Source organism: Chanodichthys erythropterus, chromosome 8 (assembly GCF_024489055.1).
Source record: "Chanodichthys erythropterus isolate Z2021 chromosome 8, ASM2448905v1, whole genome shotgun sequence".
Taxonomy (NCBI): domain Eukaryota; kingdom Metazoa; phylum Chordata; class Actinopteri; order Cypriniformes; family Xenocyprididae; genus Chanodichthys; species Chanodichthys erythropterus.
Genome location: NC_090228.1, coordinates 7,720,229 through 7,860,825, shown reverse-complemented (window position 1 = coordinate 7,860,825; position 140,597 = coordinate 7,720,229). Strand labels below are relative to the sequence as shown.

Genomic DNA, 140,597 nt, shown 5'->3' with positions numbered 1-140,597 from the left:
ATGGTGAAGAAGTCAGAGAAGTGGGGGTAAAAGTCCATCTGGAGGTCCCGAGCCAGCTGAATTACAAGACTGAAAGCAAGAGTGAGGTTAACATGGCTTCGTTGGCCTGTTTATTTTAAAGGAAAGACTGAGAGGAACTTACTCCAGAAGAGGCTGGTAAGCCATGTTGTTCTTTACTGAAAGGTAGGTCTTCAGACTCTCCACAATGGCGCTTTGGTGAAACACCAGCAAGTTGAAAGACTGACTCTTGCTTGACACCTCTCGAAAAAACTTCGCTGTAGAATAGACGATTGGATTAATACTCAAACCATGCCACTGTGCAATATACATTACAGTAACAGACAGCAGTGTTGCAATATTTTGAATTATGTTGTTGCTTTTTTATGGTTTCGGTTAATTATAATAATCCTTACAGAGTGACCATAGAGAAGATGTAAAGAAAGTAAATTAAAAGTATGTACAACTTACACATAATATACTGTGTATTTTGTCATATTAAATGGTCACAGGACGTGGTTACTTACAGAAGTGGTCTGTCAAATTCAAGTCTTTCCATTTTATCAGGGCTTCATAAAAATAGGTTTCTACCTCCTGAGAAAATATGCAGCAAAATTAATCAAAAACACAATAAATAATACTATAATGTTGCTAATAATGACTTATATTACCTGATGTAAACAAAACTAAGTAACCTACGTACCTCAGCATAACTTCCAGTCCTGTCAATGCGATGAATGACATCAATGTTTACTTTTGCGAGCCTTTCAGAAAACGTGACAAACTGGAAAATAAAAGATATTAAGACATCTTAAGTGAGTGGAAACTTCCTCGCGTTACAATAGGGTTATATTGCACTTTACATATTAAAATTTAATTATTAAAATGGCAGACTTATATAAACCCAATTCAATATGTAACTCTGTTCGTTTCGATATGTATATGAAGTAAAACATTGTAATGTTTATCAGATGTATAAGCATGAGCTGCAATCCCCAGCATGCGTTGTTCTCTAAACTTACGCGGTAAGTGTTTTCTGATTTATGAGATTGGGGCTTGACTTTAAGCTTCATTTTGCTGTATTATCCGACGACCAAATACAAAAATGTGTACGTTACTCCGTGAAAAACAAGATGCGTTATCAATTGCTGTGAAATTGATACACATGCCGTATCAGGGAGTCGCCATCTTGAATGATGTATTATGGGTAAAGCGTTGACTTGTACTGTTTTTCAAAAGAAAAGTCTTACTATGTTTTGAAGAGCATTAGGAAAAGATCATGACTTGATTTAGGTTTTTTTTTTTATTTTTGTATTATTAATAAAAAAAACATTTAGTTTTCTTGATCTATACCAGGGTTATTATAACAACTTTTAACAAACCCAAAATAAAACCATTTTCAAAAAGAACAAAACCAAAACATTTTCGGTGTTTGAAATAAAATAAATGTTAACTAAATATATTTTAGTGCATCAAGGTAAACTAAATTTAAACACTAAATGCTAGCTGAAATAATTTTTTGCTAAACTAACCATAGTTTAACCATGGAATTTATAGTAAAACTGTGGCTATACAAATGATAATCAATCCACCAAAAACAAAACATGGTTACTACACTTTTACTATAATAAAACTGATGCAGTGATCCAGGCAATCCAGCAATGACAGATATCAAATATGAATAAGGAATAATACATTTATCAAGTAAAAATGTAAAATTATAGAGACAACAAATTGATCAAGTAAAAAATAATTTATAACACCCTTAAAATTGTATTTTGGTCTAATAAAAAAGGTCAAACAGCCATTCATTATGTCATATTTGGTATAATGGCTAGGTCAGGATGACAAGGAAAGATGAAAATATGAGGTGTTGTTTTGACTCCTTTTAAGACTTTTAAGAGAATATTGCAGATCTTGCATTATCTCATGTCTGCAGAGATGGAAACAGACATATTTTGATACAAATTCACTTCTGATGGAAAATACACCCAACTGAATCTTACAAGAACATGTCAAAGAATAATAATATATAAAGAATAAAAAAAAATATGAATAAAGACATTATCATAAACATTTACAATTTTGGATACACCAATCCAACACTTGAGTCTTTTTAGACTCATCCATCAAATCAATGAAGACAAAATCGAATCACAAATCAAATACGTTGAAGAATATTTGGATCAAAACTATCAGATGTATCACACAAATGGACAAAATAAATCTTTTGGTAAATCTAAACCATGTCTCAATCCTTTCATTCTGTGCTTCAGCACTCTCTGTTGCATTCCCCTTTGCTGCTAAGGTGCTTGTCGATCCTTCCTTGGTTCTGGGATGCTTTTCATCAGTTGGAGCAAATAGCCGGCTTTTAAGCCACCAGTTGAGTCTGCTTATTCTCCTCATTGTCACAATCAGGTGTCACACTGAAGGACAATCTGGTCCTATTAAGATATCTCAGGTATCTTCTGATAGCCTCTACTCATACAGTACCTATATATGATAGACAGAGGTAGACATGGAGAATATGGAGCAGAAACAGACAAAACAACAAGAACAAAACAAGACAACAACACTGTTGTTTTTTATACAGTTAACAATACATCAGCACTCGGATTAATAGGATGAATATCCTTGAACGACTTTTACCTGTGAATGGAAACCGTAAAAAGCTTTTGTTAGAGACAACATACAGACCACAAATAATTTTTCACCCTGGATAACACTAATTCCACTTTTAACAAGTTAACAATCACAAGACAAGATTTTATACATTTAGAACAGAATCATTTCCATTCGATGGAATTCATCATGACATGCTGCAAAAGAAAAGAAACATTAAGTGTGGGGTGGACATGGCAAGCTTGCTCTGCCTTCCCAAGATATTCGCTGCGCAAGTGTGGCAGTTTCTTTCTGCCACAATAATAACCCAGATCAGGACAGTTAGCCTAATTTATCCATGACCATTATTTTATTGGGCATAATCGACATAGTGTCAACATACAGCTGTTCATGGCATTCCGTCTACCATGATGCACCATCACTCACACACACACTTTCACACACCTCTCTCTCTAACCAGAGTTTCATCTTTTTTTTTTTTGTCACTGCCTCTGCAGACAGTCAACTGAATGGGGAAAGTATACTGTTAAGGGTGGAATACCACCAAGTCTAATCGAATAAAACCGTTTCGATGACGGCAGAAATTACGAAACGTAGGCACTGTGGCATTCCCCATGCATTAACAACCTTGTAGCTGTCACAGAATCAGTGCCATCATTAACACCAGACCCTTCATCTTCACCCACTCGATCAGCTTCACCAGAATTCCATTTCAACATACCTGTCATACTCACAGTATTTAATCAGTCTCCCCCCATACCATCACTGTGTGGTCTTGTTGATCAATACCGTTCAACTTACCTGGCTACCTACCTACCTGATTAAATTTCCTGTAGAGATTCCTGTCCATCTTCAGCCTTCATCATCTGCCGTCTTCTGTCCAGCCTAAACTCTTCCCGCACCTGCAAAGACAAAGAGACAGTTACCACTGAAGCTATATCTGCTAAACTAGCAATTTTAAAGAACACTCACCTGTTTCTTTTTATTTTTGCAAATAAAATAAGATTACTTATGTTGTCTCCTTCTGTATACTGACAGTAGCTCAGAGTAGGTCTCATCATTAAAAATCAAATGTTTTGTACTTCTGGAACCCGATTATTGCAGGCTGTAATTTTACTTAGAACTAACTTCTGAGCCAATATTGCATATTGATTTAAAAAAAAAAAAATGGTCTTAAGATGCTTGTGGATGTATAAAGTCAGTTAATGTAAAGTTCACACTCACACTTAAAAATAAAGGTTCTGTCAGGACCACTATCATTAAATATAATTGATAATTGCATAGAGTTTGCATTGGTGGTATGATTCTGTTCTGGGCAAGAACTCCCTGCATATCCATGCAGCCTTACATGGATAAAAGCAAGGAAAACAGCAATAACACCCCCTTAAGATAAACAGAGCAGAACCAACATATGCAAATATAATTAATGTCAATAATTTAACATGTATACATTTTGCAAGAATTAGTTTGACTCAGGGGAATCATAAGGCCTAATCCTGACTGACAACAGGAGGAGCTGGGGATGGAAGAGGGTGATTAGCCCCTGAGAAACGCGATAGCTACTGATAATACTGAGGAGCTTATACTGTATATGGATGCTTTGATAGGCGTCGTATTCTAGACGCGAGTCACCTGGGAGTCAGCTGATGTGAGTGTGACTGACGTGACCTGCCAGATCTGACATTAATGCTGGATCTTTTTTTTGGCATTGATGGTCACATAAACTTTATAATCCATGGAATCTTTCCATTGCACAAAAGGTTCTGTGAAGTGGAAAAGTTTTTTTTTAGATTATTAAAATATTCGTCACACTAAGAAAATTGGTTCTTTTAAGAACTTTTTACTGAAAGGCTGTTTGGGGAACCAAAAATGGTTCTTCTATGGCATCACTGTGAAAGAGTGCATGATACCTAGCAGAATAACCACAGTTATAGTTTATCACATGTGCTATGAACATGTTTCATTACTGTTTCACTAAAGCACTGTTTTATCATATAAATCTAAAAAAAAGTCTTTTTATTAAGTGTTTTTTTTTTATTGTGATGTCAGTCATACTTGAATCAATTTGGTTAAAAGCATTTGCTAAATGATTACATGTAAATTAAAAATCATATTTAAAAATTACAATGAATCCCATTTGGATTGATAGTCACAACAGAAAGCACAGCCTCGCGCCAGCAGATAGAGGAGGCTTAGCTGGAGATAGGAGATAGGAGGCTTAGCTGGAGGATGAAGAACCAGGAGAATCTAGGGTGGAGCAGATGGTTAAGTGATCCAACAGGAGGCCTTGAACAATGAAGGGCAGATGGTACCCCAGTGCACAGACAGAACTACACTCCACAGCAGCATCACTGGAGGGAGGAGCCATGAAGGAAGACAGCCAGATGATACAATGGCTACATGGGAGTTGGAGCCCACCATTTATTCGGAGAGGTGATGAAGCGAAGCGACCCTGATGACCTTTGTGACTGCGACGGAGCTGCAATGATGACCACCTGAGGTGGAAGCAGGGATCCAGAGGGCAAAGGTTGAGCTAGAGAGACAGAGGGTGGAGGTGGAGCTAGCCGCAGATGAAGGGGTGGAGGGCAGCGAATGGCCTGCAAGTCCACAGCAAAGGTGGTGCGACGTCTGACCCAGTCAGAGCCGAAGTACCAAGGCAGCCTGGTGAGGCCAAATGCCCAATGGTCACTGCTGGAGTTGAGGGAGGAAGGAGTGCAGGCACAGGAGCTAGAGCCAGGAGGAGGAGCCACGGGCTGATAGACGACAGCAATAACTGTGTGGCAGGCATAGCTGAGGACTGAGGGGGACAATTAAGGAAAATGCAAAAAACAAAAACACAAAGCATTCCACATGGAAGATTCGAGAGGCGGTGGAGAGGGAGGCTGGGCGGGATAAGCACGACTGATGATGAAGAGTCACATTTAGGCATAATGAAGGGACATAGGGAATTCATCTGCCCACACTAGGCAGGGCTTGCCTCTATCCCCTCATACTCCACAAGGACACACATGGTTATGGATGGTACAGCCGGCTTACACACCTGGTCAAACAAGGTGATGTCAGGTTCAATCACCCCTCCAGGTTCATGCTCAAACTTTGTGGCTGAGGTACTCTCTCCATTTGTGGTAGCCTCATACTGTTGCCCCTCACAGCAGGGTGGTACAGGGCTGGAGTTAGGAGTGGGACTGGCATCATTGTCGATGGATCCAATGGTGAGTGACAATCCACAAGACACCAGTTCCCACTCTACAAAGTCAGCGAAGTTCCTCTGAGGACCCTCCCCATACAACTGCACCTTAGTGGTGGTGTTCCGGCCAGCATACAGAAAAAAGCATAGGCATTCATCCAGCAAGCTTGATAGAGGATTCCCTCTTTCTCACCAATCTAAGTGTTCCTCGAGGGAGCGATTAATATTAATATTAATAAAAAGGCATATTAGTAAAAAGCAGGATTTTCCAGGGTGAAAAAAAAAAAAAAAATTTAAAAAGCCACACCAAAAAAATGCAGCACGTAGCTAATCACTTCTGGGTCAGGGAATTTGTCACAACAGCTGTGTTGTAGAAAGTACACGAACATGATGATGAGGATGAAACACAGTCTTTAAGACTGAAGAGTGAAAGAGCGAAGCATGCAACACATCTAAACACAGACGAGACCCAACAACAATGAAAAGAAACAAAGGAACTTAAATACAGGTGCAAATGAGGTAATTAACAACACAGCTGACAGTGATAACTCAAATCAAACTCCATCACAACAATAGTAGTGCAATAATAGCAAATAGTTCAAACAGGGAAACAAAGTCCAAACTGAGTAAGATTATGACAGATATTATCAAATGCAATTATATTTCGTGTGTTTTAGGTGCCCAAATACTTCTTTTGAGTGAAAGAAAATTTCGCATAATTTACACCCTTTCACTATGCCTGTGAAAGGGTGATCCTTTACATCTGCTTCAATCTCAGTGCGGTTTACATTTAAACTCCTGTCATCTCCCACAGGAAAGGTACTTCAATTTTAAGGTAGCAATTCTAATAATGGCAAGGGACGTGTGGACTTAGACATTAAAAATATAAGGAGGGAGGTTCCTTCATAACAGGTGGGGAGCACACATACACGCCCCTATACAAATAAATCATACAGGGATATACATTATCACACTATAAAAAAGCATGAAACCTAAAAAGTTTCCTTAGTATAGTGAATAGCTAATAAATCTAACAGGGCATGTAATGTAACTTTATATCTTTTAATTTACAGTTATTGGCTTGAATTGAATTGGACCGGTCATGGCACGGCATGCATGGCACAGCTCTGCATGGCATGGCATAGCATGGCACGGCGTGGCTCAGCCTCTCAGCTTTCGGCTCAGCTTGGCTCTCGGCACTCAGCTCTCGGCTCAGCTCAGCCTTGGCCTCTGCTCTAGGCTCGGCTCGGCTCTCAGCTCGGCTCGGCCTTGACCTCAGCTCGGCTCGGCTCTCAGCTCTTGGCTCTCGGCTCGGCTCAGCTTGGCTTAGCACAGCATGGCACAGCACGGCACTGCATGGCTCGGCATGGCACGGCATGGCTCGACCTGACCTGACCTGTAGATGCTACAAGTAGATGATGTTACTTTCACTATTCACATTGATTCTGTCTGTCTTTTCATATACACAATTTATCAAGGACTGGAGCCTTGGTTTAAAGGGGTATTCAGGGTTTAAGAATCTGAAATGCTATTAATTACCACAGAAAACATAAATCCATGTTTTACTTCATAATATTAAACAGACATGTTCAGCAATTCATTTATAATGATGAACTGTCGTCACAACACTAAATGAATGTTCCAATGATATCAAAGAACTATACTCAACTATTTTGCAATGATGGAAGGAAAGTGCATTGTTTGAAACAGGACCTTCAGCTTACCGTTATTTGGGGGAAACAGCTTTCTTTATGTAGAGTGATGACTGGAAATCTTCCTGCCAATTTTGATGTCTAGATGATGAAAACAAACTCAACTCCACATATCTGTAATTTTTATACATCCCTCCTAATGCCTTCCTCTCTAGCTGTCTGCATTTCTACACCTCACATCTCTCCCACTCAACATGTTTCCCCTCAATATTTTTTCATGAAATGCTACAATTCAACCACAACACTACAATACACTCTTAAAAATATTTAATTGTAACACACAATCAGTTATTTTTGTCTTAGTTTCAATGACTTTTTGTTTGTTTCTGTTAAGTCTCCTTTGTTTTAGCCTCCTCCAGTCTGTAGTTGTCATGGTAACTGATATGATTTTGTTATACTGTCCAGCTGTGTCGTTAATTATCCTAGTTTGCCTGTGTATATATCTGCCAGTGTTTCAGTTCTCATTCTCGGTTGACATTAACACTTGTGTGATACACCCATGTGTAATCAAGCTACACCTGAGGAAAGCCACTGAGGTTCGCTCGTCGTTGTGTTTCTCCTGATAACTCCGGTAGTTATAATCTGTTTACATGTTTCAGACCCGGGTCCTGTAACAGATTCTTGGAGGTTCCACCGAAATTAGCAACCAGATTGTGAGGTCAGTGTTGAGATCCAGACTGCAAGGTGACAAGGCGATGGAAAGGAGGACTGCGTGTGACCTTGTGGCAGCTGCTGACATCCAGAGAGCCAAAATGGACCAAGCTGAAAGGAAGGCACATGCATCATGAAGAGTCATGAGAGGGTCTGAAGCTGGACAAGATGGTGGACAAGAGGAAAAGACTTGTCTGGTGCATAAAGAAGAGCCTACACATGCTGACTGGATGAATTGGGGAATAATCACTGAAAGCATCATCCAGTTGCAGGTGTGATTTCAGCAAGGATGATGAAGAAAGCCATTTAAATTTAACCACTTTTTTTATGCAATGTCAATTTCCTTGAACTAGAATAAATTATATATATATATATATATATATAAAAACCCATGGGATGGCACTACGGCTGCCAAACAAAAGGATGTTGCTTGGATCACTGCTCTTAACCAGGCCCAGGAAGATCGAATTGAGAGTGATGTTGGTTGTGACGATGACTCAAGTTGATTGGGATCCATAAGCGGTTTATTAGAAAACAGCAATCTCACAGTACAGGCAGGCGTGGGTCTAATCTCCAATGCAAACAACAGTGTCAGAGACAGTCCAATAATCGTGGTCATAACCGGACAAGAGATCAGGACAGGCAGCAAACAATCAAAGAAGCAGTTTAGGCAAACAACAGGGTAACAGGCAGGCGACAAACAATCCAAGGTCAGTAATCCAAACAAGGTCGATACACGGGCAGACAGAAAACAGGAAATAAATGCTCAGAAATTGTTGCAGGGCAAACAATACTTGGCAAGGAGTGTGTGTGTGTGTGTATGGCTTAAATAGCTGGATGACGTGAAACCGGTGCGCAGTAATCAGGTATGTGGATGCTTGGGATTTGCAGTCCAGTCAATATGGGGAGAATGGGACCTCCGGTGGCCGATTGAGAGAACTTCGTTGGCATTCATGACAGTTGCAGTTGGAGTCGATATGACACTGGATTAATTTGTCTCAAGATTTTGAAGGGACCCACATACCTGGGAGTTTCTTGCAAGGTAAGCGCAGCCGAAGGTCCCGGGTTGAAAGCCACACCCACTGTCCAGGAAAGTAGTTGGGGCTGGATCAACGATGATTATCAGCTTGTACTTTACTCCTGTCTATGGTTCGTTGTAAGTGGACATGAGCCTGATTCCATACGGCCTCACTCCGATGGAACCAATCGTCCACAGCAGGTACCTCAGGCGGCTCACCAGACCAAGGAAACAGAGAAGGTTGAAACCCCAAAACACACTGAAAGGGAGCGTAAGCTTTGTCGAGGGCTTGACAATGGAATTTTGTGCATATTCTGCCCAGGGGAGGAAGCGGCTCCAATCAGATTTTTCCTGCTGGCAGTACATACGGAGGAACTTGGTGATTTCTTGGTTAAGACGTTCTGTTTGGCCGTGAAGTGAGGCTTATGTTCACATTGATTAAACTGAAGAAGGCCGTCAAGACCCTTGATGTAAATTGAGGGCCCCGGTCAGATACTATGTCTTCAGGGAGACCATGATAACGGAACACACAGTGGAAAAGGTCAACCAGCATGCTTTAGAGAAATGGTCAATAACCGTTAGTATGGTGGTATTACCTTGTGAGACAGGTGAGTCGGTGATGAAGTCGTGGCTGTGTGTGACCAAGTTCGTTTTGGTGTGGATAGTGGATGTAGTAGCCCTGCTGGCAGTAGCTTGGAAGACTTTGCTGCGACACAGATGTGACAGGAGTTCACAAACGTACTGGTGTCAGCTTGTAATGTTTCCCACCAGAACTGGTTCTGTAGCAGATGTTCTGTGGCCGTAATTCCTGGGTGGCTGGAGCTTGAGGCAGAGTGTACCCACCGAATTCCCTTTTTTCTTAGATTAGGTGGAACATATGTTCGATTGGGTGGGCATTCCGGGAGGATGGGTTTTGAGGTTTCGCCAAGTTTATTTCAGAGATGATGTCCCACTGTACTGGAGCTAGAATCAAGGAGGACGGAATAATAGAGTCTGGAGAGGGGTTCCGAGGAGTGGGGTCATGTTGGCGAGATAATGAGTCAGCTTTGGTGTTTATCATTCCAGGACGATATGTGATTCAATCAAGTGAAAAACAGAGCCCATCTGGCTTGTCTGGGATTCAATCTTTTGGCAGAGCGCAAGTACTCAAGGTTGCGATGTTCTGTAAGAACCAGGAATGGATGTTTCGCTCCCTCCAACCAATGGTGGCATTCTTCAAAAGCAGCTTTTAAGGCGAGTAGTTTGCGGTTGCCAAAGTTACAATTCTGTTCAGCATCAGAAAGTTTCCGTGAATAATAGGCGCAGGGAAAGAGTTTAGGAAGATTGCCTTGTCGCTGTGAGGATAGCACAAATGCCTGTATTTGAAATATCTACCTCCACTAAGAATGGGATGTTTGGGTCGAGATGATGGAGGATGGGTGCAGAAGTGAAGCGGTTCTTTAATTTGTTGAAGGCTTGAGTGGCTTCAGTGGACCAGTGAAGCTTGGCATTCCCTTTCTGTACCATGGAGGTGAGCGGAGCTATGATGGAGCTAAAGTTCTTGATGAACCTTCTGTAGAAGTTAGCAAATCCTAAAAATCTTTGTAGCTCTTTTATTGAAGTAGGCTGAGGCCATTTTAGCACTGCCCATACTTTGCTTTCATCCATAGATACCCCTTTCGGACTGATGATGTACCCAAGGAATGCAGTCGAGGTTTGATAGAATTCACACTTTTCGGCTTTAGCATAGAGTTGGTTCTCTATGAGACGTTTTAAGACTGCCCAGACCTGCTTGACGTGCTCTTCCTGAGTATCAGAGTAAATCAAGATGTCATCAATGTATACAATTACACACTTGTTCAGCTTGTCTCTGAAAAAGTCATTTATAAAAGACTGGAACATGGACAGACTATTGGACAGCCCGAAGGACATAACAAGATACTCATATTTGCCACTGCTGGTGGAGATAGGCAGATCGCAGATCAAGCTTGGTGAAACATTTGGCAGTTCTGAGCTTTGGTTTTGCTAAATGCTTCCAGTAGGTCAGAATATTCAGGGATTACATTAGGGGCAGAATTGGTAATGTTCGTTATTGTGGTTGTTCTCACTAGGATGGGGTGGACAGTCTTTCAGCATATGGAAGAGCAAATAGAGTCCCAACGAATTATCTGTTTTTTTCCACCATGATATCAGTGGATTATTATCCTGTGGCCATGGCAAACCAAGAATGACAGGGTTGTGTGGAGAGTGGATGACAAAAAGATGAATTTGTCTCAGTGTGTAGTGCTTCAACTTGCAGGGTGAGTTCAGTGGTGGTGTGCAGTACGTGACAGGTCCCTAGGGGGCCAAAGGCATGTTATTATTGGTATTTTATGTACTTTGACTAAATTTTCATCAATGAAATTGCCTGCTGCCCCAGAGTCCAACAATGCTTTGTAGACAGATTGTTACCTTGAAACGTGAGTTGGACAGGTACGTCAATACAATGGGTAGTTTGGATGGAGGAACTCAGTAAACTCACCTTGCAGTCCCGTGCTTGAGGAGGACGTTTCGGACATTCAGCTCTCAAATGTCCTGCTTGTCCGCAATATAAGCAAAGGCGGTTCCTGATGCGGCATTCACGCTCTTCACACCACTGTAGCCCAGTATTCAAACACTTCTCTCAAATGCTGCATCGAAATCATTAAAGCTAATGTTCAAACATTAGTTGGCCCACACCGCTGTAGCCCAGTCCAGTGCTTTTCCGGTGAGCAAGGAGCACATTAGTGAGATTTTGTTTTCATTTGTGGAATATAGCGTGGGCTGCTGAGAGATAAACATGAAGCATTGCATGAGGAATCCTTTGCAACGCGTTGATGTGCCATCAAATTTTTCAGGGAAAGCAAGACACGGATGGGTACTCACAGGACTCTGTGACACCAGTGCTGGCATTGGCATTGGTGAAAGTAGTTGAAGGGCCTAGGTAAGATGCAGGTTGGTGCAGATTTTGTAGGGATTTCACCAACTCCTCCGTTACAGGGGTGAGTCGGGCCAATTGTTGCTGGTGAGCCGCCAACAAATTCCCTTGGGCTGATAATTCATTGGAGAAGTGCACGAGGACCGCTGAATCGGTTTGTGACGATGACTCAAGTTGATTGGGATCCATAAGCGGTTTATTAGAAAACAGCAAGCTCACAGTACAGGCAGGTGTGGGTCTAATCACCAATGCAAACAACAGTGTCAGAGACAGTCCAATAATCGTGGTCATAACCGGACGAGAGATCGGGGCAGGCAGCAAACAATCAAAGCAGTAGTCCAGGCAAACAACAAGGTAACAGGCAGGCTACAAACAATCCAAAGTCAGTAATCCAAACAAGGTCGATACACAGGCAGACACAAAACAAGAAATAAATGCTCAGAAATTGTTGCAGGGAAAACAATACTTCACAAAGAGTGTGTGGCTTAAATAGCTGGCTGATGGCAAACAGGTGCGCAGTAATCAGGCCAGGTATGTGGGCACTTGGTATCTGTAGTCCAGTTAATACTTGGGGGAGTGAGACCTCCGGTGGCCGATCAAGGGAACTTCGCTGTCATTCGTGACACTGGTGAAGTCCTAGAAAAGCTAAGTCATGATGAACTGTGGAATTCGCAGAGACTGGTCCCAGCTATTGGTGAGATTATTAGGCTGAAAGACTTCAATGTAAGTGTCACTAATGAAATGAGGTGGAGAGCCAGCCAACCTGTAAAGAAACAAATGCATGAATGGTCAAGACTACATCTGGAAGGAGGACTATTGCACAGGAGAACACAGCAATGATGCCAATTTGTCCTACGAGCTAAATACAAACAGATAGTATTCCAGTACTTACATGATATTGTATATGTGGGTGTGGAGGGAGTAGTGCACCTTGCCAGAAACAGATTCTATTGGCCATTCATAAAGAAAGACATCAAGACATTTGTTACACAATGTCTGTGCATCAAACAGAAGAAGCCAGCTATACACGAAAAAGCTCTGATGGACTGTATAAGTACCATCTATGCATTCAAATTAGTATCCTGAGACTACCTGCACCTGCAACACAGCAGGAGTGGTTATGAATATATCCTACTTCTGGTGGATCATTTTACAAGGTTTATCAAGAAAGAATCTTCAGTGACTTCATTTGGATTTCCAACTAAATTATAACATGAACAGGGTCAAGAATTTGAGAACGACCTCTTCAAAACCTTGCGCCGACTGTCAGGAATGAGAGCTTTAACAGAACGCTGCTCCAGGTGATAAGAACAGTGGCAGAGAAGGAAAAGGTAACAAGGAAGGAAAACACAGATTGTGCATGCATACAACTGCACACAACATGAAACAACAGGATATTCACCATTGTACTTACCTGATATTGCATTCAAAGTGACCAACGGAGAGGAAAGGAACAATCCAAAAGGATATGCTATGTAGTAGGCAAAGCGAACAGCAGAAGCTTAACGAATTCTTGCTGAACAGTAAGAACTCAAATGCCTGAGTAAAACAGTATTATGACATGAAGTCAAGAGGAGTTGTTCTTCAACCTGGCAACAGAGCACTAGTGAAAAAAAGTGAGAGAGGTGGATCAGGAAAATTGAGATTTTACTGGGAGCAAACTGTTTACATTCTAAGGGAGCGAATAAACGATGGACCAATCTGCCTGTTGGTAGCAGAGGTGGACATCTCAAAGTCAAGAATTTTACACAGGAATCTGCTTCATCAGATTAATTACTTACCTGTAGTGATAACAGAGAGAGAACCTGAACAAAAGACAAAGATAAACCAGACAAAACCACAGAATGAGTCGGGACCTCCCTGTGACTCTGGTAGTGATGAGGAGTAGGATGGTGAGAACTACTAATGGCTAAGGGTACGAATCACCCGAAAGAACAATCAAAGGCTTACCATTAACCAGCCTGATGAGAAACCTACCTGTGATCTTCCACGACAACGACACTATGATTAACCTGAAAAAGAAAGACAAAGACCAAGAACAGAAAACCTCTGCAATGACGAAAGACAATCTGACAGAGATACAGAAAGAACAACCTACTGAAAATGAAGAACTTACCTGTAATCTTCCTGATGAGGGTGAACTTATCTGTGAAAGACAAGTGACAAGAGCAGAAACACTGGCAGAATGATCTGAAGATGAGAAACAGTATGAGAGAAAATGTAGTCAGATAGATGAAGGGTAATATACTTAGACAATAAGTTCTCAACATCACTGATGATGTGTCCCAGCCCATCAGTACGATGTAAATTTTACCTGTTGTGTCTGGCTATGTCAAGGACTGCCAGGAGCAGGCTGGCTGATGACCGAGAAGAGATAAGTGACTACTGGAGAGACAGTCGACAGCACAGAAAGACGGCAATTTGGGCAATAAGGGCTAGCATCCCAAATTTGCATCTTATTGGAGACTTATGGCAGGGCAGCCGGAGATGGATGTCCCGTGTTGAGAGCCACACCTTCTGGCCTGGTTAGTAGCGAGGGATTGGTGTTCTTCAGGTGTCAGCCTGCCTCTTGTGTCTCCGCACTGCCTGTTGGAGATGCACATGAGCTGAGTCCCCTACTCTCTCACTGTGGCGACCAGGGCGGGCGGAAACCGCGAGGGAACGGCACAAGGCCGGTGACGCAAGTGATAATGAGCATCACACAGGGAGGCGCACCGGCCTTGAGTCTCTGTATTTTCTTCTTAGTCTGGCCATTAGTTTGAGGGTGGTAACCAGAGGAGAGACTTCCTGACACTCCCAGCAGTTTGAAGAAGGCTTGCCATACACATGAGATGAATTGGGGACCACTATCTGATATGATGTCTTTAGGAAGGCCGAAGTGGCGGAACACATTTTGGAAGAGCACTTCACGGTTTGCATGCCTTTGAGAAGCGCAGGTATGATTGTCAGAAGGTGGGAGGTCGTCATGATGTCGATGCCTAGGTGAGACCATGGATGGTGTGGAATGGGCAGAGGAACCAGCTTTCCTTCAGAGAGTCTCCAGGGAGTGGTAATGTCACAGACTAAGCATCCCTTGATATACTGGGAGATATCCTGAACCATGATTGGGAAATTTGCTAATTGATGGACCATTGAATGGTGCTGACAATCATGGATGGAGGGAGGATAAGTTCTTGAGAATTATTCTTAGGACCAGGTTGACGGAGGCATGACAGGCCATCAGCCCTACAATCCTTATTTCCAGGTTGATATGACACAGTGAAATAAAATCTGGAGAAGAATAAAGCTCATCGGGCTTGGCGTGGGTTCAGTATTTTAACGATATTCAGGGTTCCGGTGATCAGTGATAACCTCAAAATGGTGATTCGCTCCCTTCAGCCAGTGTCTCCACTCTTCTAGAGCTAGCTAAGAGCTCACGATTGCCGACATCGTAATTATGTTCTGCTGGGGACTGCTTCTTGGAATAGAAGGCACATGGATGGAGTCGTGGAGGATCAAAGGAAGAAGCGTGGATGAACGAGAGATCTAGATTGGGATAAACCAGGATCAGAGCATTTTGGAAGGCTTCTTGAAATTGGTGGAAAGCTTCTAAGGCAGATGGGTTCCAGGACAGACTTGGGCCGGCCCTTGAAAAGAGATGTGACAGGTGAACTGAGAAGGCTGTAAATGTCAATAAACCTTCAGTAGAAGTTGGCAAATCCCAGGAAGCATTGTAGTTCCTTGACGGTAGCTGGTTGAGGCCAGTTCTGGGTAGTTTCCACCTTCCTCTGGTCCATCCTGATGCTGTGCTGGTCAATGACTTAACTCAGGAAGTGTATGGAGGGGGGGGGGGGGAATTCGCACCTCTCCAGGACCTGCTTCACGTGGAGGAAATGTTTGGCCAGATTCTGGACTATATGAGGATATTGTCAATGTAGACGATGACGAATCGCTGGAGGAACTTCTGGAACACCTCATTCATATAGATATTCACTCAATATTCATAGTATTCAAAAGGTCTTCCATTCATCACCTCTGCATTTACGGATGCGTTTGTATGTGCTCCGCAGGTCCAGCTTGGAGAAGATGCGAGCCAGAGGAAGTGGATAACTGTACTTCACTGTTTGAGAGTTGAGATGATGGTAGTCAATGCACAGCCAAAAACCTCTGTCTTTCTTTGCCACAAAGAAGAATCTGGAAGTGGCAGGAGAAGTCGAAGGTCGAATAAAGCATTGTTGAAGCGCCCCCATGGATGTACTCCTCCATGGCCTTCTGCTCTGAGATTGACAGTGGATACACTCTGCTTTTGGGCAGAGTACCCCCAGGTAGCAGGTCGACTGCACAGTCCCATGGCCGATGTGGAGAACCTTGCTGAATACATCCTGGAATGCCCGGTACTCTGGAGGAATCTCCACCTTGTTTTCAACCTCAGGATTCTTGACAGTGGTTGATGGTGGTTCCTGTTTGGAAAAGGTTTGAGAATGATGGATGGAAGGTTTGCGGATAGATGACAGACAGGTATGAAAACAAGACTTACTCCATTGCAGGATTTCAACAATTTTCAAGTTGATACGAGGTTGGTGTTGTGACATTCACAGGCTTCCCAGGATGATTTCCACTGCGGATCCTTTCAGGACCATGAACGTGATCTTCTTCTGTAGGCATCCAATACGGAGCATCAGTGTGGGAGAAAAGTGCCAGATGTGACCACGGTTTTCCTTGGATGGTGTGAATTCTTAATTCCTGGAAACAGTGTTGCCTCCAGACATTGAGTTTCTGGATAAACTGGTTGAGGTGAAGTTCCCTGCGGAACCTGAGTCAACGAGGTTGTTTGTGACAATGGAGCTATTTGAGGTGGAAGTTGAGTAGTACTCACCGCTGGGCTTGGTGGTCGGACCAGGCAGGCAGTGATGATGTGTCCTTCTCCCCCACAGTACAGGCATAGTTGATTGAGAATCCTTCTCTGATGGTCTACATGTGTCAGGTGGTAGGAGTCAACCTGCATTGGTTCAGGTGCTGGTAAAGCGACTGATGGTACAATCCGTGGGCGGAGGATGCTAAACGGGTTTCAGAAGAGAGCACACAGTAAGACATTGAGAAACTCTGATGGTCTCTTGAATGAAGTTCTCAAGTCCTATCGCCATAAGCTGTGGTACATCGGCGTTAAGACTTGGAATGCAGTGAGCAATGTAGTCTCGTTCCAGCCACTAGCGCCCACCAAGGTGGGAAACTGGAGAGCATAGACACAGAATTATTTGTTTGACAGATGGAATAGCTGATTGTGCACTTAAAGCTCCGAGGCGGTTTGACCAAAAACTTCCTTAAAGTGGCAGAGGAAAAAGTGATGTTGTAACTGGAGCGTTTGATTGCCACAGGGACTGAGCCCAATGAAGAGCACGACCAGAGAGCAGGGCGATGACAAATGCCACTCTGGCGTGATTGTTGGTGAACTGGTGAGACTGCATTTCAAAGTAGAGTGAACATTGTAGGATGAACCCGCTGCAATCCTCCACCTCACAGATGAATGTCACTGATTGGGCCATGGGACTGGCAGAGGCAGCAGGTGAAGCAGCGGGTGCGGTGTGCAGGAGTGATTGTCGCGCTGTTTACACAAGGTCAGCTGGAACCGCAGGTGAAGTGGCAGACATGGAGGGTTGGAGAGACAGGCATACAACATGGGTCGGTGGGGCGATTCCCACCAATATCCGTGAAGCTGTGCATGTGGTCTGGTCTTCTGTCACACAACGGAAGGACGCAGACAGGTAAGTTGGTAAAACACCAAGTTTATTTGAACAGAGGCACGGAACTGGACAGGAATGCAGACTGTGAGTAAATGACAATATGGTGATGAGAAGTAGACTTAGCTGGATTGTAATAGTAATGTCGCTTTGCAGGTGAATGTAGCTGAAGCAGACGATGGGCAGATGATGGAAGACAGATGATTGGAAGATGGGTAAGTGGTCCAATGGATCAGGTAAGTAACAGGTAAGGAGTCTGTAATGTTCGTATGGACGAGACCAGACAAGGGAGTGCAGGAGAAATCTTTTTATAGTGAGTGCTGGTGATGAGGTGCATGGAATCAGAATACCGGGGAGAGTGAACGAGTGGGAGAAGCGTGCTGATCTGGTGACAATGTGACAACCACGTTCTACCTTACCTTAATAGACCTTACTCTATCCTCACGTCACAATTCACATTTCCATATTTGGTTCCTCCTATGACAATTTGGTACTAAAATGACAAATGAGTTCAACAGTTTAATTTTAAATGGTTATATAAAAGAAGTGTTCTTAAAAGAAGCAGTGTGGCAAACAGGTCCTAATAAGCTGGTGCAGGCTATTAGAATAAGGGTGACTGTAATCAAGAGGGTGGAGGTGACAGGTCTTGTGCTGTGGATGCAACGGAGTCTGTGACAGTACTCCCCCCACCCATGGGCTGCTCCCGATGACCACAGTGACAGACCGCTGTCATCCTATGAACCGTATCCTTCCCAGTCAAAGAGGTATTCTAGACAGACACCCCATCGCAGGGAGTATAGGATGGTGTTGACTCAGTAGATATAGCCTTCATCTGTGACAACAGGAGGTGGAGGCACGTCATCAGAACCAGAATCTGTGGGAGATGGAGTGAGAGGATTATTGGCTGAAGTAGTGACACATGGAAAGATGGTGATATACGGTAGTGTTGTGGAAGGTTCAACTGGTAGGTGACTTTGTTGATCTGCCTCTGAATGGTAAATGGACCAAAGTGGTGGGGACTTAACTTTCTACTGGGAAGTCGGAGATGGCTGTCCCTGGTGGAGAGCCAGACCTGTTGTAGTTGTAATGTTGTAGTTCTTCTGTCCATCTGTCCTCTGAAGGTGAATATGAGCTGAGTCCCAGACACTCTCACTTTCCTCAAAACAATGGTTCACAGCTGGAAGACTTATTCCAGAAGACTTACCTGAGTTGGTAACAGAGTATGCACTGAAATGGTGTTAATCCAGTTGTAGCTTGTCTCAGGGAGTTTTGAACATACTCTGTCCACAGAAGGAACTGGCTCCAGCTGTGTTGGCGATTGTGACAGTATGACCACAGGTATCTCCTGAATCTTCCGCTCAGTCTGGCTTTTGTACTGAGGGTGGTACCCAGATGTCAAACTCACTGACACTCTTAAAAGTTGGAAGAAAGCACACCATACCCTAGAGATGAATTAGAGCCCTCGATCAAACACATTAACCCTTAGGGATTACGAAGTGACAGAAGATTTGCTGGAACATCGCCTCTGCTGTTTCTAAGGCCTTTGGTAAACTCCTTAGTGGGATCATATTGCAGGCTATGGAGAAGCAATCCACTACTACATGGATGCAGGTGTAGGCCAGGGCCTTCGTTAGTATCTGAAAACGGACCCATCTATTATTTGAAAACTTTTAAAGTCAATAAACAAATAAAACGTTTTGTCTTACCTAATGTTAGTAGCCTGTAACGTTACCTGACTGTGATGCACAATCCTCCTTGCCAAGAAAGTTCCATCCATGTTATTCTTCTCTTGCCGATTGAAATGCTTAATCCACTCATTATTCCAGCTTCAAAAGCCCACTTGCTGTCAGGTGATGGATGACAAATTGCAGTGCAATTTTGCATTTTGTTTTATCTGGAGTCAAAATAACATAATAAGATAACTTCGAATGTTTGCTCTTTTGAACTACCATAACAATTGCACATTCAGTGGCATGGCCGCTGATGTTAGTATTACTCATTTGTGATAGTTTCTCTCTGAATAGTGTCTGACCAATACTTTAGATATAACAAGATGGTTCATTCATAATATTATCATAAAAATAGGCGAAAGAAAGTGTGCACACTGCACATGCATAAGGCAGACAAATGGATGTTGGTACATAGATTCAGGCCTCAGGATCTCCAGGTGGAGCTGGCTCGTTGCTAGTGGCTGATTGTCTAAAGACCACTGAATTGAACTGATAATGATGGATTCTGGATGAGCTGGACAGGGTTCAGGGTTGTGCATTGCACAAGGTTGTGCATTCAGAGCATCAGCTCTTTGGTTCTTGCTCCAAGGTCTGTAAGTAACAGTAAAGTTGAAGTGAAGAAGAGATCTCTGTGAGTCTTTTGGATGTTTAGTCTCTTGGTGTCAAAAAGATACTCCAGGTAATGATGATCGGTGATGACTTCAAACAGATGATGGTGAATGCTGTCAAGGAATTTGTCATAGGTCCTCTAGGTTCACAGATGGAATTAGCCCAATGTAATGTTCTCCCGGATAGCAAAGAGATGATGTATGCTATATTTGCTCAATCTGTTGGGTATAACTGTGGCTGCATCTCAAAAAAGAGCGAGCATTGGAGAAAGAACCCGCTACACCTTGCCGGAGTAGGTTGCTGGTCAGGCCATGGGCCTGGCAGAGGCAGACAATGAAGAAGTGGTGACGGATAGTAGTACTGATTGCCTGACCACTTGTACCAGAACAGTAAACAGATCGGGAGATGGATTCCGGGCTTCACTAGCTTCTGCTACACGTTGCATGGTAAGGTGGTCTTCTGTCACAATAACAGGAGAAGACTCAGAAGTAAACATCAACAACAATTCCTTTATTCACAGGTAGTTCAAAGAAACAGTGTTCCAAAAAGGTGAGTACTGAATTCCATGTAGAATGATAGCACTTGGCTTGAGCATAAAAAGTTTTGTGTTTGTTGCAGATGCTGACAGGCATGCAGTTCAGAGAAAGAGGTGACTGGAAGACTGAAGACTGACTTAAGATGACCTGGTGCAGGTGATTATAATTCAGGTGACTGTGATTGAGTGGGCGGAGCTGACAGGTCTGATGCTGTGGATGGGACTGAGTCTGTGACAACTGTTTTGAAGTATTACAAAAGTGGTACAATACTGTATTTTTGTTTACATGAAACATGATTTATGATTTACTGTGATTGAACTATATGAACTGTAAAAACATTGTAAGAGAATTTATTTTACTGCTGATATGATGTTAATGTTAATAATGTTACCAAGTTATGCCTGAGGAAAGCTACTTGCTTGTCCTTGTGTTTCTTCTGATAATTCAGGTAATTATAATCTGTTTACGTATTCCAAGCCTGGGACCCATAGTACTTGCACTTCGTTTGGTTTAGGTTTCCTTTCTAAAAGAAAACTGTGCACTTCTTCATCCTCATCCTGTCTTCAACCCTTACCACACTTAGACTCTGTGACAGCCATAGAAGAACCATTTTGGGTCCCTCAAAGAACCTTTCAGTGAATAGAACTTAAAAGATCTACACGCTTAGAAAAGCGCAACGTGTTGTTTTGTGTCACCGTCCTAGGTCGAGTTACACTACTCGAGTAACTGTATTTAAATAGGGAAAACGTGGAGGTGTTTGGTAGCTTCTCTGCTTGGCCCCTATTGAATGAACTGGGCTAAGCTAAGTGCTAACATAGTTTCGCCGCAAGACAGAGCGATTTAGTGCACGCACTGAGATGAGAGAGGTATGTATCAACTTGTCTTAGTAAAGGGAATAACATAGTTTAATATGAAAAAACGGTGGAGTATCCCTTTAAAGAAATTCAGCATTAGCGTCGGTTCTGGCAGGTCAAGTCAGTCAAGCTCGCATCAGCTGACTCCTAGGTGACTTACGTCTACCTATAGGAATACAACGCCTATCACAGCATTCATATATAAGCTCCTCTGTATTATCAGCAGCTAATGCATTTCTTAGGAGCTAATTACCCTCCTCCATCCCCAGCTCCTCCTCTCTTCAGTCAGGATTGGCCTTGATTCCCCTGAATCAGACTAATTCTTGAAATATGTGTGTTAAATTATTGACCCTAGAGGGGTTATTGCTGCTCTCCCTGCTCTTATCCATGCTAAGCTGCATAGATGCGCAGGGAGTTGATGCCCAGAACAGAAGCATACCAACAATACAAACTCTATGCAATTATCAATCATATTTGACGTTTCCTCATATCCTCGTACACTTTTACTGGCATCTAGGTTTTATCTAGATATTACAGCTTAAACACAGTTCATGAACACTAGATAAACCTTGTTGATTTAGAAGTAAACATGGGCACTGATAGCTACCATATTAGCATTGTTCAAATTTTAAAATCCTACATTACCTGTTGCACATTCACAATAATTTGTGTATATATATATATATATATATATATATATATATATATATATATATATATATACATAATTTAACTTAAACCTTTAAGTACACATACAAAGATTAATAAGGTTGAAAACATTAGGCTGAACTGGTAGTAAGTAGGGATTGAATTCTCTTTCTGTGTCTCACACAGAAGAATAAACAAATTATGTCATTACCGAAAGAAAGAAAAAAATTCCAGCCCAACTGCTGTGTAAGGAGGAATGAATGTGATACGGGTGAGATGATGACAAGCACACAGCTCCAGGAACAATCACAGTCTCTCTGACTGACTGCACTGCAAAGAGGCTCCTCAGACTGTCATGACACAATCTCTGAACAATCAGCTTTCAATGAGTACCTGATGATCACCGATAATATTTTGAAAATAGAGCTACAAAGGCTGCTTTGCAAAATCAAGAGATCCTGTTAAAAAAAAGTTCAGACGTGCACTAAGATGTTAAGTGGACCTACCTTCAATGTGTGGGACTATGTGGTCTTCACCTTAATGCTGGTCATCTCTGCAGGAATTGGGGTGTATTACGCCTTCGCCGGAAGAGGTCAGAGCAGCTCCGCAGACTTTCTGGTGGGAGGACGGAGTATGACGGCGGTACCGGTGGCCCTGTCCCTGACGGCCAGCTTCATGTCAGCAATCACCGTTCTGGGGACCCCGGTGGAAGTGTATCAGTACGGAGCCATCTTCATCCTCATCTGCTTTTCTTATGCTCTGATGGTGGCAGTAAGCTCTGAGATCTTCCTGCCAATCTTCTACAGACTGGGCATTACCAGCACCTATGAGGTGAGATGAGAAAAAAAACTCTTTAGCATAAACACCTTTTATTGTTGAATTCAGAGTTATGATTGTTAACTAAAACTAAAATTTCGACTAAAAACATTTCTCTTCATTGAAATGGAGCTGAAATAAAAAACCTAAACTAAACTAAAATTATAAAACCAAAAAATAAAAAAATAAAAATAAAATGACAAAAAGCACAATTACAACAAATGTAACTAAAATTATCATGAAAACTAAAAATATAATAAATGCTAATTCAAAATAAAACTAAACTAAAATAAAAAAAATAATATTTCTGAATGCAAATGGTAACTTTACTGAATATATTAAAGGTAAAACATTAATCATCAGGGTTATTATAGGTTATTATAGTAACTAGCAAAAACATTTCTGTTAATTGAAATAAAGCAGAAATAAAACAAAAATTAAATGTTGCTTTGGCAACTATCTGATAAGTTTAAAGCACTAAAATTATTACATAGAAATTAATAAAAAAACTAGTTAAAACTAAATAAAATACTATATACTATGACATTTAATTTATTACTATACATTAAATAAATTTCTAACTAAAAAAAATTAAACCTAAAAAGCAATACTTACAAAAAAAAATAATAAAATGACAAAAACAATGAAATGACTAAAAATCAAACTAAAATTAGCATGAAAACTGAAAATATAAAAATAAAATATAATTAAAAATAATAGTTAAAACAAAAACTAAACAATGTTGCTAATCTAAAATATCAACTTTATTTAATATATTAAATGTAAAACATTAATGATGTTAAAACGTGTCAATAGTGCATTCATTCTGATGTAAAAGCAACTGCAACGTAACTTAATTTTTCCACCTCTAATGTATAAATTATCTTTTTTGCAGTATCTGGAGATGCGTTACAATAAAGTAATTCGTCTTTTTGGGACAGTCCTGTTTATCATACAGACAGTGAGTGTTTTCCTTGCTATGATCAGTCTCATTAAATCATACAGAAAAAACTCAATTTAGTTTAGATTATTTTCCATCTCTTCTCAGGTATTGTACACTGGTCTGGTTATTTACGCTCCAGCTTTGGCTTTAAACCAAGGTAGGATTTTCTTTGCACTTCAACAATTACCAATGACTAGTTTAATTCTACATTAACCTTATTCTTGAACCAGAAATTTCTACTTTGCTTCCTTTACTTTTTAAAAGGATGCCATAGCAGAACCATTTTGTATTTTTTTTAAAACCATTATTTCTTAACGTGAACAACATTTTAATAATCTAAAGGACCCTTTTCCACTATAAAGAATCATTTGTGCATTAGAAAGGTTCCATGGATATTTAAGATTATTCATGTAATTATAGATGCCAGTAAAGAACCTTTATTTTTTAAACTCCAACTGCATTATTTGTGAAGTGCATGGTGTAATAAGTATGCTTGATAATGCGCAGCACTCTATGGTCAAGTGAACTCTCTCCTCTCTCTTCTCAGTCACAGGTGTGGATCTATGGGGTGCCGTCATGTCGACTGGAATCGTCTGCACTCTCTACTGTACATTAGTATGTTAGTAAAAGAGTAGAACTGCACGACTGAATAAACTGAGAAAACTAAAATTATTATTATTATTACTTAATCGTTTTAAAATAATGATTCAATGACTTCAATTGTTTCATTACTGCATTAATCAACCTTTTTGAAAGAATCTCCTGACTGAATGATTCAATGACATGTACATTTTTAACAATCAGTTTTCGCCACCTAATTGATGCAATCTTTATTTGAAGCATCAAGTTACTTTCAAAACTTTTTTTACTCTATTTTGTTCTCTACTTATTCACTAAGTCACATACAACTGGAAAAGTCACAAAGCCTTCAAATATTGTTGTGGACAATCGGGGGCCTTGGAGTCAAAAAGGTTAAGAAGCATTGATATGTCCCATTACCCTGGCAGGGCGGTCTGAAGGCGGTGGTGTGGACGGACGTGTTCCAGGTTGGCATCATCTTGGCTGGTCTTTTGGCTGTCATCATCCAATCAGTGCTTCTGCAGGGCGGGATCTCCACTATCATCAGTGACTCCTCCCAGGGTGGCCGACTCAACCTATGGGAGTGAGTTGTGACATGACTGACAGGTACAGGAATGCATAATTAAACACTTTCTCATGTTGTGTCCAACCCTCTCAGCTTCGATCCAAACCCTCTGAGGAGACACACATTCTGGAGCATCACAGTAGGAGGGACGTTCCTCTGGACCAGTGTATATGGCATTAATCAAGCTCAGGTGCAGAGATATGTATCATGCAAGTCCCTGTTCCATGCCAAAATGTGAGCATTGCACAAAAAATAATTCTCGGCTTCACATTGAAATAGATGTATAACTAAACCTTTTGTGTGTATGTGTCTTTTTGTCTCTTTCCAGGGCTTTGTACATTAACTTAGTGTGTCTCTGGGCTATTTCAATATGCTCAGTATTTTGCGGCTTGTGTTTATACTCCATTTATAAGAACTGTGATCCATGGACAGCAAAGAAGGTGTCTGCTCAAGACCAGGTACATCATAAACCACAGCAATGTATCTCAAATGAAACAATATTATAATCTTTGCATGTTATTACAAGTCTTGATGCTATTACCAATCAATGCAACATCAATGTCTCCCTCTATAATATGCAATAAGCTTATGCCATACCTGGTCTTGGACATCCTGAGCGAATACCCTGGTCTGCCAGGACTGTTTGTGGCAGCAGCATATAGTGGCACTTTAAGGTTTGTTCTCTATTAAGAGGTACAGATCACCCAAAATAGTACTTTTATCATTATTTACTTACCCTCATGTTGTTCGAGACCCATATGTCCTCCTGTAGAACACAAAAAAGACATTTAACAGAGAATGTCCAAGTAGCTCTTTGCCATACAAAGAAACTATGGCTCAAAAAGGATCATACCATTAAACTATCTTTCTTGTTATTCTTATAAACTGTTAAGATAGTGTTGTGGGAGGGGACAGAATGAAAATTAAATATAAAACCAAGTACTTAATCAAAAACACCCAACATCTGTTAAAAATAGTTAACATGAACTAACAACAAATTATTCTTCTACAGCTTTCATTAATGTTAGTTCATGTTAATTTCAACATTTACTAATGTTTTATAAAGTTGTATCTATTAACATTAATGCATTGTGAACATGAACAAGCAATCAGCAATTGCATTTCTACATTTCTAACAAATATTAATAAATGCTTTATAAAACATATCGCCCATTGTTAGTTCAGGTTAGCTAATGCACACTGGGGGGGGAATAGTGTAGAAACAATTTTCACGCAGAAATTGCTAGTAAATTTCACAATTACAAAGAAATAGCAAGCAACACATTGAATTAGATGAGAAACTTTGAAAGACTGAAATAGTATTTTTTAGTAAAACATACTCCAATAATCTGTTTTACAGTCCTTTAATGTTAACAAATGAGACCTCACTGTAGAGTGTTACCTAAAATATTCCTCTCTATTTTAAAGCATGTAAATTTGTGCCATTCGTTCCCACTTGCATCATAACCAATATGATGCAAGTTTAAATGCAAGAAGGAATGACATGCAGATAAGTTAAAAACATTTTTTCAAGTGAAAATTGTTTTAAACACCCTTTACCACATGCATCACATTAGCATTTCTTGAACATGCATTATATTTATTGTTTACAGTACAGTCTCCTCCAGTGTAAATGCTTTGGCTGCGGTAACTATTACAGATCTGATGCGTCCATACCTCAGTCTGTCAGAGAGGCAGCTGTCCTGGGCTTCAAAGGGCATGAGTGAGCAAATATCTTCATTTAGAGCCCATCAACACATTATCAGTGATTCTAACTACTAAACTAGATATTATTTCCCAATCACAGGTGTGTTTTATGGTGCCGTGTGCATTGGAATGGCTGGTCTAGCATCTTTGATGGGAGGGATGCTACAGGTGGGTTACTGATGAATTATGTGAAAATTACAGGGCAAATAATGGCATAATCTTTATTTTTCCATCTGTTTGCTCCTCAACAGGCAGCTATTAGCATCGTAGGAGTGCTTGGCGGACCTCTATTGGGCCTCTTTTCACTTGGCATCCTGTTTCCATGCGCCAACACAAAGGTTTTTATGGCTAGACTTTAACCAAGTAAATCTGACCCCCATTTTTGAGCATAGATTTGAACTTAAATGGCTGTAATTCATGAATACAGACCTATGGTTGGTCTCTTTTTAAAGAAGATTCTCGGCAGAAGTTTGTTAACTGTAGCAAATGTACTGAACTAAACATTTTTATTCTAAAATGTATTTTACAAAATATATATATATATATATATATATATATATATATATATATATATATATATATATATATATATCAATATATATTAATAGGACAGACGTTGACTGTCCTATTCCTGCACTAGAATATAGAAATATCTTTTACTGTACCTTCTGATTACACTGCAAAAAGTGATATTCATTCCTCTGTATTTTTGTCCTGTTTTCCAGTGATACTTAAAGGGGTGCTTATGCTTTTTCACTTTTTCAACTTTAGTTAGTCTGTAATGTTGCTGTTTGAGCATAAAAAAGATACAAATCTCAAAGTCCACTCCAAAGGGAGATCATTTATTTAACAGAATCCACTTTTCAAGAACTACAACGAACGGCTTGTTTGGACTACAATGTGTTTTTCCGGATCTTGTGAAGTCACAATGTTACTCATTTAAATAATTCCTGTCCAGTCTTTGCGGCTCTTTAACCGATCAAACAGCTTATAAAAACGCAGAAAAAAAAGTTATCAAACATGCAACAGCAAGATCATATATGATGCAGAGACCAAAATGCAAATTGCTGTGCGTTTATTTGTGCATTAAATTATAGCAAAATCCATGTGTATATTGTGTTGCATGTAATGGTAATTTGCAGCATGCATTTGTGGGAAGCTTTAAAGTATTAGTCCTGTATGTCCTACGCCTTCCCTATTCTACTAACAAACGCAGCGCAAGTTACAATTTTTCCGTAAGTAGAATACGGAAGGAGTAGGACATACAGCGTAAACCTTTTGGAGAATACGGAAATGTGGTTTTGGCAGAAGCACTTAGAAGGCGAACATTTGTTTATAGCATACAGTTGTATATTTTTTTCGAAAATGACCAATCTTTTCGCTAGATTAGCCCCTTATTCCTCGTCTGGTATCATTTAAAGCCCTTTGAAGCTGCACTGAAACTGACATTTTGACCTTAAGTCCATTGAAGTCCACTATAAGGAGAATAATCCTGAAATGTTTTCATCAAAAACCTTAATTTCTTTTCGACTGAAGAAAGAAGGACATGGACATCTTGGATGAAATGGGGGTGAGTAAATTATCAGGAAAAGTTTAATTGAAAGTGGACTAATCCTTTAATGCTTTTAATGAGAGCGAAATAAAACTGTGTTGTCAGGCTCCCCTCATCCCACTTTTGTAGCATTTTTCAAAACTCTGGTGAGAACTGACTGCTGCTGAAACAGACCCATGACCCTTTAATTCAAAGGAAAGTTTGAATGTTCTTGCTTTAAGCATAAATCCACTTAAAGTGGCCCAATTATGCTATTTGAAAGGTTCCTAATTTTTTTAGAAGGTCTCCTAAAACCGGTTTGCATGCAAAGCTCAGCCATTTTACACATTGTAAAGGCAGTAACGATGGCGTCGATTTTACCCTATCAATCTGAGCGCGAGCCCGATGATGAAATATCGGAATAACTAGTTATTCAACCGACGACGACGAGCTACTCAGTTGGACGTACAATATGAGAAGTTGCAACTGTAATTCCCCACCATTAGTTTTAACAAGTGTATGTCCATCACCAAACTGATGCGTATATTTCTAGGTAATTGCGGTGCACACGTGGGGAACTGTAATTAACAGTATCATAGTGCATTCTTTAACCGAGCACTAACGTGAATGACTGATGTAACAATAAAGTTGGTAAAAAAAATCTTGCTCCATCCTTTATCATGACTCCAATTAATAACGACAGACATTTTATATATTATTCGACACATTTCTAGACAATTGCAGGCCCACAGCTCATTAGCAGAGCTAGAATGTTAGTTAGCCAAAGACCTGCTGCTGCACAAAACTAGTTGCATATTTTGCACAGTCGACAGAACAATAAGGCAGCAATTATTAATCATACTTACAGTTTGTGAAACAAACTGGCCATCTTTCAAGGACAGCAGTTTTATGAATCCAGCGTTGAACTCGCGGAGATTGGAGAAACAGTCGGAAACACATCAAAAGATTGGGATTATACTGCTGTGGTATCATAGTAAAGATGAATTTTAAATACTGATTCTTCGCATCCATCCTTTGGAAGTGAAAATAAACCTAATTTAATTTCACAGCGCAGAGCACGTGTCTTGTCGACATTAATGAGCGTTTCTAATCTTCTCGAAAGTCCACGCAGATCGTAGGCGGGCCTTATTATGCAAATGAGTTAACTCGTGACGTGTTAACTTCACGGAAATGGGATTCGAATTACAAACAACTCCTTTAAACAGTTCAGAGTCGACTCTTTCTTTTGAGAGAAAATAACTTTATTTATGATGCACTTTCAGCTTTACAACTTTGCAGAGTGTTTACATTCAAATACAGCTACATTACACACTGCATGAAAGGTCATTTTCAAAAATCCATAATAGGGGCATTTTCATTTTGTTTCATTTTTCAAGACTTAATTTTACATTTCCATCTCAAGTAAATGTACCTTGAATATATTTATACTGGAAAACAAGTCAAAATTCTGAGGCAGCACTAACCATGAGCAATACATTTGTTACTGCATTTACTAATCTTCGTTAACCTTAGTTAAAGAAAATACAGCAGTTGTTCATTGTTTGTTCATTGTTAGTTCACAGTGCATTAACTAATGTTAACAAGATTTTAATAATGTATTAGTAAATGTTAAAATTAACATTAACAAAGATTAATAAATGTTGTATAAGTTCAGTTCATTATTAGTTCATGTTAACTAATGTAGTTAACTAATTAACCTTATTGTAAAGTGTTACCAATTTAATGCCATGACTTTATGAATTGCCCAGTTCCAGCCTTCAGACTAAAATGCATATTTGAGCAGTCTTAACTGAAAGCAACTTGCACTGACATATCTTAAAATATGTCAGTGCCATTGTTTTGTCTCAAGATGCAAACCAGTAATGTTTTTTCTAAGGCACATTTATAAAAGCTACGTAAATGTACTAATTTAACCAAGGCCTAATCCTGGTGTAATATCTGTCTGTGAAACCAGGACTAAAGGTGCGTAACAATTTGTGTACTTATGCACTATTCTATGACATTTTTAAGTGTGAGTAGTGCGTTCACACAGAAAATTCCAAAAAGAAATAGTGCACTTTAAGTACCCAGATGATGCACTAAATTAACAGAAAAAAACAAGTGTGGAATGTTAGACACTTCATGCACGCAACTGTCGCAGCTTTAATTACAGCGGAGGGAAGGTATCAGACTGTGTTGTTAAATGACAAAATAACCTTATGCAATTTGCGCACTACGTGGATGAGTACATAGTGTATAGTATGTCATTTGGGACGCAACTTAAAACTTTGTCCTCTGATTTAAGATATTTTAAGGCCTTAAAGGGGTCATGAACTGAGAAATAAAATTTTCCTTGAGCTTTTGACATATGAGGTCATCATCTTTAAGAATATCCTGTAAGTTTCAGAACTAAAAAAGTCATTGTTAGTCCAAAAATAGCTTTTATTATAACCGAGCCCAGATAACGAATCGTTGTGGAATGTGCCTCTTATACGTAATAGACTAATTTCTGATATGTAATGATTCATTAACAGTCAGATGTTCTTTGTCTATGTGTCAGTAAATTAAACCAGTGACTAAACGGTCAATTTCACATTGTTTCTTTTAGTATGATGAAAATAATCTGTTATTTAAACTGTGATTAAATTATACATAAAGCAATCAAAGAACACTCCCTTTACAATCACTGGAGAAGCTGTCAATCAAAGAGCACAAGTTTATCAGTGACTCAGTTCTGGACTCTCGCCAAAACTCCCATTATAATAAATTAATCTCTAATTTAATTTGTGTTTGCAATGTTTGTTATGATAAAAGCATTTGTTAGTGTGCAGAAATTGAGTTAAAATGATAAAATCACTGCATATCTGAGATCAGCTAGAATGCTCATCACTGCAACCTTTCATGCCACAATCTAAATATAATGCCATTCATCTAAATGTAATGCTATAATCAACACTTTTCACCAATTAAGACTTAGAAAACCCTGAAAAAGCAATAAAAAGTGTCAGGCTAATGTGTATTTTTCTTTATTAAATGCAAAAATCTAGTGGTCATTACAGTTGAAAGTGTGGCTGTTTTAGGGAGGTTTGGCAGGGCTACTGTCTGGTTTGGTGCTGTCACTGTGGGTGTGCATTGGAGCACAGATATACCCTCCACAACCAGAGAACAGCAGACCGCTGCTTCTGACGACACATGGCTGTAACTTCTCAATGGCACCAGACGGCACTAACTGGACTGCAAATATGGACAATCTCACAATGAAAGAGGAGAATCAACAAAGGTGGGTTTTGAAAATCATTCAAGTCAAAATCTACTGGCTGATATGTAACAGGCTCCATCTCTTATCAGGCCTTTCCTGGCTGATAATTGGTACTCACTCTCATACCTGTACTTCGGCCCATTGGGGACTGTGACGGTCATTGCCATAGGGCTTATTATCAGCATTCTTTCGGGTATGAGACATACCGACATGTGAAGCACTCAACATAATGTTGTCATTGTTCTGGGTAACTGATGTTTTCTATATTTGTGTTTCCAAGGGGGCAGACAGATGAAACTGCAACCTGGACTCACGCTATCAAAAGAGGACCTCACCTGCTACAAAATCTACAATGTACTCAAAGAAAAAGTGAGTATAGATTTCATTATGCATTTTATATATACACAGTAAAATCCCCAGAGTTAAATCAACTCTGCTCAGAGTACATATGGTCCCTCTCTAAGTGTTAAACTAACACTAAAGCAGAGTTAAAGTTGAGATATTTAACCAATTAATAAGGCTGTGACTGAAGTCAGTTGTAGTTCTTGTGTTTCTCTTTTCTTCTGTGATTCTGCTCGTTAACAGCAGGTGTTCATCTCTAATGCACAATCATCACTTAATTAATTGCTTAACTCTGGAGATTTTGCTGTGTATGTATATATATATATATATATATACACACTACCAGTCAAGTAGTGTATATTTTAAGTTTGGAAACATTACTATTTTTAATGTTTTTGAAAGAAGTCTCTTATGCTCATTAAGGCTGCATTTATTTCATAATAAATACAGAAAAAACAATAATATTGTGAAATGATTGAAGGATCATGTGACAGTGAAGACTGGAGTAATGATGCAGAAAATTCAGCTTTGCATCACAGAGATAAATTATATTTTAAAGTATAATAAAATAGAAAACCATAATTTTAAATTGTAATAATATTTCACAATATTTTTTTTTTCTGTATTTATTATGAAATAAATGCAGCCTTAATGAGCATAAGAAACTTTGTTCAAAAACATTAAAAATAGTAATGTTTCCAAACTTTTGACTGGTAGTATATATATATATATATATATATATATATATATATATATATATATATATATATATAATATTTTATTATATATAATATATATTATATAATATATATATATATATATATATATATATATATATATATATATAATATTTTATTATATATAATATATTATATATATATATATATATATATATATATATATATATATATATATATATATATATATATATATATATATATATATATACACACACTCATACTATTCACATAACTTTTTTCATTTTCAATTATTTGCATTAAAAGGTTTCCGGAAGGTCGGGTAAGCTTGACCTTGTGCAGGAGCTGGAGAAATCCTTTGGAAAAAACAACTTTGCTTTCTGTGAAGTAGAGTTATCTACTCAAACGCTTCCTTGAAACACCATTACAATGAAAGGTCTTTAAACAAACATGCATACATACCTAAGAAACATGTCACTTTCATTACAATCAACAGCTCAATTGTAAATGTAACAAAGATGTTGTAGTAGTAGTAGTAGTAGTAAAAATAAACGTTTATGTCCAAATCAGTTATAGTGCAACACATCAGATACAGATATTCAAAAACCTCTGAGACATATATATAGTCTGGCACTTGTGACAGAAAACATTGTTGATTAATGCTCTGGTTCGTAATAGCGTTTCTTCATTGCTCTGTATTTCCTGAGGAAGTAAAGCGCCTCGAGTTCTTTGATCACAAAATCTCCACGGTCAATCAGCTTTTGGATTTTCTCAGGATCTGTGACATCTTTGTTCTTCATGAAAGCAGCTTTCAGACGCTCCCTGAAGTATGCAGTGCCTTTTGGATATTCCCGTCCAAGATACAAAAGCTGCAGAAAATAAATTAAATACCAAAGCAATGGATAGTCACTATTACAGTTTTACACATCTTCTTTATTTTGTGATTCTACTGCCATGCAATGTTATGTCTAATAAAGGATGACAAAGTACCACTGAACAATATTTCATTTGAAAATATAAGATGTTACAAGAAAGCCAAAGGAAACTGTCAGAAGATGATACTTACATTTTTGTACAATCTGATCACCTCTCCTCTCAGTGGATTAGTCATTTTAACCTCTTTCTCTCTCTCTCGATACTGAGATAGAGAAAAAATAAAAAATTAAAATAGACAAGAACAAACAATAATACACCTCAGTATATCATATTCAATAATAGCATGCAACACACAGTTACACACAAGAATGTAGACTAAAAGTTAGAATTGCAGTCTATGCATTTATATTTTACGGTTATGGTTATACATTAACACGGTAGCAAATGCAGACGTACTGAGGGGAAAACGTAATGTTCAGTTGAGTAAGGTTTTCTGTAAGAAATGGGCTTTATTTCAGTGTTTGCTCACCTACAAGATCATGACAGAGGTGTTTACCAGGACGTGCAGGGGAAATGCTATGACATGGATGCTTTTCAAAATAAGTCTGAAAGCGCGATGCTTCTCAAAATAAAAGCCAGGTTGCATTTTTCAAAATAAAAGTCTTTTAACTTTAAGCGCAGTTTATCTTTTATTCCATATTTTATATCTACACAGCAATAACTTGAGATCACAGGCAACATTATTATAAAACATAGTCATTTTTATTAAACAATATCAATAAACATAACAAAATAATAACTGCCAAAGTACCGTAATCCTATCTGTGTCCATTATAAACCACAATCAACATGAAAATATACGGATTTACATTCTTGCATTCAACACCTCTCTGCATACTTATACACCAAATATAAATAGACTTTGGTCCTATTCTTGGAATATTCTCTGTATTAAACCATAGTGTCCTGCTATTAAGGAAAACATGAGGACTGCAGTGTTCCCAACTGTTATCCAGATGAATTCCAGCTCTCCTTCCTGTACAGAAGCAAGTAGGCTGTGCTGCTTCTAAAACAGTATACAAAATTATAATCAAAAACTGGAAGATGTTGCAAAGTGAATAAAGTAATAATTATTTAGCAGGTCTGTGTTTGTTTGTGTGTTGTTCTCTTTTTAAAATGTCTGTGACAAGATGACTAAGAATTACCCTTTATATGTGTACTGCACGTCCGCCCATGTGGCCTGAGACAAATGAATAAAAATAATTACTACACCAAATTACATATCAGTCTCAAATCTCAATATTATCTATTTCAGATCATTCTGTTTCTAGTCAGTCTCTATCTCTTACGGGTTGCACGCAGTTGTCATCAGCATAGTACCAGGCCTGGTCCTGAAATCGCCTGATGTAAGCCGTGTAGTGACCAAACATAGCAGATCCTAGATGAACTATTACTGCATAGAGACTGTAATGCTCATCAGACCTGCGAGAATCATTCGCAACCTAAAACAAGCATACAACAAGTCAAGCATATATTATTATTAATATTATTATTATTATGACTTTTATCATTGCAAAATATATACTACACATGCATTTTCTGATTGTCCTGTAGCAAAAACATCTGTGTTGAAAGTTTCAGGGAAGGTGACTTTGCTGTTGAGTTTCCTTGTGAAGCCATGATCGTTTCTGAATCTTTTCAAGTGGACACACAGAATCGGAGGCAATGAGACAAGTTTCAGTTCCTACATGAAAAAACAAAAGCAAAATTCAAACAAGTAACTTAAAAGGGGCATGCATATCGTGTGCTAAAATTGCATTAAAATCTTTGCCATATTACCACACAAAAACAGTAATTATAAAATCAAAATTGACATTTCTTAAGTTTTTATGGAATATTGCAACATTTATTAATGATTCATGCACAACATTATTTTTTAATTCATGTGCCCTCATAATTTTAATTCAAAATAATTTCCACTCTCTCTCACAGCGACATCTCTTCTCTGATGATGATGTGTTTACTGGCACGAGGGCGGGACAACCTGTCACTCACATGAGATCAACCAATAGCATACTACAATGATCCAAACAATTCCATGTGGACAAAATCATGTCCCATCCATACATTTTTTCCTGTTTGAGAAGCCGTTTGACTCATAATAGATAAGTAAACACTATCTCAACGTTCATTTCCTGCCAACTTAAAACATTTCTAAACTGTCATTACGAAATATTATATTGTTTGATAATGGCAAAAAAAAGCACACTAAAAGCACACACATGAGTGGATGGCTGCTTCTGGTCACACCGGTCACAGTAACACTCCTCACCGTCCACCAGGTTTTGAAGCTGGAAAAAGGAGTTGATGCAGCTCTCCTGAAGAACATAAGGAGAAACTTTGTGTAATTTACTCAAGGTCATTTACATTACTATGTATATTACAGATGTTCTGACTATCAATTTTTAACTTGTTTACCAGGGTGTTTCCCCTTTCACAGATTGCCAAAGGAAGGCTGAAAAGAGATGTGGGCGTTCGCTGAATGGATGCGCAATGTGCACACGTCACCTGTGTCTCTACCTTTATCTCATAGAGGCTGCGGATTTCCTGAGCCTGAAAAAGTGAAGACTTTAATTGAATATTCTCATTCACACAGTTCACACTTAAAGGGTTAGTTCACCCAAAAATGAAATTTCTATCATTAATTTCTCACCCTCCTGTCATACCAAACCCGTAAGACTTTCATTCATTTTCAGAACACAAATTAAGTTATTTTGGTTTTTTTTATCCTCCATTGAAAGCAATGAAATTACTACATTCAATGTCCAGAAAAGTACAAAGACATTCCCTGTGTCTCAATCAGCTCCCTAGTTCAGTAGTCAGGGCACTAACCAGGGAGTCGGCCATTTTAAGGGCTGTCTCAATCGCAGAATCCTTTCAGGGCACTGAAACGTTCGCTCCCTGAAAAGTACCACAATGCACCGTGAAAACCAGGGAGCATCGATGCTCACTATGCTCCCTTAACGGAAGTTCTGAAGCGCGAAACTTGAATCACGTGAGCCAACTCACTACACATAACGATACGCGATAGATGTTTTTAAAAATACAAATCGTTATTTTATTATATTTCAGCATAAACATACATCGGTAGACAAGTAATGAACATAATCTAGCTAACATTTATAGGGTGTGTCTCAATCAGTTCCCTAGCTCCCGAATTCGGGCACTGGTAAGGACAGTAAAAGACGGCTGAAATATTGCACGTATATGTAACAAGCAAATAATTAATCATAACGTACTTTAAATAGCATTACAAGTAATGTCAGAAATTATCAGCTCTGTTGTTGTTCATAAATACCAGTAGTAATGTTGTACAATGAGGACGTTGTCACGTCGCCGGAAATAAGAGTCATGAGTGTCCCAATGTGTAGTGAACTAGCATCTTTTACTGTCCTTACCAGTGCCCGAATTCGTGTACACGATATACTGATTCACGAGCTCGGTATCTAGGGAACTGATTGAGACACACCCATTGTTAAAATAGTTAACGTGGCTACAGTGGTTCATAATGCTATGAAGTGACGAGAATACTTTTAGTGTGCAAAAAAACAAAACAAAAATAACAACTTTATTAAACACAATTCATCTGTCCCTTGTCATTCTCATAGACAGTAAAAGAATGAGTCATTCTGCTACACTATTTACGTTGCAGCACTTCCAGGTTCTGAATTTTATTGTTTTCAATGGAGGATAAAAAAAAAATGACTCGGATTCCATCAAAATATCTTAATTTGTGTTCCGAAGATGAACGAAGGTCTTACAGGTGTGGAACGATATGAGGGTGAGTAATTAATGACAGAAATTTCATTTTTGGGTGAAGTAACCCTTTAACAAAATCTGTACACATCTATTTTTACTTCAAAACCCACCAAGCAATGATCAGGCATCTGCTTCTGAATGAGATTGAGGATAAGGTGGAATATTTCATCCGCATCCTGTTGAGTGTATCCTACAGCACAATGACAAAATACACTCAGAACGACACCATTTTCTTAAGTATACAATTTAAGGGTTGATATGATGCATACGGCGGATGGTGTGACGGTAAAGGCTGTTCAGGAAGTCTCTGTGCGGAGAAGGATGTGATGCATCCCTCATGGCTAGCAGGGTGTTCTTCAAATGCAGTGGGATGTTACTCTGTTCGATCCTATCTGATGGATTCCATCTTTAAATGACAGGCATTAAAAAGAAAATATTTAGCATGTGTTATTATTGGTAGTTTGGAAGTGTGCAGCATAGTCAACTGATAATGGAGCTTTACTTGTTCAATATGTCCAGTAGTTCAGTAGTGGCAGAAAAGGACTGAAGCAAAGCATTAATACAGCAGGATAGACTGTCGTTGAAAAGGCCTCTCACTTCTGAAACATCAGATCATAGATAATTTTGTTAGTTACAGCATTCGTTTCAGCATTTACATCAAAAAAATGGTTCAGGAAACTGAATTACAGTAGTTCTCAGAACAGCTAATGCAGCGTTTAGGGCCGTTCACACAGAACATTAGCTACTTTTTCATTGTTTTTCAATGTAAACGCGCTAGACAGACGTCTTTAACCTTTATGCTGGCATCTTTTGCAGATTCTTGTGCATTAAAACGCAATCAACTTTAAAATAATAAAAAAAGAAGAATAAAATGTTCTGTCGTGTTTTTAACAGCAAAAAAAGCCATCTGTGTGAACCGGCCCTTTGTTTGCTATTATGTGTGATTTAAAAGTAGCTAAATGAAATTCAAATCTTTTTTTTATTGTAGCTTAATTATGTTTTAATTAAAATCTGTGCTGTTATAGATGCAAGTCTTAGCTGATTTACCATAATCCCTGGAATAGTTCCATGATGTGGATCGGCTGAATCGTCCATAATATGCCATTTTACTCCCGAAGTCTCCCATTCACAGACACACAGTACAGCCGCAAAAGCTCCTCAGCGCTGTGTATGGAAACCTGATTTTTTGACACAGTTTGCGTTAAACTGCGCATTACTTTATTGAAAACTGAACTAAGCTTAAGCAGTATTTACCTTCCTCAAGAAACGTCAGCTCCCGGTTCACAGTCAGTTTCAGTCAGACATAAACAGAAACGGCTGATTTTACTTTCAGTTTCAATTCACGCGTCAGTTTCGTCACCGATACGAAACTCATACGCGGTTTACAAGAAATGATTAGGTAACATTTTAAAACAAATTTTGGTGGCACACTTTACAACAAGTTCCGATTAGTTAATGTTAGTTAACTAACAATGAGCTCTAAACATATAGTTACAGTATTTATTCATTTTGTTTACGCTAGTTAATAAAAACAAAAAAACAATTATTTCATGTTAGCTCAGGTACATTAAATAATATTAACAGATGCAACTTTTGATTTTAATTCATGTTAATGTAGTTAAATAATGTGTGGTAAAGTGTTACCCAATTATTATTATTATTATTATTATTATTATCAACAAACATTTAATCAGTAATACATTTTAATTCGAATACACATTTTAGATATAGACTAATTATTTTTAATGTACATAAACCTTTGATACTTAATTGAATAAAAGAACACTTTAAAATAACACTTGTAATTATTTCAAGTCTCATCTGTGACTATTCACTACATTTGCATACTGCATCTGCAGCACAAGCAGAGATGCACATGAACTCATACATTCACATATACAATTTATTATATAATACAATTTTTATCTGCATGAAATATTACTCTACAGGATCCTGTCCATTTAAAACAGGCTATCAGTACTATCTTTGATATAATTCAACTGTTTATCTATAATATAACTATATTCACCAAGAATTAATGTCCATAGCAAACACAGGATCTGTAAAGTATTACAATTTTGGACAGCACTAATTTTCTCACAGTTCAATTCCGGTAAAACTCTAACTTCTGTTGCTGGCTCTGTAATAAGGTCCAAACATGGTGTTCCACGTCTGCTGAAGGAGTCCGTGCAGGCGGAGCAGCCATGGGAAAGCTGAAGGAAGAGCTGAGAATAGAGAATTATTACAGAACATGCTATAGTCAATCATTATCAGAGTAATTATTAAGACTGCACTGGGCCTCTACCTGGATCCATACGGACAAGAAGAAGATACAGCAGCATTAACGCCAGAAAAACTCTGCGCAGAGAGATGGATCTAATTCTCACACTGGCTACTGAGAGACCTCTGTATAACAGCCTCATTATAAAAGTTAGCCGCTGGGTGGATCTATCTGTCGATAACACAATGTTGAATCCATTATTTGCTACAATATTCTACAATCAAAATTAGTTATATAGTTTGAATCTACACATAATGCACAGAATTTGTTAAATAGAGCATTTTGACTCCAAACAAATAAATAAAAGAAAGTCACCTTTTTTTGAAGCACTAGTTGTTGCCACCCCTTCTACAGTTTCAGGATTTGAATTGGACGATGCTGCATTTTTCTCATTTTGAATGTCTACTAAACTACAGGCTGCTTGTCTCTGTTCATCACTGAATGCCACTCGACCCACATCGCTCTCCAGCATTTCCAGAGCTTCCGTCGTGCGACCCATCGGCACCAGTATGTGGAGAAAATACAGCTCAGCCACTGTGCTGAACCCTGACTGGCTCATGTTACCAAAGCAGTGCAGCCAATCACAGACCGCATCCTTCATCACAGCCCGTTCACCCACTTTCACATAGAGTAGAATGCTGTGAAACACATTTCATCTACATTAGGTGTGATGTAGTGGCGCTTCACTTACATTCAAACTGCTATTTAATGTTATTTGTGAGATTAAATTGCAGATTCTTCTCACCACATTTGAATAATCTTGGCAGGAATTTTCTCTGTTTCTCCATACTGCTGCAAAACCCATGACAGAACTCCACGCCACTGATTGAGCTCAGCCAGTGCCTGGATCCCCACTATAGTCAAAGCTGCTTTCAGTTCTGCATACTTGAAGCTGTGGGGACAAGATTTAGTTTGAGATTTTTAGATGGTATGTAATATTACATGTAATATGGATTATGTAATCAGATTCCAAAGTTCCAAAATTAAGTACTTGCAATTAGATCATATTACATTTTAAAATACTCTAATCAGACTACAGTTATTTTTTATTGATTACATAATTACATGTTATTCTCACAATGGCAGTATATTACTCATAATTCACTGATTCTCCCCATTTCTTCTTTTTTATCCTTTAAATTTTCCTTTCTAGAAAGACTGCTTGCAACATATCAAATCTACGGAAGAGGATTAGGGCCAAGCAATAATAAAAAAATAAAATCATCTCGAGATTAAAGTTGTCAAATTTCGAGAAAAAACTCGTTAAATTTTGAGAACAAATTCGTAATTTAACGAATTTGTTCTCGTAATTTAACGACTTTTCTCATAATTTAATGACTATATTCTCAACATTTTATCTCGACTTTTTTCTCGAAATTTAACATTTTTCTCCTAGTTTAACAAATTTGTTCTCGTAATTTAACGACTTTTTTCTCATAATTTAATGACTTTATTCTCAACATTTTATCTCGACTTTTTTCTCGAAATTTAACGATTTTTTTCTTGTAATTTAATGAGTTTATTCTCAACATTTTATCTCAACTTTTTTCTCGAAATTTAACAACTTTAATCTCGAGATGGTTTTATTTTTTTTATTATTGCTTGGCCCTAATCCTCTTCCATACAAATCAACTCCTGACAAATACATTAATTATTATTTGAATGATCACTTTTGTATTACTGTCCTCTCTCTTTCAAACACTTTAAAATATACAAATTCACATTTCATATTTACATGAAATGCAGGTTCCCCAACTTTTTGTCAGCTGAACTTCTTATATAGCTAACCTAATATATTCACATGAAGTACCCCCTGATATTTTAAAATAATAAGTTAGGTCAATAATAAAATTAAGTCAATAGTGCTGTCAAACAATTACTTGCATCCAAAATAAAAGTTTATATTTAAATAATATATGTGTGTACTGTGTATATTTATTATGTATATATAAATACACACATGCAGGTATATTTTTAACAAAAAAAAAATATATATATATATATATATATATATATATATATATATATATATATATATATATGATTTTAATATTAATAAATTAATTATAAATATATATATATATATATATATATATATATATATATATATATATATATATATATGCTGCATTTTTCATACATATATATATATGTATACATAATAAATATACACAGTACACACACATATTTTTTAGTAAGTGTTTTATTTTGCTCCCTGCATTTCCCTCACAAATCCCAGTCGAGGAAACCCTGATACAATGTAATATTTTCACTTAACAATATATTTTCTTTCTCTTTTGCATTTTTTTATCAGTATGGAAGGCTAAATGATTATGCTATTCAAATCAATGTGATAAACAAGTTATGTCAAATGTAATCTAAAATGGATTGCGTTATTAACTACAATTTTTGTCATGTAATTTGAAATCAGACTACAATTTGTGAGTAATTTACCCAGCACTGCTCACCAGTTTTCCTCCTGTTCTGCAGAAGGTCCCAAACTCTCAAGTCCTTTCTCGCACGTGTCCAGAGCAGCCTGAAAGTCTTTCTTTACCATTAAATATTCAACGGCAGCGTCCACCCGAGCGGCAATCGGACAGGCGGGTGGACTGACCAGCCGAACCGTGGCCGAACCACGACCGCCCGCCAGAGACACGGACGAACTGCTCCTCATAACGGACTGAGTGCAGTGCAGTTTTTAGTGCATTACAGACTTAATGTCGAAATAATTTAAATCTAAATTCCCAATGTCATTAATTCATTTAAACACTACACGTGGATCATATCCATTCTGTAAACAAAAACAGCTTCACAGCGCCACTTCCGCAATCGACGACTAGGAAAATACCCGTCAAATTAAAAGTTCGCTACTGAAAAGTTAAAAGTCGATAAAAACAAAACAAAAAATTAATAATAATGATTTAAAAAAATTAAATAAAATCAATCTATCTGTCTTTTAATTAAAGGGGTCATGACTTGGATTTTTTTAAAAATATTTTAATATGTTTCTTGAGGCTCACTTATGTTAATAAAGATTTTTGCGCGCACACACACACACACACACACCATATACCTGCAAAAAAACATTATTGTCAACCTGCATTCTGACCCTCTGTCTGAAATTATTCATACAGTGCAACTCCTTTACGGCTTGTCAGTACACAACCACCGTTATGATTGGCTAACGTCATTGATAGGAAACAGTATAAACACACACTCACTATTGCACTTGAGTGTTTTGAAAATGTTCTTTCATTCTTCCATTTGTCTTGGTGTTGACAAACTCAAGTACATGGAGCATGTCAAAAATTGTACGCACATCTGTATACTGTATCCAGTGTGATTATAATGGGTTCTATCTGATTTTGATGCAACACGACGCTCACATCCAGTGTAGACAAATGTCTGCCATTAAGCAACTGAATGCCAGTAGGCAAGGCCTATAGTGCGATTATGTGTAACTATTCGTCAACATCTTGCTCCGGAGGCAAGATGTATTTGACGTCATAGATCCCATAATATCAAAACGAGCCATTTTTTGGAGCTTGATTATATAAATGCTTTGTTTATAATGAAGAGAACATTTCAAGCTATTAAACTTACAGGATGTTTTAATGGTACAAAGACTTCTTAAATGTCAGAAGTTTTCTCATGTCATGACCCCTTTTAATTTCAAAACTGAAATGTCACAAATGGAAGTATGGGAATTATGTAGTAACCAATTTTTTTTTATATTTTCATATTATGATATTTGTTATATATTTTATAAATAAATTGTAGACTTTCTCTTTTAACAAAAAAATTTATAATATAAAAATATTAAAGATTTTTCTTTCACACACAAATGTATACAAATGCCATTTGGAAAATAAATTTAAGTATATAGTTCACTGATATCCAACAGAATACAAAAGTGCTTCCTTTAAATAAGGCCGGGGATGTGAAAATTACATCTTTAATTCTTAATTTCCAAAGTGTTCTAATATTAAATTATCTCCGTCGTAAGTCACGATTTCTTAAATCTTTTCAACTCCGTATTGACTACAAAACAAATCTTTTTTTTACTGTTTCAATTAACTTTTTACTGTTTCGATTAAGTCTATATCCACTCATTGGCAACTTCTGCATCTGTCAGAAGAAGCTGACCTCTGTCAATCAATAATTTCATCAGTCCTTTCCTTCGTCTCCATGTTACCCTCAGCCCATAGTCTTTCTCAGGCGTGTCCTTCACCAGGATGCTTGTGTTCTCGGTTCGTGGAGGAGTTTTTGCCTGGTTTGGGGAGAAAAGGAGATGTTGAACACTGGCTGGAGTATTGCTGGAACAATGTGGCATTTCTGGCGTCTCTACATTTGGTGGTTCTGGAACTGTGCTTGTGTTGGGGGTGTGAATGGAATCTTTATTCATTCCATTTCCATTTTTGCGGAATTTCTTTGAAATGTCTGTACGACTGGAGGTAGCAGATGTAACACGTGCAGCCATCTTCTTCTCTACCCCTTTTCGAGCAACCCGAGTTTTTCTTGAGGTTTCTTGGAGCTCCTTGCGACGATTGTCCGAAGAAACGTGCCTATCATTCTTCGTCCATGAACTACGAAGGTTTTCACGCAGGTTTTCACAGCCTGTGGTTGCTCCAAAAGATAAGGGAGTATATTTGCAGACCCTTGTTTTTCTTGTCTGAGGTAAACCCAAAACGGACATTTTCGTAGCTGCCTGGTTTGCTCTCTTCCCTCGACTAACTGTTGTGGTCTCAATTGAATTAAACTGTGGAGACACCTATAAACAAAGAATATGTATCAGTTTATAAAACATCTTCACTCACAATATAAAAGTAAGAGTTGCAAAGCATAAACATACCCAAGAGGTACATGGTGCACCACTTTGCCGTTGTTTTTCTGATATAAATGACCTGGGATGAATGGCACTCCGTAGTTGTGGTCCATACTCATGCTTTGGTCCATTGATGGGCGCCTCTACAAACAACAACTGAGACTTGTGCGGGTTCAACAGTCTCTTCTTATGTGAAGTACGTGGCATTAGAAGTCATGATATGCTGAATGAAATGAAAACAAGATCACATGAGGCAGAGAATTACTACTACTACTGTTTTGACAGTGCAATACAATGTCATGGAGGGAGAAACCTTTTATTTTGTAAGACAGATACTGACTAATGACACATTTAGAGGCATTAAAAGCCTTAATACTCATGCAAAACGTCTTATCTAATCTTAGCATTTTTTCTTCTTAGCAATCTTAGCATTTTATCATGTTTTATACACTGTCTCTCGACATATTGCCTAATAAACAGTGGTGAAAGTGAATGAAACCTTAGCCGATACTCACGCATCGCTTTGTATTTCTTCTTATTCGCATTGTATTTTTTCTTTGGACCATGTAATTTGACAAAGAGATTGATAAACCGTCTGCGTGTGATTTGTGGGAAAGTTCATCCCCCATTCACTCAGTCCTGTCCCTCCAACAGAACTAGCAACGGATTGAATGCTAGTTAGCCTAAAAATGGAGTACCACAAGAGGCGGGTCTTAGTGGCCCGGGCGCTGTTTTGATTGGTAGAGAGATTGTATCAGTCCAAATAATATTTATTATATTTTAACTAACTAATTATTGTGTTGTTTTTTTATTATTATTTCCATTATTATTTTTTATCAATGCGTAAAATATTGACGAAATATTGATAATATATCGACCAAAAATAAATCAGACTACATACACTGTGTTACGTTTCTCAGCGCATTTCTCAACGGACCAATCACACTCGTTTGCGATGATCGAGTTACGTCTTTTTTTTTTTTTTAATTGTTGTAACAGGTTTCCATCTTTGAAATGTAATAGAAATCTATAAAAAATGTTAAACGTTTCCATAGATAAAAATTAGAGAATTTGTATTTCGGAGCCGCCGATCGCCCCCTAAAGGAATATAACTTACTGCACCCCAGAAAACAGCAACACTCGACAGTCGACGGCTCCGCCCGTGCGTATTCTCTATTGGGCAAAGCGTGATCACGTGATAGAGCTCTACCGCTCTGCGCCAAAATTCAAAATCTCACCAAATCCGCACAAGAGTCTCCGGAGTCTTTCATTTACCCCCATCAAAATACATTTTATCACTCAACACTGCCAGATTAACTCGAATAAACCACCGTCTGTACGGCTGAGATGATATGAAGGTTTGATCCGCTTCGTATTATTTGATATGTGTCTTATTTTTAATGAATTAAACAGTAGGTGTACAGTAGGCTAGTAGTTGGGTAGATAAGTCACTAGGCCGCATGTCAGATAATAAAGGAAGATCGTTTATACTTTAATAACTATGTGTATTAATTATATATATTCCTTTTAAGACAATAACGTTTTTTAATCTGTTTTAAAACGACGATCAAATCGAATAGAAATAAATTATAAAAGCAAATTATTTTACAGACCTGCATTGCACAAAATATACAAAACTTTTGTTATTAAATGATCTGTCATCATCATAACAACAACAATACAGTACAGCAGATTGAAAGTAATCAGTTTGTAACGGTATTTTATATTCTAGAACTAAATTCGTCATTTAAGAGTCGTTGGACAAAAAAGTCGTTTTATCAACAGACTTTCTTATCGGTACATTTGGACTTGATCTGCAAATATATATATGATACTTATATATTTTATATACACACATTTATTTTGACAATTAATCTGCTTTTGATTCAAGATCGATTATTATTTTGTTGTTTGTATTAATTGTTGTTTGTTCTTTGTTGATTAATCATCGCGCAGCTGTTGCGAAGCTTTCACTTTTTTTTTTTTTTTTTTTTGTAGTCGAGTATTTCCTACATACACTGTATTTTGGATGAAAAACTTATATATTATGTGTTATATGTTGTTAGACAGACATCAGACAGGCCCATTTGCTGTGAGCAAACAATGAGAGAGAGCCCGAGGAGACCCATCATCCTGAAGAGGAGGAAGCTGCCATTTCAGAAGAGTGAATCTGATGTAGGGTGTGATGAGGCGGACGGGCTGCGCTCCCAGACCACCCTGACCCCGACCCTGTCCACCGCCCGCTGCTTCCCCGATGGCATCCGTGTCATGGACCACCCCACCATGCCGGACACACAGGTGGTGGTGATACCGAAAGCAGCTGATCTGCAGAGTGTCATCAGCGCCCTGACGGCCAAAGGGAAGGAGTGTGGCCCTCAGGGCCGAAACAAGTTCATCCTGCTCAGTGGCAGCACCAGTTTGGAGGAAAGCAAAACCCTTGGGTGTTTTTCTACAGAACCTGGGGCTGATCTTGGGAAAGGTGAGGGAGGTGGCTAAGAGTTGTTGATGTTGTGAGTAATGTAAGATGACTGTATTTCTGAAATGTTGTTCACCCATGACAGTAGTGAAAAAGGAGAGTGAGTGCTACCCGCTTGATGACAGTCTGACGAACATCCAGTGGCTGGGAAAAATGAGCTCTGATGGACTCGGACCGGAGTCGAACCAAAAATGCCCCAGCAAGGACAATCCAAGTGACTGTAATCAGGTACACAATGTTAAAGTCGGCATGAAACGAAAATCTGTTTTCTAAATGCATGTTATCTTATTGTGAATAATGAATCCATACATATGTTTTATTTTTTAAAATGTATCACATTTTAAAAATGTTTTATCAAAGTACGTTTTGAATAAAAAATTTTAAAGGGTTCACCCAAAAATGAAAATTCTGTCATTAATTACTCGCCCTCATGTCGTTCCAAACCCGTAAGACCTTCGTTCATCTTCTGAACACAAATGAAATCTGAGAGCTTTCTGTGCCACCACTGACAGCCTACAGAACCATCTCTTTCAAGCCCCAGAAAGGTAGTAAAGACATCATTAAAATAATCCATGTGACTCCAGTGGTTTAACCTCAAGTTTTGCAAGGAAAAAAAAACCCAAAAAACTTAATTTACAAAATATTAATGTCTGCTCTGGCGTCAACAGCGTCATGGTGCTCTCGTAAATGCGTGTTGGACAGAATTAATGACAGAATGTTAATTTTTGGGTGAAATAACCCTTTAACGTTTAATCAAAATGTCATAAGTGGACCTTTTGCAGGACTTCTCCAATCATTTAGTCCACTTAAACCTCACCCCTGCAAGCTAATTTTTGGGTACCAAGCCCACATCTCAAAATCCAGTCAATAACCGATGCACTGAACCAAGTCCCACCCCTAAATTTGTTTTGTTTTTGATTATCTATTATACTTGGATGTATGCCACAATACAGAAGAAAATATCTATTGCTACTTCCATTTATTTTTTTTCTATATTTTGTAGGGGTTTAACAGTATATTGTGTCATGATATATCACAGTACAAAAATGTATCAATATCTATCATGTATAGTTTACCCAAAATTAATGTTTAATTTGGCATCAAATATGGTAATGGTGCATCTATTATGGTAAACCCAGAATGTCACACATTTTAGCTTCCATGTTTAATAATAATTATTAATAAATAAAAAAAATACATAATGCCTCATTTAATAAAATACAATATTTAAAACATTTTAAATGTATTAAGTCAGGGACAGAATGCAGGTATATGTCTGACATGATTCTGTATTTTTATCTAAGCAGAATCATGAATATTTCTATTCTGGTGTCACCATTGCCCTGGGCTATTCAAGTCCATTCCTGATATAATACCAAATTTAGCTTAAATGAACAGTTTTCACTTTTTGTTAACTGTTTACCATATGTGTTAGAAGTAATAACTAAAAAAAGTACCACTTTAACTCTATACTGGCTTTGTTCAAAGTATTGTGAGATTAGTGTCGTGTATCGAATGAATCTTGACATCAGAGTATTGTTACACCCCTAATAGTTTTCTTTTAAATGACGTTTTATAAAATTGTTTATTTCCTCTTCAGCAGCCCAAAGGTCCAGAAAAGAAGGACCCTCAGTCCGAGAGACCCCCGTATTCCTACATGGCAATGATCCAGTTTGCTATCAACAGCAAGAATAACAGACACATGACCCTGAAGGAAATTTACAATTGGATCGAAGACCATTTTCCGTACTTCAGAAATGTTGCCAAACCCGGATGGAAGGTAGCGTGTAAAGTGAATAAATTTTTAGTTTTCACAAATCTCTGATGTATGATTTCTGAGTGATTTGTTTAAATTTTTTTTAATTAGAATTCCATACGTCATAATCTCTCACTGCATGACATGTTTGTCCGTGAGACGTCTCCTGATGGCAAGATCTCCTACTGGACGATTCGACCGGAAGCAAACCGCTGTCTGACATTGGACCAGGTCTACAAGGTGTGTCTTAATACAAATCACGCTCCCGCTTCATTATATCCCATTCACTTACAGTGCTGCTTTGTCCATATGCGATTTCATGCTTCAAATGTGGTCATCTCTCATTTCCTGGCTCATCCCACAGCCTTTGGTTGACCCAGTGACCCCCACTTGCCCTCAGATCACACAAGTAAGATCCACCTTCCTACTCTAATTCATCCTCTCACTGGCAGATCGACAGGGACCAGCCTTTCTACTTCTACAGGAATCAGTTATTTTATTTCAGGGAGATTCAGACAGACAGAAGGAAGCATGTTCAGCTCGAGATCATCACTTGTTTTGTTCCTTTAATCATCAATGAGTCCTCAGAAAGGCAGACAGGATTGACGCCGTAGTTATTTTGAATGTCACATTTTGTACAAATGTAAACAAAGCCTCTTTCTTCCTGTAGCAACAGAAGAGAGGTCCTCCGGAGGTGAAGAAAGCAATACCTGCCACAGGTGGTACAGGTGAGTGTTGGGCTGGTTGAGAGAGATGAAGGTCTCAGGGCACATGAGTCTGTTTTCTAACGGTTGTTTATATATCTGCTCGCCCTCAGAGAGGAAGATGAAGCCTCTTCTGCCTCGGACTGACTCATACCTGGTTCCCATCCAGCTTCCTCTGAGTCAGTCACTCTTCCTGCCCTCCTCCAGTCCCATGTCTCTTGCCACTCCTCCACACACTCAAAGCTCTTCCACTCCCAGCTCTAGCAGTGTGAACAAGAGGGTCCGGATTGCTCCTAAGGTAAAACATAAATGTTTATGTGTGTGTGAGAGAGAGATTTGGGGTAGGATCTATCTACTTTGAAACAATTTTCATTCAGAAATTGGTATTAAATTTCTCAAATAAACAGCAAGTAACACATGGAATTAAATGGAAAATTTTAAAATGAACATGTAATACTAAAATAGTATTTTCTTATAAAACATATCTTTGTTGTATTTACGACTTTGAAAAATCATTTATAATATATATATATGGTGAATTCAGGGTGATTGGTACACTTTTTGCCATTGATATATATTTATTTATTTATATATATACACTAGGGCTGCACAATAAATCACAATTAACATGAAATCGCACTTACAATGATTTGGCTTAGTGCGATTATGAAATCGCAAAGTTTCTTAGGGTGCGTTCACACTTGTCATGTTTGGTTCGATTAAAACGAACCCTGGTGCGATTGCTCGGTTAGTGCGGTTCATTTGAACATATGTGAACGTTGCCATCCGAACCCTGGTGCGCACCAAACAAGCGGACTGAGACCGCTGAAAAGATGGGTCTCGGTCCGCTTCCAAACGAACTCTGGTGCGGTTCGAATGATGTATGAAGGCAACACGGACCAAAGACATGTAACCGAACCAAAAACAGGAAGACGAGACCCTAAAAAGGACCGAATCCTCACGCATGTCGATTTTTCTTGTCATAGTCGCGAGTTTGCCCATCACAGGCATCAGACGCGCGTCTCCATGCAGCAGATTATTTGTGTGTGTGTGACGGATGGATTCCCGTCGCTGTTTTGACTACTTTACACATTTTATAAGCTCTTCACGAGTTCCCAGCTGGCCAAAATACCATCACATGCAGGCTACGCACTTCTATGGACACACAACGAGCACATTTATCTCAGAAAACAGCTTTGTTTTGGATGTTCGGTAAGTTCCGTCTCAAAATAGGCAATACGTCATAAAATCCGACCAATCATATTGTGAATGTATCCCTATGCCTGAAGGTTTGGTATCTTTTGGTTCGGTGATAAAACTGCCAATGTGAACGCTAACCGGACCAGGACTAAATGGTTTTTTTTTCTTTCTTCTTTGGTCCGGACCAAATGAACCAAACGAACCGAACTACAAGTGTGAACGCACCCTTAAAGCACTGCGAGTTTGAGTCGCTTATTACATTCATTAAAGCATTGTTTAACGCTTTTGTGTCATGAAAGGTCTCGCAGAGTGACGTGAGCTCGGTGATGCTGTGTAATCCCGCCTCTCAGGAGATAAAGGAGGAGCCTGTGTTTGTGTCTCTGACTCCTGGGGCGTCCGAAGCCCCGCCCCCCAAAACCAGACGACGAGAAAACAGCAGCTCTCGCCGCAAACAACGCCTGGTCCTGCCAGCCACCGAGGAACCCGTCTTGCTCTACCCCGACAGCACTCTTTTTGACTCGGGCGTGGTTTCCGACGTCTCCACCTTCCAAGACACTCGGGAGGCGGAGCCTGATCCGGAGCCCCTGCCCACCTGTAAACCGGACTTGGACAGCCCGAACAGAGAATACACTTTTAAAACGCCCATCAAGGGCAACCACCCTTCCTCATCTACTCCCAGCAAACCACCCACAGTGCTAGAGCCCTGGAGGATCACTCCCGTCGGGAAGGGAGGCGTACTGGACTTCAGCCCCATCCGAACGCCCAGCGGGCCACAGCTCACCCCACAACGGCACGAACACACGCCTTTCAGTTTCAACAGCACACCCTTCAAGGAGCTGCCGCTTTTCAACTCCCCCCGAGAGCTTCTCACCTGTGCACGATCCTCCCCGAGACGCTCCACTCCGGCCTGCTCAAGAGAGCTGCTGCAGGTGGGCGTCGCCAACCGCTCTCTCACCGAAGGGCTCGTCCTGGACACCTTGAATGACAGCTTGAGTAAAATTCTAGTGGATATCAGCTTCTCCGGCCTGGAGGATGATGATCTCGGCATGGGGAACATCAGCTGGTCCCAGTTTATCCCGGAGCTGAAATGACTTCTGACTTCCTTTATCTGAGCTGCTCAACTTCCTTCACTGCCTTTTGATTCTTATTGATCTATTCTATTTTTATAAGTAATTTCTATGCTGACATGTCGCTTTTTCACTGCCTTTTACTGTATGTGTTTGTGTTTTGGATGTGTAGGCCTTTATTTGCTTTATTCGCGAGCAAAACTGTTAGTAACGAATGTACTTAGATATAATTAATTTGCACAAGTTGTAATATATAAATGTGGGTGTGTGAGAGAGTGTGTGTATTATAAGTAAGTGGACATACAGATTTAACAGATTAATTCATTTACACTACCCAACTTTACAGTGTTTCTTTGTTTTGGAATGATTTTGAACACCTTGGTATAACCAGACAGACTGATGGTAAAAATGGATTTGGAAAATGGAAGAGATTTTTATGTGAGATTTTTTTGGGGGATGTAAAATAAAACTGTATGCAAAACCTCACATTCATTCTCTTAGAATGAAGGGTTTTTAGTTAATTGCAGATGGACGTGTAAGTGTTGCACTTTTTTACTGTTTTAGAATTTACCAGTCAATCAGCTGGAGTATCAAGCCGTTTATAACATCCCATAATGTGTGTTCTCATGGTTACAAGCATGTCGGAATAGTGACTCATCACTGCTGCTGCTTTTCTGCATTCATGTATTTTTGCTATTAAGAACAATTTCAGACACTTGTGTTCTGGGTGTTGGATATGACCAAGATGCGCATTCAAAGAGACTTGTGGTGTATTCCAAAGCGTTTATTGTTCATTTACATGTAGAGCGATTAGTGAGCATGCACAGAGTTCATATGCTTAGAAGACTACCATCAAATGTAGCTGTTAATGTCACATTATATTGTATTCCTCCAGTGTAAAAAACAAAACAAACAAAAAATCATCATAAAAATATACAAAACTACACACTTGACAGAGTCATTGTGTTAAAATGTCTGAACATATACGAGCATTATACTTTAGAATATAGTATTTAATTTCTAATAGTACATTCATGCACAGACATTTGAAAATCTCTCACTGTCAGTACCAAGTGCCTTGATACTTGGTTTCTGTAAGATTTCAAAGCCATGTATTATTCAACTTTCACATTTCTCAGTGTTCCTTTTGGTAACATAAAAAGATGTCCCATTCATATCCTCTGCCATTGAAAAAAACATAATAGGACATGCTTTGTGATTCTTTTGAAGCCTGTATTGAAATGTTAAAGTTGTTGTCTACCGGGCTTTTCACTGATCTATGAAAACATGCTGTGACCAGAAACTCCTATTGTCATTTCTAACAAAGCGTACAATTTGGTTTATCTTCCTATTGTACTTATTTCTTCAGAATAAAAGGGATATATTAAAAATGCTTTAAATGGGAATTAGAAAAATCCAGGGCATTTCTAATTCCTGTCTTTGACTCTTTGACATTAATAAAAACTAAAATTGTACTGAAGACAATGTGAGTTGTGCTTGACCGAATTGATAGGGTGCCAAGATGTTGCTAAAGATGAAGGTTTTTTATTGGCATCAATGGTTTCATGAACAACCTTTAACAGACATGAAGCCTTTACATGTCACAAAAGGTTATTTATAGTGTAAAAATTGACTTTTTATTAATAAAATTCTTCAAACTAAGAAAATAGTAGTTCTTTTAAAGGGTTATTTCACCTAAAAATGAAATTCTGTCATCGTTTACTCACCCTCATGTCGGTCCTAACACTTAAAAGTCCACGCAACTACCACTTTGAAGCTTCAAAAACTTATACAAAATAAAGAGATTGTAAAACTAATCCATATGAATTGAGCGGTTTAGTACAAATTTTCTGACGAGGCTCCATCTCTTTAAATGATGAACAGATTTAATTTAGGCTTTTATTCAAATAAACATTCATCAGTTGTGGTAAACAGAAGCTCAAGCATGTTTGCTTGACATGTGAGAACCAATGAGGTTCATTCTCGATTTCAAAGCCTAATAAAGCAATCAAGTCTCTTCAGAAAATTTGGACTAAACTGCTCGATTCATATGGATTAGTTTTACGATCTTTAACTTTTTGAAGCAATAAAATGGTAGTGACATGAACTGTCAATGGAGGGACAGATCTTCATTAAAATATCTTCATTTGTGTTTCGAACAACATTAGAGTGAGTGATGACAATTTTTTTTTCATTTTTGGGTGAACTAACCCTTTAAGAACTGATCACTTGATCTACACAAAATGGTTCTTCTATGGCATCACTGTGAAAACCCCTATTGAAACCTTTGTTTTTGAGAGTGTAGGGTGGTTAGGGGTTGGTTCAAATGAGCAATAGTAATAGCAAGCCCCACTAAAATGTAAAACTTTGACACCACATCTGTTAGCATGAATTTATCTGGTGTTTGGTGATGCTCCATCAGTAGGTCTGAACTTCCTGCTGAGCCACTTCCAGTAGAATCTGCAGCTGTTGACTGAAATAATCTGCACACAATGAAGTTTAGGTCAGTGATTGGAGCCTTGACTGATCCCAAGAATAGTACTGTGGAATCATTTCTACTTCTATTGCAATGAATGTTTAGCTTATAGATTCAATGCTTTACAGTACTTACAGAAGGCTTTTTTCCAGCGTTCAGGTATGTATGACTTCTTGACTGTCAGGTAATACACAGGTATTCCTGAGATTGTGAGGGCACAGCTGCCCCCTGTGTTCCAGGGGTCCGAATACAAGGACAGGCCCACGATGAAAAAACACACTATGGTAAAGACCACTGGAACTGCTATAGGGACCTGAACACAGTCACAGCAATGTTTAATCAATTCAATGACAAATTCCTACTAATATATTAAGTAATATAAATGGACCTTGAATGGTCTGGGATGTTCTGGAAATCTGTAGCGGTGGATGATCATTCCCAAGGTTGCCATGGCAATGAAGAGCCAACGGGAGAACGATGCAAAGTTGATCAGTTGAAAGATCTCTCCTCTCGCCAGCATGATGATTACCAGAGGATACTGCAAACATCAGGAGAACTAACCCTTCAAGAACTCTTCACAGAAATATATTTGGGGAACCAAAAAGGGTTCTTCTATGGCGTTGCTGTGAGAACCCCCTTTATTTTTGAAAGTGTACTCAGCACTAGATGTGACTGTACCAGAAAAAGCACGGCTGGCAGTGGTGTTTTTCTGTGAATATGGATCATGGAGAAGATAGCCGGAAAGTGACCCTCCCTGGCTCCCACGAACAACATCCTGCAGAAACAGAGTTACAAAATCTTAAATTTTAACTTTTCAAAGTCAAAGCTATTACAAATATAAAACTTCTTTGTCTTCAGGTTTCTGAGGTCCTTACCTGGGTGAACCAAAAAAACCTCCATTAAGAGCTCCGAGACAGGAAAGAGCGACTAATATTGGTATTGCTGGAGCTACACCCTGCAGAGCCCGACCTGCAAACGTCTGCAATGCATTTAGGAAAGCACAGTCAGGACATTTACTTTACAAACTTGAAATAATCATCTCCAAAGTCTGCGGTCCACCACTACTAACCACTGCCACGGCATCCGACATCAGTAACTCATCTGCGGTCATCATTGTGTAGTAAGCCACATTGACCAGCACGTAACACACGGTAACGGTCACCATGGAGAAAATGATGGCCAATGGAAGGGTTCTAACAAGAATATATGAGAAAGGAATCTTAATTGTCTTTATAAAAACATTCCGTCAAGTTAACAATTTGGCAATGCAAGAAGTTCTGAATACCTGTTGGGGTTAATTACCTCTTCGGTTATGAAATTTAAATAAAACCTGTAAGCAAAAACACATTTACATTTTTTTTTTTTAAATCCCTTCCTTTTGATTTTTAGATATTTGGAACTGATAATACCCACCATCCGCCATATGCATAAAGACCTGAATAAAAGGCCAAAGGAAGTTTGGTCAGAGATAAAGAATCAGAGTCAAAGGCATTCTGGAAATTTTCAGTTTTCCCTGAAACATTAAAAAAAAAAAAAAGTCAGTTTCCTTCCTCTCTTCTCATAATGCATTATATAATTAAGAGATACATAAAAAAATCTTTAAAAACACATAGTTTGTTGTATGGGAACTAAACTTTGGAAATGTGTTAGTTAAGACTATCAAAATACCAGTCTTATAATTATTACTGTACCTAAATCCATAGAAAAAAAATATTTTTGAAAACGTTAACTGAAATCGTAAAAATGCAAACTTATTTTATTTTAGCTTGTTGCAAGTTTAATTTAATGCACTAAAAAACTAGAACTGAAATAAAAAAAATCATTTACATTTAAAAATCCATTTAGAATTTACAAAAAAAAATTTTATTTATTTTTTTTTTGTGTGTGTTCGGATCCATTTTGACCCAGATAAGGATTTATGCATGATGTTATGCAGACTTTTTTGATCTATAAGTTAGATTTGTCTTAATTAACTTAGTCCCTTTCCCATTTCTCACACACACTTTAAGACTGAATTTTGTTAATAATTGTGAATATGCATGCCAATTGAAAATTTGAAAACATTTTTTTCATCTGAAAGTGAAAGTTTATGCAAGTAAAATGAATAGATTTTGTTTGAAAACATTCCAATGTCTGAATACTGTAATATATTGATACAACAGCTTGCGATTCTTACCATTGGCCAGAGCCATGATGCCCGGGATGATAATCAGAATCAGAGCAAACATCTTGATAAAGGTCAGCGAGACCTGCGTACGAGCCGCCATAGACACACTCCAGCAGTTCACTGCCACCACAAATGCTATAAGTAGAATCGTTTACAGTTTGACAACATAATTTGTAACTTTTTTGACAGTTTTACTTAACTAAACTTTAAGTAATCCACTCCCGATCACCACTCACTGACTCCCAGCATGCTGACAATTTTGACCAGAGCTGTCGGAGCGACACACGGCAAGAAAAACGGCTCCACTACATAGCGGCCAAAAGCCAGAGACACATAGGAGGCCACTGCAGGTCTGAAATGATATTTTAAATGAACTTTAACAATTCGCTGAACACAATGAAACACAAACACTGTAAGCGCACACACACACACCTGATGAATATGAACTCAGTCCACAGTCGCAGGAAGGCAGGCAGGGGCCCCAGAGTCTCCAACAGGTAGGTGTAATGGCCTCCTGATTTAGTAAAGCTTGTGCCCAGCTCAGCATAGCACAGAGCACCTGACGAGAACATGCAATATTTCAAAACTGCTTTGAACTTGAGTCTAAAAGTCAAAACAGTATACACAGCTAGTCAAAAAAAGTAGTGTATAAGCACAGAAGACGTTCCTCACCAAATGTGGAGAGGACGCCACACAAAGCCCAAACCAGCAGGGACAATCCCACACTGCCCGAATTCATCAATACGCCTTTGGGGGCGACGAAGATGCCGCTGCCCACCACAGTGCCAATGATGAAGGAAATGGATGGCAGCAGGCCTATCCTCCTCCTGAGATGAACTGCATCATCCTTCATGGTTTTTTTGCTACCTTCATCTGACACATTATCAGTGGCGGGAGCTCTTTTAGAGACCCCCATCTCTTAGTGGCCAATTCAGATCTTCACAAAAAAGTGTACACACATCATTTGCACAAATACCAGAAGTGAAGCTTTAAATCACAGTAAACAAACAACAAGTGTTACAATTTATTTCAATGGTCCACTTTAGACATTCTGCTAACTTTGCAACTATATATCAACTAACTCTGGATTAACGGGGTCAATTTGACCCGTTTTGATTTTTGAGTTGTTTTGATGTTTTTTTCTTGAAATTTTGTGACTTTTTCTCATTTAGAGTCATGAACATGCATGCAAAATTTCAACACACTGATGTGTTTTGACATATACACTCAAAATTACTATCAATTTGATCCGCATAATGTTCTAAGGCAACTGTACAGACCCCAAATAATATAACTTCTTGGATATATTTTGTTATTTTAGTTTTTTAACTACCCTATGAAGCTAAAAACTGAGCTTTTCCCCACTTATTTCAATGCAGAAAAATATTTTGTTAGCCACATATGTTAAAAAAATTATCTATCAATTATTTATTGTATCTGAAATAAAATTAAACCATGTTGTTTTTCTTGACATTTTCTGATTTTTTCTCATTTAGAGTCATGATCATGCATGAAAAGTTTCAACACACTTATGTGTTGTGAAATGTGCATACTGAAATTTTATACAATCTTGCTGTTTGTGGGTCAGTTTTTGGGGAATTGTATTGAATCCACTTAGGGTCAATTTGACCTGGACCATACAGGCTGTGACCAGAAATCGAACAGTGCATGAGGGTTAAAATATTAGTAGACTGTAGTTGACTGTTAGTTGTTAGAGTTTGGGTTAGTAAAAAAAGTTGTACTTTGTACTTGCAAAGTTACTTATAGTCATTAGAATTTATGTTGGGGATCATCACAATAAAGTCACTACTAATACTCTATATAAGAATTAGCTGACATGTAGTTGCAAATTTATTTTGTCTAAAGTTGACCATCAAAATGAAGTGTTAACACAACAAGAAACATTTGCAGATTTTCAGAGTGATACCAATCTACTAAAGACACTAGTAAATATTTCAAATACAAATGCAAATCTTCATTTATGTAAAATTTGAGACCTATCAATCATTTTTTCTACTCACCAGTCAGAATCAGAGGTAATGAATCTAAGAAGTAAGACCAGTGTACTTTTCTCATTTGCTCTCTATGCCGCTTGTTTTGCACCTCTTTTCATGCAGAGTAACCCTGGAAACTGACCATCCAGTTCAGAGCTCAGGCAAGAAACAAAGCCAGCAGTCTTCCCCAGATTCATCAACACGAGTAATTAAAGCCTTTTAGATGGGAAAAAGCCATGTGCCATTGTTCTCCGTATGTACAGTGTGTGCACAGCGGGACGCAGGAATCTACCATGAGGACCTCCTCTTCTTGTTGAAGCAGCTGCAAAGTTCACAATTCTTGTCAACATCAACATAAAAAACAAAAACAAAAAATGATTACAGTGAATGCACAAAGTATCCAAGAGCTGATTTTGTTAAGTCTACCAAACAGATTACAGAAAGTCCTTTCAGAGCATGCTATAGAGTCTTAGTTTGTGTGTGTGAGGGGTCAGTATTCACTGAGGGGGAGCTTAACAGTAAACTGGTATTTGGCCAGGCGCCGCCAATTTTCCCTCTCCTGGTTCTGTGTCTGGCTGTCTGCTTCATTCCGTCAGATGTCGGACATGTGTGTTAAACCATGAAGGGCCTCTCTTATGTTCTTTTGTACATGTGGCAGCAGGCATCATCCTAATAAGAGACAGACATAAACAGCGCAGAGGCATTTGAGAAGCTGTTTACCCAATGCTGAAATGGAAACAAAGTTACATCTGCAGCAACATGTTTGCACAGCTGATAATGAACTCCAAAAAACAAAACAAAAATCTAGAGCTGAATATATTTAATGAAACATGATTATATTTACATATTAACAAAATATTTACATAATATTAAATATCATATAATTAATTAATAATATAATATATTTTAATGTATTTATTATTTATTGGAACTCTCATTTAGAAATACTATTATTATGATCAAACTCAGTATTCAGGAATAACAATGAACATTCTCAATTAACACATACTGCAAGCTTTTAATATAATTATTACAGATTGACTTTGATCCGATTTGGTTAAAATATGCAAAAAGTTCCTGTTTACGTCAGGAGAGGGGCGTGGCGACGAACGTCACTGTAGCCACGTAATCAGGGAAGTAGGAAGTTCTGCGCAAGCTCTTCAGCCGCAGAAACAGCAGAGTGAGTGTAAACTTCATCAACTGTCATCATATTTAACTGATTTAATGGTAAACAACCCATTTAAATATTAAGAACTATTATAATTAGTTAGCGTGTGTCTTATTTTCGTTTGCAAGCCTGGATAATGTGTTGCAGTTGTGTGATTAGAAGATTCATTCATTCATTTTAGATTGAATTAAGTTGTTTTGAATAATTTAACAACTGTAATAATGTCATTATGGTTTTGTTTACATCTGTTAATGTGCATATTTTATCGTTCAGTTAATTTATATTGCTGGGATAAATTACTTGGAACTTGCTGCTAATAAATTGATTATTGGTTTGATTATTACAGTTTTTAATGGAGGTATGTGCACTTTAAATCACAAACTGTATTGTTTAAAAAAAAAAAAAAAAAAAAAAACATTTTTCATGTTTATAGTTCAAACATCAATGCATGAAGCGCATGCTTATGATTCTTATATGCAATGATGGTTTAATATCAATCATAGTGTGTGATCCTGTTATGAAAGTTGTAAATGTGAAAGCAGAATATAATATAATCAAACTAACTTTACATTGAGTTATTTTTGTCTATGTTTTCAGAGATGGCTCAGTTTGAGGAGGTATCCCAGAAGTCCAAGCTGCATCCGAAGCCGGAGGGGCTGACGTTGCAGTACGGCACAGCTGGATTCCGCACTAACGCCAAACATCTGGACCACATCATGTTCCGCATGGGGCTTTTGGCAACGCTGAGGTCCAAAAAGACTAAATCCACCATTGGAGTCATGGTGACTGCCTCCCATAACCCAGAGGTAAGAAATGCACCCATCATTTACTTCCAAATCAATAGAACAATGATGCATTTTCACTGTTGCGATGTTATCGTCTTTTTCAGGAAGACAATGGGGTGAAGCTAATCGACCCCATGGGGGAGATGGTGACAGAGGTATGGGAGGGATACGCCACACAGCTAGCTAACGCCGAGCAGGACTCTCTCCTCAAAGCACTGAAAGATGTCATTGAGAAAGAGGACATCAGCATGAGTGAACCAGCGAGTGTCTACGTCGGCAAAGACACCAGGTAAGCCTGGCTTCTGTTTACACAGCAGGCAGGTTAACAACTGTCACAACTGAAAGCTTTAGTACAAGAGAAGCTATCAAACCTGTATACTTCATAGTGGCCAAGCCAGTAGATCAAGTCAAAAAACTGACAACAGATGTTTCACATGTGCTTAAATAGCTAGTGCAGCTGAAAGTAATCATGCTTATTATAATCATCATCATTATCAGGATTAATTTTGGCCATCATACACATTTAGCTATACATTATTAACTGAAAAAAGTATTAGCTGAAGCCTTAGCTTATAATACGTACCCGTTCTTTAATTAAAATAATAATAAGCATCACTACTAGGTTTAATCTTGAAAAAAGTTACTTAAGGTTAACTTAAGGTTACACATGTTTCATACATTGTGTATATATATCAATAGTGATTTATTTGGTTAAACTTTATTGTGATAGTCCACTTTAGACATTCTAATATTAAGAAGTAACTTTGCAACTAAAAGTCAACTAACTCTCATTAGAGCATTAATAGACTGTTAGGATTAGTGGAATAAATTGGTAGACTTGCTGAGTTACTCTCAGTTTAATGTCTGTTGGCGACCATCACAATAAAGTGTTAGCAGATATTGAGCAGACAGTCTACTAATACTCTAATGACTGCTAGTTGACAATGTAGTTACTTATAGTTAGTAGAATGTCTAAAGTGGGCTATTGAAGTATTGAAGTAAAGTGTTACCGTTTATTTATTTTTGATTGTTTTATTTAGACCAAGCAGTGCCAGTCTCTCTCAGGCTGTATTGGATGGCGTTTCCAGTTTAGGAGGCAAAACTCATGGTGTGTTCATGAGTTCCTTACATTATTACAAAACTCAATGACATTACTTTGCTTGAAGCTCATTTTAAAAATGTTAAAGTAGTCTTGCCTTTGCATTATTTTTTAGAGTGTAACTACAGTTGGTTTGCCCAGAGATTTGACAGTACAAAGGTTGATGAATTGCTCTGTTGGTTATTCTGATGTTGATCATGGGTGTGTGTTTCTTTTTAAGACTATGGTCTGGTCACCACTCCCCAGCTGCATTATATGGTGTGCTGTTGCAACACAAATGGCTGCTATGGCAGTCCCACTGTTGAGGGCTACTACCAGAAACTCTCTCAGGCTTTCCTTCAGCTCACGCAGAACGTAAGAGCGACATACAAGCTTCTGAATGATCACCAAACTCTATAGTGTCCCTATCATGCTATTATAAAGATTTCTCATTTTGTTTTGGAGGTCTGCTACGATAGGTTTACATGCACCCAAGGTCAAAAAACACTTTAGTTTTCTCATAATATACATTGCAGCATCACCTCTTTTCTCACAGTGTGTCTCCTTTCCAAGAGCCTACTCTGCATCAGATGGCCCAGTCTGTTGTGATTGGTCTACCGCTTATAGCGCATGTCGGAAACAAAACACCTATTACCATATCTGAATTTCACCTCCTCAGCACTTGATACACATTGATACAAACAATAACGGTGGTGTCGGTTTTACCGTATCAGTTTGAGCGAGAGTGCATGCAAAGTGGATTTGCTTTGGCAGCACAGAAAACAGTGTCTTCTCGACATGTCGACAACATGAACCAAACTCTTCCAGACCTCAAGTACAACTACAATGTTTGAGGGTGGTTCAAAGTAGGCGTTGTTCGTTGGTGTTATGACAAATCGGGTCCTCCGTCAAAATCCGGTTTCTACAACCTGTCAGTTAATGATTATCCTAAGCATAAACGAATGGTGTTAATTTAAAATACGCATATAGCTTACTATGTAATGCGTAAGAATGCAAATTAGTGAATAATAAAACCAATTGAAAGTAATTTCATTCACTTGATTAACTGTTAATTATTATCTGTTTGCTATGCTAGTACATAAGCTAACTAATACTGTACAGACATAAGTGGTCATTATAACGTAGTTGAAACTGGGAATTGTAATCAGGCACTAAAGAGGTTACTGATTAAAAGCAATTTGAACCAATGGGGTCCTAATGGAGACCTGATTTCAGGGGGGACCCAATTTGTCACTACACCAGCAGCCAGTGAAGACCATAGGCTGGCATTGTGGAAATTTATGACAAACCTATGTAGGTTTGTGCAGGAAGTAAGACTAGAATTACTGACGACTTGTTCCAGGCAGTTAAGAATCTCTTCTTTCTTTTGGGAGTCAATAACTCTATTTATCATGTGCTTTGATCTTTGAAACATTTACATTCACAAACAGCTTTATTACACACTACATGGAAGGTAATATCCGAAAAAGCAAAATAGGGGCACTTTAATGATTCTGTTTATTTCTAGCATTAAAGGATTAGATCACTTTCAAATAAAATTTTCCTGATAATTTACTGACCCCCATGTCATCCAAGATGTTCATGTCTTTCTTTCTTCAGTCGAAAATAAATTAAGGTTTTTGATGAAAACATTCCAGGATTATTCTCCTTATAATGGACTTCATTGGCCTCGAAACGGTTGAAGGTCAAAATGACAGTTTCAGTGCATCTTCAAAGAGCTTTAAACAATACCAGACGAGGAATAATGGTCTTATCTAGTGAAACGATCAGTCATTTTCGAAAAAAATTTAAATGTAAAAAATTATCAGTTCACTTTCAAATAAAATTTAAGTGATTCCCTACTTGTATTCGGAAGGCCCCCAATCGCACCGATGATCAGAAGAAGCTTCTGGTGGATGGAGCCAATGGCATCGGTGCTTTGAAGATGAGAGAAATGGAGCCGTTTCTACGCTCTGAACTGCAGGTCGTGCTTTCAAATGATGGCAGCAGCGGGAAACTCAACCACTTGTGTGGAGCAGATTACGTCAAAGTCCAGCAGAAAGCTCCTCAAGGTCTGTCAGAACTGAAAATACATTGTTCTTTGAACATCCCATGAGAATAAAGCACCTCTGATCCCAGCTGGGAAAAAACCCTTTCATATGAGATGAAAAGATTATGAAATATTTGTGTTTGTATAATCCGAGACAGAGTTTCTTATACAATATAATGAGAGATGCCTTGAAAACAGTAAATTATCTGTTCATACAGAAATCCCCCATTTTTTTTTCTCTCCAGGTGTGTGTATGGCAGCAGGTGAACGCTGCTGCTCGTTCGATGGCGATGCCGATCGCATTGTTTACTATTACACCGACTGTAAGGGCCGTTTCCATCTCCTGGACGGAGACAAGATCGCTACTCTCATCAGCACATATCTCAAAGAGCTGCTCACACAGGTTCTACACACACGAATACGGTCTTGAATGAAAATATCACTTCTAAATTTAAATTCGGACATACATTTTATCTGTGTGTGTGTGTGTGTTCAGGCTGGGTTGAATTTACAGATTGCTGTTGTTCAGACAGCATATGCTAATGGGAGCTCAACCCGCTACTTGGAGGACGTCATGAAGGTGATGTTCTTCGAAATATGTCCTGTTACTATAGTACTCTTCTATTTATGCTTAAACTCAGTGTTTATGAGATGTTAAGGTGACCTTTGAACTCTCCACAGGTCACAGTATGCTGTACGAAAACAGGAGTGAAGCACCTACATCATGCGGCGCAGGAATATGATATTGGAGTGTATTTTGAGGCCAATGGACATGGAACTGTGAGTTCACTGCAAAATAATTACAACACACTGGTCCAACCAACCATTCAGAGTGCATTGCACTTTTTGGAAGAAGGAGTAAGGGCTTCTGCAATGTCAAATATGTGATAAATATGGTGTTTTTTGAACATTCAAGCACGAAAACCTTATAAAAGTGCATAATAGGTCCTCTTTAAAGGTACCCTAGAACTTTTTTTAAAAAGATGTAATATAAGTCTAACGTGTCCCCTGAATGTGTCTGTGAAGTTTCAGCTCAAAATACCCCATAGATTTTTTTAAATTCATTTTTTTAACTGCGTATTTGGGGCATAGTTAGAAATTAGCCGATTCAGGGTGTGTGGCCCTTTAAATCTCATGCTCCATGCCCCAAGAGCTCGCGCTTGCCTTAAACAACATAAAAAAGTTCAAACAGCTAATATAACCCTCAAAATGGATCTTTACAAAGTGTTCATCATGCAGCATGTCTAATCGCGTAAGTACAGTGTTTAATCTGATGTTTACATTGATTCTGAATGAGTTTGAGGCTGTGCTCCGTGGCTAACGGCTAATGCTACACTGTTGGAGAGATTTATAAAGAATGAAGTTGTGTTTATGAATTATACAGACTGCAAGTGTTTAAAAATGAAAATAGCGAGGGCTCTTGTCTCCGTGAATACAGTAAGAAACAATGGTAACTTTAACCACATTTAACAGTACATTAGCAACATGCTAATGAAACATTTAGAAAGACAATTTACAAATATCACTAAAAATATCATGTTATCATGAATCATGTCAGTTACCATTGCTCCATCTGCCATTTTCCACTTTTGTCCTTGCTTGCTTACCTAGTCTGTTGATTCAGCTGTGCACAGATCCAGACGTCCTGCTTTCATAATGTTGGGAACATGGGCTGGCATATGCAAATATTGGGGGCGTACATATTAATGATCCCGACTGTTACGTAACAGTCAGTGTTATGTTGAGATTCGCCTGTTCTTCGGAGGTCTTTTAAACAAATGAGATTTATATAAGAAGGAGGAAGCAATGGAGTTTGAGACTCACTGTATGTCATTTCCATGTACTGAACTCTTGTTATTTAACTATGCTGAGGTAAATTCAATTTTTGAATCTAGGGCACCTTTAAAGTGGGTGATTATTGTGTGTGTGTGTGTTTTGATGGTTTTTACTAGTGTTTTTTTTTTTTTTTTTTTTTGCTGATATGTTTCAGGTCTTGTTCAGCAAAGCAGCACAGAAACAGATTTTGGAGCTGGTGAAAGACCAGAACACCAATGATGAGAGAAAACGTGCGGTAAAAATCCTGGAGAACACAATCAATCTGATCAACCAGGTATAAAAACATACACCATTAAACTATATCATCAGATGCCTTATAGATATAAAATTAGATGAAATTCTCTTTACTTAAAGGGATAGTTCTCCCAAAAATGAAAATTATCCCATGATTTACTAACCCACAAGCCATCCCAGACCTTTATTAACCGCCTGGAGCTGTAGGGATTATTTTTATGATGGATGGATGCATTTTTTGGGGCTTCAAAATCTCACCCTCCATTCACTACCATTATAAAGCTTGGTAAAGCCAGGATATTTTTAAATATATACACCTAGGATGGCTTGAGGGTGAGTAAATCATGGGATAATTTTCATTTTTGGGTGAATTTTCCCTCACTCTCTTCCGCAGACTGTTGGAGACGCTATCTCAGATATGCTAGTGATTGAAGCTGTGTTGGCCATCAGAGGGATGTCTGTACAAGACTGGGACGCAATTTACACAGACCTGCCCAACCGCCAACTTAAAGTCACGGTGTGTACTTGTGTGTGGTTGTGAGGTTTGAGAGTAAGCGTATGTGTGTTTTAACTGCTGTACTCTGCAGGTGTCAGACAGGCGTGTCATAAATACGACAGACGCAGAGAGGAAGGCCGTGACTCCAGAGGGTCTGCAGGAGGCCATCGACTCGCTTGTCAAGAAGTACAAAAACGCTCGGTCCTTCGTCAGACCATCTGGAACCGAAGATGTGGTCCGGGTGTATGCTGAGGCTGACACACAGGTACACACACACTACTGGTGTCACTGTGCGCACTTTCCCTTGAATATCATTAGAGGGCTGCTTAATAGTCGGCCAATCATTAGTTAATGAGAAGAGGCTTGGTCTCTTTTTATGTGTTTATTTTTATTTGCAGGAAAGTGCTGATAATCTGGCTCATGAGGTCAGCTTGGCTGTGTATCGTCTCGCTGGAGGAGTCGGAGATGAGCCTAAACCTTTACGCTAATCACACACACATTCATGCATGCAGTCAATGTGAATCCATGCAATCAAATCATGTTATGTCAAATACTGTAAACTATATTTTTTGTGGCACTAACAAATGTTTTGGAAAATGACAAACGTTAATAGTTTACTGTACTGTATGAATGACCAACAATCTTTATAAATGGAAGTGTATGATTATGTGGGAATGTTAAACCATGATCCATGAGAATATTTCTTTGCACGCATTTCATCAGACAAAAACTATGTATAAAATGCATTTTTCAGTTTTGCCAAATCTTTTCAATTTACCTGCCATCTTGATAATAGAGGAAGAAATGGCAATTGCACTACTGTTCAAAAGTTTGGTCTTGGTAAGGTTTTTTTAATGTTTTTGAAAGAAGTCTCACCAAGGCTGAATTTATTGGATTAAAAAAATACAATAATTCTGAAATTCTATGTCAAATTATAATAACCTTTTTTTTTTATTTGAATATATTTTATAAATAATTTCTCCTAGTGATGACAAAGCTGAGTTTTCAGCATCATTACTCCAGTCTTCAATGTCACATGATCCTTCAGAAATCATTCTAATATGCTGATTTGCTGCTCAAGAAATATTTCTTATTATTATCAATGTTGAAAACCGTTGTGCTGCTTCGTATTTTTGTGGAAAATATAATTTTTTTTAGGGAATCTTTGATGAATGGAAAGTTCGAAAGAAAAGTGTTGGTTTGAAATGGAAATCTTTTGCAATGTAAAAGTCTTTTTGTAACTTCCGATCAATTAAATGCATCCTTGCTGAATAAAAATATTTTCTCTGAAAAAAATAATACTAACCCTAAACTTTTGAAAGGTAGTGTATGTGCAATCAACACAAGGCAGCTCTCCAATAAAAGCCTTATTTACTAATTAAAATACAGTTCAGGTGAATCATCTCTAAACTGTAAGGCATACTGGACTGTATAGCATCATGTGATTTTAGACTGTTTTCAGCTCTAATTCTTAGAAAATTAAATATTTTAGCACCATCATTTTGGCAGTTTCTTTGACATGCTGTAAAAAGTCTCTACTTTTCTTTCCATATTACAGAATTGATTCTCTTTGTGTGCCATATAAGCTCTTCGGACACAGTACAACTGTACTAAAACATTTGGAAAAACAAATGCTGTGCAATCAAGCTTTATTTGTATTGATGAATCAGATAACACACAGTTAAATGCTTAATACATGCTGTAATAGCAGATTAGTCCGCACAAAGTAGGTAGTAAAGGATGATGGCAGAACGTGCACATAACTTATGAACTTTGGAGGTTTGGGACGAGGCCTCATGACTCTAATGCAAGGGTTTCATTCAATCGTTCTCATCTGCGGCGCCAGAGATGGTGATGGTGCGTTCTTCTGTGTCCCTTTGAATTGTGTCCTCATCTGTCTTAACTGTTCTGCAACCAAAGAAAATTGGGCATTAGCTTCTGGAACAACATCAAGAAACATTTACATTTTTTTTTATTGCCTTTTAACTTTTTTGTGATATTATAGTAGAGCGGTTTACTTGTACCTAATGCGGACCGTCTTCCTCTCCGTCATCTCCACAGCCTCTTCATGGCTGAACTCCTCCACAGACTCGTGATGGTTGTGGTTGACTATTGAGCTGCTGGAGACCATCTTCTCTGAGGCGGCTGAGCTCACCGCTGCAGTGACCCCTTGACTGTGGGCTCCTGTCGAGCTGAGTGCTGCCCCAGAAACACTGCTGACCATTCCTGCGCTCACGCTCAAGAGAGACAGACCGTCCACCATGCTGGATAATCGACTGTCTTCTCCCTCTATCAGCTTCCTGCAGAGCCACAGTCACAGGAAAAAGGTTCAGTAGGGAACTTCTATATAGGACAGTGGTGCTCAGACTCATAAATGTTTTGTTAGTTCTTATCATGATAAACAAAACATGTAAGAATCATAAACTCTTGTTGGTCAAATCCAAAAGCCAATGGAAAAATGTTTTTTTTTTTTCATGGGAACCAGGGTGATTCTAACTTCTGGATTCACTGAATTGCTCATTCAAGGTGTAATGGCAGAACTGCAGTACCTGTATGTGGTGATTTCAATCTCCAGCGACATCTTAATGTTGAGCAGATCCTGATATTCTCTCAGCAGCAGCGCAATCTTCCCCTTAATAGATTTCAGTTCCCCCTTCAGAGTCTCTATACGGATCTATGACACATGAATTAGTGAGATCTTTAAATTAACTTGGTTTTGTGAGTGTAGCTTGCTTGTGCAAAGATGTTCTAAGGGATTTTAGCATGTTGCTATGTGGTTCTTAAAGCATTTTGGGTGGGTGCTAGAGTTTGGAGAGTGGTTGCTTGATGGCCCTGTGATATCAATGATGTCTCAATGATATTCTGCGCTCCAAGACTTTTAAGTTTATAAGTTTGACTGGCTTCATCCAAAATTACACACTTCCCTTCCCTATAATATACACTCCTAAAAACAAAAGTTTTTTTGCAGTGATGCCACAGAAGAACCATTTTTGGTTCCTCAAAGAACCTTTCAGTGAACAGTTCTTATAAGAACCTTTTTTTTTTTTTTTTTTTTAGAACATTTTATTGATCTTAAGAACCTTTTTCCACTAGAAGAACCAATGGAAAGTTTCCATGGATGTTAAAGGTTCTTCATGGAACCATCAATGACAATAAAGAACATTCATTTTTAAGTAGGTGAAAAACAGAGTAGTATGTCTGAATTCACAGTAAGCAAAAAGGACCTGGATGACTAACTACTACTTAAGTGCGCAGCTGATGGACACTTTACAATACCATGAGGCTGGAGAGGATTTGCGAATGGCAATGAAGCGGCACAACTGATGCTGGTTGGTCACATGACAATTGCAACATTACGAATGTGGTACGTCTGGACTTCATTCATACTACATACATTAATGTTATATAGAACATACTTTTTTAACGGTTGCAAAGTAATTACTTATTTAAAAGAAGTACCTATTTTAAGTGTTGGGGGTAGTGCATTACAAGTAACACGAGTAACGTAATCAGATTACTTTTTTAAGTAACTAGTAAAGTAACGGATTACTTATACCTTTAAATTTACCAAAAATAGAACTTTTTTCTTGTTATAAAAAGACCAGATGAGAAAAAGTAGCACAAAAGCAATTTAACACATTACTTTCCATAAAAAGTAAGTAAGTAATGCAATTAGTTACTATTCAGGGAGTAACACAATATTGTAATGCATTACTTTTAAAATTAATTTCCCCAAAACTGCCTATTTTAGAGAGTATATTATTTCAGACGCAGCCACTGTGACATTCTCTTTACATTGAAGGGGGCATGTCTTTACCAGTAGCTCCTCCTCCTCCTGCTTGTATTTCTCCTGGGCTTCTTTGATCTGGAGCAGCAGTGCTTCATTCCTGTTTTTAAGAGCATCCAGTTCTCTCTGTTTATTCTGGATCTGCAAACACATACGCATTAAATTATAAGGCCGTACAGTTTGGTGTTTTCGTTATATGAGGCACAGGAGAGGAAAACACCATTTCCCACACCTCTCTCTTAGAAGCTGTGATTTCTTCTCTGACGCTCCTCGCTGTTTCCATGTGCCGTGATGTTGCTTTGTTTAGATCTTGGAACTTCGATTTGTACCAGGCGTCCATTTCCTAGTGAACACCGGGAAAAACATGAGCAGAAGTGAGCGCCGAAGGTCAGTATCAGGGATGATGAGGTTTATTTGCTGCCTGTCCTGATTACCTGCAGGTTTTGGGCGGCGATGCTGTCATATTGAGCCTGGATCTGTTTGAGAGCGGAGGCCAGATCGGGCAAAGAGAAAGCCACATCCACCTTAGCCACAGATCCATAAATCTGAGCCATCAACTCCTCGATTTCCTGACATACAGAAAAAGTTGATGAATCAAAACATTTGTCAGAAAATAAATTCAATTATGTACTGTTAAACCAAGTGATTGAAGGCAATTTCAACTTTATTGATTCAATTACAATCAAATTACAATTAAATTTAGAAATCTGTACTGTGAGGCAGATTGCATAATAATATGTGAATAGACTGAACCTTTTTGTGAATCCTCTGTAGGAACTCAAGCTCCACTTCTAGGTTTTCCAGTCGTTTTTCCAAGGCAATTCGGGCAGATGTGGCTGCATCCACATCCTAGTAGACAGAGGGAGTTTGGAAATTATCATCATGTAAATCCAAGTGATGTTAGACTTTCTGTATTTAGTTGGAACTTACCGGTCTGAAGGCTTCGATCTCAAGCTCTGCCTTCTTTCTGGCCTCCAAAGCTTCCTCGTATTTGACCTTCAGCATTTCCAGCTGACCTGCCATGGCATCCTTTGCTGCTACTGCCAGGTCCTACAAGGGCACAGAGGCAATTATCATGTCGATCGTTGCTAGAGATGAGTGAGAGTTATGGTGTACATGTGTAAGTTAGTAAGGCATGATTGTCCATCTCTCACCCGCTGGACTTTCATCTGGTCAGCAATCCTCCTCAGCTCCCTCAGCTGCTCCTCATAGAGCAAACGCAGGCCGGACGGCTTCACATAGTGACCCTTGATGGCATCAATTTCTGTCTCCAGTAGCTTGTTGCTCTGCTCCAGAGAACGTACCTGCAACAGCCACACCAAAACTCACAGGGCTGTGTTTAAAATGGGCACCATAGAGAAACCAAAAGAGTGAGTATAGTGTAAAGTGTCTTACTTTCTCAATGTATACAGCCAGGCGGTCGTTCAGGGCAACCATCTCCTTTCTCTCACTGGTGCGTGTGCTGAGGAAAGCCTGGTTCTCAGCTGCGGCAGCATCCAGATCCACAGCACCTCCTGCAACCCCAAAACCCATGCCCAGACACAGCGTTCCCATGCTAACACTGCTGCAGAGGGAAAAACAATATACATTTATAACATTTATTATTTTAGATTTTGAAAAAATTAATAATACAAAATACAAGCTATTTGATAAAATAAAGTAATAAAGGTTCAAGTAATTCTTTTTTTGTGGTTTTGGTTTTAGTTAATGATTATATTATATTATATTATATTATATTATATTATATTATGATTTATATGACATTATATTACATTGTTATATTATATTATATTATATTATATTATATTATATTATATTATATTATATTATAGTGAAAAAAAGGTGATGTCAAGGGGATAATTGTTTTTTATGACCCTACAAGTACAATTAAACCATCAAAATGTGAGGAAAATATTTTGTAGCCTACACATTAAAATATTTTAAAAATGAGGGAAGAACAAAACACTAAACTTGGTTAAGGTATTGTATTGGTTATGGTATTGTTTGGCAAAAAAGGCAAACTAGCTACAGGTTTTATTTTACTATGCAAAAAAAAAAAAAAAAAGCATTGAAAAACAAAAGCTCACAGGAATAAGCATTCATTTACTACAACATAATCAGTTATTTCTAAAAAATGCTGGGTTAAATATGGACAAACCCAGGGATTGGGCTGTTTTCACCCAGCCATTTTCTTCAACCAATTTTGGATTATTTTTTTTTTTGCTAGCAATATATTAATATAGTAAAAGGCATGTTTTTGCTGACCCCAAAATAGGGGCAAATCTGTGGGGTATTTTAAGCTGAAACTTGACCAGACCAGAGACTTATATTAGGCTACATCTTGTGAAAGAGGGCATAATAGGTGCTTTAACCCTTTAACCCAACTTGCTGGGTTTGTCCATATTTATCTCAACTTGGGTTGTTTTTAACCCAGCATTTTTAAGTTGGTCCTCGTTTTTGCATGTGTTCATATTTATTTTGTGTATGACAGCCTGGCCAAACGTTATGTCGCCACAATTTGGCATGTTTCATTGCCTTATCACAAGTAAAATATTGACTCCAAGCACAACTATGCGATATGCAAACAAAATCTTTGACACATTTTAATTAGATTCTCTACAGGCCACTTACCTGGTCATGCGTGATTTGCGGGATCCGGAGAGGGTCCTGCGCCCCATAGTGCCGCTGCGGGTGTAACTGGCGGAGCGGTGGCGAGCGGCCCCGCGGGTGGGCGAAGGGCTGGACACCCGCACCTGGAGAGTGGAAGACGAGGACAGGCCACCCTCAAAGTGACGGCGGTAAGATGACATCCTTTCTGGGCTGTGACTCATGGTGAAGGTGATGGTCCTTGTGCGTCTCCAAAGATGCGACAGAAGCGTTCTGTCCTCACTCATTCATGATGGAGCTTTATACCTGCTGTCCGGACAAGGAATGTCGAACCTTAGTCTGACACAGAGTCGAACCCTCTCTGAACTATCTGACGGGCCACCGCGAAGAGCTTTACCGCGATAAAAATAGAGCAGTGAGCTTTCCTACTGGAGATGGCAAGCCTGAGTCCTTTATTAATGAAATTCTCTGCAGTAAAACTGTCTGAAAACTTGGAGATTGAAAGTATAGTGACTTCATCAAGGAGGAACATCCTGATATAATTAGACTATCATAAATTGTCGTTATGGAGTCATTCTGTTCTGGAAATAAACAAACACTTAAATTATAATTATTATATGCATATATAGCATCTGTCTATCAATCAAAGAGACATAAGATATTATTTGTTACATTTAAGTAGTATATACCCAGGTGAAAAAATACTATAGTAATTTATAGTAAATACTATAGTGTTTTTGAACCATACTATAGTAAAGTACTTGAATTAATTTATGTTAATATAACAACTATAGTAATATAAACAAATTACTTTACCCAATACTGTACTAAGTTTTCTTTAATCTATAGGGTATATTATATACTACAATACACTACAGTTTACTGTAGTAAAAACTAAAGTTTACTACAGTATTTATTACAGTTGATCAGTTCAGTATAATTAATATTACAGTATGCAGTAGCATTCATTAACAAAGTGTTGTAAATACTATAATATATACAGTATACTACAATTTACTATAGTATGTCTCAGAAACACTGTAGTATTTACTATAGTATTTTTTCACCTGGGTGTACATATATGTATATATATATTTATATATATAAACATATAAACAAACAGTAAAATTATTATATTATATTATATTATATTATATTATATTATATTATATTATATTATATTATATTATATTATATTATATTATATTATATTATATTATATTATATTATATTATATTATTTCAAAGGTATTTATTTACTAATAAACTCGAATATGTAAAACAAGAAGAGCGCAGGAATCTGTCCGGAACTAATGTGTCAGTTTGCTTCCTCCCGGACAGTTTTCTTTTGCACATTGAAATTCTACGGAGTGTTTTTTGTGTCGCGCTCCTCGTCTGATTTAATCAGAGCATCGTTTCATTTAAACACAATTTAACATCACATTAAGGGTTATTTTCTACCTCAAACACTTCAAGATGGCAGGGAACTTCTGGCAGAGTTCACATTAGTAAGTAGAGACGTGTTTTGTGACATAAATCGAGGGCATTAAAGGTATTTCCAGAGGTGTTGCTCCGAAGCTGAACAGAAATAAAAACGTTAAAATTAATGGATTTGGCTGATTAAAGCGAACTGTTTACCAAATCTCGGTTAATGCCATGATAAAGAATAGAAGCTAGATTCATTTACTTTTATTGTTTAGACATTATAAATCTCTGGATTATTAGCTTTAGCCGACTGGCTAAAAAAAAAAAAACAAATATAATTTATGAATAATTTGGATAAATGTGTGTTATTGAAGGCATGAGTTTATTTTCATCCCATTATTTGATATTAAGACTTAATTAGTATAGTGTTGTGATGTTTTGATGCGCATATGAAGTTTTGATATGATTGATTATTTGTTCTTTGACGTTAAGAGTTTATTAAATATACACTGCAATGCTGCTGTGTTGATTGGTGTGCTAGTATTCATTTATGACTTCTAAATTTAAAGTATTTGATGTGCTTATTCCCACCAGCCTACAGTGGGTTCTGGACAAACAGGATCTGATGAAGGAGAGACAGAAAGATCTCAAGTTCCTCACAGAAGAGGAGTACTGGAAGCTACAGATATTTTTTGCCAATGGTTTGGAGATGAATTATAATCTTCCTGTCTAACTGAAATGTAGAGGCCTGTTCTGAATGTGACTGCATTTATAGACTGTATATGCAATATAATATTCATATATGCATATACAGAAATTTTAAGATTTGCTTAACGACTGTTAAGGCTACAGTAGAGCATTAATGTACATTTTCAGGTTTTATTTAGCTACTTCTATATATTTAGCTATAGATAGATAGATATATAGATAGATATATATATAGATATATATATATAGATAGATATATATAGATAGATAGATAGATAGATATATTCCTATACTGATATATAGATATATTTATATATATATAAATATCTAAAAAAAAAAAATATATATATATATATATATATATATATATACTTATATAATATGTATATTAAATATAATATATACTTATATATGTATATATTATATTTAATATACATATTATATAAGTATATATATATAATATATATATATATAATATATATATATATATATATATATATATATATATATATATATGTAAGTATGTGTATATATATATATTTTTTATTTTATTTTTTTTATTTAGCTATTTATATATATCTAAATATATCTATATATCAGTATAGGAAAATATTTATTTATATATATATATATATATTTATAAGGCAATGTTAATTAAAAGTTATAGGAATAAACCTTTCCTTTAAACACTTTACATGGTTTAATTTGTCATCTCATGGCAGTGATTCAAGCCTTGGGAGAACACTTGAAACTCAGGCAGCAGGTCATCGCCACAGCAACTGTCTACTTTAAGCGCTTCTATGCCAGGTGAGTGGGTCATTGCTATGGTTACAGCATTCATTTCCTCCATACAGATTGATACTCATGATCTAGAATGATAGCCGTTCTATTTTTGATAGATTGAAGTAAACTCTTGTCTCGTTTTCAGGTACTCTCTGAAGAGCATAGACCCTGTGCTAATGGCCCCTACATGTGTATTTCTGGCCTCTAAAGTAGAGGTAAACACTGTCTCAGTATAGGAAATTCTATTGAAAGATGCATCATATTTGAATTTTGATCAATGGAAATTCTGTCCCTGACAGGAATTTGGTGTTGTTTCGAACACACGCCTTATTTCAGCAGCAACGTCTGTGTGTAAGTGATTTATATTTTACAAACTCAACAAACTGCAGCAGATATCACTACAGAAATATATAAGTGCTAGAAGTTTTTTTTTAGTTCTCTAAAGCTGAATTGTACAGATATATTTGCTTATGATGTTCAGAGATTAATATAAAGTGTAAATCAGCATATAATGAAACTTTGTTTTAGCCATAATTGCCAAATTCCTTCAGTATCAGAAATGTTTGGCATGCTGACTTATCTGTTCTTGGTCTTTACTCATGTAATCATTTCATAGAATAGAATGAGAATAGAATGTTTTTGCTGATTTTATTTTTTCATTTTCTTTTTGTAACAGTGAAAACAAGGTTCTCTTATGCCTTTCCAAAGGAGTTTCCCTTCAGAATGAATCATGTGAGTCAAACTCCTGTGCTTTCTACACCAGAAAACTGATGAGACACTGATCTGGCATGTAACCGAGTGCGAGTTGTACCAGATGGCCTTGATATTGCAGTCCAAGTCTGAGAATAGTTTGTGCTGAACAAACTATTTTTTTCACTTTATTTTAAGATGTCTTTGTTACAGTCTAATTATGCATTCAAGTACTGATTAATATTAATTGACTTCACGTGTTCGGGTTAGGGTTTCTTTGCATGTAATTATAACATGTGTAACAAGGATGACACTGTTAAATAAAGCGATACCAGAATTACTGCTCCAGATCAAGATTTTGGAAATCTGACAGCGCCACTAGATATCTAGATAATAACTTCTTGTAACTGTCTGATTCATATGATGGAAACGCTTGCCAAGAGTCTGAGATTGTGTGTGCTGTGATGATTCGGCCTTCAGTGTCACCAAGTTTCTGACACCCAATCAGGAGTGACATTCCTCACGCTCCCAACACCTTCGTAGGAAAGTCTCATTATTGTGATAAATGGCTTCTGGTTTTGTCAACTCATGTCTCGGGCTGGTGATAAGTGTTATTTGGTCAGCGTGCCACTGGTCAGGTGTTGTAAGGGAAACATCTTGGCTGTCTAGAGTGCTGGAGGAACGTTTATGGATCACCGTAATGGGAAAGATGATAATTAGTCCACATAACGTGTTAGTGCGAGGATTTCACAGTGAACTCATGCCTTTCTCTGTTTCTCTAGATTTTGGAGTGTGAATTCTACTTACTGGAGCTCATGGTTGGTATAGTTTCTTCTTCAGAAGGATGTTTAGGTGTTTGTTCTCAGCATGTGTTCATGGATGTTTGGCTTTGTTTTATTTTAGGACTGCTGTTTGATCGTGTACCACCCTTACAGGCCGTTACTGCAGTATGTGCAAGACATGGGTCAGGAGGACATGCTGCTGCCGCTGGCTTGGTGAGGAGTGTGTGTGGCTTCAGACAGCACGACGAAACAAACAACCACTGTTCACTTTTCTTTATATGTCAATATAAAGCTGTCTAAATGTAGAATTAGACCAGACTATATACTAGGTGTCGGCCATTTTAGGCTTCCTAGTTATTCAATGTGCCATACCCCCGCCTAAATTTATAAATGCACACAACCATATTTTAGAAGTTCAAAAATTAAACATTCAAACATTACTTGATCGATCACAAATGTACTTTTTTGATTTGTAACATAGAAATAGTGCAGAACTTTAAGTATTTCTGAAGCAATTTTCCATTGGTTTCCACTGAAGCAGTGGTTTGTCAGCTGCTTGCTTTCTTTGACTTGCATAGTTTAAATCTCACACTTTAATATTATTTATGTCTTCTAACTTAATAAAACACCTCTCTCGCTTTTGCTTTTGTACCTACGTTTACCCCGCGTGCCAAAGATTGCCGACCCCTGCTTTATACTGATAAAAAAAAAAAGCTTTCTGGTTTCTAACCACCTTATTTTTAAGTCATGAATCGAAAGTTGCGATAGTCTTTTCTTCCCTATTATGACGTATATCCAAGTGAAACGGCTTCTTGATCAAGAAAAAGTGTAGGGTGGGCGTATGAATTAAAAAAAGAATGATGTGCACCCATTAACCATTTATAATAAATACTGCAGTATGCCACTAAAAATCATGGGGTCCGTGTGTGGCCATTTGTAGAATGTGTGAGGTGTCCGGTGTCATTAGCTTCCAGTTATTTAAGCTTATTTTCCAGTTATTGCAAACTATTTCTTATATTATTTTAATGTGTTGTCATAATCATAAACACATCACTTTGTAGTACAAATAGCTTTACAGTTTTTTGGTCTTCTAGTTATTTACCTACAATGACATTAACTTCCGTGTTGCAAAATAAGCTGGATAAGTGAACATGAATGTCTGATGTGATTGTAGGAGGATAGTGAATGACACCTACAGAACGGACCTGTGTCTGCTTTATCCTCCATTTATGATTGCACTTGGTAAGAAAAAACTTTTTACACTCATTCTGACAGGGTTATTCTTGCAAGCCAGCAGAAAACTTGAAGTTTTAGATCTGAATCGCTGCATAACAAATTGTCACGTACTGGTGAGCGGACTTACAGATACTGTCTCCTTCCTTCTCCAGCCTGCCTGCATGTGGCATGTGTGGTACAGCAGAAAGATGCCAGGCAGTGGTTTGCTGAGCTGTCTGTTGACATGGAGAAGGTAAGACACATTCAGCTGTCTTTCCGTGGATGTTATCCCCCAAGTGAGTGTACATTAACATTGGAGCTTTTCTGCAACAGATCCTGGAGATCATCAGGGTGATACTGAAACTCTATGACCAGTGGAAGAACTTTGATGATAGAAAGGAAATGGCTGCTGTGCTCAACAAGGTGCCCAAACCCAAACCCCCTCCTAACAGGTACGATAGCCTGCAGCGAATGAATCGCTTGACACCTCGGTTATCAAAATCACACAACAGTATTTTAATTAAAATGGAAATAGCATGGTGTTATCATTTATTTCACCACTGCTAAGAGAAACTGTAAAAAGATGCTAATATCATTACTCTTTATTTGAAATGAGCTCATTCACTAGATATCCATAAGGTCTTTGCAGTTCTTAAAAGTGCGGTAAGCCATTTCTATGAAATGCTGTTGAAGGTGGATCGGACTGAGCACCATTTTATCTTTGATAAAGAGTCATCCATCCGTGCATTTGGGGGCGGAGTGATGAAGAGAGGGGGAGTGTTAGTTTGGGTTGATTTCAAATATAAACAATATTTCTCAGAAATCGCTTACTGCCCCTTTTAAATTCTTAAAAATGTGTCCTAGATAATTATAGTACAATTCTATACTTTTTATAACACTTACAAGCATGCTTTCAGACAGAATTTTGACAATTTGTGCATTTAAAGACTAGTGTTAGTTTAGTATTCTTTATATACTTTGTTTATTAAAATTTTATGTTTTCAGTTTAATTTTAGAGTTTTTGTAATGTGATTTTTTTTTTTTTTTTTTCCCCTCTGTATATCTTTCATTTTTATTGAATTATTAGTTTTAGTTCTTTAACTTAAACTTATTTTATTTTGTTAGTTAGTTGTCCAGGCAACATTTTTAATAATTAATATTTATATACATTTATTATTATTATTATTTATAATTATTATTATTAAACTTATTATTTTATTATAGCTTTGTTTCAATTACTGAAAATGATTTTTAAAATATTTTCTTTTATTAAGCCTGTTTTATCTCATCTCACTCTCTTGCACTTGTATTTTCTTGCCCTTTTTAATACAGTGAGACTGACCAGAGCTCAAACGGGAGTCAAAACAGCTCCTACAGTCAGTCCTAGAGCACCACCTGCTGAAGGACCTGAGGCAGAGTGATTCGGGGAGGCAAACACAGCACATTTTGGCACATTTGAATGCTGCTTTTCACAAGCACATCGTTTTATGACCGTGGGGAAACAGATTCCTGGCACACGCGTCCTCTCTTTCCTTTTCTCTGGGTTCTTCCACCAATCAGAGCAGATAGAATGATGCCACCTCCTTCCTTCCACCAATCAGAGCAGCCCGTATCATTCTGGGAGCAGGAGGAAAGCAGACTGCTCACCTATAGGAAATCTGCTTTGATTTAGAGTCTGTTGCCAGGCTTAAGGCTGTAGTGTTGAATGTTATGTACACAAACCCACACAAACGCATTGATTAAGAGAGGTGCTGTTTTCCCAGATCTTGTAAGTTGATGATCCTGACTTCCTTGAAAAGTCCCATGAAGCTTTCTTTCAACGGATGCTCTTTGGGAACAAAGAAAACTTGATCATTTTCTGTGTCTGAGAGTGATGAAGAAAGAGAGAGTGAGTGTGTTTAATTGCAAATGTATTTGTATGCGTGCCTCTCGTTGACCATATCACAGTTTGTATTCCTCAGGGAAATGGATCAGTCCTTTCTACAAAGTGGCTGTCTGTAAACTGATTGGCCACAGGGCTATGTGACAGCGATCTTTTTGAACCCTTGTACTGTGTAATCAAATCCTGATTGGATACATTTTCTTTGACACGTGTGTGGATGAGAGTCAGAATGCACAAGTGACACAGATAGTTGAGTTGATCACAATAAGCTCCCAAAATGCATTTGTAAATATGCTTTCCTTATATAGCCCTTGACTTTTTAAAATTATTTTTGTCTTATTATAAATTTACTGTATGATTATGCTACGTGTATTTGCCATTACCCAATTGCTGTTTCTTTTGCTTTCATTTTGTTGTTTTGAATTGATGTATTCATCAAGTTTAATGGAGGACAAGCCAATATCTTGTGGGTTTTGGACAGAAATGTATTGATTAATTGAGGCAGTGAGGATCTCCATCTTGGGTGTGGTTATCAGTTCCCATCAGCATTACATCAATTGTTTGAGGGACACGTAACTATTTGCGGAAAGACTTTCAAAAGATTTTACCATAAGTAGATGTTTTGCTGTGTTCAGAATGGCATTTGTTTTTGCTTCGTCTCTCACTGTGGTCCTATGTTTAACAGTGCTGCGGGAGTGTTGCCCTTCGAGCATAAATGTGGCACCATGTATGTATTATTTGCCTGTAAATATATTTGATGTGAGAACTGTGGGGGTGAGAGGGCTTGGAGTGTTATCTCATTGTTTTTTCGTTTTTGTTTTATTTTTTGTGTCTATAACAGAGCTCGGAAGCCTTATTGAATAAAGCTGCTGTTGAAAAAAAAAAGTAGTCTGATCTTTTTTGTTTTAGGTTCAGAGTAAAATATTTTGTTTTTTTATATTAACAGTGAATGTATTAAGTATGTGTTAATTCAGCTGTCCTAGCAAATACTTTGCATTTTTTTTGCCATTTAAAAACTCAAACATTTTTTTATATGCAATATATATAGACTATATAGAATGAATATATATATATATGTATATATATAATATATATGATATATATGTGTATATATATGTATATGTATGTATGTATATATATGTGTATATATATATATATACATATGTATGTGTATATATAATATATATATATATAATATGTATGTGTATATATGATATATATTTGTATATGTATTTATATATATATATATATATATATATATAATGTATATGTGTATATATGTATATATATATGTGTATATATGATATATATTTGTATGTATATATATATATATATATATATATATAATGTATATGTGTATATGTATGTATACACACACACACACACATATACATAATGTATGTGTATATGTGTGAATATATGTATATGTGTGCATATATTCACACATATACATATATTCTTATATATATATATATGCTGAAAGGTGACTAACCTCAGTTTTATACATATATAAAATATATAAATATATAATATATAATTATATTTGTTATATAGTGCAAGGACATCATTTAGGCATTTTTGAGCATTCCACTTCTTATTAGACATTTACGTTTATATGTATTTATAGACATAATACATGTGTAAATAAAACATATAATGATCCCTTCTAATCTGTTGGGATAGTTGTATTACTGATATATAATTTCATGTTATGAGCTATTATAAAAGTGTTGTTATCAAACTCTGTTACAGCATCAAAACTGACCAATGAGAGTGGACAATTTCTGAATCTGCGCGCCCCCTCGCAGCATCAGCATCCCCGCCCCCTGGTGACGCAACGCGCTCAGCTGTGCGGTAAACAGCGGCGGCGAGCGGCTGCGGACCGATGCCGACCCCATCGCAGGGACGGACGGACAGCATCAGAAGGCGACATGCCCCCTGCTGCTCCTCACCCGTTCGTCCTAAGACCCTCTGACACCCTCATCTTCACCACCGCCACCCTGCGGCACTGATGAAGCCTCCCCTGTCGAACCCACAACGGGCCGAAGGGCGGATAGAGGAGAGAGAGGATGTACTGGCGCGTCGGATTCGCCTGGAGCCCTTCCTGCGCGCTTGAACTTAGCCGGAACAAGAGCTTCTCGTTCAGCTTGTGCGGCTCCGACGAGCATCTTTCGTTGTATGGGTACATCATCGCCTACCCGCTGCAGGAGTACGGAGGGATCATGTCTGCTTTAGGCTCCGACTCCTGGTGGAGGAAAACACTATACATCACCGGGGGCGCGCTGCTCGCCGCCGCTGCCTATTTGCTACACGAGCTGCTTGTCATTAGGTATTATGGATTATATGCAGATTCTATCTATCTATCTATCTATCTATCTATCTATCTATCTATCTATCTATCTATCTATCTATCTATCTATCTATCTATCTATCTATCTATCTATCTATCTATCTATTCTACGCATTTGCAGGGAATTCTCTTGGATGGAGCTGAGAGGGGCCATGAACAGGGTCTTTTAGAAAAGGAAAATGAGCTAAATTAATATCCTGGACAAGTCAACACAGTGCAGTGCAGTCCATTTGTTATCCTCCTCCGAGGAAGAATGAATGAATACCTGCTAACTCAATGCATTTTGAGCAGGACGCAAGAATAGGATGCTATTTATTTCCTTGTCTAAAGCATGAATGTTGACATGTTGATGGGTGCTATTTCAAGGGCACAGTTGCAGGCCTAGAGGATAATGTCTGCTTGTGTTATTGTGATGTGACAGAATGACCTTTATCGACCCCTTGTGAGACTGTGTAAATAGCGACCCGTCAATTTAGTGATCAGACATAGTGGATTGGGTTTAATTCTGTGCTTTTGCTTCGTCTCTGACCTTTGCAGACATGCCAGTGCTGTTAGTCCTCAGCAAAACCTCTCAGGTTACATGAGGTCTGGCTGTTATTCAATTCACATGAACTACTGATTCAGACATGCATTACACAAATATAATAACATATGATTCATTGTTTTAAAGGGATAGTTCACCCAAAAATTATCCCATGATTTACTCACCCTCAAGCCATGTTAGGTGTATGGATTTCCACCGTATGGATTACTTTTATGATGGATGGATGCATAATGGAGGATATTTTTTAAATATATCTCCAATTGTGTTCGTCTGAAATAAGATTGAGGGTGAGTAAATCATGGGATAATTTTCATTTTTGGGTGAACTATCCCTTTAAGTTTAAACATATAAGAACAAAACTGAAGGGAGAAAGCTAATGACTATGATGCTTCAATGAATTTCAGCACTAGCTAAGTGGACAGCGACTAAATCCTGCAGATAGAAAACACTGAAGAATGAACTCTGAACTTGATGTTTCCAGTGCAACAATTGATAATTTGATGAACTTTTAGGAAAGAACAGGAGTTGGACTCTGAAGACACCATCATTCTGCATCAGTTTGCCCGGCCCAAAACTGGAGTCCCAAGCCTGTCTCCCTTCTGCCTGAAGATAGAAACCTACCTGCGCATGGCGGACCTTCCCTACCAGGTATCAAAATACGATGTCTGAGATTGTGTTCTGAATGGATGTTTGGGTGTTTTTCAAACTGTTTTCTCCTCAGAACTACTTCGATGGGAAGTTGTCTCCACAAGGGAAGATGCCTTGGATCGCGTATAATAAGGAGCAGGTGTGCGGGACTGAGTTCATCATCGACTTCCTGGAGGAGAAGCTCGGCGTGAACCTCAACTCCAGCCTGAGTCCTCAGGAGAAAGCCATCTCACGTGCCATCACCAAAATGGTGGAGGAACACTTCTACTGGTGAGACTGAGCTGGTTTTCTTCCACATCATGATCTGGTATCTGAACAACATTCGTCAATTCTTTATTATATTCTGGAAGAGTTGTTGTGGTAGAGTGTTGTTGCCATGCTGTCATTTTAAGCCGGATTGCTTCACAAACGAGGGTCAATTCAATGCTGGATTTGCACAAAAGATTAACATGACGGCACATGCTAGTCGATGAGTTGATCAACTCCACAGCAACTGCATAAATTTATCCACTAACCGTTCAGAAACGTCCAGTTTCGTTCTAAAAGTTGTAACTTCTTCCTGAGTCTCTCCATCAGTGTCCGACTCCGGTTTGAACAATGTAAGGTTGAACACGTTACTGATAATCGTCATTTTTCCAGCTTTGTTGTTGTTGAGCAACCGAAGCCAAGCTGTTAAAGCTCCACCTTCTTCTGGAAAGGGGGCGGGGAGCAGCAGCTCATTTGCATTTAAAGGGACACACACAAAAACGGTGTGTTGTTGCTCACACACAAATAGAGGCAAATTTGACAACCAATAACAAATGATCATGATCTGTGGGGTATTTTGAGCTGAAACTTCACAGATGCATTCTGGGGACACCAGAGACTTATATTACATTGTGTGAAAGGGGCATTATAGGTCCCCTTTAACCCTGTAAAGCCTGACATATAAAATAGTCAGAAAAAACTTTATATATATATATATATATATATATATATATATATATATATATATATATATATATATATATATATATATATATATATATATATATATATATATACATATGTGTTCTTGTTGAGTATCATATTTGATACATCAGGCTCATATAGTATATGATATAGTTAGAATATGGAGGAAAACACCTGAGTTTTATTTAGAGGCCCAAACTGAGCAAAAATATGCAGATGTTATTTATATGAGCATCAAAGATGGTGGCTTGGAATATAAATCTGATATCTTTATAACAGTTTAGCAAACTACTTACGTAAAGAGCATATGAATGTCAATTGTCGCTCTGTTTATGTCTCTGTAAGATGATATTTAAATGCCTTGTTTTATGATCCAATTTCTGTAGTTTCCAATACAATACAATGATGATTGAGAGATAAAATGTTAAAACGATAAAACAAATAAACGTTCCTCAAAAGCCTGATGTATCATATTTGATTCTCACTTTTTAACATGATTTATCTAAAAAAAATATGTATGGATAATCAAGTAAACCTAAGTTGATTCAGTCCAGATAGTGTTCATCTGAAGTTATTCTTATGTTTACTTTATAAAATCAGTACAGATTTCACAGCAAAAAGTCACATGTACCATGGCCTGAAGGGGGATGTTTTTACAATTATACCCAAAGGTCTTTTACTTGCTAAAAAGCATAAACTATCAATCAGATGACACAAGGCAGATTAGAATTTGTGTATCAAATTTGATACAGTAAGCTCTGTAGGGTTAAGTAGGATTTTGTTCTTTGAACAACTAAAATGTGTTGATAATCAAGATGAGATGTGGTGATGTGTGTTTTGCTTTAGGACAATAGCATACTGTCAGTGGGTGGACAATGTGGAGGAGACGCAGAAGATGTTAGCCACAAACGGGCCGCTGAGTGACCTGCTCAGGTGGATCTTGAGTCAGGTGAACGGTGGCATCGTGAAGAGAGAGATGTACGGACACGGGATCGGACGCTTCTCCAAAGAGGATGTTTACACTCTGATGGAGAAAGACATGCGCACTCTTGCCACGTTCCTTGGTATGTTTTGAATGTCTGAGGCACGATTTATGTGCTTTATTGAAAGGATTTATGACATTTTAGTGATTTAGTCTAAATCATTCTTAGTGAATTATTAGATAATTTTAGATCAGGGATGGGCAAACTCAGTCCTGGAGGGCCACTTTCCCGCAGAGTTTAGCTCTAACCCTGATAAAACTATTCCTGAAGACACTGATTAGCTTGTTCAGGTGTGTTTGATAATTAGGGTTGGAGCAAATCTCTGCTGGACAGTGACCAGTTTGCCCGTCCCTGTTCTAGATCAATCTGGAGAGTTCAGAGCTTTTGAAACAGGTTACAAAACAATGCAGCAATGGATCTGTGCTGCCCTCTAGTGCTCAGTAAGCCTAAGTCTTGCTTTCACACTGCAAAAAATGTCTTATTCACTTATTCAGTATTTTTGTCTTGTGCTCCAGTACAAACATCTAAACACTCCTTAATCAAGACACATTTACTTCAGAATGATTTAGGATGTTACATGGGGTAATTCAAGATTTTCTTAACCCATTGACTGACATTTTTTCTTGCTTCAAGCATAAACTTAATATCATTTTCCTTCTCAAATAAATGTCTTGATTTAAGAATTTTTAGACATTTTTAATGTAAAACAAGACAAAAAACACTTTTTTTTGAAGTGCATAATCCTTCAGTCAGATCATACTTTTACTACTGGTGAATTATGACATTTTATATGAGTATGATTTATATATTTAAGTGTGGAAATGTCAATATTTGTTCATTAGAGGTGAATTACTATTGCTTAAAATTTGTGGTATGGACAAGAATGATCAAATGGCTTGTTGAGGAGAGATAAACTATTTAGATTTTGATAAATGGCCAACAAATTCTCTTGAGCCATATGCAGAGACCAGAATATCATAGCAACCAAACAGAAAACACATTAAGGACACGTTTACACGACAACAATGCATTAAGAATGGAAAAGTTTTTCTTTTGTGTAGTCAAAAGATCCCCATTCGCATGGATCGGTGAAAATGAATAAAAAGCTGCATTATGCATGCCAGACCAGTAGTTGGCGATGTCACTTTGTAAAGAAACACTGCGCCTATAGACTGAACATGTAATATGCATGTGCATGTCTCCATTTTCACAAATTCATGTTTTTGTAGATTACACGGAGATCATAACGGTTTCATTTTCAATAACTTGCACTTTGAAGGACTCTTTCAAAAGTTTGCATTTTCAAGCATCCAACGCCATTGTCGTGTAAATGAGTGACCAAAACGCATAAAAAAGTTTTCAGTTTTTTTGTTGAAAACTTTGTGATGTAAACGCCCCCTAAAAAACATAAAAACTATTCTATTGTATTATATAATTCAATTTGATGATAATTTCTTGCACAGGCGATAAAAAGTATCTAATGGGCCCGAAGCTTTCCACAGTAGATGCTGCTGTATTTGGTCATCTTGCTCAAGCCATGTGGACTCTCCCTGGGACACGTCCGGAACAGTTAATCAAAGGTAAGGGCATTAACTTATGCTTTTTTGTATGAGAATATAATGTACATTAATGTGTTTTGAGCATATGAACTGACTGAACTGACTCTGTGCAGGTGAGTTCATCAACCTGGCCATGTACTGTGAGCGAATCCGCCGGAAATTCTGGCCAGAGTGGTTTGTGGATGTCGACGACCTTTACTACGATGGACTGAGCGAGGAGCCGGATTCTCCTTCCCAGCTTCCGGATTTGGGTCTCTATTCGCGCAGCGGCAGCTTCCAGGAGCAGGACAGCTCTCTGTCGCACCACAACACCCCGTCGCCGGACAGCGACATCACCGGACGCTCTCTGTTTGATTCTGACATGGACACAGAATGCTCGGAAATGGAGCAGTTGAAGTGATAACCACACCCCCTTTATGATGTATCTGCACGGGTCCCGCCCCTTTGTTCTCCCAAATGCCCTTTAGCAGAGGAAGAAGGGCTGGTCAAATGAAGATGTTATCATGGTGACGTGGCGACTCTGAGCGAGGGATGGCAATAAAGCAAATGGGAAAAGCATTCTGACAATTTTTATCTGACGAAAGAGAGGATTTTATTAAACGAGGAAAGGCCAGGCCAGAGAGAATCCTGATCAACAGGAAGAAAAACCATCAAACAGAATAATAAAAATGGATGGAGTGAAAATTAAAAGGAGTGAATGACGCTTCAGCTGAATCACTCCTCCCGCAGTGTGACATCATCACAGTGCTCGGAATCATCAGAATGACATCATTACATGTGACCACCTCCCATTTACCATGTGTGTTTGTTATTTCTTACATCCTGGGAATTATTATTATTATACGGGTAGTCAGACAGAAAGAAGGTTTTTAGGTGATGATTGAAATGTGTAGATACTTATTAATTGAAACACCTTGACTAATTTAGGCAGCACAATATTTCATAGTCCATCTAAAATTCATGTCCAGTTTTATTCGGTCAAAACTATGAAGTGTGTTATGAAAAAGCAAAGCAAGAAAATTTATGAATTATTATTGCGATGTTTGACCAGAAATCAGCTGATTTTTTTTATGTTCTCAAACCGTTGCAGCAAACTTTCCATAATTATGCAAAGCATTAATGAATAATTCACCCCCCAAAAAGGAAAATTATGAAATTTACTGTTTAACGTAGACAACTGAATCAAAGTTTGTTTTTTTCTTATAGTGAAAAAAAATTGACAATATTTATTTTTATGGAATATTGCAGTATTTATTATAAATGATTTATTTTTGCACATTATTACTTTTTTTTTATTCATATGTGCTTAATTTTTAATCAAAATAACTTCCCCCCTCCCTCTTGCAGCAACATCTCTTCTCTTCTGATGACGTGTTTACTGGCGCGAGGGAGGGGCAACCTGTCACTCACATGAGTTCGACCAATAGCAAACCACAACCATACAATCAATTCCCCATGGACAAAATCAAGTCCCACCCTACATTTTGTCTATATATTCTTCAGATATACATCACAATAGAGAAGAAAAAACAATCGCAACTTATGCATTATGTCGACTTTAACTTTACACATGACGCGATGTTAAACGTCTGTGATTTCAAATGGCATTGGTAGCTACAGATTATTTGTTTTTTGGGTGAATTATTCATTGCGAATATACATATAAAATTGATAAAATTTGTTTATTTGGGGTTCACAGTGTGTTTACAGTTACAAAAAAAAAAAAAAATGTAAATGTTTATCATATGAACAAACAGGAAAACAGGTCTCATCACATCCGCTTGTCGGACAAAGTGTTAACAGCATGAACTGACGGCGATTTATCTATGGACTTTTAAGGTAATCAGCTAACCTAGCTAATTATATTTATTGTTGACGTTTTATTCAATTATAATATCCGAATGTTAGTGAGAATAAAAAAAAACTCTTTTGAAGGCGTCTTGAGTAAAACAGCACACACAAAAGACCTAAACCGGAAGCGATGCAACCTGTTTTACAGAATACGGAAGTTTGTTGCGCAGCATAACCGTACTGAAGTGTTTATCAGTCATGAAACACACATATATGCGTGCAGCTGTGCTGAATGTGTAGGTAAAACATAATTTGTGTTTGTCGAACAGCAAACACTTCGGATGGGTATCTGTGATTGTGCAATAGCGCCCCCTGTGCACTGAATCATGGCTTACATTGACATGACAGAAAACACAGGAGAATAATAGAACAGAATAGCCCGGTAATGCAGCAGTGTTACTCAAATGCAGCGATAACAGAAGGGAGGCACATAACACAATACAGATGGAGACACACAGCTAAAGCCTGTGTGTGTGTGTGTGTGTGTGTGTGTGTCCATCTGCTGCATGACTGAGTCACTGAGTCATCGTTACACATGAATACACTGGCAGGAATGATCTCCCAGGGGCTGATGCACAACGAATGACACATCCAAGACGGGAGACTTATGTTTTTTCTGTTCCGTAGTGAGATATAATCTGTATCTTGCTGTGCCATACACACATCCTTCCTGTTACCACAAATGCCCTTTTAATATCTTGAACGTAATCCTGTCTATGTCGAGCTCTTATAAGAAAGAATGGAAAGTGTCTCACCATTTTTACGCCCTTTAAATGCAAATGTACTTATCTGATGTTTGTTCAAACACAACAAATTCGCCAAAATTATTAGAAAATGTGTGTGAAATTTTTTTTATACAAACATAGGGTTCACTAACTGAAAACGGCTATACTGTTTGAAAAGGGTTTGCATGCCATTAAAATTGGCAGTCAATCTGATTAAAACTATCATATTCTTTCTTAAGATGTTTGTTTACTTATTTGTTTATATTTTTCTTGATTTAAGACTGTCTGTTTCTAAAAACAAACAATTATTATATGTATTTTTTATATTTTTTTATGTGTACTGCGTGTAATTCCTGAACCACTTGACCACTTATTTTTATTTATGGCTTATGATCAATTTTATATTTTGAAAGTATCGCAAATGACTTATTCTTATTATTTTCATATTCTTTTTTCATGAAAATCTAGCTGTTTTAGTTGCAAAAATTTGCTCTGAGAGCTTTACGTTTTACACGCTGTAAGTTTTATTATGCTGAATGAATTTCAGACGATGTTCACTAGGGCAGAATTCAAGGCCTTGCTACTATTACAAATGAATTTTTATCCATTTTTATCAGTTTTATCATCTCATACATGACAATCTTGTGGTTATTTACCTCACAGGATTCACGACCCCACTCATATGCCAAATGTGATGGAAATATGGCAACACACAGATAGAATAATGCTGGAAAGGCAAAGGTGAAAGTTCAAACCTCTCACATGTTTTCTCACAGGTGTGTGTGCTGATTCTAGAGCCATACTACAGAGTCTGTGTTGTGTGTATCATGACCCTGATGGATTTATTATGGGCTAGACAAAATATCGGGGAGGGAGGGGTTGTGTACATGAATGATCATTGTAACATAAAGAACCAAATTTGTCTGGCGAATGTGTTAAAGATACTCAAAATATTTCATGAAATATAGCTGTATTAAATGAAACACACCTGGTTGTATGTTTGGTTTCTGATTACAGTCCATTCTTTAAATGTTCCTTACTAAAAGTTACATATTATTTAGAAGTTATTTAAAACTCTCATTTCTTTCCTTAAGTGTGGCACAAATGGGGGATGCTAATTAGAGAAATTAAAGCTAAATTATTATAAATTATACACTTCACTGTGCTTGTTCTAGGTTTAATGGTTTTATTTATTTCAGTTAATTCAGCTATTGATATTTTAGATTGATTGGCGGATCTGTGAGGTCGTTACACCCATCAGGTGACTTTAATCTGCATTGGTTTGTTCTAAGGAAATAAAATCCAACTTATGAGTTTAGGAAAACACAAAAGTTTTAAAGTTGATCTTCAGCCTTAAGCAATCCAGAGTAATTGATCCAAAAGTTTTTAAGTGCCACCATAACTTTCTCTCAAACACAAGCTTAACAAAACTTATTGTCACAAAATTCACAGCCAATGTACTTTTACTTAAAGGGATAGTTCACACAAAATATTTTTTTCTCAACCCTCAATAAACCTGTATGAGTTTCTTCGTTCAGTTGAACAGAAATTAAAATATTTTAATGAAAGCTGGTAACCAAACAGTTGTTGGTCCCCATTGACTTCCATATTATGAAGGGGGGAAAACACTATGGAAGTCAATGGGGACCAAAAACTTTGGTTATGTCCATCAGAAGAAAGAAATTCATACAGCTTTAGAACAACTTCTTCTGGTTGAGTATATGAGTATATTTTATATTTTTGGGTGAACTATCCCTTTAAGACTTGATGGGTTTTAGAATGTTATAACCAGTATTGGGGGTAACGCATTACAAGTAACGTGACTAACGTAATCAGATTACTTTTTTCAAGTAACTAGTAAAGTAACGCATTACTTTTAAATTTACAACAAAAAACTTCACTTTGTTTTCCCATGTATTGACTGACAGCTCTCCTGTTCCCATGTTGAGAGAAATCATGAGTAAGTGCAGCGGTGTTGTGTGCGCTGTGTAAACATGATGGATGTTGCAGTTCTAGACTACATGTTAGCATACATATATACAGAGTCAGTATTCCTCAAAATGAATAAAACCAGTGAAATGCAATCTCAAAATATTGCACAAACTTGCAATAATTAAATATATTAACATAAACAAATGTACTTTATGTATTTAATCTCACTTTATTAACTAATGTCGTCGCTGCTGACCTTTCATGATCCAATTCAACTATACTAATAAGCAAAAATGAATTTAGATAAACATCACATTTGTGATCGGCCTGAAGATTATTCGTTTCACTTTTGTTGTGGAAGAGCCTTTACATTTGCCAAAAATATAACTTGTTTTTTTTTTTTGAGAAAATGTAATGTAATGCATTACTTTCGGTACAAAGTTACTAAGTAACTGTGCAATTGTTTTTTAGAGAGTAACGCAATATTGTAATGCATTACTTTTAAAAGTAACTTATCACAACACTGGTTATAACGTTACAAATCTTCTTGATACAATCTGCACTGACAACACGCAGGTAAGATGAGTGACTAAAACGGTATATTTGCAAAACACACCGCCAAGCTCATATTCCACGACTTTATATCTATATCTTTGTCTAAACAGACCAAGAAAACAGATATTTCTGTTTCACTAAGAGTTGCTCCAACACATTTTGTCAATAGATGGCGCTCACAGCACATACTCGCAGTGGAGAGGACTATCTAAATGGGGACATTGCAGAGACTTCTATTGTTTTTATATTCAGCTATAAAAAAACGTAACACACCCACACACCAACCCGAAACCTGCCAGAAAACTTTCTGCATTTTTACAATAAAAAACGTGTTTGCTTGATTTTTATGCCGTTTGTTTATTATTATTATTATTATTATTATTATTATTATATAGGCCTATATATATATTTCTTTTTACAAATAAGGACGTCCCCAAATGGATGTATTGGGAGTTTTTGTCATATTTAGCTCACTTTTGGTCACAAATTTATCTCTACAATATTAAGTAGGCACACACACACACACAAATGCGGGGTTTTAAAGGCAGTCGATATTTCCAAGGCCTTGAGATTCACTATTCATTATAAACACACAGTAAATAGGATATAAATAAACAAGACATCTAGTGTGCTTTTGTTCGTTTTCCTAAAATTGTTCATTAATGGAGCAGTAAATTGATTTATCGGAATGGCCGATGATATTTGGAAATACAAATAGCCAATGTTAAAACAATACAATAGGCTACATTTGATCTTTTCAAAGCTAGTAAATTATATATTATAGATCACTAATGTTCTATTAGTAGCAGTAGTTTGATATTTTGTTATCATTTTGAATATTTTTTTTTTAAAAAAAGAGTCCTATTTAGAACCAGAATAGCGTCATCAAATATTCACGTAGGTCTCCGTTCTCTCGTTTGAACCGGTCTAATCCGTCTTCATTACGAGTGAAATGGCAAACATTTGCCTCCGTGGTCACGTAGAAATCGAAGCGAAGGAATTGCAACGGGCTGTAAAGGACCTACAGCATCATCTCATCCCGAGGCAACATTACATTCAACAGCCTTGATGCTCAAATAATGTGTGAAATTGTGAATCCATTTATCTTGAGGATCTTCATTCACGGGGCACAGATTCACGAGAGGCACTTCTTTATATAAAAAATGTATTCATTTAATGACAAAAGGCTTTTAAAAACTGTGCAATTTTTCTGTCAAAACCAAAGACGTTACTGGCCTCAATAGGGCACACTGACAGCTTGTGCTTTGGCAGTGCCAGTTTAAGTGCACAAATATACAAGTATTCACAGAGCCATAGAAAATTAAAATTCAAAATCCACGCACAATGTCCTTGTTTTTCGATGCAGGCCATCATATAATTGTAACACAGCTGGTGTAGTATTTCTCGTTAAAAAAGAAAGATCAATTTGGGATAAACAAGAAACACAAAATATCAAACAGATACAAACATGTTGAGGCTTATACATTTAGCTGACGCACAAAATCACACAATGTTACTAGAATAAAAATTGGGCAAGAAACACTGTCCTCACATTATTATTATTATTATTATTACTATTAATATAGTGTTTTTAAATCTCGACATTTATACGCCAGAAGCGTTTCCAGACAAATTAATGAAATTAAAGAAAAGCTTTTTTATTTTAATCTGTAATATTAAATATTACAATCATACGATTCTATTTGGGTTTCTTTTAGATTTCCCAAATCAGAAAAAAACAAAAATGATTTAAAATAAAAGAAGAGAAAAAAACACTGTCTCAAATCGTGGGCGCTTTTGGTGGATGCTTATAGAAATTCAATCAAAATGTTAAGAAAAACCCAATTGGGTGGTTAATTACAAAGAGCTGGTATCATTTAATTTAATTTGTGAATAGACATTTCGATGTGATCCACAGCACTGTGCGATTCTGGGGGAGGTTTTAATGTTTCCTCAGGCCTCTGTTTTGCAGCAGCAGCAGTGTGAATCCGTGATCTGCATGAAATCGGGCTGCTTTGCCAGTGAACAACATACAGCAGCACTTGGCAGCCTTTGTTGTGACCGAAATTAGACTTTGAGAGAATTGATTACATTTACATATGTAAATATGTATATAATATGTACATAGTGTAAATAATAATAATAATAATTATCATAATAATAAAAGTATTATTAATGTTGTTGTTGTTTTTATTTTTTTTTTAAATTATGTATTAGTAGCCTATATTTGGATCCCTTTATTTTAATAATTTCGAGCTGTTTAGTTAGTATTATTATTATTGCCATTTATATAAGAAGGTGAATGAATTGCAGATACATTTCAATCAAACATTTTGTGATCATAACGGGGATATGTAATAATAATAATAAGAATAATAATAATAATAGAGCATTTGTCATCAATATTTGTATGAGTATGAATAGCAGACATTGCACCGGATTCATTTCAATCAGGAATAAACCTTTTGTGGTCATGAGGGGAAGATGGCGCGCCCCTGACGCCTTTTTCACAGCTTTCGGTTGGAAGTGATATGATGCTTTCACAGATCCCCGGACTTGAAAAGAAATCTCTTAAATAAAAGTGTATTTACGTTCCCTCTTTAGGTTCAGTCGCGGCGCGTATAACGCCTCGGAGCGTGTTTTCTCGCGCCCGTGCCCGTATATTGTTCGCGCAACCACGCGCGCTCCGCGCCCTCGGAGGTGCCACACACAGAGACGCTTCATCACCGTCGGTCCGCCCCGAACGGGCTCGTGGCCGGGACAAAGAGACAGTCGATTTATGTTCAAGCCGCCCCTTTCTCACGGAACAGGTGTCTGCGCCCCGTGGTGAGGCGAGGCGTCCCCGTACACGTCCTCGTTCCCGGCCATCGGTCCGTTTTGGGGCGTCATTCGCTTCTCCTTCTGCCGCCGGTTGCAGAACCAGACCCGCACCACTTCCTTCTCTAGCTGCAGGCTGTCCGCCAGTGAGTTGATCTCCGACGCCCCGGGTTTCGGGCACTTGAGGAAATGGCTCTCCAGGGCCCCTTTGACACTCACCTCGATGGAGGTCCGCTTTTTCCTCTTCCTCCCCTGCGCGGCGATCTTATCCAGGCTGGTCGGGCTCCCCGAGGTGGAGTCCGCCTCCTCCAGCCATTTGTTGAGCAGGGGCTTGAGTTTGCACATGTTCTTGAAGCTCAGCTGGAGCGCTTCGAACCTGCAGATGGTGGTCTGGGAGAAGACGTTGCCGTAGAGGGTGCCCAACGCAAGCCCCACGTCCGCCTGCGTGAAGCCCAGCTTGATCCGGCGCTGCTTGAACTGCTTGGCGAACTGCTCCAGGTCGTCCGAGGTCGGCGTGTCCTCGTCCGAGTGCAGGCTCTGCGGGTGGCCGTGCTCGCTCAGATGCGGGCTGTGGTGGTCCTCGTGGTGCATCCCCGGCTCGCCGTAGCCGGGCTGAGAGTAGATCAGGCTTTGCCCGTTGGAGGTGCTCATGCTCGGCATATGCGCGGTGGTGGTCGCGCGCCAAGCGCCCGCCTCGTGATGCTGGCTCTGCTGCACCAGATGCGCTTGTCTCGGCGAATGCTGCAGCTCCTCCACCGGCTTAATGTCCTGCTCGCCCAGCGGGCTGGCGGGCCAAGGCGACCCCTCTCCCCCGTGAGACAGCGCCGCCGTCAGCCACTGGTGCGCGTGGCCGAGCGTGCTCCCGCTGCTCTGCAGGGTGGTGTATTCGCTCTGCAGAAGGCTGTGCGCGTCCCTGTAGGCCGGCGGCGGCGTCTGCTGCATGCTGCCGGGCTCCGAGCTGGACGTAAGGATGCTGTAGTGGTTGGACGCCGCGGTCGCCATAGTTTCCACAGCTACTCTGTGCCACAGGCGGCTCCCCAGCGCGCCAGAGCCGCGAGGACGCAGAGGCGCGCACCTGAGATCCGCCTCGCGCTGCTGTCTATTGGTCAGGACCGCTTGACAGATGTGGCAGCGGCGCGTTCATTGGTCGCAGTAGATTCGACACAGAATCCCCATCCCATTGCGCTCTTCTGAAAACAAGCACAGAGAGGGATCAGCAGTGACAGGGCGCAGTGGGCTCCAAAGGTATCCAGCCTGGCTTTCATTAAGTTTTTCATTAAGTTTAAATATTTCAGTTCAACATTGTTATGATGCTGTAAGGTAGTTATTTGGCTGTTTTTATAGGACAGTCATGCCAATAGAACAGAATAATTAATTCTGCCTTGCATTCGTTATTATTGAGTGTTTTGTACAGACAAAAAGGAAACGAACCGTGAAAACTAGCATATGAAAACAATTTAATATTTTTATTACTGTCTATACATTGTGTATATTTTTAAGTAAACAAAGAAAATAAATGGTATAAAACGTGTTTTATATATTTATATTATATTTAGTTAAAATAAGTGGATAAAAACAAAACGCTTTTCAACAAAAAATAAAAAAAGGAATGTGAGTGCATAAGATATTTGATCTAAAAAAAAGATCAAAACAGAATCGTGCACAGAATTCATAAATTGCACTTTAAAATGTCGACATCATTTCACCCTTTTACCTTCTATGTCATTTGAGTTTATGAGTTTCAATTTCATTTTCTTCATCAGTAAATAATTCAAAATGGTTGAAAAAGTTCTCAATCTAGTTGTGAGCACAACCAAATCATCTTAACAATAATAGAATTCAATGAAGTTCAAAATGAAATGCTTACAGTCCATATGGAGATTGAATAGGTGTCTGAGCATTAATAGTTTTTATGTTTGTTTCATAATTGGGTTTATTTTCATGGTTGAAATAACTGCACTCTATGTTCTGATGGGATTTCAGAGTCTCTCTGTGTCTCTCGCATGGCTCAAGGAGGGGGCATATTTCTCGGGCCCCTGTCCGTTGCCATGGCGAGAGGTGAATGAAACAACGCCGCCCACGTCACAGCTGCTCGAGCCTTTTCTCTCTCTCTCCTCGCGCGCATAAAGCCCATTTCAAAGCCTGAAAAGCGCATGCAGGGCATCGCAGGGCCGCAGGGCCAGTGAGAGGTGAATGGCAGGCTCTACCTCCAGCCCAGCCGCAGCCTTTTGTAAACATGCACCCACACGCACTTCCCTGGACACATTTTTTTTGCACTTCCTTGAGATGCATTTCTTGTCTTTTCAATTAAAACATTTAAAAAACACTGCAATGTCCCCCCAAAAACATGATATTACCATAATACTTTTTGTGTATAGATTGCCAAATGCTCCTGAGTTTTGGTGAAATGCACAGAGCGGTCGTGTTAATTGAGCTGTAATTTTAAGATTCAGAAGCTTCGACACAGTCGTGCACGGCTAAGCAGAAAACACATTAGCTTAATAAAGTAATATGCAAACTATGGGCTGTTCAATTACACATCCTAATAACGCATAAACGATGCTAGACCCGTTAAAGGGACGAAAAGGCCCGGAGTTTACTATTATTAAACAGTTATCTCTCTGGTATATTTCCTCCAATCGGTGTTTGAGAGAATAAGAATTAATGGTGAATAATCTGAGCAATAAATTAGCAGTAATTATATCGACCCTGTGCTGGAGTTATTTAATTTCTCATGGCTTAATTAGATAGGACTGTTGAGTAACTAAATGTTCCCATTCAAAACATGATCATCATGGGGATTTTTCTTTTTATACTTTTTTCTTTTTCATAGCACGAACAAAACAGTCCGAGTCTCCTTCACAGACATTATATCATTATTTACAGTTTGGTAGTTGATATACATTATGAATAGCCTATATATGGAATTTTAAAAACTTAATTTTTCTATTTTAATATACTTATCTGTTGAGCACAACATAATACAATATAATATTATATAATATATATAAAGTGTTTATATAATTATCATAATTACATAATTTGAAATTATATATATTATGTGATGTGTGTATTCATAAAGTTTTTATATTATATAAAGTGTGTAATTAATACATATAATACATATAATTAATATAATTAGATAATATGACATGATTATATATATATATATATATATATATATATATATATATATATATATATATATATATATATAATGTGTGTGTGTGTGTGTGTGTGTGTGTGTGTGTAATTATAGTGTTTATATATTTGCCACATACATACATATAAATTCTTCTCCCATAAGAAAAAAGAATACAATTTAAGTAGAATTTTGGTAACATTTTACAATAAGGTTTCATTTAGGTTTCATCAAATTTATTTAACATGAACAAAGAATGAATGATACTTCTACAGCATTTATTAATATTAGATAATGTTGATTTCAATATTTACCACTCTAAAAAATGCTGGGTTGTTTCAATTCAAATTTGAGTAAAATATCAACCCAACCTTTGGGTTAAATTTTTTAATAATTTTTTTTAAGCCAGTGGTTGGGTTTGTCCATAATTGACCCAAATTTGTGTTGAAACAACCCAGCATTTTTACATTATTAAAATAAAGAGTTGTTAACATTAATTAATGCACTGTGAACTAACACGAACAAACATTAACAAATATGAATAAATACTGTATCAAATGTATTGCTCATGGTTAGTTCATTTTAGTTAATACATTAACTAATGTTAACAAATGAGATCTTATTCTAAAGTGTTACCCATAAATTGTTATTAGAAAGTTTTGTGATAGAAAGTGCATTATGGTAATACAGAAACACGTTTTTTATTTAAAATGAAGTGCACTGAAAAAGAAATCAAATGCAATTTATTTCATTATATATCTCTTTTATATGGTCTTGCTTTCTGTCTGTGACATGTAGACAGTTTGAATGTGTGTGTGGGGTTTGTTTGGGGTTCACCTGTGGTAGATATAAGGGGTGCATGAGCTCCTACAGACCTTCATTCACATGTAATTAGCCAGCACAAAGGGCTCGTTAAATCTGTAATCCCACATGCCTCCTCTCCCTTTGATAGTGTTGGTCAGCTGTGAGCGAATGGCTATTATGCTCCTTATAAAAGAGGGGCAGTTCAGCTCTCTGTATTAAGGCCCCCACTGTGCACAGCAAAACTGGGGTCAACAGCACCCCAAACACACACATACATGCAGCAGAAACACTGTCTCATCACATGTGTCATTAGATCAAACCCTGCAGTACAGAGGCTCAAGAAACCACCTGTTTCTAAAATATTATGGTGTGAAAGTGAATCTTAAGAGTTAAATGCTGTTTAAAAAATAGTAAAATGCCAATTAAAGATCTTGGGAAGCAAAATGGAACAATTACTGAACAAATATTTAAAATCGAATACATTTAAAATCTAAATAGTTTTGTGTAAAAACTTTTTATTTTTATTTTTTTTTTTTAGCAAATATTATAACTAAAGGAATATAGGTTCCATCCATATACATGTTAACACATCTGTATATATTATTAATAACATTAATAATAATACTTCTCTTGCTATTTTTCTCTCACAGCCAGGCCCAATAGCTCCCTCATTTTTATTGGGTAGTTTTTTAAATATGTATAATTTTGAAGCCCAGCGGGTATATCCATTATTACAATAAAAAGGCAGAATTACATATATTTTTTTACAAGGGTGTGGGATTTTAATAGGGTTATGATTTGAGCTCCTGCATGCTTCTGTCCCTTCTGGTCTGAGCATTCAGATTTTAGCTCCATGTCTGGTGGTGTGATGTTCTTCTAAATTAGAGCATTTGTGAGGATTATGTATTTTCCGCCTAACTGTGACAAACATTTGGCGCTGGTTTGAGTGAGTGGGAAAATGACATTGCATCATCAGATTAAGTAGGTAATCCAGAGGTGTCTGTGTCTCTGGCTTTGTGTGGGAGGATATAATGAACACACTAATTAGGGGTATTATTTAGATAATGGGTGTAAATCTTTGTCTGAGTAGCTTAGGCAGTTATGATAAAACTGTAATGTGCAAATCCAAAGTCATTAAGATATTTAGTTGATTGTCCAAGATCTTTGGAAGGCGGCTAACTGATACCGCTGATTGATTCCCCTGTTCCCTGAACTTTTATGACTTGATGGGGGAAAAAATAAAGTCTCTTTCTCCTGTGCTCAGAAGCAGGAGTTTGGTAGTTTAATGGCTGATTGGATTTTACCGACTTTGCAACAGACCATTAAAAGTCCACATGGATGTTTTGCTCCTCTTGCATCCTGATCTGTTCTTTGAAGACGTGAGAGTATAAATATAAGAGGTCATGTTTTCAGGGTCACTTAAATTTTCTTCCAAATGGAGGGACATGACCTTTCTTTACATATGGTTGAACCTCAGCATCACAACATCCTCATCATTCTGGCTATAGCTAGCACATTAAACACTAAACTAAGGGAAAGGCTGCTTGATTATGATCGGTTGTTATCCAATGGTCCGATATTTCATAATATTTGCCATAGTCCATGGAGGTGCTGTATGTCAGAATACAATGTAACTGAAAACCGGTAATACAAACATAACTAACATCTTGCATCTCAGTTTGCGACTGTCGCGCAAATGACTTTAGTATTTAGTCTTTTTTCAGAATTAAGATAATATACAAGTAAAATTATGAAAATGATAAATTATAGTAGAATTATAAACTATTAAAACTCAATATTAACTCAACTTTTGTTAGCAACAAAACACTCCCATGATTCTAGAACATTTGAACGAATTCTCTCCGAATGTATGAATGTTCCAATTCTAGAACATAAAAGCAAGAGAATTTCAGAGAATGTTCTAGAATGTTGACATAAATTTCAACATTCTAGAATTCTCCTTATGTCTTGAACATCAGAACATTCCAGTGATCTAGAACAGTAAAAGTCTATTCATGTGTGAGTATCAGCACAAAAACACCTCTAATGTTCGATATCTGTAATTAAGTTTAAAATTGCAACATTCTAGAATATTAGAACTCTCTTAATGTCTTGAACATCAGAACATTCCAGTGATCTAGAACAGTAAAAGTCTATTCATGTGTGAGTACCAGCACAAAAACACCTCTAATGTTCGATATCGGTAATGAAGTTTAAAATTGCAACATTCTAGAATATTAGAACTCTCTTAATGTCTTGAGCATCAGAACATTCCAGTGATCTAGAACAGTAAAAGTCTATTCATGTGTGAGTACCAGCACAAAAACACCTCTAATGTTCGATATTGGTAATGAAGTTTAAAATTGCAACATTCTAGAATATTAGAACTCTCTTAATGTCTTGAGCATCAGAACTTTTAAGTGATCTAGAACAGTAAAATTCTATTCATGTGTGAGTACCAGCACAAAAACACCTCTAATGTTCGATATCGGTAATGAAGTTTAAAATTGCAACATTCTAGAATATTAGAACTCTCTTAATGTCTTGAGCATCAGAACTTTTAAGTGATCTAGAACATTAAAAGTCTATTCATGTGTGAGTACCAGCACAAAAACACCTCTAATGTTCGATATCGGTAATGAAGTTTAAAATTGCAACATTCTAGAATATTAGAACTCTCTTAATGTCTTGAGCATCAGAACATTCCAGTGATCTAGAACAGTAAAATTCTATTCATGTGTGAATATCAGCATCAACACATCTCCAGTGTACTAGATATCTGTAATGAAGGGTAAAATTGCAACATTCTACAACATTACAACTGAATATTCCAGTGATCTATACAGTAAAATTCTATTCATATGTGAATGTGAATATCAGTATCAAAACACTGCCAATGCTCTAAATATCTGTAATGAAGGGTAAAATTTCAACATTCTTGAACTCTCCTATAACTCTCCTAATATTTCTTGAGAATCAGAACATTTCAGTGATCTAGAGCAGTAAAATTCTGTGTGAATATCAGCATCAATGCTCTAGATATCTATAATGTAGGCATACATTTCAGTATTCTGGAACATTAGAATTCTCCTAATGTCTCGAGCTTCAGAACATTTAAGTGATCTAGAACAGTAAAATTCTATTCATGTGTGAATATCAGCATCAAAACACATCCAGTGTACTAGATATCTGTAATGAAGGGTAAAATTGCAACATTCTACAACATTAGAACTCTCTTAAATGTCTTGACCATAAGAACATTTCAGTGATCTAGAGCAGTAAAATGTTATTCATGTGGGAGTATCAGCATTAAAGGTGCCCTAGAATGTTTTTTCACAAGATGTAATATAAGTCTAAGGTGTCCCCTGAATGTGTCTGTGACGTTTCTGCTCAAAATACCCCATAGATCTTTTTAAATTAACTTTTTTAACTGTCTATTTTGGGGCATCATTAAATATGCTCCGATTCAGGCTGCAGCCCCTTTAAATGCTCACGCTCCCCGCCCCCAAGCTCGTGACTATAAAATATGCATTAACAAAGTTCACACAGCTAATATAACCCTCAAATGGATATTTACAAAATGTTCGTCATGCATGCTGCATGCATGGATCGGATCATGTGAGTATAGTATTTATTTGGATGTTTACATTTGATTCTGAATGAGTTTGATGGTGCTCCATGGCTAAAGCTTACATTACACACTGTTGGAGAGATTTATGAAGAATGAAGTTGTGTTTATGAATTATACAGACTGCAAGTGTTTAAAAATGAAAATATAGTGAATATAGTAATAGACGATAGTAAATTTAACCACATTTAACAGTACATTAGCAACATGCTAACGAAACATTTAGAAAGACAATTTACAAACATCACTAAAATATCATGATAATGTCAGTTATTATCACTCCATCTGCCATTTTTTTGCAATTGTCTTTGCTTGCTTACCTAGTCTGATGATTCAGCTGTGCACAGATCCAGACGTTAATACTGGCTGCCCTTGTGTAATGCCTTGAACATGAGCTGGCATATGCAAATATTGGGGGCGTACATATTAATGATCCCGACTGTTACGTAACAGTCGGTGTTATGTTGAGATTCGCCTGTTTTTCGGAGGTCTTTTAAACAAATGAGATTTATATAAGAAGAAGGAAACAATGGAGTTTGAGACTCACTGTATGTCATTTCCATGTACTGAACTCTTGTTATTCAACTATGCCAAGGTAAATTCAATTTTCAATTCTAGGGCACCTTTAAAAAACCCCCAATGATCTAGATATCTAGGCATACATTTCAATATTCTAGAACATCAGAACTCTCCTAATATGTCTTAAGCATCAGAACATTCCAGTGTTCCAGAACAGTAAGATTATATTCATGTGTGAATATCAGCATAAAAACATGCATACATTTCAACATTCTAGAACATTAGAATTCTCCTTATACCCTTCCAGCATTCCAGTGATCTAGAACAGTTAAAAACTCTCTTCATTATTATCAGTAACAAAACATCTCCAATGTTTTAGACTATTAGATAATATAGGCATACGCTTTCAGCATTCTAGGACATTAATGTGAACTTCAGCAGCAGAACTGCAAGGATTCTAGAACATGCAAATTTTCTTCATGTACACATGTACAGAGGTTTTCACAGGGATGTCATAGAACTATTCTGTGTTCTTCAAAGAACCTTTCAATCAGCAGTTCTTAAAAGAACAATTTTTCTTAGTATTAAGAACATTTTAATAATCTAAAGAACCTTTTTACACTATAAAGAACCTTGTATAAACGACTCTCTTCATGTGTGAACCTCAGCATCAGAACATTCCCATGATTCTAGAACATTAGAACTCCCCTCATGAACCTCAGAACACTCATATAATTCTAGAAGAGAATCTTGAAAGTCCTCATGGATCGATAGAGAAGGGCTAACCTCAGATTAATCCCAGATTTCATCCCTGGTTTGTTTCTCTGGGGATTTATACAGGAGTATATCAGTCCAGATCAATACAGCTGTCTGAACTAGGGGTTAAAATGGCTGTTAATCTATCCAGTTGAACACTGATGGCCACACTAACAGCTGAGCATGGGCTGAATGTGTGCATACAGCACCAGCACAAGTTTACTGCAAAACCCAGGTCAGGACAGACTGCAAAGATGGAGTGTGTGTGTGTTAGTGTGCACTAAATGGTCCAACTGCACATTAAAAGAATGATACCTCTTTATTCAGAACTTTCTCTGCTAACAGGGAACATTCTCAGAACTTTAGCTGGCAAGGTTATCTTAAAGTTATGAACAAACATTCTTTCAGTAACGTTTATAGAATGTTATTTCAAAGTTATCTGGTCTTTAATAATGTCCTCAAAACGTTAGCAGAAAGACATTATTATATTTTTTCTGAAATGTTTCAGTTGGATGTTCGTCTAACATTTTTTAAATGTTACTACTTGTTTCAGAATGTTCGGAGGACATTCATAAGTAATGTTCCCATAATATTTGAAGAATGATAAAATGGAATGTTTCCTTAACCAAGAAAAAATGTTTTTAAAATAAAAAAAAAAAAAAAAACCTGGACATTTTAAACATTCACAAATGACTTTTACGGGAACGTTACCAAAACATTCTTAGGACATATTTTTGTTAGCTGGGTTGTGTGTATGGGTAAGTGGGGGTTGAAAATATATCTGTATATGATTGTGTATATATGTACATTATTATGCACACAATTAAATAAGCTTAAAAAGTGTGAGACAAACATCAAATTCTGTTTTTTTTTTTAAAATTCACATTTTCTCTCTTTCTCCACTCAAGCCTCACTAAAGCCTTCACCACGTTTAGGTCACTTTCCCAAGAGCCTGTCTCCCCCTTCCCAAACAGATAAAAAATAGAGAAAGAAGGAAAAAAAGAATTGAGTGGTTTAAGGCAGGACACCATCTGTCCTCCGCCATAAAGGACCAAGGACATCTTGCAGTGTTTGTGTGTGTGTGAGTGGGAGGGTGAGATTGTGAAGTGGTTTGCTGGCCCAACAGAGGGGCTAGAGGTGAGAGATTTGGAGAATGAAGGGGTGAAACAGAGAAAGGCTGAGTGGCTGCTCACAGAATTCCTGCTAAGAGTGAAGCAGTCTACGCTGTCGCTGGTGCTCCATTTAAAGCTGCCTCTGTGTGTGTGTGTGATTAGTGGACCCCCAATTGTTAGCGATCTCCTAAAGCTGCCTCTTGCAGCTGTGACCCCCACGACCCTGTGGCACCATGGCAACCGTGAGACCTCCATCCTCTCCCAAAACTCCCTTGGCGTCCAGTGTCATGCATGTCTATCTAAAAGACCAAATATATAAAAAATATAGGCAACTGCAAAACTGGCCTCATTTTACACCAAAAGGGGGATTTTGCAGCAATGCAATAGAAGAACCATTTTTGGCTCCCCAATGAACCTTTCAGCGAACAGTTCTAAAAAGAACGAATGTTTAGTGTGAAGAACATTTAAAAAATCTAAAGAACCTTTTTCCACTATAAAGACCTTTTTTTTGTGCAATAAAAAGGTTCCATGGATTTTAAAAGTTCTTCATGGAACCATTGCCAATAAAGAATCTTCATTTTTAAGAGTGTAGGAAGTTCTGTTTCTAGATTTAAGTAAACATATCCACATTAATGAACAAAATACATATTTATACCTTTAAAAAATGTTCCAAATTGAAAGAGGTAAGTAAGACCCATAAGACCTTCGTTCATCTTCAGAACACAAATTAAGATATTTTTCATAAAATCCGATGGCTCAGTGAGGCCTGCATTAAAAGCAAGACAATTAACTCTTTCAAAAGTCCAGAAAGCTACTAAAGACGTATTTAAAACAGTTCATGTGACTACAGTGGTTCAACCTTAATGTTATGATGTGGCAAGAATAATTTTTGTGTGCCAAAAAACAAAATAACGACTTTATGACAAAATCTAGTGATGGGCGATTTCAAAACACTGCTTCATGAAGCTTTACGAATCTTTTGTTTCAAATCAGTGGTTCATTATATCTGTTATTGTATTCCTTGGGAATTGAACCAATGACCTACAGCTCTACAGAAACACATTGTGGCAGTTGACAGTAAAACTTGACAATATAACACGACACTCTCAGTTCTGATGAAGGTTCCTGATTCATATTAAACTTGTTTGCTAATATTGAACCGCTGGTCTGTCTTAAAGCAAATGTTTAAAGGGAGCATACAGCAGTTATGTTTGAAGAATTTCAGCTCATAATATGTGCACAGACAAAGAGGAACTGGAAAATAATGCAATTTCAGTATGGTTGATTAAAAAATCATCTTTTCTTTAGCATTTTACCAAAGTTTCTGCAAAATATCAAGTTACAACAGCTATATTTACCTCTGCAAAAAAAATCATAGATTAGGCCTAATATGGGAACTCCTTAAAATATATATTTTTTTGTCATAAATGTCTTATTTTGATGACAGTGATGGCTGATTTTACAGTATTTTGGCGATAGACTATGGTAATCTTTTAAGGGGAGGACAGCAGAAGTGAAAAAAAAAAATGCCTGTAGGATGATACAGTTTGTCTTCATCAAACGGAAAGAAATAAAGATAAATTGAAATAACTGTAACGGAGGAACAAAGTGCCATGACACATGCTAGTGCCTTTCAACTACGTTTTCATACACAAAGCAATTCATGTACACACACACACATCACACACACAACTAGCACCTCCCAGCAGTGGCTAATGAGATGGTTCTTCTGCTCAAAACAGTCAGAGTGTGTTTAATGAAAAGTGGTGTGTGTGTATCTGTGTGTGTGTGTGTGTTAAATGAAAGTGTAATTACTTTGTGTATATTAACAGATGTGCTCTGTTTGCTATGGTCCAGTGCAAACGGACCGAGGGCTGTTTCATGAGATTGTGTGTGTGTGTGTGCCAATGTGTGTCTCTATAATGGCTGTGAGAATACTTCATAAATTCACTTGTGTGTCTGTGGAGGTCAGCGTGTCTCATAACGAGCCTCAGTGTTAGCAATAAATGCTAACTCTTTTTATTGCTAAAATGCATTCCGTAGCACAGCAGCACCAAGTGTGTCTTAATGTAAATTAACCCAAGTTGGGTTAAAAATGGACAAACCCAGCGATTGGGTTGTTTTGACCCAGCTGTTGGGTTGAATCTTTAACCCAACCTGCTGGGTAGTTTTTTATTTGACTCAACTGATGTTTAAAAATCACTTTATTGATCACTTAAAATGAACCCAAAATAGGTTGGAAGATAAAATTTATTAATATGTTTAATTAATAATAATTAAATAATAAACATTTATTAATTGCTTATTAATAAATGTTCATCTTTTGATTATTAATGTTGCCTCTAGTAATTATGTGTCGGATTTTTAATTTCCAACATATTTTGCGCTCATTTCAAGCCAGCCATATAGTCATTTTTAAACAATAGTTGAGTTAAATAAAACTACCCAGCACATTGGGCAAACATTTAACCCAACCGCTGGGTCAAAACAACCCAATCACTGGGTTTGTCCATATTTAACCCAACTTGGGTTGTTTTTAACCTATCATTTTTTAGAGTGTAGCGCTGAGAACATTTCAATATTCTAGAAATAATTTTTACCCAACCCAACCCAAGTTGGGTTGAAAATGGACAAACCCAGCAATTGGGTTGTTTTAACCCAGTGGTTGGGTTAAATGTTTGCCCAACCTGCTGGGTAGTTTTATTTAACCCAACTACTGATTAAAAATGACTATATGGCTGGCTTAAAATTAATCCAAAATAGGTGAGAAATTAAAAATCAGACACATAATTACTAGAGGCAACAATAATAATCAAAAGGTGTACATTTATTAATAAGCAATTTAATAAATATTTATTGTTTATTATTCATTATCTTATTAATAAATGCTAATTTATTAAACATATTAATAAATGTTAATTTCCAGCATATTTTGGGTTCATTTTAAGCAAGCAATACAGTAATTTTTATACAACAACTGAGTTAAATAAAACTACCCAGCAGGTTGGGCAAACATTTAACCCAACCACTGGGTTAAAACAACCCTATTGCTGGGTTTGTTTATTTTCAACCCAACTTGGGTTGTTTTTAACCCAGCATTTTTTAGAGTGTAGTGGAAAATGGCTCTTTAGATTTTTAAAATGTTCTTCAGGCTCGAAAAAAAAAATGGTTCTTTTAAGAACTGTTCACTGAACCAAAAATGGTTCTTATTTGGCATTGCTGCTATGGAACCTTGTGTAAAGAACCTTTTGTGCAATTTAAAGGTTCCATAGATGTTAATGGAACCACTGATAATAAATAACCTTTATTTTTAAGCATAGAAACCAAGGAGGTCTGTGTCCTTCTTGAATACAAATGAATGCAAACAGAAATTTGACGCTTGAGGCTTCATTGAAGATGTGTGTTTGTGTGCACACGAGCCAATGCAAAATCTCCTGTCACCGTCAACCCGCAAACATCACATACTGTTTTTCTGGAACGTTCTGCTCTTGTTTCTGACTGTTTGTTTGTGTGCTTGAATGTTAATGAAGTGGGAGCCCAGCCGCTGTTTACAGGCTGGAACAGTCGTTCCAGGAGTCTGACCTCCTTAGAGGGACACGCAACACTTTGTATGTGTGAATGAGGAATTTGTGTGTGTGTATTTTTTTGTGTAATTATGTGTATGTGCCTGTGTGTTTCAGAATGTTTAGGTGTGTGTGTTGGTCTTAGGAAGGGAAAAAAGAGGCACTCACTGCTCCTATTGAACTTGACCTGCAGGCCTGATCAATGTAGCACAGCGTGTGACGGAATGAGAGAGCCGACTTATTACCCTGGAGAACAAGCGAGGAGAGAGAGAGAGGATGGAAAGCAAGACACTTTAGTTAAAGGCAGAATCTTGAGGGGGTAAAGAGAGCCAACGAAAAATGTTGTGCAGCATTTGTATTTCTCCTTTGCTGAGTCTGTGTATTTCCATTACTCAGAAGAGGACGCTCTGTGAAGTTCATTTGCACACCAGAAAAGCTCTTTGATCTGAGTTATATGGTGTTTAAAACTGCTGAGTTTGCCCCAGATTAGATCTCTTGTTTTATTATCTTAGCAGAGATGAATTTAGGGATGGAATGATCGTTGCAATCACCCTCTTTCCTTTTGCTTTTCTATATGCATCCTGCTTATTTTAATAGTCATTTTGATTTGTTTACATTTTGTTGAGCATGTTTAAGACTATATGTGGTTCAGGAGTCTGATACAGATTCTTACAGATCTGATTCTAATCCGGATCCTGATTTTAATTCAAATTCGAATCCTGACTGTTCACACCAGCGATAACTATAAAGATTAATGTTAACTATAGGAGCGTCCACACCAACGAACAATAACATCCTATTATATTAAGCACTCACTACAGTTCCTTTTAAATTTGGATGGATTCTGATTGGAAGTCAAAGATTTTGTTGTCATCAGCTAGAAAAAAATGAATTTAGAAGTGATTTCAATAACATTGTTCATTTGTGTTGTTATCATAAGTTGTGTTGTGGATGTTTCTATTATCATAGAATTAGTATCATTATTAAAATTATACAGTTATAGTTATTATTATAGATTTCATCCTTGGTGTGAACAGGCCTTTTTGTTCCTGATTCTAATCCTGATCCTTTGATTAAGGGTGTGTTCACACTTGGCAGGTTTGGTTTGAATAAAATTAACTCTGATGCGATATTTCTGTTAGTGCGGATTATTTGAAAAAGCGTGAACGCTGCCATCAAGTGTGAATCAAACAAGCGGACCGCGGCCCACATTTTCATGGGAACAAAACACGGACCAAAGATGCAGCAGCAGATCTTCATTTATGTGAGTGATGGAGGGATTCCTGCTACTGTTTTGACACATTTTATAATCTCTTCATCAGTTCTCAGCCGGTAATCGTATGTATGCACAACAACGCTAGAAATTTCGGATGTCATTTCTAGCGAAAAAATTACTACTGTAGTAATTAAATTATCACCAAAGCTCGCTCTATTTTGCTGTAGATCATTAAACCATTACACTACCTCAGAAGTCTGTCAGAAATAATCTTTAATAAATGTGTATGTAGATACACATATACATTTATGAACCTCTCTCTCTCTCTCTCTCTCTCTCTCTCTCTATATATATATATATATATATATATATATATATATATATATATATATATATAAAACCATATAAGCTATATATATATATATATATATATATATATATATATATATTAGATATAGATATAGATATATGAGAGAGATGGTCTGTGAGTGAGATGGTCGATCTAGGTAGAACTATTCACCCATAACTCTCCACCCAGTGCACATCAGGTGTGTGTACATAGGGCACTGATGCGCAATCCAGTGTTACTCTCATTATCCTCCCTCTGCAACAGTGGCCTGATTGTCATGGTTACGGTCATGGTTAAGGTCACCGATACGCCTGTCTGGGGCGTGGTGTAAATTAGAGGTTGTGGTTTTTATCCGGGGTCACCGTCCCGGGTCCCGACCCTCTGGTGGCCTTTGACCTTTTCTCACCTGTTTGTGATCGATGGATCTGGAAGGTTTGATTGATTGCCCCTCAAAAATGCCACAGGAGCAAACTAAGTTGCTGCTTATCTGCACATTGGACTTCTTGTGAGGTCACAGATGCCGGGTATGTGCAATTGTATGTGTCTCCAAATAATATATGTTGCCCGTCTGCATGTGGTGTGATTTCTAAATCAATTGCACGGCAGCCAATAGTAATTGATGTGGCTTTGAGTACTTGGAGGCAGTCCCACCGACAAGATCCCTCAAATTCAATTTGGAATCAGAGGGCAGAGAAGAGGTGAGCGACTCAATATCTCATTCATTTCAACAACACACAAACACACACGGATGCGCACACATCACAAATACCCCAGAAATAGACCCCCACCACCGCTACCCCACATAAAACCTCAGATCTGAAGAGCAGGACTTATTGAAGACCACTTGCCCAAAGTAAATCCCCCCATGCCCTACTCTCCACGCATGCCGGGTAATGACTTGGCTTGAGTTTTAATGTCTACCACTGCCCCTGGGAAGACAGCGTGCAGCGTTTTTTTTTTTTTTATCGTAAAGCTCACAAAACAGCCCTGGCATTCATCAGGGGTGCTAAATGTTAAATACTCACTGAAAATTTCCATCAACCTCCTGCTCCCTTCACTCCTCCTGCCTGTTAGGGAGTGAGGAGGAGAAGGAGAGAGCGTGATGGAGGAAACGCTCCGATGCTCGGAGTCGCAGTGCCCCCGAACTCTAACCCGTGATAGATTGGGTGCTCCTGCAGCGTGACAGACGAGCGATTGATGGAAGGAATGGCGGCTAGATGAAGGGAGAAGCAGAGAGAGAGAGAGTGTGAGGAGAAAACATGGGAAGTGGATGCTTTCTTTAATTGTTTACAGTAAATGTAAGATTATATTTTACCTTTATTGGCATAATAATGTATATAAATTATATACATTTAAAAATAATAACAGATGAAATGGTTGTTTTAAAATCGCTGTCAGATATTAAAGTCCCCCTGTGGTGAAAATCAAGTTTTTAATGTTGTTTATATGTGGTGTTTTTTAATATGCTTTAAGACAAACCATGTGCAAATTCATAAGTCAACACCATTGCTGAGTATTTTCTCTTTAAAGGTGCCATAGAATGTGTTTTCAAAAGATGTAATATAAGTCTAAGGTGTCCCCTGAATGTGTATGTGAAGTTTCAGCTCAAAATACCCCATAGATTTTTTTTTATTCATTTTTTTAACTGCCTATTTTGGGGCCTCATTAAATATGCGCCGATTCAGGCTGCAGCCCCTTTAAATTCTCGTGCTCCCCGCCCCCCAAGCTTGCGACTACCTTAAACATTCAGAAAGACAATTTACAAATATCACTAAAAATATCATGGATCATGTCAGTTATTATTGGTCCATCTGCCATTTTTTGCTATTGTCCTTGCTTGCTTACCTAGTCTGATGATTCAGCTGTGCACATCCAGATGTCCTGCCCTTGTGTAATGCCTTGAACATGAGCTGGCATATGCAAATATTGGGGGCGTGCATATTAATGCGACTGTTACGTAACAGTCAGTGTTATGTTGAGATTCGCCTGTTCTTCTGAGGTCTTTTAAACAGATGAGATTTATATAAGAAGGAGGAAACAATGGAGTTTGAGACTCACTGTATGTCATTTCCATGTACTGAACACTTGTTATTCAACTGTGGCAAGGTAAATTCAATTTTTAATTCTAGGGCACCTTTAAAACTGCAGTGAAAAAAAGACAGTCTCAAACCCACGGTTTGAAATTGCTGGTGTCTGTGACATCACATTCTAATCACTTCAACGTGCCGGCGGGCTTTAGCATATCATTAATTATCACCGCTCTGAAGTAAGGTAGTCTCAAAAGAAGCCAGGTCATCCCAGTATTTTACTGCTGAAATGAAAAATCAGGTAGTCAAGGAAAAGGCTAATCATATTAATTATCTTTATTTGTCCGATGTTGTTAAAAGCAATACCATTGTGCAGCGATTACCTCAGTAAGTTGACCAAGTGGATCTCTGAGCTTATGCGAGTGAGTGGGGGGCGGGGCTATTTAGCATATTCATAGATCTGTGTATACTAAATAAAGCAAGGGTGCAGAGTTACATTCAAGCTATTTTAAGGCACGAATAAATATTTTTCACAGGAAAAAATGTTTAAGTATGTCATTTTGCAAGGTGAGTTTTAAGGGATACAAATATTGACCTTTTTTACAGCAATGCACTTACTGTTATTTCAGAGTGCTAAAAGACAAAATTGTGCTGGTTACATTCTTAAAAATAAAGTTTCTTTATTGGCATCAATGGTTCCATGAAGAACCCTTAACATTCAGTGAATATTTCTATTGCACAAAAGGTTCTTTATATTGGAAAGAAGAGCTTTAGATTGTTTAATTGTTCGTCACACAAAGATGACTCTTTGAAGAATTGTTCACTGAAAGGTTCTTTGGGGAACCAAAAATCATTTGGAGCCTTTATATGTTCCTGTGGCTGAACAGTCATGGGTTTGAAAATCCACAAACTGATAAAATATATAACTTAAATGTAGTCCATATCAAATATAAATATATAAAGTATATAACCTACTGGCTACTTTATTATCAGCCAATCACATGGCAGCAACTGATGATTTGCTGAAGTTCAAACTGAGCAACAGAATGGGGAAGAAAGGTGATTTAAGTGACTTGAGACTAAAGTGACTAAATTTGTGAATTAAGGAAGTTCTTAAGGCAAAAGGGGTCCAAGGGGTAAAGATCTTTAATTCGAGGCAGATGAACTTCTCATTATATGTTGCTGACAGAATTCCTGTGGGTATATTTTGCATGAGTTAACATGTTTACTTGCCCTTCATGGTTATAAGAGAAGCTGAAAGGTTTGCAGGGATGAGATGGTAAGTCATATATAGTTTTACACTTTATTTATTGATTTTTGTTCAAGTTACAAATTGACGGACAAGTGAAAATAATTTTCTGTGGTAATAGACAGCATCTAAAGCTTGTTTTGAACCTAGAATACTACTGATATAATACTGAATATTCATGATCTAATCATTATTATTCAAAGAATTCCACAAAATATTTATGACAAAAGTGCCGCTGGCTACCATGTGTTTTCAGAGCATAGCAATGGTTCTTCACTAATTTCATCTGAGATCTAATCTTATCAAAATTCTGGCAGTGCGACAGACCCGACTCGAGGTTTGTGTGTCTCTGTAATGGAATTTGTTTCACTGCACAGAGTTTAAGCACAGCTAGTGATTCAGTGCAGCAGGGCATCTGGGTCTCTCTCTCTCTCTCTCTCTCTCTTCCGCCCTCCACGGCACAAGCGTCATTTGTTGACTGGCAGGCAGAGTGCCAGGAGCAGCATCAGTAAAATGCTGCTGAATTATACAGCCTTTATGACTCACGCTATAAAGCAGCCGTTTAAGGGGAACATCGTCATTTAAAGCAAAGACATAGTGTTGCTGTTTAAAGCTTTTATTGTCCATAAAACAGACTCACAGTGATTGTCAGGGAAGGACCCTACACTAGGACGAGCATAAGAATTTAAAATGAATGTGAAACAGGTGTGTGTGCTTTCTTATAGGGTGTATGTTTTCAGGTGTATGTATGCTAAACATCAATTTGCAAGTTTAAATGTGTAAATATTCCTAAAATATATATATATATATATATATATATATATATATATATATATATATATATATATATATATATATATATATATATATATATATAATATATGACCCATATGTATATGGGTGACACACACATATTATATATATATATATATATATATATATATATATATATATATATATATATATATATATATATATATATATATATATATATATATATGGGTGATTGATTGATAAGGTTTTTAAAAGTGTAACAAAAACATATAATATAATGGAGATATAATTATCTCCAAAAGTTGTCACCAAAAAAGTCATTTGGTTTAACCAAAATTTTTTTCAGTATAACCACTTTTGGTTATACTGAATGACGATATTTTCAAACAATGCTAACAGGCTGATATCTAGCCAGCTAGCAAAAGGGGAAATCAAAGATTTCATATTTAGTACAAGTTTTTAAAATATTACAACATTTTCTATGTTTTATAGGGGTTGTACTGAATGACCTTATTTTTTGAGACATGTATATGAGCAAGAGAAAACATGAATTTTTCAAATAGCTAATAGAAAGTTACTTTGCCTAATGACCATGTGGTCCTTTGCAGGTGTCTGAATGATGTCACATCATGATACTGACCACATGACTTGATCCAAAATGGTCCCTTTATATTGGTTACTTCGAATGACATCAATGAAATACATTTTTTTCCAGACACTCTTTCTCATAACTAAGCAACTACACATAATTTTAATACCATTTTGCACTATGTTGATATATGATGCCAGAATAAAAAAATATATACATTTATTACATTTTAAGATAGTTTAATCACAAATGAAATGGCTGTATTGGCATTTGGACGGTTAAACCGAATGACTTTTTGACACTTCAAAAAAAAAAAAAAAAAAAAAGACGATTATATATTATTAAAGTAAATTATTGATATCATGGTAGTAGGCTATTTGTTGTACTGCTTTTCCATTCATAATTAAAAACACCATTTTTACTTATTTTCTTTATTTACTATATCACTACTGTATACAAGTAGGCCTAATGATAATCTATTTCACCATAGTTGAGAATAATGACAATTACAAAAAAAACTCATTACGGTAATGAGAATTTGAAAGCACAATGTGCTTAATTGTCATTAATGTAATGTCACAATGCAAAAAAATCATATAAACCTAATCATATCGACTTAATTATTAATTTTCCTAAAATATAATTTCTTAATTTTTTGACTTATGATTTTAGTTTCTTTCACCCTTGTGTGTATGTGTGCAGGTATTTGTTTGATGAATTGGTGGTTGCTTTTTCTTACTCTCTGTAAAGCTGTTTAAGAATCCAGTCACATTCTAGACCGGCAGTAAAAGAGCCCTCTCCCCCCCCTCCTCTCTCTCTCCTCCCTTCATCGTTTTCTCCTTCCCTGTAGCTCTTTCACACTCCTTTCTCTGTGTGCCCCCCTTTACCTCCCCACCTCTCTCTCTCTTTCTCTCCGTGCAGCTGATAAACCCTCTCACTGCGTTTCCAGGTCTGCCACCCTCACATCAGCTAGACACTGATCTCTGCCAAGCTGTCAATCAAACACGGTACATACGACTGATACGCAGGTGAGAGACAGACAGCGAGAGGGAGAGAGGAGGAGGAGGAAAGGGCTGCTAAGGTCTCTCTTGATTCCTCACCGTCTCTATGATACACTTTCTCTCCGTTTTATGAGTCTCGCCCCTTCATCTTTTTCTTCGTTTCTTGTTTGCGTCTTTTGGTTTGTTTAGTTTCGTCTGCCTGTATAAACATACCTGCCTCGTCCTCACAGGTTTGACACGGCGGTGATTGACAGCCGCACTGAGGGGCGTTCAGTCAGCGCGAGGGTCTGAGAAAGAGAACGAGAGAGCGTACTGACAAACAGTACGGCGTTTTAAATGTCATTCTTCATATCTGTCCACTTCAGAGTGTGTGTTCAACCCGTATCACACTGCTGCAGCCTCAACACACACACATACGGCGACCGGAGACCAAAGCAAATCTACTTATTGTGAGCTCCTTTGTATTATTTCTTTTCGTGCTTGACACACAGAAGGTGAATAATCTGGTGCAAGCGATGCGATAGCGACCAAACAAAAGAGAGATTCATTCAGCAAAACGCCAGTCATAATTTTCAGCAGACTGATATAACATGGTGGGCATAACACATAAAACCATTCCATTTGTAATTTATTAATTTTGGGACAAATAGCATAAACTTTAAAAACGTAAATGTGTCCCTTGCATTAGAAGTTTTTGGGATAAATAAATTAAAGTCTGCATGAAATGGAAATTGTGATTGTATTTGCTTCCCTATTGCGAGTCAAACAGCTTCTTAAACAATAAAAAATGTTTGGATGTTGGACCGTTGTTGTGTGCTAATAGAGTGCGACTTATTTTTGTAGGCTAACTCACAAGTTAGCATCGCCCAATAGGATTTTTCCATTTGCTTTTGGGTTATAGTTGAAAATAAGGTCTGTGACCAAGTTTATGATTTTAAACATTTTGTTCGCCATGAAAATCTTCACAAATGAACAGAACTTTTATGAATTTTGAAGCCGAAATACAATCACCGGACGTAAAAAGCTAAACATAGGCTATTGACATCACTTTCCCGCTAGAACGCGCTCCCTCAGCTGGACTGAGTGGCAAAAGAACCTGCTGCGTGACTGGATTTAATAAGGGAAACTGCGAAAACGCGGGTAAAACAAACGATTACACTAAAGGTTGGGCTCGAAGGTGTTCCTTATGACATGTCAAAGAAACCTAATCCATGGATATTGGCATGCAGCCAGGAATCGTGTTTCCTGACATTTATAGGTGCCTGATTTCGACGCTGGGGAAACACATAAAGCAAATCTGCCAGTGAGTATTTGATATAACTACAATATAGGTAGGTTTAAATCCGAGTGATCACTTATATCAATGTTATATATATGTCATATCGTCCAGTCCTGAAAGTTGTACAGTTTTTGTCAGTGTTTATTTAAAAACAACCAATTATGTAGAATATAAGATGGTAAATATTTAATTGAGTGGTCAACACAATATATAACAATACAATATATAGGGTACGATTTTACCCCCAAATCTAACATTTTGACACAAAATGATAACTGCAAAACATGTTTCTTTGAGTCCAGCTGTTTCTATGAATTGCAGTGACCTATTTGCTTCTTTTTTTCTGTAGCTTTCAGCTGTCTGTAAAAATATACCTCAGATTTTGTGTCAAATCTATTTGTACAGTCAGTCGCAAAGCTCTTTCCCATTTTGGATGTGTTTTGTGTGTTTTTTGTAGCATTCACGCTGAAAACCAATGCTGCCACTCAGCCTCTTGCCACTCAGTGGGTGTGACGTCTTATGCATACCCTCACGGTCACATGACATCAATGTCACCATCACTAAGCTTCTCTCAACTCTTTCAGTCTTTGTTTAAAAACATTTTCCCTGAAAGTTCGAGTTAAAATAGTTTGCAAGAGCTTGATTATAAACACAAGGAGGCTGTGAAAGTGGACTAATGAGTAAATGAGTTTAAGCCTACCTGTTTGGCTGATGAGGTTTAATGCCCCTGATGACCTCTGTAGTCCCATTAAGCCACTTGTTAGCAACCAAGTAAAAGCTTTAAAAAGATCACAAAGGTGAATTACTGATGTATTTAATTTTGTATAAAACTTGAAAAAATCTTGAGCTTGTGTTCACCACAGACCTAAACTCAGGTATTTAACCAAAAAAACCCATTCGCTGCGTCTGAATATGCCTACTTCCATACTATATACTATATAGAAGGTGAAAAACAGTATGTGAGGAGAGTGGTATGTCTGAATTCATAGTAGGCTATTCATAAAACATTAGGCGAAAACTACCCAGATGACCTACTACCAGGATTATGAAGTGCGCATTTGATGGACACTTTACTATCCCATGAAGCCAAGGGAGAGGATTTGTGAATTGAGGTGAAGCGTCACGACTGGTCACATGATAATGACAACAGATGTACTGTGTCCAAATTTCATTCATACTATACAGAACATGCTTTTTAACCGTCGTGAAGTAAGATTGAAACCAAATGTAGTATCTACTATACAGTATGCGATTTGGGAAGCAGCATTTGGGTTTTGGTCTACAAAATTACATTATCCCTGCTGCACTCTATTTCTGCCATCGCATGGGTTCTATCCCATCCAGTACGTTCTTAGATCATTGCCAGGGAAACTGTTTGAAAACAGTAATTACCTGTGCTCAAATGTGCATAATATCTGCCCTAAATTGTATTCAAGGTTAGTGATCTTGAATAGCCTACTGGGATGGATAGTATTCAAATTGCCAGCAATAATCTGGGGGGACGTCAATGTTTTTGATGAAAGAATATGAGGGCATATCAATAAACATTAAAAAAAGAATAGAATAGAATAGAATAGAATAGAATAGAATAGAATAGAATAGAATGTACTTTATTTTCCCATTCCTGGGAAATTTGTCTTGGACATCATGACATGGCCAGTACACAACACATTACATAAAATACAGTGTAAAAAACAAACAAACACACATTCCAATATATAAAAATGCAGCATCCTATCTCAATCTTGAAATTCTGTGCATGGAAAAATTATTTATAATAACCAATGCAATATTTCATAAAAACAATAATTGTCAATTTCATGGTGACTTTAATTTTTTTTAGTTTTTTGTAAAATGTAACATATTTAATGATAATTAAAGTAGTCAATCATGTAGACGTGTTCAATTTTGAATGCTTTAAATTAATACATTTATAACTTTAAAATAATGCAATTCTATTAAAAATATTTCTGTAAATTTCATAGTGGCTATTACAAAATGTTACATTTTTTGCCCATTCCAGCTAGCCTAAACTATAGCATCCAATGGCAGATGAGGGAGTGTTTGGGAAACTGTTGGAAAACAATAATTCTCTGTGTCCCATTTTGCATAATATCTATGATCTTGAATAGCCTATACTATTTATGGTGGATAGTATGCAAAAAAAATATTTTTTGCAATTCTGTCTGTTTTGTTTTGGTGTTTTGGAAATTACTTGTCACCCTTAGATGTTCCCACTTGTTATCAATTGATAGTGAAAAAGTGTGTGACCGACCGTTGGTGTTATACTGGTTGCACTGACACCTTGACTTTGTGTCTTGCTGAATAACAGTTGGAGACATAAGAGCCACCGTCATCTACATCTGAACAGCTGGAAACAGGCAGGCTGAATGTTCACGGGGTCATGTTCAGTACAGCAATAGCATCACATTCAAATTGCACATAAAGCATAACTGTAACCCGAACACATGAGGCATCATTCTGTCTGTCTCGCCACAGCAGGGGCCAAAGAACTTCACCACACTAAATTCAGCTTTATTCAACCATCCATTATGTAATTACACTCACGCATACACACAGACACAAAGACTTGAGCAAATGATCATCTAATTGCTGCGGAGCGGTTAAGTGTATGTGTTGCTGTCCTTGTTGATTAGATTCTGTTTCAGTCTCTGCATCTGAATGTGATGTGTGAGGTGTTAGTGTGTTAGCGCATTAGCGAGGTGTCGGAACGAGGGGCCCATCAGCTCGTTAATGAGCAGAAACGCTAATCGTGTTTCACACTGACACAAACGCAATTAAAACATCTGTACCGCGGCGACCTGATCTTGCACGTCTTTCTCTCGTTTTCGTTAATGCTAATGTTTTGCAAACAGAGAGCGAGAAATTGCCAAGTGCCGCTGACTGTTATTATGACACCTGTCAGTCATATTGGCTTTAAAGTCTTCATTCAGAGTGGTGATGTCTCACTTTTCATAAGGACAAGAAGATAATAGCCAGTGTGAAAGCTGCTGCCATGATGCTAAGGGGTTCAGAGTGATTGTCTTTGCTGAGTAGTAGCATTCTGGGTGTTTGCTAGGTGGTTCCTTGTGAAAAAGAAGTAGCCTACACTTTAGCAAAGTCATTTTCTGAGGTGGAAGAAGGCTGTTTTTGTAACATATGAAATATGATTTTCGAAGGACAAGTTGCTGTCTTTAACACCCAGGTCTTTAACTGTATAGGATGGAGTAACAGTACATCCTGCTAAATGCAAATTGGACTTTAAGAGATTATGTGTACAGGTCTTTGGTCCAAAAGTCTGTCTTATCTGAATTTAACAGAAGAAAATTACAGGTCATCCAATATTTCATATCTTTAACACACTCTGCCAGCTTGGATAATTCGGAGATCTAATCTGGTCGTTTTGAAATATATAACTGAGTATCATCGGCATAACGGTGGAAACTAATTTCATGTTTTCTTATAATATTACCAAGTGGCAGCATATATATTGAAAATAACAGAGGGCCTAAGACCGATCCTTGGGGCATTCCATAATTTACTGACGTTATCTTAGATTTTTCCCCGTTTAAGTAGACAAAATGGTGACTGTCTGATAGGTACGATCTAAACCACCTTAATGCCTGTACCTGAATACCAGTATAATTATGTAGTCAATCAAAGAGTGTATTGCACACATATGTTTACAAACTTTTGTGTTAGATGCGATTCATCGTAATTGATAGATTTGACACGACTATAAAAATATACTTTAAAGGTGCCCTAGAATTTAAAATTCAATTTACCTCGACGTAGTTAATTAGAGTTCTGTACATGGAAATGACATACAGTGAGTCTCAAACACCATTGTTTCCTTCTTCTAATGAATTTGATTTGTGCAAAAGACCTCTGAAGAACAGGCGAATCTCAACATAACACCGACTGTTACGCAACAGTCGGGATCATTAATATGTACGCCCCCAACTTTTGCATATGCCAGCTCATGTTCAAGGCATCACACAAGCCAGTATTAACATCTGGAGCTGTGCACAGCCGAATCATCAGAAGTTATGCAGGTAGGCTATTGTAAAGCAAGCAAGGACAATAGTGAAAATGGCAGGATCGATAATAACTGATCCATGATATCATGATATATTTAGTGATATTTGTAAATTTTGTTTTTAATGTACTGTTAAATTGTGGTTAAAGTTACCATTGTTTCTTACTTTATTCACGTGACCAGAGCCATGTCGTTATTTTCATTTTTAAACACTTGCAGTTTGTATAATTTATAAATGCATATTCGTTCTTTATAAATCTCTCCAACAGTGTGTAACGTTAGCTTTAGCCCCGTTAGCCGCAGCATACTATCAAACTCATTCAGAATCAAATGTAAACATCCGCAAAATAAATACCATACTTACATGATCTGATATGCTGCATCACAAACACTTTGTAAAGATCCATTTTGAGGGTTATATTAGCTGAGTGAACTTTGTTTATACAATGTATAAATGAGCATTTAAAGGGGACACGCACTGAATCGGCACATTTTTAATTATGCCCCAAAATAGGCAGTTAAAACACCTTGTGAAATAGGGTTCCAGGGCTCCTTTAAAGTAAAACTTTAAATTTTACAAATTGCTTGTCTTAAAAGTGCACTTAAATGTGTTAAGAAACACACTCAAGTGCTCTCTTTAAGTACACTTAAGTGTACTTTTTTCATTAATATTATATGATCTGTCAGTACAGTAATACAATTACGTGCACTTCTTTTTCACAAGGGGTCTCTATGATATTCTAGTATGACATACATCACTAAGGTGTCCATTTTTCCTATTTGTCAAAGTTAGATTAAAAAGAAACACATCTCTCTTCAAAAAGCCACACAATTTGAGATGTCATTCATGCAAAAATTTTTTTTTTTGGGATAGTGGTTTGTTTAAATCCCTAACTCTAAATTTAAGCAATTTGCATTAAAATAATAAGTATAATCAATACACATGGATACATGATATGCATTTGTGGTCAAACACACTCAGCATGCAGAAAAGGCATTTAACCACCCTAAGAAAGGCTCTTGTCTCTGCAGGGGAGTGGGGTTTCTCATTTATTATGACAAATTAAAACCAGCGTTTAGATTATGATATTCTAAAGCTCAGAGCTCCGCTTCTACCTCCTTCTGGCTAGAAAAACCCACCCGCGCTGCATCTCTCTCTCTCCATCCCACCCACAGCCCTCCCTCGTCCTCTCTAAAATGATGCATGGATGGCCGGCCCGATGTTGTCCTTGTGATGGATTGGAGCACTTTGGGGAAAATTTCAGTTCACGGCCACCCTTGAAGGGAAGCTTAAGTAAGACTCTCTTTAATATTGTAATGGAGAACAGAGAGAGAGAGAGAGAGAGAGAAGCACCCAAAATGAAACCCCTTTAGATGATCTAATGTATATGATATGAATCCCAGGTCACTTTGAGAGGAGGATACGGGTTGATTGACACTCATGTTCGCTGTTTTCCAATTATTATATACAGGTAGATTCACTGTATCCAAGAAAGAGTTGCAGATTAGGTCCGTCACAGTGGGATTTCAGGTAATTTCTGTGGACAACGAGAAGTAATTATCATACTGAAGAGATATCAGACTACCTGCAGGTGTTTAATACACTTGAAAGGCCCTAACACAGACACATAGACCCTGATATTATTAAACCACTTCATTAAGTAACCAGCGGCAATAAACAGTCCAGATGTCCATTCATAAATCTGTGCTCTTTAAAATATAAATATACAAAATAGCCTAATGTCCAGTTACGCTATCAAACGTCGTAGAAATTTGAATAGTGTAGAATTAAATGACAAACAGAAAGATTTGAAACCCACTACCATTGGCTCCAATATGATAATGAGGCTATAATGATATGATAATTGTATGGTAATCTGGGAAGGTTATTCAGAAGGGGAGGGGAGGTTTCTGACAGAGCAACTGTCAAAATGTCACACGTTTATAAACATTAAAAATACTCACTGAAATACACATATTGAAGGATAACACAGGATGAGATGGCTTGTGTAACTCATAATTTGAAACTCAAATAATGCAAGTAATAAACTGATACATTGTGATAGATACAGTGATAGACAGGATCAGAATCAAATGCTTTAATTAGCAAACATGCCAAGACTGGCATAAAATGGCAAATATACAGGACATAAGAAGACTTCACTGTCGAGGAATAATAAATATAGAGTTCTTCGCAGTTTTGTGGGATGAGGGCTGAAAAATATAAGTGCAGCGCTGCTCTCTAGTGGTGAGTAATAGTAATAGCGTCGACATCTACTCCAATAGTTGAAGTTTTTTTCCCCACAGAATTTTTTTCTTTTGTTTGAGAAAAATATGAGAGACGTGATGTTCAAGGTAAATATCCCTTATTTTTTACTGTTCATAATTTGCAAACAAATTTTATATATATATATATATATATATATATATATATATATATATATATATATATATATATATATATATATATATTATCAATTATGCATAAAGTTTAAACATAGGCTATAATTTAACTGTGGTAAAGAAAGTTATGGAATTAGCTTTAAAATTAGGGAGCCGGCCATTTTATTATTATTATTATTATTATTTTTTAAAATATCAGTACATTTTCATGCCCAGCAAGAAATATGACTGCTTGATCACTCCCCACCCCCATTCATTCAGCGGGCATTAGCAGGCATAACAAAAATCCCATCATGTATGAAAAAGTGTCCCTACCTAAATGCATAACATTAATTCACTTGTGTTTCTCCTAAATGCTGTGCACTCCGATCAAAGCAGTAGGGTAATGATAATGCACTTTTATGTAATACTGATGTGCCACTTTCCAGTTGTGTAATTTATTTCCTTTATTAAATAGGTCAGAGAAAACCCTCTGAACTGATCTTCCTCCTTCCGTTGAATCTGTTCTTACATAAATTTAAATTTGCATTCTAACTTAAAAAAAATGGATTGTTCAAATTAAGTGGTACAATTAAATGCAAATAGCAGGTTTTAAACAGAAGCTGTAGTGGTTTATGTTGACCTGTTTTGTTTTAATGTCCGATATTGTGACATTGTGGTTTTGTTTGGAGTGACTCAGCAGCTCTACGGTGACGGTCAGTTGATGCGATTACAGTCTGAGGTCATTGTGTGTGCATGTGTTTGTTTATTACATCAATGGTTGGTTTCACAGACGAACCTAGTCCCAGATTAAAATACATGTTTGAGCTGTTTTAACTGAAAACAACTATCTTATAATATGTCAGTGCCATTGTTTTGTCTCACACCAGTAATGTTTTTTTTTTTCGAAGGCACGTTTATAAAAGCTAAATGTCCTAATTGGACTAAAGCCTAATCCTGGCTTAATCTAAGCCTTGTCTGTGAAACCGGGCCCAAATCAATTGCTGTTTTTCAGAATAAGACATATTTCTATAGCAACTTTCAAACTAACATTTAGCACTAGACAACAACAACAAATGCACGTTAATACAAATAAACAGTACAGGTGTACAGGCACTAAACAACATCTAGATTATTCTATGCATAACCTGTATAATCAGTTATGTAAAGTTGAGATAGTATGCAATGTGTTTGGAGGTTTTTACATACTTGGATTCAGTTATGCATTGTGGTTTAATAAAGATTTCTCAGTATGATAAGAGTTATTTTATGCAAATCTTATGGTGTTTCCTCATGCCAGGTATGTTTCCTCTTAAATTGAGCCTTTTTTTTAAGGTGTAGATGTGGGTGGGCATTAATAAGACAGGAGGAAACAAAGAAAGACTATTTTAGAAACATCCTAGAGGGAGAGAGATAGAGAGGGAGAGTTGAGGACTGTAAATACTAAAGAAGGGCGAGACACACAAGAGAGATGAAGATGTATAACAGTAAGATTTGGCTAGGCTTTATTGTCATGTTGGGAAGTTTGGGGGGTTGTGACTGTAGCCCAGTTTCAGGCTCACTGAAAGCCGAAAAGTTAGGGGACATCATGCTCGGAGGACTCTTTCCTGTTCACCAAAGCTACGAGATCGTTAATACGTCAAGCAGTCCAATTCAACATGTCTGCAACAAGTGAGTCCATGCATCACAATACATCATACAGATTACATTAATTATTTCAAAGAGTGAGAAAATTCAAACTTGCATGATATTATGCTATTATACACACTGTTCAAAAGTTTAAAATGCCTCTTATGCTCACCAAGGCTGCATTTCTTTGATTTTTAATTTATTTTATACTCTAAGATGGTATTTTATTTTACTTTTTTGATTGTTTTTTCTTAAAGGATTAGTTCACTTCAGAATTAAAATTTCATGAAATTTACTCACCCCCATGTCATCCAAGATGTTAATGTCTTTCGAAAAGAAATTAAGGTTTTTCAGGAAAATATTCCAGGATTTTTCTCCATATAGTGGACTTTACTGGGGTTCAATGGGTTGAAGGTCCAAATTGCAGTTTTAATGCAGCTTCAAATAGCTCTACACGATCCCAGCCGAGGAATAAGTGGCTTAAACGATCAGTAATTTTCAAAAAAAAAAAAAAATAATAATTTTTTAAAAAATGTGTATACTTTTTAACCACAAATGCCTGTCTTGCACTAGCTCTGCGATCCGCCATGCTTTACATTGTCACGTTGGAAAGCTCACGCGTGATGTAGGCAGAAGTACAGGGCGAAAAACTCCATCTCATTTTCTCCTCCAGCTTAAAAATCATCCAACATTGTTGTTTTACCTTTTTTTGTAAAGGGCGTTTGGCTTAGTCTTTGCACGTTCGCTTTGTAAACACTTGCTCAGTACTTCCGCCTGTGCATCGCAGAGCAGTGCAAGACGAGCTTTTGTAGTTAAAAAGTGTATAAATGACCGATCATTTCGCTAGACAAGACACTTATTCTTCGACTGGGATTGTGTAGAGCCCTTTGAAGCTGCACTGAAACCTCAGTATGGACCTTCAGCCCGTTGTACTCCAGTGAGTCCTCTATATGGAGAAAAAAAACTTGAAATATTTTCCTCAAAAACCTTTATTTCTTTTCGACTGAAGAAAGAAAGACATAAACATCTTGGATGACATGGGGGTGAGTAAATACACTGCAAAAAAAGGCAGTTCTTACTTAGTTTTTGTCTTGTTTCTAGTCAAAATATCTTAAAGTTCTTGAATCAAGAAGCATTTTCTTGACAAGTAAAAAATATTTTCTTGTTTTTAGGAAAAATAAGTCAAAATTAAGTGAGTTTTTCCTTAAAACAAGCAAAATAATCTGCCAATGGGGTAAGCAAAATAATCTTATTTCAAACTAAAAATAAGATATCTTGTTTTCAGTTTGGATTAAGATTATTTTGCTTACCCCATTGGCAGATTATTTTGCTTGTTTTAAGGAAAAACTCACTTAATTTTGACTTATTTTTCCTAAAAACAAGAAAATATTTTTTACTTGTCAAGAAAATGCTTCTTGATTCAAGAACTTTAAGATATTTTGACTAGAAACAAGACAAGAACTGCATTTTTTGCAGTGTAATCATGAAATTGTAATTCTGAAGTGAACTAATCCTTTAAAACTGTCCAAAAAGGATGAGATCAGTTGCTATTTTAATGGCTACCAAAAAGTTTAAAATTTTACATTTTTGGTTCAATCAATCAATCAATCAATCAATCAATCAATCAATCAATCAATCAATCAATCAATCAATCAATCAATCAATCAATCAATCAATCAATCAATCAATCAATCAATCAATCAATCAATCATACCAGCGGTGTCATCCAGAAACTGCATTCTGACCCCTTCTTGTTCTTTCTGACAGTTTCACTGTAACCAGGTTGGTTCAATCCCTGATGATGATTGAAGCGGTGGAGGCCATCAATAACTCCTCCATGCTGAATCTCACATTTGGCTACAAGATCCTAGACACATGCTCTGATGTGACCATTGCACTGGAACACGCTAGTGGCTTCATGCACAGAAGTTCTTGTGGCGGTTCAATGTATCAGGCTGTAATAGGAGAGTTCCATTCAGAGGTTTCAATCGCAGTGGCACAGTTTCTCACTATGCAGTTTATGCCACAGGTAGCTATGTTTTATTTAATTGTGTTGCAGAATGCCATATTTTGAAACATTTTTCATCAATGTGCTTATTATGATCACAGATCAGTTATGGTTCAACAGCTGGGGTTTTGAGCGATAAAACACGTTTTCCGACATTCAAGAGGACTGTGCCGGAAGATGACCACCAGGCTCAAGCAATCACCAAAATTCTGCGCTACCACAACTGGACCTGGATTGGCTTAATATTCACAGATGGAGATTATGGACGATATGCCGCAGATCGTCTTTTGGTGCGCGCCAAAGAGCAGAACATTTTTGTGTCATTCCAAGTCGTGTTACCTGATTTTCATGACGAGGGAAACTTAGATTTAAAACTCAATGAAGCTATCAAACAAATCGAGAGCAAACCAAGGGTTAATGTCATTGTGTCCTTTGCCAAACCTCACCACATGTCTTCTTTGTTTGAGAAACTCACTCCCAATGCCTCTGGGCGTTTATGGATCGCTGGTGATAGTTGGGCTACGTCAGTCGAAGTGCTAAAAAACCGTCACCTAAACGAGGTTGGAAAAATTATTGGAATAACCCTTTTTTCAAATGACACCTCTCGCTTCAAAAGGTACCTGGATAATCTAGATCTAAACCCTGAATCACATCCAAACAACACCATCCTGCAACACTTCCTAAGAGAAGAGTCAAATAAAAGCCATGAAGAAATAAGACAAACCCTGAAGAATGCTATATACCCTTCTTCAGTGTTTAGCATAGAAATGGCTTTGAAGTCTATTGCTAATGCTGTTAAAGACATCTGTTTCCGAAAACCCTGCCTTAGAGGCTTTGATATCCACCACACTGAGGTAAGTAATCACCTCTGTTATTCTCTGTAAAAATCAAATATCAAATATTAAAAATCTTAAATATATTGTCCTCTTTTCAAGCTACATGATGCCTTGGCAAATACTAGATTTAATGATGTGTATAATTTCACCAAATATGGAGACTTGGATACCGGCTATGGTATAATCATTTGGGAAGCAGCACAAGAAGATACCACAAAATTTTTCAAACATGCGACACTGAAGCCTGTGGCAAGCTACATGATCAACGATAAAGACTTTTATTTCCTGAATGACACATGCAGAAATCAGGTGGAAAACATCACAGTAAGTGTCTGATACCACATGCTAAAGGAATAGTTTACCAAAAAAACTTTCAGGATTGTAATGACATGAGAGAGTAAATGTAAAACTATCCCTTTACAACTAATACATTTCACAAATATATAGTTTAATGTGAAATATTTTCAATCTTTTTAATGGTATTAATCTGTCTTGTGTTTTTTCCCCCCAGAGAAATGTGATTTCGCAGTGCTCTGACAGTTGTCTCCCTGGATTTAAACGGGCCTTTATTGACGGCAAACCCACCTGTTGCTATATTTGTGAGGGGTGTCCTGCAAACACTTTTTCAAACCAAACAGGTATGTATTCATTCAATGCATGGGGTTTTAAAAGTGCAGTGAGAAAAAATAATTTTGGAGTAGTCTGTCCCTTTAATTTTGTATATGCTTTACTGGCAAGGTCAAAATATTCATTTAGAAAGTCGACTCAAATCAACTCATAGATCTTTTAACTAAAGGGATAGTTCACTCAAAAATGAAATTTCTGTCATTAATTACTCACCCCTTCATGTAAAACCTTCATTCATCTTCGGAACACAAATTACGATATTTTTGATGAAATTTTTTTTTTTTTATCCTCAATAGTAAGCATTACCACATTCAAGGTCCAGAAAAGTTAGTAAAATAGTCCATGTGACTACAGTGACTACAGTGGTCACGTCGACTATTTTAACAATGTTTTTACTACTTTTCTGGACCTTGAATGTGGTTTTATCGTTGCTTTTTACTGAGGATAAAAACCTCCTGGATTTCATCAAAAAATATCTTAATTTGTGTTCTGAAGATGAATAAAGGTCTTACATGAAGGGGTGAGTAATTAATGACAGAAATTTCATTTTTGGGTGAACTAACCCTGAAACAGTATAATGAATATAATTATATAATATATATCTATATATATCTATATCTATATCTATCTATATATATATATATATATATATATATATATATATATATATATATATATATATATATATATATATATATATATATATATATATATATATATATATATATATATATATATATATATATATATATATATATATATATAGCAATATAATGAATATATGTTTAATGGAGCCTACTTTTTGTTCCTCTCCAGATGCAAATGAATGCCACAAATGTCCAGACAAATTCTGGTCTAATCCAAACTCATCCTCCTGCTCTCCCCAAAAGCCAATTTTCCTAACCTGGAGAGATCCTTACTGCATCACTATTGTGGTGTTTGCTTCTCTTGGTCTCCTTTTGACATTGATTGTGATGCTTATATTCCTGATCAAATGGACCACCCCGGTGGTCCGCGCAGCAGGTGGTCCCATCTCCATCCTGATCTTGCTGTCCCTCCTTGGGACATTCACCAGTGCGATCTTGTTTGGTGGAAAACCCACAGAGATACAGTGTAAAACCGGGCAGGTTCTTTTCGGCCTGAGCTTCACCCTGTGTGTCTCCTGCATCCTGGTCAGATGCTTTAAGATTCTGGTGGTCTTCAATAACTTCAATAACAATGATTCAGCTGTAAAACGGGTAATGAAAAAGTTTTTCTTGCCCTACTGGATCATTGGCATTTGTATGATTTTCCAGGGCATCATCTGTGGCCTGTGGTTGCGGAACAGTCCACCCAATGTTTCTGAGGTCCCAACACAGTCTGAACTCATCATCCAGTGCGCTGAGGGAGATGTACTATTCTTTGGACTCATGCTGGCCCTCATCGGCCTTCTGGCAGTGGTGTGTTTTGGGTTAGCCTTCCTAGGGCGGAAGCTTCCTGAATGTTACAATGAAGAGAAGTGCATCAGCATAAGCATGCTCATCTACATTATCAGTTGGGTGGTGTTTGTACCCATCTATGTGAACCAGAATGAGACAGTTAGGTACAAATCTGCCATTCAGATGGTGGTGATGCTTTTCTCCACATACGGGATTCTCATCTGCCACTTCATGCCCAAATGTTACATCATTCTGTTTAAAAGGGAGAACAACACTAAAGAAGCTTTCAAAAGAGGCATTCAGGAGTTCACCAGACGCTTCCGTAAACGGCACAGAGATGGACTCAATCGCCCAGAGAGCGCATTGACTGTCGACTCTGGAATAGAAAACATAATAAATGGGTCGTTCTCAAATCCTTACCCAACAGGCACTATTTCCTCATTCCACCTCTCCATAGAAAATCTGCCACATGCGATGAGTATCACTGCAGTTTCCTTATATGGATCCTCACTGTATTTGGGCTCTTCAGAGGAGATGAACAGGGAAAACCAGAACAGACAGACTTTAAGCGGCTCCCAGAAACTCATGCTACGAATCAAGAAAAATCGTCCGGTGCTCAGGAGAACCTCAAGCGTCCCGGATTTTTAACCCATAAATAAAATTTATGATTTTTCCATGATGCTCTAATTTAATCATGCTGAGAAAACACTCATTCTCTTGTCAATGAAATCCTGTTTAATCAAGCAATTATACAAATAAATCATCTGTATCATCTTTGTGATTGACATGCTTTCTGTGATTGTTTCTAATGTTCTTTATTTTTAATGTTTATCAGTATATCAGTATATTTTGAATATCAATACATATTTTATGTATCACTTGTTCTGTCAAACTCAGGGAAAACAATAAAGATTTTAATGAACAAATAGGTTTTGCTGTGGTGGGTCTATAACCAGCATATGCTGTCTTTTGGGTGCTGGTATGATTCCAGCAAGACCACAAAAAAAACAAAAAAAACAAAAATAAAACATGTGTATGTGTTACACATCATGTTTCTTAATGTGTGTTCATAGTTAAAGACCAAGACAATTTTTCAAATTAATTTGTATATATTATGTAATAAATATTTTTTGGTTACATAAATCCTCAACAATGCTCAGTTTCATTTAGTCCCAATCTATAGAGAGTAACACTGAAGCAGTGTTGCAGTTAGTAAAATAAAGTAGATTCATTCTACAAGTGATGATTGAGCATTAGTGATGAACACCTGCTGTTAACAAGCAGAATCACTGAAGATAAGAGGAACAACAGAAAAAAAATGAGCAGAAACACAACAACTGACGTACAGCCACATAACCTTAGTTGAAATCAACTGCAAATAAAGTCATCCATTCATCCATTCTCCAAACCACTTATCAACTGCAGGGTTGTGGGGATGCTGAAGCCTATTAAAAAAACAATACTGTATAAAAATTGTAAAGACATATTATACTTTAAAAAAGTGGAGAACACAACTATAAAAACATGCTTTGTACAACAGTACGGTTATCACTGAGATAAACCGTAAATAAATAATTTCAAATGTTTGTATTAGATACATTTTGCAAACATCACAAACATCTCAATCAAAGCCACTTCTCCAGGAAGAAACCTTACGACACAAAAACCTCTCCGGAGTCCCTTTCGCCACATGACAAATAATAAAGCTATTGATGTTTTGTTTATTCTTCCTCTTGTGGGTTCTTGTTGTCTGACATACCAGAAATCCTTAAAACACTAACACTGTCATGTCAATAAGGAACAAAATATCTTCCTCCTCTTTGATGGTAAACTGCTTCTGTAAACTTGGCTTTCCTGGATGAAGTGCCTTTCATTTTTGATCTTGACATTAGTGAATCATGCTTCTTCTCAATCAAGCATTTTGTGGGTAGAAAGCACAGAGACACCAAAAATACACCATTAGTCCACAAATGGGAAACATGTAGGAACAATGTGTGCAGTAAAAGCAATAATCTCCAGTCTGAGTTGTAAGTGGAATGTATACAGCAAAGAAAGAAGATTAATGCTCTATTTAGTGTGTTTACAGTATCCCAACCAAGCGAAACATCTGAGGTTGTGTGTATGTGCTTTTCTGTGTGTGTATGTGTAGACTTTGACTGTTCATTTGCCACTCATGCTAGTATCTTGACTACGCTGATTAAAGGCAGTATTCCTCAGCTGTCAGGCTGACTGAAAACAATCAAAGCCTCCATACCCCCAATCACCACAGCTCTCTCCCCGAGCGCCGCCGCCGCAATCAGCTGCTGATTAGGGAACCTGTCGCCCTTCTCCAGCCTGCAGCGGGGGTTAATGTGTGCGTCAGATGGTGTCGCAGAGGGCCACGCAGAGGGGAATGAGAACGTGAGCTGGATGATATTGGATGGATATAGCCGCCCTGTCAATCACTTGGGATTCACTGTAAAGGCTCAAAGACTCTCTTCATCTCTCTCTTTTCCCCCTCCAGGGCTGGGATGATCTATTTAAGCCAAATTTGTGGATGCACCAATGAAATCAGACACTTTTTTGGAATTTTTGCCTATTTCCAACACCTGAAAGCAATAACATGCTTGGATAAATAGTGCATTTACCTTGCATTGCACATAGCATATCAGCTGTCAGTTTAGCAACAGTAAGTTTCCACATTATAAGAAGTTGTTTTCAGTAATGCAAAGTGTTGCATAAACTACAGGACAGATAGTTAAGTATGAACATACTGCATAGGAATAGTTTGTCTAACACACTATTCCTGCGGTTTCACAGTCAAGCCTAACGCTAGTCCCAGACTAAAATGCACATTTAACTAAAAGTAACTTGCACTGACAAATATTTAAGTATATCAGTGCCATTGTTTTGTCTCAAGATACATAATTTTTTTCCAATGCATGTTTAAAAAAAGCTACATAAATGTACTGATTAAACTAAGGCCTAATCCATGTCTGTGAAACCAGCCCTATGAAAAGTAATGAAACTGATCTTTAGAGAAGTCAAAAGTAGCCGCCCTGTCAATCACTTGGGATTCACTGTAAAGGCTCAAAGACTCTCTTCATCTTTCTCTTTTCCCCCTCCAGGGCTGGGATAATCTATTTAAGCCAAAAGTGTGGATGCACCAATGAAATCAGACATTTTTTTGGGGACATTTTGCCCATTTCCAACACCTGAAAGCAATAACATGCTTGGATAAATAGTGCATTACCTTGCATTGCACATAGCATATTGCATTTCACTGCTGATACAAATTTTTCAGTGCTACTTTTATATACGTATTGATCTTTATAGTATTGTTTCTCTTTTAATAGTTTAAAGATCTGTTATTCTGTTGTATTCTATTTTGTCTCTCTGGAGCTTGAAAGAAACATTTAATTGCCTGCAATTGCTGCTAAATGCTGTTTTGTTTGGAAAAATAAACTTTTGACTTCACTAAATTATCATTTGACTAAATTATCATCATATTAGAGAATGCATAGTTATTATGCTTGTGAATAGATAAAAATACTAGTATTTATGGTTATTTTATTGATTATTGATTTGGGTTATCTTTCTTAATTTCTTAATTTAAAGTAGCTAATTATTATTTGTTATTGTAATTAATATTTACAAAAATGTCATTGCGGGACTTTTATGATCTGCTGTTTTATTAACATTTCGTTAATAATAATATATTAATTGGTCCCACTTGATTGTGAATTGTATTCCATGCAATGACAATAAATTGAAATAAAAATGTGTTTCTGTACCAGTTTTGTACTGGGACACTGGGCGGAGATCGGTGTATCTGCGCATGTGCGGATATGAGTCATTGTAAAGTTTCGTTTAGTTTATTCTCAGCTGATAACCAGACCGGTTTTGGATAATTAAGAAGCGGAAAAATTCCACCGAGGTATGTATTTTGTTTCATAACATGTTATGATTATTATACTCGAGAAAGAGACACCAAAACTTTCGGTTTGTGACGAAACTTGATTTAAAGTTTGTCCAGCCGTTATACAAATGCGTATTGATGTGAGTTGACAGCATGTCGCTGTATGTGTGAGTTTAGTGGCACGTTTTTGTTTGTCTTGGTGTGTGATTACCATAAGGTGTGTTTACATGTTGACATGAGTCTAAGGACATTTACTTTAGTTGCTAGTTAAGTAACTGTATAGCTAACGTTACCCGTTTCTGTTGTGACATAAGCTGTCAGTTTAGCAACAGCAAGTTTCCACATTATAAAGAAGTTGTTTTCAGTAATGCAAAGTGTTGCATAAACTACAGGACAGATAGTTAAGTATGAACATACTGCATAGGAATAGTTCGTCTAACACACTATTCCTGCGGTTTCACAGTCAAGCCTAACACTAGTCCCAGACTAAAATGCACATTTAACTAAAAGTAACTTGCACTGACAAATATTTATCAGTGCCATTGTTTTGTCTCAAGATACATATTTTTTTTCCAATGCATGTTTAAAAAAAGCTACATAAATGTACTATTTTAACTAAGGCCTAATCCATGTCTGTGAAACCAGCCCTATGAAAAGTAAATGAAACTTTAGAGAAGTCAAAAGTAAGAAGTGGGATCATGCATCATGGGATCAACCTTACATTGGGTGAAATCATGTTTCTAAAATGAAAGCACTGCTGAAAATGTGTTTTGCATCCACATCTGTGTGATTTCGAATTCGGACACATTACAAACCAAGAATTTCTGTAAAGTGTTCTTAAGGAAGCTACACTGGGGAAAAAAAGGACTTTTTTTTTTTTAATTCAGTAATTTTGTCTTGTTTTCCGGTATCAATATCTAAGCATTTTTAAATCCAAGATACATGAGTTTGATTAAAACAAAACAAGAAATAATATATTTAAAGGGAAAACAATATTATTTTTCTTACCCTAATTTCAATAATGTACTTAAAGTGCCTTATTTTCGCACACTAATTTTGTACTTAATATACTAAAAAATCTTCTTTAGTACTTCTTAAGATAATCTTAAGAACTTCTAAGTATATTCAACTTGCTATTTTGAGACACCATGAAATATGAACTAAAATGTGCTTTTAATGTACCATCTATGTATTTAAAAAATGTATTTAGATACTACTTATAGTACATTTGAACCCATAGTGTACTACAAGTGGTAACTAAATATATTTTTAGTATATTAAAAGAATATTTTAGTTCATATTTCATGGCGTCTCAAAATAGCACAGTTGAGTACACTGAGATGTTCTTAAGATTATCTTAAGAAGTACTAAAGAAGAAAGTACAAAATTAATGTGCACTTTAAGTACATTATTGAAAAGTACTTTTTTCACCTGGGACCCCACTGACAGGTATTTTTCTTGTTTTAAGCATAAACTCACTTAATTTTGACTTAATAATAGTCATTTTCATTATCTTGATTTAATCATTTTTATGTATGTGACACAATCTTTTTTTTTTTTTTTTTCAGAGCCACTTCAGAGTGAGTAAACTCTTATGCATGACCACCGGACACTGAAAACGCAGAGCAGTATGTAATGAGATATGTTTGTATCCCTTGATTTAAACATGAATCACCTGATCAAGTGAAAAAAATAATCTAAAAGTAGAAGAGGATCTGTTGGAGACCCACCCACTCACAGACACTGGATGGAGTGGAAAAGGGCTTGGATTATGACTTATTTGTGCAGCCAGTGGTTATATTTTGATTCTTACTTAAGTAATACATTCTTGTAGCATTTAATAGCAGTACATTGAATCATTGTGAACATAAGGTTCAGACTTTTATCACCAACGCAGTCACCAGTAATCCACCATTTTACAGCACTTAATAGCGCTATCATGTTTACTAATCCCTCCATACTTTTCTATGTAAATGCAACACACTCATGTGATCTAACTCAGGGGATTTTAAATGTGTCTTGGAGGACTTCCAGCATTTGTCTTTTATCTGATCTGACACGCCTAATTCACGTCTTGCATAATTGCATTCTCTGCTACTGAGCTGATGAGTTGAATCAGGAGGAGGGAGAGACATTCAAAATGTGCAGTGCAGTCCAGGACTGGTTTGAAAACCACTGATCTAGACCATTATGTAATTCTGTTTTGTTTGCAATAAGTTATAAAGGACTCCTTCTAGAGTTTGAACTGAAGTGCATGTGACATTTCACATCCTTGCACCAATTTGCCATTCACAATGGCATGGAATCTAATCCAGTGATAGTATGAGCATGAGATGGTAAAACCATGATCAATTGATAGAGCAATAGTATAGTTGGTGTGTTCATTTTTAGAACTTTATTAGGACTAACACCAGCTTATCTTCAAAATAGTGTTCAATACCAACCTGTAACGTACCACACTAGATACTCTAAAAGTAATCTTCTCAATGTTCCTAGAAGAAAAAGCTCCTATTGTTGTTCTGCTTTTTAATTTTGCTGCCCTACTAACTGGAATAATTTACAGAAATTACTGAAAATTGATGCACATATGTTTTATCTTTTACAAAATTGCTAATAAGTGCTTTGAACAACTGCTGTAATTGTTTTGGATAGCTTTACTTACTCAATTTATAAAAAAATATATATATATATATTTATTTAATATTTTATTTTATTCTTTGAATGTTTTATATATATATATATATATATATATATATATATATATATATATATATATATATATATATATATATATATATATATATATATATATATATATATATATATAATATTATTACAGCAGTGGCCAAAAGTGATGTCCGGGATTGGAAAATTGACATCTTCACCCTTTATTTAAATATTATTACACATTTTTTAAAGATGTAATCATATTATGTAGGTGTATTTGGAGTCAATTGTTTTATTTGTAATAATGCAATAAAACTGTGCGAACATAATTTTTGGCCAGGCTTTCATACTAAGAAATTATGAACACATGCTAAAGCAAGAGAAAACCAACGAAATATTAATAACTAATTATGTTGTTGTCAATTTATGCTTTTTTTTTTTTTTTTTGCATAGTAAAATAAAACCTGTCACTGTAGTTTGCTTTTTTTTTTTCCTATAATTTTGTCAGATAAATACTTTAAGTTTAGTGTTTTTTTTTTTTTTTTGTTCCCTCATATTTAATGGTTACTCAAACTTGTAGGGCAAAAAAGCTATTTGTGTGCCCTGAAAATAAATCATTGTACAATTTGTACCTGTGTCTCTTCCAGATGGCCTCCACGTTGTGGGGGCAGCTCTCCATATTGGAGGATAATGGCACTGGCCATGTAGACAACAGTAGCTGTTTCAGTGCCACACAGAGCACTGTGCTGAAGGGGGTGAATTTCGGAGGTTTGCCCATCGTTCTGCTGCTCGACTTTATAGTCTTCCTGGTAAGTTATGGAGTTAGTTGGGATCCAATTGGCTTGTGCTGCTAGTGTTATGTGATTTGATTGATTGGTACAGATGTAATTGGATGGTGCTGTGTATCTTCCTGCAGGTACTGATATCGGCCTTCACTGTGATCAGAAGGAGACTGTGGGATCATGGGAGACTCGCTCTTGTTGCAGAGACTGAAAGGTATGTGACGTGAAGGCAGTACTATTCCCTATGGGAACATACAGTTTGTTGTAAAATAATGACATTGCTGCCATTTCAGAGACTTTAGTAAACGGCGCTACCGTAGAATGACATCATCCATCTCCGCTGAGGAGCCTGAATACGAGAGGGTGAGTTGAGACAAAGTCCCTTTAAGACAAGTCATTTCACTCGGCGGCCATCTTTGAAACGCCTCTCGGGCATCCTGGGCATCATGCAGCTCCTATCTCTTTGAATGGGGAAACATCAGATTCTCCAAAACTGTTCGCCAACCTTACGATTAAATTTGATATTTGAAATCACCAATGAAATCTAACAACAACCGGCTCATAAATTTAGTTTCTAAACACTCGAATCATGACAAAAAAAGATATTTTTTTCAGGCTGGATCAAGCTAATGCGCATGTGCAGACCTAAATGCGCGTCTCTTCGGAGGCGCGCGTCTGACTGAAACCGGCGATTCTAACGGCCGCTGAAGTGACGCGATGACTTTACCATTCGGCGATTGGCTCTTGGCTTTAGAAGGCGGGACTTATTCCGCCATATTGCGCGTTACACTTTCTCCCATTCAAAACAATACGAGTGACACGTCTTGTGTTATTCTATAGTCTTTGGTTTAGAACACGTCATCCTCATTATGACATCATTCGTGACATCATCAACATCTTCCTTATTTCCTGTAGGGTTGCTGCTCTTGGGTCACCTTTATCGTCAATATGGAGTAAGTGCTGTTATGGTGCTACACACATGCAAAAACATTTGACATGTTTACACTTGGAAAGCTTTTGCTTGTTGATATGGTCACTTGTGTCTAAGTTCATATAGGGAAGTGGACATGGAAAAGCCCTAATGAAATAAAGTGAGAAGTGAAACTGATCTGTGTGTGTGTGTGTGTGTGTGTGTGCAGTGAGGCTACAGTCCAGGAGAAATGTGGGGTGGATGCAGTACATTATCTGTCATTTCAGAAGCACTTGATCACCCTGCTCTTGCTCATCTGTGTGCTGTCTGTGTCCGTCATCCTACCAGTTAATCTGTCCGGGGACCTGCTGGGTATTTCACACATGCACAAAAAAATTCAATGTGGTCTGAAGAATGTTTCATAGTAGTTTGAACTTTATAAACCCTAGTGAGCTGCTTTTCGCTGTCTGTTCACTTCACAAATACCAGAGACACTGACATAGAAACATAAATGGGAGAAATATGGTTGCTGTAGTCCAAAATTTAGAAATTTTGATGTGAAAATGTCAATGGAGTCAGATTTTTTTCTTTTTTCTTTTAAATGTGATACTATTATTGTAAGATTTTATTGATGATTTGAAATGTGAAATTTAATAATGACAATTTTGTAGATTTAAATATTTTCCTCATTCAATATGAGACTGCATTAATTTGTATATATTTTTAAATATAATAATATTTATATTTATAATTTAAATTTAATTATTATAATATAATCATTTATATATTTTTAAATTTATATAAGATAATATAATTTATTGTTATGACTTTTATATGAAAATGTACATAGACAAGCTTGTAAAATTAATGTAATTTAGCAAAATTTAATTTTGTCAAATTTGATTAAATAATCACGTAATCGAGACAAAATTTATATATATTTTTCAATATGTAATATAATATAGTGGTTGCAAAAATCTAATATTAATAATAAAATCCATTTTTTTTTTTTTTTTTTTTTTTTTTTTTATTCGGAAAGTTGAATTAAGACGACAGCATCTGTCCTCTTATTGATTGGACTGGCTTGGACTAAATTATCTTTTAATACTGCATAATTTTGCTGCCTTCTGTTTCGAAAAGGCGCTGTGTTTATGATGCCTAAATATGTTGCATTTTTTGGCCGCTCACCACGTTTTGGAGGATGAAAGTGGTTTATAATCTCACATGATGTCACCATATGAAATATTTTCAAGTTCCTTTTCTTAGACATTTGTTTCAGTCTCTCCTGAAGGCAAAAAGACTGACTTATATAACTGTGTTCCAGGCAATGATCCATACAGTTTCGGGAGAACCACCATAGGGAATCTTAAGCAGAAGTATGTATCGTATGTGTCTATACGCATATGACTATCACTATCTGTGTGTGTGTGTATTTGAACTGTATTCTATATGATGTCTTCGCAGTAATAAGCTGCTTTGGCTACACACAGTGTTTGCAGTTCTATATCTCGTGATCACGGTGGCCCTGCTGAGACGCCACACCTCTAAAATGAAGGGAACCAAGAGAGAGATAGTAAGCCATCCTGCCACACACATACACACATACATGCTGGTTAGTGTCAATCTAACCCTGGTTTATTTTTCCATAGGCCAGAAACACCCTGTTTGTGAGGTCTATACCGACTGCAGCCACTGATGAGAGTATAAAAACTCACTTTTCGTAAGTGGGAGGACTTTTCCAGTCACTTTATTTTTAGCCATTCACCCAGACATCTTTTCCATCCCATCTCCATGCTGTTTGTTCCATTTGGTGTGCAAAGCATGATCTCAGCTTACATAATGTGGGTGGGTCAGTAGGATCTCAAAGGCAGCTACTGACCAAAAGACTTATTGGTCAGCATTTATTCATTCAATCTTAAATATAATTTTGGCAGCAAATGGAATCTGTTCATCTATTCATCTATTGCAATTCTGCTTGGTACCACTGATGCAGAAATTACTCGCATAACTTTTAAGGTGTTAGCATGTCTTGATTGTACATTTATTTGCAGGGAGGCATACCCTACCTGTCAAGTGATTGAAGTTAACTTGTGCTATGATGTTGCCAAACTGATTGATCTGGTCAAAAACAGGTGAGAATGACAATTTGACCCAATATTATTTGTAGTTGTCCAAATATCTCTCACAGACCTGTATGATACAGTGTTATTTTAGTATCATTGAGATACTATTATAGTTTTTATTTTTATATTTTCCATTTTCATTTTATTTTTTGTTAAAGTTTTAGTAATTTTGTTGTATTTTTGACATTTTTATTATTATTGTTTAATATGTTTGTTTTTTTAATTAATTTTTATTTATATTTATATATTTTAATATTTTAGTTCTATCTAGTTCTATCTATCATCACAGAACTTGGTATTTATTTTAGAAGTTATTTTGCTACCAGCTTTTATTTTTTTTCAATTAACAACTTTGTTTAAATGGTTTCAGTTTTAGTCGACTGTAAAAACCTTCGTATGATCATGAAAATTTTTTTAAATTCTAGCATTAACTGTTTTGTTTGTGTTTTTTTTTTTTTTTTATTGTAATATTTTATAACAGAAAACGGGCAGAAAAAAACCTGCAGCATTACCGTAAGATACTCGATCGCCAG

At 37.3% G+C, this 140,597-nt stretch overlaps 15 protein-coding genes across 23 annotated transcripts in view; 7 read left to right on the top strand and 8 right to left on the bottom strand.

Annotated features, from left to right (window-relative positions):
* utp20 (UTP20 small subunit processome component) overlaps positions 1–1,178 on the bottom strand; it is a 27,660-nt gene extending 26,482 nt beyond the window's left edge. Inside the window, exons 1-5 of the mRNA XM_067391683.1 lie at positions 1,020–1,178; positions 701–781; positions 525–591; positions 143–275; positions 1–69 (exon numbers count right to left, since the gene is read on the bottom strand). The exon at positions 1–69 is cut by the window's left edge and continues 120 nt beyond it. Of these exons, the coding sequence (XP_067247784.1) occupies positions 1–69; positions 143–275; positions 525–591; positions 701–781; positions 1,020–1,070 (401 nt within the window). The 5' untranslated portion in view covers positions 1,071–1,178. The remainder of the gene's footprint in view (positions 70–142; positions 276–524; positions 592–700; positions 782–1,019) is intronic.
* A 21,545-nt stretch (positions 1,179–22,723) lies between these two features.
* Positions 22,724–33,100, top strand: slc5a8 (solute carrier family 5 member 8). Its single transcript, XM_067390937.1, has 15 exons — positions 22,724–23,047; positions 23,928–23,993; positions 24,081–24,132; positions 24,523–24,590; positions 24,983–25,137; positions 25,213–25,353; positions 25,448–25,577; positions 25,705–25,793; positions 26,733–26,842; positions 26,927–26,994; positions 27,078–27,164; positions 31,438–31,637; positions 31,706–31,809; positions 31,897–31,985; positions 32,963–33,100. Exons 1-15 carry the CDS (start codon positions 22,757–22,759, stop codon positions 33,071–33,073), a joined length of 1,761 nt encoding a protein of 586 aa, XP_067247038.1. The 5' UTR covers positions 22,724–22,756; the 3' UTR covers positions 33,074–33,100.
* A 60-nt stretch (positions 33,101–33,160) lies between these two features.
* Positions 33,161–34,115, bottom strand: lyrm5a (LYR motif containing 5a). Of its 3 annotated transcripts, none has more exons than XM_067390938.1 (3): positions 34,062–34,115; positions 33,723–33,794; positions 33,161–33,525 (listed from the first exon to the last, which is right to left on the bottom strand). In XM_067390938.1, exons 2-3 carry the CDS (start codon positions 33,765–33,767, stop codon positions 33,313–33,315), a joined length of 258 nt encoding a protein of 85 aa, XP_067247039.1. In that variant the 5' UTR covers positions 33,768–33,794; positions 34,062–34,115; the 3' UTR covers positions 33,161–33,312. The 3 variants fall into 3 exon arrangements, with proteins under 3 accessions (XP_067247039.1, XP_067247041.1, XP_067247040.1); XM_067390940.1 differs by having other exon boundaries at positions 34,066–34,102; XM_067390939.1 differs by having other exon boundaries at positions 33,989–34,088.
* A 101-nt stretch (positions 34,116–34,216) lies between these two features.
* usp18 (ubiquitin specific peptidase 18) lies at positions 34,217–38,745 on the bottom strand. 2 transcript variants are annotated; one of them, XM_067390933.1, is made up of 11 exons: positions 38,606–38,745; positions 38,399–38,515; positions 37,854–37,950; positions 37,621–37,757; positions 37,462–37,541; positions 36,011–36,145; positions 35,815–35,910; positions 35,127–35,276; positions 34,882–35,034; positions 34,738–34,772; positions 34,217–34,598 (listed from the first exon to the last, which is right to left on the bottom strand). In XM_067390933.1, exons 2-11 carry the CDS (start codon positions 38,475–38,477, stop codon positions 34,541–34,543), a joined length of 1,020 nt encoding a protein of 339 aa, XP_067247034.1. In that variant the 5' UTR covers positions 38,478–38,515; positions 38,606–38,745; the 3' UTR covers positions 34,217–34,540. The 2 variants fall into 2 exon arrangements, with proteins under 2 accessions (XP_067247034.1, XP_067247033.1); XM_067390932.1 differs by having other exon boundaries at positions 34,218–34,598; positions 38,399–38,529; positions 38,606–38,738.
* Positions 38,746–39,438: 693 nt separating this feature from the next.
* Positions 39,439–42,474, bottom strand: pex26 (peroxisomal biogenesis factor 26). Its single transcript, XM_067390934.1, has 5 exons — positions 42,101–42,474; positions 40,378–40,524; positions 39,948–40,270; positions 39,657–39,803; positions 39,439–39,576 (listed from the first exon to the last, which is right to left on the bottom strand). Exons 1-5 carry the CDS (start codon positions 42,304–42,306, stop codon positions 39,473–39,475), a joined length of 927 nt encoding a protein of 308 aa, XP_067247035.1. The 5' UTR covers positions 42,307–42,474; the 3' UTR covers positions 39,439–39,472.
* An 884-nt stretch (positions 42,475–43,358) lies between these two features.
* rhno1 (RAD9-HUS1-RAD1 interacting nuclear orphan 1) lies at positions 43,359–45,112 on the bottom strand. 2 transcript variants are annotated; one of them, XM_067390936.1, is made up of 4 exons: positions 44,973–45,112; positions 44,485–44,680; positions 43,981–44,403; positions 43,359–43,902 (listed from the first exon to the last, which is right to left on the bottom strand). In XM_067390936.1, exons 2-4 carry the CDS (start codon positions 44,662–44,664, stop codon positions 43,732–43,734), a joined length of 774 nt encoding a protein of 257 aa, XP_067247037.1. In that variant the 5' UTR covers positions 44,665–44,680; positions 44,973–45,112; the 3' UTR covers positions 43,359–43,731. The 2 variants fall into 2 exon arrangements, with proteins under 2 accessions (XP_067247037.1, XP_067247036.1); XM_067390935.1 differs by having other exon boundaries at positions 43,381–44,403.
* A 571-nt stretch (positions 45,113–45,683) lies between these two features.
* On the top strand, positions 45,684–53,182 carry foxm1 (forkhead box M1). Of its 2 annotated transcripts, none has more exons than XM_067390931.1 (9): positions 45,684–45,815; positions 46,524–46,936; positions 47,019–47,161; positions 48,537–48,713; positions 48,801–48,929; positions 49,054–49,098; positions 49,360–49,417; positions 49,507–49,691; positions 50,893–53,182. In XM_067390931.1, exons 2-9 carry the CDS (start codon positions 46,561–46,563, stop codon positions 51,682–51,684), a joined length of 1,905 nt encoding a protein of 634 aa, XP_067247032.1. In that variant the 5' UTR covers positions 45,684–45,815; positions 46,524–46,560; the 3' UTR covers positions 51,685–53,182. The 2 variants fall into 2 exon arrangements, with proteins under 2 accessions (XP_067247032.1, XP_067247031.1); XM_067390930.1 differs by having other exon boundaries at positions 48,534–48,713.
* An 850-nt stretch (positions 53,183–54,032) lies between these two features.
* si:ch73-352p4.8 (cystine/glutamate transporter) lies at positions 54,033–57,219 on the bottom strand. The gene is made up of 12 exons (XM_067390929.1): positions 56,976–57,219; positions 56,736–56,862; positions 56,540–56,655; positions 56,313–56,438; positions 55,550–55,649; positions 55,422–55,466; positions 55,206–55,329; positions 55,012–55,115; positions 54,815–54,911; positions 54,525–54,674; positions 54,272–54,449; positions 54,033–54,143 (listed from the first exon to the last, which is right to left on the bottom strand). The coding sequence occupies exons 1-12, from the start codon at positions 57,217–57,219 to the stop codon at positions 54,079–54,081; spliced, it is 1,476 nt and encodes a 491-aa protein (XP_067247030.1). The 3' UTR covers positions 54,033–54,078.
* Positions 57,220–59,407: 2,188 nt separating this feature from the next.
* Positions 59,408–67,435, top strand: pgm3 (phosphoglucomutase 3). 2 transcript variants are annotated; one of them, XM_067390927.1, is made up of 13 exons: positions 59,408–59,524; positions 60,063–60,271; positions 60,355–60,539; positions 61,291–61,358; positions 61,570–61,703; positions 63,205–63,400; positions 63,624–63,781; positions 63,875–63,958; positions 64,060–64,158; positions 65,369–65,488; positions 65,843–65,965; positions 66,036–66,209; positions 66,343–67,435. In XM_067390927.1, exons 2-13 carry the CDS (start codon positions 60,065–60,067, stop codon positions 66,430–66,432), a joined length of 1,638 nt encoding a protein of 545 aa, XP_067247028.1. In that variant the 5' UTR covers positions 59,408–59,524; positions 60,063–60,064; the 3' UTR covers positions 66,433–67,435. The 2 variants fall into 2 exon arrangements, with proteins under 2 accessions (XP_067247028.1, XP_067247029.1); XM_067390928.1 differs by having other exon boundaries at positions 59,428–59,477.
* Positions 67,436–67,764: 329 nt separating this feature from the next.
* On the bottom strand, positions 67,765–72,562 carry ngs (notochord granular surface). Its single transcript, XM_067390926.1, has 11 exons — positions 72,363–72,562; positions 71,127–71,295; positions 70,886–71,035; positions 70,662–70,781; positions 70,485–70,580; positions 70,166–70,300; positions 69,964–70,074; positions 69,762–69,872; positions 68,494–68,618; positions 67,969–68,244; positions 67,765–67,852 (listed from the first exon to the last, which is right to left on the bottom strand). Exons 1-11 carry the CDS (start codon positions 72,560–72,562, stop codon positions 67,765–67,767), a joined length of 1,581 nt encoding a protein of 526 aa, XP_067247027.1.
* A 1,144-nt stretch (positions 72,563–73,706) lies between these two features.
* On the top strand, positions 73,707–80,686 carry ccnc (cyclin C). The gene is made up of 12 exons (XM_067390925.1): positions 73,707–73,845; positions 74,357–74,463; positions 75,193–75,277; positions 75,399–75,468; positions 75,553–75,604; positions 75,930–75,985; positions 76,726–76,761; positions 76,847–76,938; positions 77,900–77,967; positions 78,114–78,193; positions 78,274–78,392; positions 79,273–80,686. The coding sequence occupies exons 1-12, from the start codon at positions 73,814–73,816 to the stop codon at positions 79,325–79,327; spliced, it is 852 nt and encodes a 283-aa protein (XP_067247026.1). The 5' UTR covers positions 73,707–73,813; the 3' UTR covers positions 79,328–80,686.
* A 1,005-nt stretch (positions 80,687–81,691) lies between these two features.
* On the top strand, positions 81,692–87,257 carry faxca (failed axon connections homolog, metaxin like GST domain containing a). The gene is made up of 6 exons (XM_067390924.1): positions 81,692–82,151; positions 83,229–83,364; positions 83,438–83,634; positions 85,162–85,379; positions 86,762–86,878; positions 86,971–87,257. Exons 1-6 carry the CDS (start codon positions 81,892–81,894, stop codon positions 87,255–87,257), a joined length of 1,215 nt encoding a protein of 404 aa, XP_067247025.1. The 5' UTR covers positions 81,692–81,891.
* Positions 87,258–94,719: 7,462 nt separating this feature from the next.
* pou3f2a (POU class 3 homeobox 2a) lies at positions 94,720–95,754 on the bottom strand. Its single transcript, XM_067390923.1, has one exon. It carries the CDS (start codon positions 95,737–95,739, stop codon positions 94,720–94,722), a length of 1,020 nt encoding a protein of 339 aa, XP_067247024.1. The 5' UTR covers positions 95,740–95,754.
* Positions 95,755–124,731: 28,977 nt separating this feature from the next.
* LOC137024455 (G-protein coupled receptor family C group 6 member A-like) lies at positions 124,732–130,332 on the top strand. Its single transcript, XM_067392007.1, has 6 exons — positions 124,732–124,837; positions 126,563–126,824; positions 126,905–127,657; positions 127,739–127,963; positions 128,151–128,277; positions 129,083–130,332. Exons 1-6 carry the CDS (start codon positions 124,755–124,757, stop codon positions 130,330–130,332), a joined length of 2,700 nt encoding a protein of 899 aa, XP_067248108.1. The 5' UTR covers positions 124,732–124,754.
* Positions 130,333–133,509: 3,177 nt separating this feature from the next.
* Positions 133,510–140,597, top strand: part of tmem63a (transmembrane protein 63A) — a 16,364-nt gene continuing 9,276 nt past the window's right edge. For 2 of the 3 annotated variants that reach the window (XM_067391682.1, XM_067391680.1), the window contains exons 1-12: positions 133,510–133,600; positions 135,151–135,210; positions 136,897–137,058; positions 137,166–137,245; positions 137,325–137,394; positions 137,947–137,984; positions 138,171–138,313; positions 139,266–139,317; positions 139,406–139,514; positions 139,591–139,661; positions 139,993–140,073; positions 140,546–140,597. The exon at positions 140,546–140,597 is cut by the window's right edge and continues 75 nt beyond it. In XM_067391682.1, the coding sequence (XP_067247783.1) occupies positions 136,897–137,058; positions 137,166–137,245; positions 137,325–137,394; positions 137,947–137,984; positions 138,171–138,313; positions 139,266–139,317; positions 139,406–139,514; positions 139,591–139,661; positions 139,993–140,073; positions 140,546–140,597 (858 nt within the window). In that variant the 5' untranslated portion in view covers positions 133,510–133,600; positions 135,151–135,210. Of the gene's footprint in view, positions 133,601–135,150; positions 135,211–136,896; positions 137,059–137,165; positions 137,246–137,324; positions 137,395–137,946; positions 137,985–138,170; positions 138,314–139,265; positions 139,318–139,405; positions 139,515–139,590; positions 139,662–139,992; positions 140,074–140,545 lie in introns of those variants that run through there. The other variant, XM_067391681.1, reaches the window with a different exon arrangement.

Excerpts from the sequence above, each read along its gene's own strand:
- slc5a8 (XM_067390937.1), top strand. The coding sequence starts at position 22,757 with ATGCTGGTCATCTCTGCAGGAATTGGGGTGTATTACGCCTTCGCCGGA. Across the intron at positions 25,354-25,447 it reads TCCCTGTTCCATGCCAAAAT|GGCTTTGTACATTAACTTAG; the intron begins GTGAGCATTGCA and ends GTCTCTTTCCAG. Across the intron at positions 26,843-26,926 it reads CTGGGCTTCAAAGGGCATGA|GTGTGTTTTATGGTGCCGTG; the intron begins GTGAGCAAATAT and ends TCCCAATCACAG.
- lyrm5a (XM_067390938.1), bottom strand. The coding sequence starts at position 33,767 with ATGACTAATCCACTGAGAGGAGAGGTGATCAGATTGTACAAAAAT. Across the intron at positions 33,526-33,722 it reads TGATCAGATTGTACAAAAAT|CTTTTGTATCTTGGACGGGA; the intron begins GTAAGTATCATC and ends TATTTTCTGCAG.
- usp18 (XM_067390933.1), bottom strand. The coding sequence starts at position 38,477 with ATGGGAGACTTCGGGAGTAAAATGGCATATTATGGACGATTCAGCCGA. Across the intron at positions 37,542-37,620 it reads TTACCGTCACACCATCCGCC|GATACACTCAACAGGATGCG; the intron begins GTATGCATCATA and ends ATTGTGCTGTAG. Across the intron at positions 34,599-34,737 it reads GTGCAGTACACATATAAAGG|AAGCAGCACAGCCTACTTGC; the intron begins GTAATTCTTAGT and ends ATACTGTTTTAG.
- pex26 (XM_067390934.1), bottom strand. The coding sequence starts at position 42,306 with ATGAGGAGCAGTTCGTCCGTGTCTCTGGCGGGCGGTCGTGGTTCGGCC. Across the intron at positions 40,271-40,377 it reads GCCAAGATTATTCAAATGTG|CATTCTACTCTATGTGAAAG; the intron begins GTGAGAAGAATC and ends TGTGTTTCACAG. Across the intron at positions 39,577-39,656 it reads TCTTGTCCGTATGGATCCAG|CTCTTCCTTCAGCTTTCCCA; the intron begins GTAGAGGCCCAG and ends CTCTATTCTCAG.
- rhno1 (XM_067390935.1), bottom strand. The coding sequence starts at position 44,664 with ATGCCACGTACTTCACATAAGAAGAGACTGTTGAACCCGCACAAGTCT. Across the intron at positions 44,404-44,484 it reads GTGCACCATGTACCTCTTGG|GTGTCTCCACAGTTTAATTC; the intron begins GTATGTTTATGC and ends CTTTGTTTATAG.
- foxm1 (XM_067390930.1), top strand. The coding sequence starts at position 46,561 with ATGAGAGAGAGCCCGAGGAGACCCATCATCCTGAAGAGGAGGAAGCTG. Across the intron at positions 48,930-49,053 it reads CATTGGACCAGGTCTACAAG|CCTTTGGTTGACCCAGTGAC; the intron begins GTGTGTCTTAAT and ends CTCATCCCACAG. Across the intron at positions 49,099-49,359 it reads CTTGCCCTCAGATCACACAA|CAACAGAAGAGAGGTCCTCC; the intron begins GTAAGATCCACC and ends TTCTTCCTGTAG.
- si:ch73-352p4.8 (XM_067390929.1), bottom strand. The coding sequence starts at position 57,219 with ATGGGGGTCTCTAAAAGAGCTCCCGCCACTGATAATGTGTCAGATGAA. Across the intron at positions 55,116-55,205 it reads TGTCGGATGCCGTGGCAGTG|ACGTTTGCAGGTCGGGCTCT; the intron begins GTTAGTAGTGGT and ends AATGCATTGCAG. Across the intron at positions 54,912-55,011 it reads GGTTTTTTTGGTTCACCCAG|GATGTTGTTCGTGGGAGCCA; the intron begins GTAAGGACCTCA and ends CTGTTTCTGCAG.
- pgm3 (XM_067390927.1), top strand. The coding sequence starts at position 60,065 with ATGGCTCAGTTTGAGGAGGTATCCCAGAAGTCCAAGCTGCATCCGAAG. Across the intron at positions 60,272-60,354 it reads CTGCCTCCCATAACCCAGAG|GAAGACAATGGGGTGAAGCT; the intron begins GTAAGAAATGCA and ends CGTCTTTTTCAG. Across the intron at positions 63,782-63,874 it reads TCAAAGAGCTGCTCACACAG|GCTGGGTTGAATTTACAGAT; the intron begins GTTCTACACACA and ends GTGTGTGTTCAG.
- ngs (XM_067390926.1), bottom strand. The coding sequence starts at position 72,562 with ATGAGTCACAGCCCAGAAAGGATGTCATCTTACCGCCGTCACTTTGAG. Across the intron at positions 70,782-70,885 it reads ACCAGATGAAAGTCCAGCGG|GACCTGGCAGTAGCAGCAAA; the intron begins GTGAGAGATGGA and ends GTGCCCTTGTAG. Across the intron at positions 70,581-70,661 it reads AGATCGAAGCCTTCAGACCG|GATGTGGATGCAGCCACATC; the intron begins GTAAGTTCCAAC and ends TCTGTCTACTAG.
- ccnc (XM_067390925.1), top strand. The coding sequence starts at position 73,814 with ATGGCAGGGAACTTCTGGCAGAGTTCACATTA. Across the intron at positions 75,469-75,552 it reads TTCTGGCCTCTAAAGTAGAG|GAATTTGGTGTTGTTTCGAA; the intron begins GTAAACACTGTC and ends TGTCCCTGACAG. Across the intron at positions 78,393-79,272 it reads CCCAAACCCCCTCCTAACAG|TGAGACTGACCAGAGCTCAA; the intron begins GTACGATAGCCT and ends TTTTTAATACAG.
- faxca (XM_067390924.1), top strand. The coding sequence starts at position 81,892 with ATGTACTGGCGCGTCGGATTCGCCTGGAGCCCTTCCTGCGCGCTTGAA. Across the intron at positions 82,152-83,228 it reads CACGAGCTGCTTGTCATTAG|GAAAGAACAGGAGTTGGACT; the intron begins GTATTATGGATT and ends ATGAACTTTTAG. Across the intron at positions 83,365-83,437 it reads TGGCGGACCTTCCCTACCAG|AACTACTTCGATGGGAAGTT; the intron begins GTATCAAAATAC and ends TTTTCTCCTCAG.
- pou3f2a (XM_067390923.1), bottom strand. The coding sequence starts at position 95,739 with ATGGCGACCGCGGCGTCCAACCACTACAGCATCCTTACGTCCAGCTCG.
- LOC137024455 (XM_067392007.1), top strand. The coding sequence starts at position 124,755 with ATGCTCGGAGGACTCTTTCCTGTTCACCAAAGCTACGAGATCGTTAAT. Across the intron at positions 127,964-128,150 it reads ATCAGGTGGAAAACATCACA|AGAAATGTGATTTCGCAGTG; the intron begins GTAAGTGTCTGA and ends TTTTCCCCCCAG. Across the intron at positions 128,278-129,082 it reads CACTTTTTCAAACCAAACAG|ATGCAAATGAATGCCACAAA; the intron begins GTATGTATTCAT and ends GTTCCTCTCCAG.